We start from the raw sequence: 144,179 nt of genomic DNA, 5'->3' as shown, positions 1-144,179 counted from the left end.
TTATTTTGAGAGACAGGATATCGCTAAATTGCTTAGGGCCTTGCTAAATTGCTAAGTCTGACTTTGAACTTGCAATCCTCCTGCCTCAGCCTCCCAAGTGCTAGGATTACAGGTGTGAGCCATCATGCCCAGATCCCTTCCTCATCTTTTCAACCTCCTCATTCCCTAAATAAACACATTTCCCTGGATGAGAAGCAGAGATGAGATTTTTTAATCAAGGATGGACTCCCAATAAAATGTGTTGTCCTTATCAGGTGTACCTCTGGGTTGAGAGTCATTACAGAGGGTGGTGTCTCAAGCCTGTAGCCTGAATCCTAGGAACTGCTAATGCTGACCTAAATTTTGCAAAGTCTGTCCTTACTTCAAATATTTTTGTCTCTAAATGCTAGTTCCTCAGTCTCTAAATTTCACATTTTTCTAGGTCATCGGGATAAGTGAACTACAAACCAAACACATTTTCGACATCTCCTGGTTATTTTTGTCAAAATATCGCCTCTGAGCAGTGGTCCTTGGTCTGAACTATGACCTGTAACAGGAGCTGATAGATGGCCAATTGGCTCATTGACCACTGAGAAGTAAATGAGTAACTGTAAGTAACAGGGCTGCCTCAGCCACACTCTGCTAACTCTGGTCATCTCCACAAGGTTCCTTGGTCACAACCATTCAGACACTGACCTCAGTTGCTAGTTTATCTGGTATGTCTTCCAATTTATCTCACAATAAACTGTTTAGTAAAAGTACAAGTCCCTTGGGATCAAACCAGTAGAGCTGTACTTGGGAGCCCACACCCCAGACTAGGCAGGTGGAGGTTCAGTCTTCTTACTGATGATTAGAGAGCCCTTGAACAAATTGCTCATCATCTCTGTGTCTCCACTTTTCTGTTGATAAAATGGGGACATAGTGCTTACCTTGGAGAGTACCTGGATACTAATGTGACAATGTCAGCTACACAGACAGAGCCCTGTGATTATTGGGCAGGATCAATCGGTTTCACTTTCTGAGGGACATTTTCCATATGTCCCTTATTTCCAGGCATGAGCTTCTCAACTTCAGTACTCTTGCTATTTTGGATCACATGATTAGTGGTGGTGGGGTCTGGTGTGGGGTCTATCCTGTGTATTGTAGCACATTTAGCACCATCTCTGGCCTCTATCCACTAGATGCCAGTAGCACTTCTCCCTCACAACTGAAAAATGTCTATAGACATTGCTAAAAGTCCCTTGGGGGACAAAATCACCACCTTCATTGAGAATCACTGGTCTGGAGCTTCCTTGTCTTGGGGATCCAGAACTTTCCAGAATTACTTCCCTGGAAACTTTGTCATTGGTTCCTTGGTATTATCTCATGGATGAGAGTTTATTATTTTATGAGAGTTTATTATTTTATAACTTTAACAGTAAAGTTTTGTTACTTACAAAGAATTACTCATATTCTGCTGCTGCAAGCATAAATTTCTATGATTTTTTTAAATGTCTTTTTCTCAGCAAGAGGGAAGGGGGCAGTGAACAAATTATGTATTTGATTTATGAATTCAAAAATTACTACCAGCATTTATGAGGAATGGATTCTGATTATTTTGAGTTTGGGCCATTCCAGGCTCCCCTGGGATGCCCTTCAGCTGGGTGGTCAGTTGACTCTGCAGACTGTAGAATATGCCCCTTGGAAATCCCTGGTGCTTGGGATTCCCAGTATGTTAAGTGGAATAAGGTTGAAAGTAATGGTTTACTGAGTGCTTAATATGTTCTAGGCCCTCTGCTAGGATCTACAGATATTCATTTCACTTACAGCTCATGACAAAAATATTTCCATTTTATAGATAAGGACACATTCAGAAGTGGGCTAATTGGCTCAAGATACAATCACTGTGGTGACTCTGGGACTGATATAGTCCAGACTCTTCTGGTTCTCCTACTGACATCTGCATTCCCACTCAACTCTAGGGCCCTAGGTGTATATGCACTGCCTGGAATCTCCAGTGCCTGTGTGATTCTTGGCCTTAGGCCCATGTCCTTTAAATGTTGCTGCAGGAAAAAAGGAAGGAAGGGAGAAAGAAGGATATCTCCACTCTGGCTCCAAGGTTCTCATCATAACTGAATTAATCTTTGCGATCTCTGAATTGTCAGGGTAAAAGGGTAATGGTAATTATAATAGTAAAATATTCCCACTTCCAATGCTGAATGAGTTTAAACAGTTTTGAGACCCATTCATGTAATTTTTATCTCATGTAATCATCAAAATATTTCTGGTATAGGGCAGATATCAAGGTCACCCGCTAACATGGCTGGAACTAAAACTTCAATCTCGAAATTCTTAAACTTGTTAGGAGAGAGAAGAACTGCAAACCTTATCACTTTATGGGAGGAATAAAAACATTTCATCAAAAATTATCTACTATGCCACAATGATGCAGAAGGAACCAGAAAGGAGAACTAGTTTTCTATTTCCATGCAGAGTGCTTAAATAGGAACTGCCTGTCAGCAGTTATAGGAAAATATTGCATTTGATTGCTGTCCTTGCTTACTTCTGCTTCTTTTAAGTTTATCTTCCTGGGCTTATTTTCCTAGTAAAAAACTTAAAATTCTTTGATTTCACTTCTCTTATTTACAAATTTACAAGTAAGAGAAGTGGTTTAAAAAAATAGACATTAATATTTCAGTGGTGTTTTGAGATACACTTTTTATAAGAAATGTGGAGTTCTTTCTAGATAGATCTTCCCAGACCACTTGATTTTATACTTCCATATAACTCCACAAAGCAATACTAAAACTAGTCAGTCATATTGAGGAGTTTGTTCAATCTTTATTTACTTTGAATTTGTTGCAATTGTGGCCTAACTCGAACCAACAACTGAATTGTTTACCAAAATAAATCAAACAGAGAGTTATTTAGCAACAGCTTTCTGGAATGTTTCTGTCTGGGGATTCTCTTACACAGGTTTTCTTTATATCCACTGAAGAGGAACAGGTATGCTTCTTTTATATTTAAATATCATAAGCCTTAACTTACACAGACTTTCTTTTACCTTTTATTGAAATAAAAACTCCTATTACCTTTTGGAGACTTCTATTGCACATTTTTTTAAGAAAAATGTATATTAGAGCCTAATGACACAAACTATATATATAAAGTCATAATTAAAGAATTATGTTTTTGTGAAAAAGAATATTCAAATAAGGCACCCAGAAGTCTGAAAACAAAACTTGAGTCAAGGCATCCTACATGAAACGTGCTTACATTAAGCAGCAAATGTTGTGTTTTTTTTTTGTGGGGGGGCGGGGGGGGAAGAGTAGCAGGGATTGAACCCAGGGTTTTTTTTGTGTGTGTTTGTTTGTTTTTTTAACCTTTATTTTGTTTATTTTTATGTGCTGCTGAGGATTGAACCCAGTGCCTCATACATGGCAAGTGCTCTACTGCTGAACCCCAACCCCAGCTTGAACCCAGGTTTTCTTTTAACCACTAAACCACATCCCCAACCTTTTCATTCATTTTTTTTTTTGGACAGGGTCTTGCTAAGTGTCTCACTTAGGAAGCCTTGAACTTGAGATCTTCCTGTCTCAATCTCTTCAACCACTGGGATTACAGGCATGCACCACTATGCCCTGCAGCAAATGTGCTTTTGAGGATCTGATTAAAGTAAATAGCAACGTGGATGATGCTGGTGAAATTCCCTCTCTCAATGGGTGAAGTCTCTGCTCTCAAGGCAGTTACGTTCTTCTGAGTCTTGATTGATTCCCCTGAGGTCGTAGGCAGGCCTCCTACTCTGTCTGTGCTTTGTGTAGTGGGACAGTGATGTGGAGAAGCATGCTTGTCTACTTACTTCCTCTGCAGATTCATTCACAGACCTCCTAGGAGTTCAGCTGTTATTCCTCCAGCCTGCTCCCAGGTTGGGAAGACCTGCTGGGGTTCTATTTGCATTTTTAGTTCTAAGGATTGAAGTGTCTCTGATTTTCTTTTCCTTTTCTCAAAATTTCTCAATTTGCCATAATCCCTATAATTATTGATTAATTATTAATTGATTAATTATCCCTAATACTTGCTAGTTTTATTTTGCTAATATGCTTTCTAACAGTACAGGCAGGATAAACATTATTGTTAAAATCATAGGTACTTTATTTATAGACACTGAATTTAATAACTGCAAACTGGAATGGATTATATATTGTGTAGTATTATAACTTGTCAAAGAAACTTTCAAAGTTTAGACTACAGAGAAGATGTATGTAAAGATGCAGGGAGAGTCTTCAACCATTCAGGATATTTCTTTTAGCTACATTTATCTTTGAGTAAAAGAAAAGGGTAGAGTTTTTTCACACTGTCCCTTAAGAAAGTAACATTTGTTATAAGGATTTCAAAACCAATTCCCATTTTCCTCATTTGAAATGTATGAGGCAAGTTTTTTCTTCCCCTTGTATTTAAACATTGAGATTTGTTTTTAAAATTGGACACCTTTTTCAAATCTCAACATATCTGATACAACATTTAACTTTCATCTAATGCAGCATCAAGCCAAGAATATTTTTAGAACATCTAATGGATATGCCAAGGAATACCAAGATAAAAAGCACAGTCTCTGCCCTTGGGCTAATAGTGTAGTGGGACATTTTAGAGTTATTTGTACAACTCTAAATTGAATGTGTTCTACTTAAACTTTGTCTCCACTGCCAAATATCAAATAATTGAAAAAGAGAGCCATACCACTGGTTCATAAAATAGAGAGTATGTATCTGTGCAGGTCTTTTAATGTCATAATGTCATCCCAGGATCCAGGGAGCACCTGTGCACTGTCAGGAATTTCCTTGTTTATTTCCAATTATTTTGCTCATTCAGCAAAGAGAGAGTATGTGTGTTCAAGTAAACTGACATTTGATAATATTGGTAAAGCAAGTGGATCAACAGATGAGACCTGCAGTTGGTAGCAAATCTATTTCTTCAGTAAGAAATTCATCTAAGATTCATATGCTTTTTGGAGTCCCTCTCTCTCCAGTTTCCAATTAATCATAAGATTCACAGTAGGTCTAAAATAGGCACACAGAGAATAACAAGAGGTAAATTTAATTTTGAGTTGAGGGTACTAAAGGACATCTGAAGAGAGGCCTGGAGTTTAAGTTGGGATCCTGTGGCCCACTGAGACCATTTCTGAGCGATGGGCTTGGCTCCTGTCACTGCCTTCTAACATGCTGTATTAGAGAAAAACAGCAACACTTGACCACAGCCTGAGAGACAACTTGATTCATTCAAAGGAAAATTAAAGACTTGATAGATGCAGCAATAAACAACAAAACTCATCACCAGTTACCTTACTGCAGTTGAATCTGTAGGCAGACGTTGTTGGTGACTCGCTCAGGCGACTGCAGTCTTCCTGCTGTGCACAAGGAAGGAAGTGCACCCTGACCAAGCTGATCCTCCTGAGGTGCCTGGGCTTCCGTCGAAATAGAGCACCTACATGTGTGTGAGGAGTCCCAGTTCTCTCTGTGAGTCACACCCATTGTGACGTTGATGGATGACTAAGTCTCTTTCAATGGATGAGGGAAGCCAAGAAGATGTAGGTCACGTGTTTCCAAAAGAACCAGAGTATTCTTGATAAATTAAATATTGCTGCTTATAGAAAGAATCTTACAAAAAAAAAAAAAAAAAAAAAGACTGGTACTATTCTCTTCCCTGGGACCAAATACTGTAGCTGAAATAATGTGACAAGGAAGCATTGTGTAATCTGCCTGGTATATTGTGTTAATAATTTAATTTTTAAATTATGATTATTGTTCTTGATTGAGGTGTTTTCCTTCCTGTTAGCATGCTTTTGACTATATAGTATTCCTGTCCTCCTAACAGAGTAAGTTGGAGCAATCAGTCTCTAGTGATTTTATTTTATTTTTTTAAACATTGGTGAGCAAGGAGATCAAAACAATTTAATGAAACAAAGTTTTGGAATTATTCATGCTTCCTAATTTGTATTATAAGGTATAGTAATGACAGCATACTGACATGGTGTCTGGTACTGAGACTCTTGAGGACAGGAAAGAGGTGGACTGTTTCAGAGCTGGTCACAGGGGACAGGGGACCTAGCATGGCCCTTGGGTTGCAATGGAAAGTGTTGAGGCTGCAGGTATTGAGGGGACTAGGCAGAGCTCACCCTCCTTTGAGCCTGCCAGACCTCCCCTGTTTTAGTCACACAGGCAGGCAAAACTCCACCGATTTTTAAAAAAATTTCCATTTCCTTGTATGCTAGTTTAATGCTATATTCCTCAGATATATTTTATATACCTATATAAAATACAGATACAATGCTGTATTCCCCAGGCTCTGTGTTCCATTTTCAAAAACTACAGTTTTTTATTAGCTGGAGTGAGCATATGAAAGGACTTGTCTAGATGGAGTCTAAACACTACTTTCACCCTTTAAATTAAATGGGGGGCATGTGCTTTTTTTTTTTCCTGCAAAAGAACAACAAAAACAAAAACAAGACTAAAATATACTCAGACAAACATTTAGAGTGCTTCCAATCCCTCAAGAATTCACAAGTCAAAGCAAGACTTAAATATGATCCTCAGAGAAATTCACATGGACTAAATCCACATAAAAAAAGCTATAAATAAGAAATGCCAGGTCCCCTCCTGTGAGCAGGTTGTTGTAACTGAAAGGTGAAGAGAACCTCAGGCAACCTGGGTGGTCCAGAGGCAAAAGGACAAAGTGAAAGTTATAACAATAGGGAGTTTTACTTACTTGACAACCCTGCCCGGTATAGTTCCCTTCATCCACTGGTCCTGTTCAGGTTAATGGAATCTTATGTTAGCAGCACCTTATCCAGGGTGTAACCACATCCACATTTAAACTCACATCTGAAGTACTGTTTTCTTCTCTCCCAACCCTTCAGTATGCAACATTTGAAGATGCTACTTTGTTCAGAATCTTCCTTCTATTGGACCTTTGGTTATCAAAGGTGATGAATACCAGCTATCAGTATATATCTCCCAAGCTAAATTGTGATTTGATTGTTTTTCTCCTAGTTCCTTTTTAAAACAGAATGTTGCATTGTGGTTTCATCCAAATGTGAATTTCAATTTTGATAACTGGATTATAGAGGGGTAAGGCAAGATCCTGCTAGACAAAACACTGAAGACATGGCTCTCCTTTTTCTTCTAAAGCTATATGTCCCCCATATTTCTGCCCAAGGGTGCTTGCCTTCTTGATCCCTTTCCAAACACCAAAACTCAAGAACACCCAGATCCTTGGGTGTCCCAGGCACACATATCAGGTTTCTGTTGCAGTCTGTGGATCTGTGGTCCAAATCCCAGAGAGTCCTGGAATGGAAACTGTGCCTGTGGAGAAACACACTTACCCCACACTGCAGGCTGTGGTGCGTCCCACTCCTGTCTACGTGCTAACCTCCTCCTTCCTGGCAGAATAATAGAATCCTGTCTCCAAGGCCACTGTTTCTCTGAAAAACTGAATTGGTATTGTAAGTTCTTGTTTTCAAAAACATGCTTGGTATTTTCTTCCTCCTTCCTTTGTCTGCAGATGGTTCTCTTAAGGGAAACTGTCCCTTGGTCCCCCTCCCGCCTTTTCCACCAACAAAGTCTTTGTCATGTGAGCCGCTTATGAATCGGTAGACTTGGCCTGAACTTGGAGCTTTGTTACTCATTTGGCTTGCTGTGACTCTTCCCACTGAAGGATGAAGCTGGGTTAATCTTTTGTTTCCCTAAACTATAAGATTCTTAGATTATAGTAATAGTTAAAGATTGAGTCATGGGAACATTCGGGAACTTGTTTAAGGAAAGATTTTTTTTATTATTATTTGCAGAACACACATGCTTTCAGCTTATGCAAACAAGAGATCCTGGCTTGAACAATGGAGCAAGGAGTACTATATGAGGAGCTCATTGTTCTGGGAAGGTAGATAGAACCAGTGAGAAGATGGGTGAGAATGGAGGTGATGGGCGAGCAGAAACACTGGGGATTCCCAGCAACAGGGAAAATTGCAAGAAGCACAGGTAGAGGCTTAGTAAGAAAATGTGGCTCCCACAGAGGGGAAAGGGTAGGCACTCCTTTCAGTGTCACTCTCACGTTTGCAAAAACTTTACCCCTGGAGCAGGCTAGGAAACCCAGCAAACCTTCCCCTAAAGAAGGAGATAAAATTCCAGAGGAACCAACCTTATCTCAGGAGGAAAGGGCTGTCCTTATCTTGAAAATACCCACAGTGAAGTAAAATGGCCTAATGCAGGTTGGCATCCCAGTTATTATGGGTGGTACTCTGGTACCATACAGGTATGTGTTAAGCAAATGTCCCACATAAACACTCTTCCCAGGGTACCAGGGGCACCTTCTGGCTGGCAGCTTCACAATGCAGGGTGCTGTTGCTCCAACTTCTTTCTGAGTGCAGAACCTGCCCTTTGTGGAAATCAGGGTTAGGACGCTGGCTTCACGTCAGTTCCATCTATATGGGGCTCATTGGACCTTTAAACCAAATCCCAGGGGCCAATAGTTTCAAGAAATGTTTTTTCTACTCTTTTTATTTTTGTTATTAATAAAAAGTAATTGTGCCATGAAAAGTGGGGTGGGGGGACAGATAGAAAGAAAAATTACTCTTTACTTAACAGATGGGAGCAATCCTAACAATCATTCGTCAAGCACTGTTCTACTGCACTGTGTTATCTAATTAGCACAGACACCGCATGAAGGTCTTCTTGCTCTCATTTACAGTTGAGAAAACTGAGACTCAGAATGGCGAAGTACTTGCCTAGCTATTCAGGACCAGGCCAGATCTGTCTTACTTCAGGGTCCATGGTGTTATACTCTAGATCACTATTACTGAAGCCAGCAGTATATAGGCAGTCAGTATAGATAGGTAAATCGAATAAGATGGATTAAGAAGGCCAATTTGAGTAAATCTGGGAAGTTGGAGAGGAATTGAAATGCCTAATGCCTTCAGAGCCCTTCCTCCACTCTTATCAAGATAACCTGCCGCTGCTTCAATTTATTGCTAAGGTAAACTGTCTCAGGGATTGTCCCTCCCTGCAGGGATTTGTTAACTATGCCCCCTTCCAGTCCAGAGCACTCCAACTTGGCCCCTCTGGCCCATTTGCTTCTCACCTTTTGGCCATCCCACCAGCGTCTCCTGGGCCTAGTCACGTATGCAGGAAGGAGAGAGAGGAGAAAAGAGCAGGAGAACAAAGGAAGCCCAGAATACCCTCATATAAAAAGGGATACCAGCTATGGCCCCCTTCTTCCTCCAGGGAGAAGTCTATGTTACTCCTTTTAAATAAACCCTGCTTTATATGCTTGCCTCTGTGTGATTCTCTAATGTTCTACTTCAGCTTGTAGGGAGCAGAACTCATCTCTGGTAACCAGCAGTATCATTACTATTAATTTAGTCTTTTTTTCCCCTTACATGTATCTTCAAATGTATAATGATCTTCAGGTATCTTCATATGTATAATGACTAACAAAACTACTACATGTCTTTTAGGCTGCTTTCTTGAAATATTATCATAAACAGCCAAAATAATTTCTGATCTCAGTAAATGTCCTTTTCTTTAATGAATTTTAAAAAATAGTTGTTGTTATAGTGCATCATATGGACTTGATTAACCTCCTCTAATGGGGCACTTAGATAGTTTCTAATTTTTCATTCTTTTGAATAATGCTTTGAAGAGTCTGAACAAGTAAGTTTTGCTAAGTGCCCCCAGTTTATTACCATCACACTTCCCCTCGGATCACGCTTCTGTATGTCTGTTCATAAAAATATAGTTTTCTCTGGTTCTTTGGGTCTTCATTTATAGTCTTATTTAACTTTGGTTAAATAATCATGGTTTAAAAATATGGTTTCCTCTTGTTAATCTGTCTTTTGATACGGGGTCTTAGCTAAGCACCTTGCGAAGGGTGAGGAAAAGGTACTACCTTTTCTCCCCTACATCAGCAAATAAAATGGTTATCACTTTAAGCTACCAAGTTTTGGGGTAGTGTGTTATACAGCAAAAGCTAGCTGATATGTGCTTGTGTAGCAGATGTTTGTTTTCTCCTGCCTGCTTGTTATAGCCATTTGCTATTCTAGATGGAAAACAGGACACTGAGAGAACCTAATAATGTTATGTCTGCCAGAGGGTGGGTTTTTTTAATTATTAATTTTTAGTTGTCGATGGACACAATACCTTTATTTATTTACTTTTATGAGGTGCTGGGAATTGAACTCAGTGAGTGCCTCACGCGCTAGATAAGTGCTGTATCACTGAGCTATAACCCCAGCCTCCGAGGGTGGTTTTTAGTGTTCCCCAATTAACAGGTCATTTAATATGGGTTTTAAAGGTACAAAATATCATTTCTAAATTTCTTTGGCAGTAAACACCCTAATTTATTCTGTGGTAAGCGGCTAGTTATGTGTTTGAATGTTTGAAAAGCCAGTGTGGAGTGATCTCCTGGGCAAAGGCAATGTTCTGCTTTTGCCAGGAATTGAAAAGTTGTTTAAGCATTATGACCAAATTTTCAACAGAGCAGCACCAGTAATTAAAAAAAAAAAAAAAAAGCAGTGTACTTTTTGGAAGAGGAGCTAGGTCATGACTTCTCGTTGCTCCTGTAGCATACCGGCAGGGTATGCATACTGATATTACCATGCCAGATCATGAACGGTTTCAATATGCCTGCAACGTTGCCCCCAAGAAAGACTGTTATCCTGCCATTAAAAATCCTTGAAACCTGGCCTTGACCGGGCCTCTTTATGGATGAAAGTCCTTTTAGGCATCTGTTTCCAGAATATGAAGGTTCATCTATATTGAAGATTTGCTCCAGTGAATAGTTTTACTCCACTATCAGCTCATCTAGTTTCCAAAAATTCTCTAGCTGCCTTCCCGTCAGCACTCACAGAGTCACCACCACTTGCTTTCACTTTATGAAATGGACAACGATTCTTGAATTATTTGAACCACCCAGAGTTAATGGAATCCAGCCCTTTCTTTCAATATTGCAAACAAATATTTTGTTTCAGATGTGATCATTGTGATGCAGAGAGGGACCACGCTTTGTCTTTTTTTTGTCTTTGTCTCGAGTCCAGGTCATTGGAAGTTTCTCCACACCTGATACAGGCCCTTCTCAAATTTTTGTTTGTTTTATTGCCTTCAACGAAGCAGATCCTTTAGCAGCTTCTATCACTTCGTTCTTGTTCAAGATCATAGCTATGGTGGAATGGGACGTACCTGACCGGAAAATGGTAGTCGTCACTGATTTTCCACCTTCGCAGTCTTCAATCACTTTTCATTTCGTTTCCAGGTCAGTCACTCCATGTGGCCTCTTACTGACAAAACATTATATTTTGTAGCTTTGGCGGGAGAATGAACAGAACATGAAACGAAATCAAGTACAAGAGAAAATGATGAGAATATGAGATGCAGCAAGTGGCTGCCAGCATAGTACAGCAGAATGTTCTATAGTAAACTTTTTTTTTTTTTAATATGTAGGAGTGCACTCTAAAATAAAGATAAAACTACGGTATAGTAAATATGTAAATCTGCAGTATGGTCATTTATCATCGTCATCATGCATTCGGTGTGTCATAATTGTATGTGCTATAGTTTTATGCAACTGGCAGCATAGCAAGCTTGTTGACAGCAGCATCACAATCACATGAGTGATGGCTTCTACCCTGACCTCATCACCACTCTGATGTCTCCAGGTAATAGGAATTCTTCAGCACCACATGATCCCATGCAGTCTATTGCGGACCCTTATGTGCTGCATGACTGAATACTGCGTCACCGATTCCACTTCCTTGGCGGTTTGCAACTCCTTGGAAGATTTCAATTCTGATAATGCATTTTTAGCTTCTTATTGTCCTTCCCTATCTCATTCTATTATCTTTTCATGTAGTTCTTTTCTCTCCCCACATCTTTTACTTCTATTTCACGTGAGCTGTGATTTTCTGTTTTTCTGTTCAGTATGCCAAACAGTTTCTAAAAATGTTTTTGGTGCAGATTCTCTAGTAAATCACTTTCAGGCTTGTGTACTGTGTAAGTTTCCTAGGTTGCCATGACAGCATATCAGAGACAGGGGGCTTCAACAACATTCCTCCCTGTTCTAGAAGCTGGACGTCCAAGAACAAGGTGTCATTAGGCTGGTTTTTTTCCTGAGGCTTGGTTCCTTAGCTTACAAATGACAGACCACCTTCTCACAGTGTCCTCACATGTATTTTCCTCTGGGTTTGCACATCCCTGGTGTCTATTTGTATGCCCAAATTTTCTTTCCTTGTAAGATGCCAGTCAGTTTGGATTGGGGCATACCCTAACAGCCTCATTTTAAATCACCTCTTTAAAGGCCCTATCGAATGCCCAAATGCAAGCACATTCTGAAGACTAAGCTTCAACATAGGAATTTGGGGAAAGGAGAACAATTCAAACCTAACTGTACTGTGGCTGTGTAATGACATGCCCTTTCCTCGCTAAGCATTGTGCATCAGTGTCATGTCTTGTTTTCTTTATCCCTACGTAGTAGTCATCCTTGCACTAATAGAAGTGTAAATCTTGAAGTGATATTTGCCAATCAGATGAAACATATTTATCTTGGAAGCATTTTTCTTTGTTCACTTGGATTGTGTGTGTGTTTTAAAAAAATTCTTGTTTTTGTTTATGTGATTGTTCAAAGGAAAATTACAATGAAATTGATATAGAAAAACTTGTCAAAATAAATTTGGGAGGCCACTATGAAAGTATGACCATAGCATAGTGTGATCATAACTGCTGTCTGGAATGTGAAAGTGGTTACCTCTGTCTGTTGACCTCAGGCATCTGGAATAACCAAGGAATCATGGGGCAATTACCCTGTGCCCAGAGGCTCAAGATGCACATCGAGAGATTATTCAAGTCTTGTTTTATGGAAATTTTTATTCAGCTTATACATTCTTTCATTTATCTTCTTATGTAGCCCCTGTTTTTTCTCCAGATATAAGCTCTCACTTTTCTAGTCTTCTGGAATATTGAAACACTGATTCCAGGCTATCTGTAACCCATGTCTCTCAAATAGCAATTCGTAAGACCCCAAATAAAGTCCTTTTACATTTGCAGTTTCTGAATTTGAATTGGATTGAAGGTGGTAAATTATACAGAATGTGAAATTTGTTATTTTCAGTAACCACATTCACAACTTTGAACAACTTGTACTAGTATCTAGTTTAAGAAAATCTTCACTATCCCAAATGGAAATACTATATCCAGAACGGTTACTCCCATTTTCCCCTCTTTTCAGTCCTTGGCAATCAAATAACCTGTTTTCTTTCTCTATGGATATGTCATTCTGGAAATTTCATATTAATAGAATCATGCAATATGTGGCCTTTTATGTCAGCTTCTTTCACTTACATAATGTTTGCAAGGTTCATTCGTTTGTAACATATATCAGTACTTCATTCTTTTTAATAGAATGTTTAATAATGTTCAGTTGTATGTATAGGCCACCTTTTGTTTAGTCATCTCTTGATGGACATTTGGGTCACTTTGGTTTATAAGAATAAAGTTGCATATACGTTGATGTACAAGTTTTTATTGAAAACTGTTTTCCACGGTATATGTGTCATTTTACATTCCCACCATCGATGACAGTTTTTTTTTTTCCATATCCTCTCGGCACTTTTTATTGTTTTTTAAATTTAACTACCATCCTGGATGTGAAGTGAGATTGCAATGTGATTGATTTGTATTTTCTAATAACTAATGATGCCGATCATCTTTTCATGTGCTAGTTGGCCATTTATATCTATTTTCCTTGGAGAAATGTCTATTCAAATCCTTTGCCCATTTTTTAATTGGCTTGTTTATCACTTTATCATGGAGCTGGGAAAATTCGTTAAATATTCTGGACACTAAACCATTATCAAATATTTGATTTGAAAATACTTTCTCCAATTCTGTGGGTTATCTGTTCACTCCTTTAATGGTGTCCTTTAATGTGAAAAACATTTTTAGTTTTGATGAAGCTACACTTCTCTATGCTTTATTTTTGTTTCTTGTGCTTTTGATCAGAAATTTAAGAATCATTTCCAAACTGAGGTCATGAAGATTTGACCGTGTGTTTTTTTTTATGAATTTTGTAGTTTTTAGCTCTTACATTTAAATATCTGATCCATTTTGAGTCAATTTTTATATATAGTGTGAGTTAGAGGTCTAACTTAATTTTTTCACATGTAGATTCCCTTTGTCCCAGCATCTTTTTGTTGGAAAGACTATTCTTTTCCTGTTGAGTCGTCTTGGCACCTTTGTCAAAAATCAGTTGACCACAGATGTACAAATTTGTTTCTGGACTAAATTTTTTCCATTGATGTATATCTCCATTTTGTGCCAATAAGACACTTTTTGATTACTATAGCTTTGTAGTAAGTTTTGAAATCACAATTATGAATCTTCAAACTTTGTTCTTTTCCAGAATTTATTTTTGGGAGACTTGGGATCCCTTAAGATTCTGTACAAATTTTAGGATTGACTTTTCCATTTCTGGGGAAAAAATGCTGTTGAGATTTTGATAGGGATTTTATTAATCTGGGGATAGTTTGGGGGAGTATTTCCATTTTAGCATATTGTTTATAATCCATGAACATGGGATAGCTTCCCGTTTATTTGTGTTTTCTTTAATTTCCTTCCCCCACCCCTTTATGGTGTGGCAGATTCAACCCAGGACCTTGTGCATGCTAGGCAAGACTTCTATCACTGGACTGTATCCCCAGAACTGCTCTTCTTTTCTTTGTTTCCTCTTCCTTCTTCTCTCTCTCTCTCTCTCTCTCTCTGTCTCTATATATATATATATATATATATATATATTTTTTTTTTTTTTTTTTTTTCTTCTTGCAGTACTGGGAATGGAGCCCAGGGCCTCACATGTGCTAGGCAAGCACTCTACCTCTGAGTTACATTTCCAGCCCTTTCTATTTGAGACGGGGTCTTGCTAAATTGCCCAAGCTAGCCTCAAACTTGCAATCCTCCTGCTTCAGTTTCCCAAGTAGCTGGGATTACAGGCATGCAGAACTATGCCTGTCTCCAGGATTCTTTAATTGCGTTCAGCAGTGATTTATAGCTTTTAGAATACAAGTCTTATAACGCCAACATTAAATTTGCTCTGAAGTAAGTGAATTTACTTTTAAAATTTCACTTTGAAATGTATAGAATACAACTAATTTTTGCATGTTGCTTTTGCCTATTGCATTTTTGCTAATTTTTTCTTACCTTTAATAATCTCTCTGGGATTCTTTTGAATTTTCAATAGGTAGGATCACGTAGCCTACAAATAAAGATATTTTGGTTCCTCTTTTCCAATTTGGATGCCTTTTTAAAAATTTTTCTTGCTTAAGTAAGTCTTGATTATAATTCCAGGTATAATGTTAGATGAAAGTAATGTGTTAGTCAGCCTTTTGTCGCTGTGACTGAGACATCTGACAAGAACAGTTTCAGAGGCTTCGTTCAAGGTTGGCTGACTGCATTGCTCTGGGTCTGAGGTCAGGGGGAACATCATGTTGGAAGGCCATAGTGGAGGAAAGCTGCTCAGTTCATGGCAGCTGGTAAGCAGAGAAAGAGGTAGTGGGGAGGAATATCCAGGGACAAAATATAATTTTCAAGGGCATGCCTCCAGTGACTTACTTCCTCAGGTCATGTCCCCCTGTTTACAGTTACCACCCAGGAATCCATTCAAATTTTAAGCTATCAACTTGATTAATCTACCAATTAGGTCACAGTTCTCATAGCCTAATCATTTCACCTCTGAACATTTTCTTATTAAACACATGAATTTTATGGGGACATCTTATTTCTAAACCATAGTAAGCAGCAAAAGAGGACATGAATGTCTTATTTATGGCCTTTTGGGGGAAGCTTTTGCTATTGATTCTGTTAGCTATGGTGTTTTCATAAATGTCCTTTGTCATATTGAAGATATTTATTTATTTATTTATTTTTGGTACTGGGAATTGAACTCAAGGGCACTCAACCACTGAGCCACATTCCCCAGCCCTATTTTGTATTTTATTTAGAGACAGGGTCTCACTGAGTTGCTTAGCACCTTGCTAAGTTGCTGAGGCTGGTTTTGAATTTACTATCCTCCTGTCTCAGCCTCCGGAGCCACTGGGATTACAGGTGTGTGTCACTGTGCCCTGCTTTTGTGTGTGTGTGTGTTTTTTTAATCATAGAAAAGTGTTTGTTTTTTGTCAGATGACTTTTTCTGTTCCAATTGAGGTGATGATGGCATTTCCCCCCTCCTCTATGAATGTAGTGTATTACATTGAATGATTTTTATTTTCAATTACACTTGCCTTCCTGGGAGAACCCAGTTGGTCATGATGAATAATCCTTTTAACATGCTGCTGGATTTAATTTGCTAGTATTTTGTTGAAAATTTTTGCATTAATCTTCCTAAGGGATATTTGTGTACAGTTTTCTTGTAGTGATTTTAACTTTGGTATCAGGATAATCCTGACTTCATAGAATGAGTTGAGAAATATTTCTTCCTTTTTCATAATTTGGAAGAATTTGAGAAGAATTAATATTAGCTCTTTCAACATTGGTAGTATTCACCAGTGAAGCTATCTAGTCCTAGGCATTTCTGTAGGGCAGTTCTGCAAGTAATGAATACCGTAATTTTTGTTTCTCTTGTTTTATCTTAGTTTTGCCTTTGTTTTTGAAGGATGGTTTTGCTAAATAGAGAATTCTTAGTTGAAATGTTTTGGTTTTTTTTTTTTTTTTTTTTTTTTACCCTGCAGCACTTTAAATGTCATCTCAGTACCTTTTGATCTCTCCAACTTCTGATAAGAAATAAGCTGTTGACAAGTTGAGAATCCCTTTATTCAATGAATTATTTATCTCTTGGTGCTTTTAAGATTCTTTGTTTTTCAACATTTATATGATTATAGTTCTGTATGTGTATGGACATGTTTGCATTTCTTTTTCATTGCATTTATTGAATGTATAGTCTTCTTTTCCTTTTAAATCAAATTTGGAAATATTTTAGTCATTATTTTTTCAAGTATTCTATGTACCTCTTTCTCTCATCTCCTATAGCTCCTATTATGTGTATGCTGGTAAGTTTGACAGTATCTCACAAGAATCCTAGGCTTTATTCCTTTTTTTAAAGCATCTGTTCTGAAGGCTGGAGAATTTCATTTGATCTATCTTTAGGTTTGCAGATTCATCTGCCTTCTCAAATATTCTGGAGAATATTGAATACTTGTGATGACTTTTCAGTTATGTTTTTGTATTTATCAGATCCAAAATTTGTATTTGATTCCTTTTTATAATTTCTGTTTTTTTATTAATATTTCCTATTTAATGAGAATATCATTTTTTGTCCATTAGCTCTTAAGCATTTTAGAGACAGCTGGTTAAATAATTTTGTCTAGAATGCCTGGGCTTCTTCAAGAACATTTTGTGTTAGTTTTCTTTGATTAAGTCATATTTTCTTATATATGTACACGTTTGCATTTTTAGCTGAAAATTGTACATTTTTAATATTATGATGGAAATCATAATAACTGGAAATCAAATTCTCCTCTATCTTTAGAATTTGTTGCCTTTCCTTGTGGGTTGTAATTTGATGTTGTTGTTTAGTGATTTTCTTAAGCTACTTTTGTAAAGAATGTATTCTTTGTTAATCTCAGAAATCTATTTCTTCAGTTTAATAGCCAGAAAGTTGTTTGACTTAAAAAATATCTGATTTTCTTTAAAAAGAAGAAAAAAGAAAATACTCTCCAGATTAACCATGCAATTTATAACTGTGAATTAGCTTCATTTTCTGCTTATGCTTAGCTTCAATAAAAGCTAGAAGCAAAATCTTAGGATTTCCTCTGGTCTTTTCTAAGCAAACATCCATGCCCTGGGCATACACCTGGATTTCTAGATTCCCTGCCATATGCAAGAACTGTTCAAAGCCTTTATTCTGCAGAGTCTCTCTCCGTGGTGTTTCTTCCTCAGCTTTGGCATGTCTATTATTTTCCTCATTGTTGATTTTTGTGTCAGGTGGCAGAAGCCTGTTTATTTGGCTTTCAATGTTTTTGAGGAATGTCCTCCACTTATAAAAAGGCAGGACCATTGTGTTAGTTTTCCAGGGCTCCCATAGACCCCTGGGAAAAACAAATGGGACTCCTTGGGAACAGGTTTTCTCTGCTTCTTGCAGGATCATGTATTCATACTGGGGACTCATGTTCCCATTTTTAGATCACTATTGTGCAGCGAGAGGCTGGGGAAAAGAGTTAAAGAGCCATGAAATTCTCTTGTTATGTCCTAATGAACTTTCTCCTGTTTTCCTAGTTGGTATAAACCTTTCACCTATCTTCCAGAATTTGATTAAAGGTGATATTGATAACTTTTCCAAGATTTTTGGTGTTACTGTGGAGACATTGGCCCCTCGAGGTCTCATCTCTATCATCTTTGCTGATGTTACCAATTCACTTGGATGATATTTGAATGACTTCTGTATATATCCAATGAGACAGCAGATTGACCCAGATAGTACTAATTTAACTTCTACTGCATAAAATATTTTCTTTTTTAATGATTGTGGAGGATAATGGTAGGTTTTTTTTTTTTTCCTGGCTCAATGTTCTTTGTTCTTTAATATTTTGATATACTGAAAAAATGGGCTATCTGTAAAACCTTTTCAGAATCCACTACTAAATACTCTTCTCTTTTTTATCCTATTTTTCTAGAAATCAGATTTTAATTTCCTTCACCAATCCTTCCTTCTCTGACCTACAGGATCAATTCTCTATTCTCTATTCTCAATTCTCCTAGGAGATTTTATAACCTCTTCAGCCCATAAGTACTATAGATATGTCAATGACTCCAAAATCAATAAATCCCTGTCCAGAGTTTCTTTTTTTTTTTTTTTTTTTTTTTTTTTATTTATTTTTTTTTATTAAAAATTATGAAGAACTGAAAACCATATTTTAATACAAATATTTATAATATTAATTAGAAAAAAATTTGATCTTATGTAATTTGAAGAGAACATACTTGAATTGAGATTTTTACAGCCCCAATGTAAGGGTCACTATAATAATACATGTGTTATTTTTCATTTCCATTTTTCTTTTTTTTTTTTTTTTTTTTTTTTTAATTTTTTTTTATTGGTTGTTCAAAACATTATAAAGCTCTTCACATATCATATTTCATACATTAGATTCAAGTTGGTTATGAACTCCCAATTTTACCCCAAATACAGATTGCAGAGTTTCTTTGTGAGTTCTAGTCTTAGTCGCTATTCCACTCGCTATCTCATAATATCTTAAAATAAACATATTTAAAAATTAACAATTAGTTTTTACTTTTGCAATTACTTTTATTCTCAATTCTTCCTGTCTTACTAAACAATGCTTCTCTCCAACCAGTTGATTATTCTGGGAATTTTGGTGTCCTCCTGATCCTCAGATCCCATTACTTTTTGTTTTTGTTTTATTTTTTGGTACTGTGGGTTGAGCCCAGTGACATTTACCACCGAGCTATATCCCTAGTACTTTTTTATTTTGAGACTGTCCTAGATAGAACTTGTGATCCTCCTGCCTCAGCCTCCTGAATTGCTGGGATTACAAGTGTGTAGCACTACAGCACCTGACATCCCATTAGTTTGAATAACTAATATATAATAATGAAGTCTATACATACTTATTGAAAGTGGTCATTTCCTGCCAAGTCCATTACTTGCACCACAAGAGAAGCTGCCATATCATATTTTGCTTGAAGTACTCAAACAGCCTTCTACCTGTTCCTTGGCTTCCAAGCTTGCTTGACTCAAACCATCTTGCAACCAGAGTGCATGTTTAAAATGCCAATTAGATTGCATTGCTCTTCTGCTGAATCTGATTCAGTGTAGTTCACAAGGTCCTATAGGATCAGGCCTTTGCCCTCCATCTAGCCACAGTCCACACCACTTTCTTTTCTCCTCTCCAGACAAAGGACGCTTCTTCCGGTTCCTCCATGAGCTGTCTCCTGCCTGAGGGATTCTGTACTCTTCCTCCCACCTTTCTCCTGGCCAACCTTTCAGAACCCCTTCCCAAGAGCAGACTTCTCTAAGTTAGATGCCTTTGCTCCACTCACCCGTGGCCTCTTGAAAATTTTAATAGACATTGTCACTTTGCTCGTAATTTCTCTGTCTTCATTTGATTATTTATTTGTTATTGTTTCTCCTGTGGACAGTAAACTTCATGAGACCATATCTATTTTGCTCATCATCTCCATCCATAGTGCTTACCAAAATGCCAAGTAATAGAATTTGTTGAATGAGTCAGTGAAGGAATGTATCGACTAAGAGGCAGAAATAGTACTACTCTGGTTCTTCCCAAGGGGTAACGAATGTGAAGTGTTTCCTGGTCATGCACCCACATTTCAGTAATGATAGTGGACCCCTACTTTCCCTGGTTCTTTTCTTCATCATGTGTGTCAGGAATTGGGATCCTTTCCAAAGACTGTGCTCTGGGATGGAAGAACTGAATGCCAAATTGGGTCAAAAACAAGAGAGGAGCCTTCTCTGTGCTCGAGGTGAATCAGGAATTATCAATAATGGAGGAGAGAAGCTAAACCCATTGGATTGTTTAAGAACTTCAAAGGCCATGGACTTTTAAGAGGGCTTCATCAGAAATGTCATGATGATGGGAGGGAAATAAAAACAGGAACAAAGAACCCTAAAGGTAAGATAAAACCTGACAGCTATGAAAAAATACACAGCTGTAGGCCCTTGCAAAGGAAATTAAATATATAATATCCCAGTAATGATGGCCTAAGTAATAAAGTAATTATTTTACATTATCAATATGTATATATGTATGTGTGTATATCTATATCTATGTATATGTGTGTGTGTGTGTGTATATATATATATATATATATATATATTAGAAGTATAGAGAAAAAAAGGAAGTGCTCTCTTAGAGTTGGGAGTTTATAAGGAGTTTAGGGGTTTAGAGATTTACAGATGATGATACAGAAGCAACATTGAAACTTGTGAGGATGTGTAAATTTAGCATTGTGTTTAATTTTACAATAAAAAAATTTACAATTTTACAGTAAAACTTTTTAAAATTTTTTAAATTTTATTTAGTTATCCATGAACCTTTATTTTATTTATATTCATATGTGGTGCTGAGAATCAAACCCAGTACCTCACACATGCTAGGCAAGCACTCTACCACCGAGCCACAACCGCAGCCCATTACAATAAAACTTTTAATGTGAACGTTTGGGACTTGAGGGTCCAGTAGGAGACATCAGAAATGATAATGGGGTCTTAAATATGATGAAGACAGATTTTTTTTTCATATAGGATCTTATTTTATTCAGATAGAAGTCCAATCACACATAGTCCAAGAACACTCAAGTTATAAGCAAAATAAAAATCAGATGTTGAAAATTGACCTTAAGATGTATCCAGTGGTACCATACTTTGAATTTTACAGATAAAAAGACACAGCCACACCCCAGGGGCTACCAAAGCACTTGGTGCACTTTCCTTAATTGTGCACTGTTTGAAGCTGTCAGTCTGAGCACCATTGATGATCTGTTCCAGTCCCTCTGTGGCTGGAAGGATCCCAGCATAAGTTGGAGGGTCCAGCTTAACTGTGGGACAGCGCCCAAATGTAGCCAGGAGGCTCCAAGTAGGTCAAAGTTCACCAGGGCCAGAGCCTTCTCAGTGACATTGTCGACATGTTGGATCATGACTCTAGGATATTTGTCACCCAGAATGGTTGGCTGAATCAGGTGTAAGACCGATGATAAGAAAGGGATCCAGGAAGTAGAGGCGTGGAGGGGAGAAAAAGATTACTGCTTTAAAGATGGATTTGAATTGACAGTGACATATCAGGAATCCAGGGCAAGGGAGGGGAGGGAAGCAACAATCTCTGAGGTGACGGTCACTCAGAGAAGCCATGAGATTCATCCAAATAAAAATTTGAGGTGAGTCATTAAAGAGTCACTTAGTTGGACGGCTTCTTCCTTCTTGATCTTTTTTTCTTTCTTATGTCATTTTCTATGAAAAAAAAATCTTCAGAATATATAAAATTGTGTGTGTTTGTGTGGTGTGTTTTTACCCGCACCTCCTTGCAAAGTAGTGGCATAATCTTATTTTAGAAGCTATCTAGAAATGTTAGGAAAGTCAGTTAGCACATACTCAGCTTCCTATGGAAGAATATCCTGATAATGATGGCCTAAGTAATAGAGGCAATTATTTAATATAATATGAAATCTGAAAGTGTTTGGTTTCAGAGTTGGTTTAGTGGTATCATCATTCCATCAAGGCCAGATTCTTGCTAACTTCTTACTCTTCCATCTTTAGCTCTTCATTGTTTGGTGGGTCACCTCATGGTCACCAAAGGGCTGCTGCAGCCCTTGATATCACATACTCAAATGAGTGTTGACAGCAGGAAAAAAATATAAGTGCCAAAGAATTTCTCTTGGTAAAGCTCCATTTTTTTTATAAGAAAGAAAATATTTCCCAGAAGTACCTCAATAGATATTTTTCTTATATTTCACTGGATAGAATCAGGTCACATGTCTAATTCCATCCCATTGAAAGGAGAAGGAGAATACAATGACCATGACTGGTTTAGTCTTTGAAGTTAGGACTGGACCTGGAGTCCACCTTCCCTGAACATCTGCTCTAAATTTACATAAGCTTGGGTTTTGTCAGTGAAGAAGAAAGTACTAGCATCAGTGAGTACCAGACAGGTGAATGAAGGCAATTGGTAAAGGTCTTTAGGGAACAATTTGGCTTTGTGGTTAGAGTATGAGTTTGGTACATGATAGACTTGGGCTTACATCCAAATTATGTGTGTAAGCAATCTTTGGACAAGTAAATTAAATTCTCTGAATCTCAGTTTTCTTATTAATGGAGAGGTGAATCATTACTTTGGAGGGTTTAAAAAAGTAAACACAAATAGAGTACTAACCTACAGCCAGGAAAGCATAAACTGCCTTCATCAAGATTATCATTATGAAATTCATAATTGGGAAGTACTGTGTAGTAAACATCATGTAGCAAAGAAGCTGAAAGATACAATTCCTTGAGATTTAATTTGAAGAGAGCTAACACACTTGGAATATTATACATTGTGGGTTTTGTTTCTGCTTGGCATAAACAGCTACAGCCATGTCCATATCTATGTCTGTGTCTATGTCTCTAGTATTATAGTGGCCACCTCAACATTTCTATCAGAGTCAGATGCAGGTTGGACATGGCTGTGGTTCCTTTATGTGGTCCTACTTCCGTTTGAGGTTTGGTGCTCAAAGTCAAGTTCCCAATAGTTCATTGCTATTTAAAACCATGACCTTCTCAAACGTGTGCCTAGACAAGGGTCAGTGAGAATCAATGTACTAGTGAAGCAGGATTTAAGAAGCTCGCTGATAAAGAGCAGTGTTTTGCAGCCCAAAGTTCTTGTTCTCTAAGGAGTCACTCAGATTTAGGAGGGTGGAACAGGGAAGATCTGAATAGCCATAAAAATAGTGTGTCCACCTTCATTTTTTTTTCTCCTTCAAAGCTGAAAATATTTGTAGAACCAAAGACGCATTTGGCTAACTTGTTCAAACTAGTTCCTTATGATGAAGAATGTTGTGTTAAATATGAATTGCTTTGCTTCAAGCCAGGGAGTAGTAGAGAGCACATACCTTACTTACAATCACTTGGCACAGATCACTATGACCTATGCATGACTGTAAACCAGCATCTACTTCTTACACGTCCTCTTCACCTCAACAAAAGAATCATTTCCAAGATTGTTACAGCACTTTAATAAGGAAGGTGTCCTAGATAAAGCCAAGAGGTGAAAACCCAACTCACCCAAAGCCTCTCGGGGTATCCCTCCTCTGTGATAAAGGAATTCATTGACAGTTCCAATGACTACTTGACACCATAGGTAAAATTTCCTACTAACGACTTTTACTCTGCACTGCTACAGTAAATTCTCTTTGCTTTTCCTCTTATTTGTTTTACCTATTCCTCTCCCTTCTGCAATTACTGATGTTCCCTCATCATTTCTATAATTTATGTGCAATTCTGCGTATTCAAGGAAAGACAAGAACTACTTAAAAGTTTAAAAAAATGCTCCTGAACAAAGTCTATGTTTTTATGCTGATTGTTCCTCATTAGAGGGGCAAACAAAAGCAGAAATTCTGACCGAGGACTGAGTGCTGAGGATGATAAATAGCTGTGGAGATCAATGTGTTTCATTCAGACAGTTGCAAAAAACAACTGATTTTGCAGTTGCCAATACTCTGATTACAAACAGTCTAATTTAGAGTCACCAATTCCACAATGGAAGCATAAAACATGTAAAATGTATTGAGGTGACTCAGCTCAGTATTTCCAACTTTCATCCTCAAGATCATCTTAAAGAAATGATTTGAAGACCCCGATGAAATGCTGTGCATGTTCAAAATGGCCAAGAAAACTGGGCCTGGAGAAATTCTAGGAGCCTGGCTGGATACAATGTAGGGGTGGGACAAATGGCTGACTGGGCCAAATGGGATGCCCAGGGTTGCTCAGATTAGAGCTAGCTTTTGGAAAAAATGGGCCCAGGGCAGAGGTCTGGGGTGGGATGTGCATATCTCCAGGTTTAGGTGCATTGGGTCACCCCATTGGGATAGTCTACATTGGGATGAACCAGGATCATAATGCAGAAAAAAGCTTTGAATCCCCAGAAATTTTCCCTACGATCCAAAAAAAGCAATGATGAAACCACAGTTAATATGTGGAAAACACTCAGAATCTCGAGATACATATTTTAAAAATTACTATTGATATAAATTTCATTAATCGTTCTTATCGGTGTTACCTTTTGTCATACTCTTTATTATTTTTACTTGCACATTACTCCAAAATAATTCATTCTTATTGTACACAATGTAAAAGGTGCAGAAAAGCAGAAGGAAGAAAAAAGATCACTTTTATGTTTTCATGGACTTCTTCCAATCATTTTTTACATGTCTACATAACAAAATTAGGAATACACGAATGTTGGTAAAAAAATAAATACACACAAAACTCACCTAAGTGCCTACCTGGGAAAGGACCCAGGATAAAAGAAAATGGAACAGGAAAGACAAATGCCTGGGCTACTGGTTCATGGTATTACCCTACTACACTCATATAAAATTTGCCTTGCACAACTATGAGCTAAGTTAATTTCTTCCCCCACCTCTCTCAATCATTGACTCTTGGGGAGAAGCTTCTATTTTAGAGTAATTACTTTTTAATCCAACATCATGGAGACCCATTGGCCAGAAAGAATAAGATTGAGAAAATTCATTTAAAACATCCCCCCCCGCCGCCCAACCCCACTCACAGTTTCATTTAAAAAGTCTAAAGCACATTATGTTTTGGGGCCAAGCCAGCCAGACTCATTACTGTAGATCAATTAGGGTCTCATCAGTGGCTTGTGGGATATTGGGTCTGGGCTGTACCTCTGCATGCCATCCAGATAGACTAAAATCAGAGATTTAAAATATAAAATTTCCTAATTTTGGAATACAGGCCCTGGGAGTCAGGTTGACTGGTTGGTGATCCCGATGCTGGAGGAAAACATGCTCAGCTCCTATATCCAGAACACTTCCTACCAGCAGCCTATCTGCCCAGAATCTATCAATCACAGGGAAGTTCAGGCAGATCTCATCACCCCTGAAGCTGAAATCCCACAAGCCCATGGCATGAACCAAGAAACTGAGGCTAGTGGAGATTAAGTCATCTGCCCAGAGTCACAGAGCTGGCAAGTAAACCAACATTGTTGGGATGCCCAAGCTCATTTCTTGAGACTGGCTAGCTTATCATCAAACTCTGAGGCACAGTCAGACCTCATCTCTGAGAAACCTCAACCTTCCACACACATGGCTTGCTTTAAAAGTACAAAGCTACCAAGAAAGCGCTAATTTAGACAGTTTTCCTTCTGCTAACCTCTAAGACACAAAAACATAGCCGATTGTTTTGTTTCAGCTGACTCATGCTGACTTTTCACACTTTATATTGATTTTCAGGGTGGTAATGACCAAGCAGGAGTCTGCAGTTGGTGGAAGACTTCCCGTCTAAGCCATTTTCCAGACCTTATCTTTGTGAACATTGGTCCTACCTGGCCCTGGACTGAAGTTCCAATATTAGACTGTTTACAACTCAAACTAATGACACGAAAAGCCCTTCTTTGCCTGCCTTCACTTACTTAACCAAACATATCAGTCATCATTTGCCAACAACCAGCCACTTGTCTCAGAAGCCATTTTCTTCTCTCCATCGCCTGTGTTCTGTGATTTTGATGGAGCTGTACTTATGACCTGGTCCTTCACATACTTGGAGGCACAACTCATATCCTCCCTCCTCTGAGAATCTTTCCCTGATGACTCTTGTCCACGTGGATGTGTCACCTTTTTTTTTTTTTTTGAGTACTTAAGATCTGTACTGAACCTTAGGACATCGGAGGTTGTTGTGTCTTGTTTTATTCTTGTTTATTTTGTATGTTGAACTTAATCTTCCCTTCGAGGACTAAGCCTTCTCAAGGATTCCAACTAAAAATGTGTACAACTTGGTAACCAGCATCCGTGACGAGGAGTCTTGCAAGCAGAAGAGGCTCAGTAACTTCTTCTGGAATAATTCAAGGAATGAAGTAATTGTGAGGTCGGTTGTCTCTTCTGGAGTGCCTAGAACAATTCTCAATACAGTTTTTAAAATAGTTGTTGGCTGAAATCTATTTTCACGGTTTGGGGCCCTCCCTGAGGCGTTTCTGCATTATTTTGAAATATGGTCGAAACAGGTGTTCAGTGACCTCAAAGGCCCTTAACAATGGTTCTCAAGCTTCAGCCTGTTGGGCCTCATCCCCAGAGAGTGTCACTCAGTCAGATTAGGATAAGGCACGAGAATATTCATTTCTAACAGGTAGTGCTGCTGCTGCTGGTGTAGTAGTCATACTTGGAGAATAACTACCCCGTAAGGTCACACCACCGCCCTCTCCCACCACTGACACCGTCTATAACTGTTCTCACCTTTGCTGTCTCCACTCCAGCTATGCTGACTTGCTTGTTCCTTAAACATACCAGCTGTCTCCGGCCCCAGAGCTTTTGTGCATGCTGTCTGTTCCCCCAGATGCCCGCTTACTTGTTCTTTCACCTGCCTCACGTCATTCCTCACATATCACCATTTCAGTGAGCTTCACCAGATTTTAAATGGCTGTGCCCTCCTTCCCACACACCTCCTCACACGCACGTTCCCTGACGTATTCCGTCTCCATAGCGTGGCTCTCCTTCTGACATGAGATGTTTTCCTTGTCTATTGTCTACTTCTGTCCCCTTCCTGCAACAGAATATAAGATTCCTGAGGACAGAGATTCTCATCTGCTTGACTCATTCCTGTATCTCACGGGTTATAGTGGCACCTGACCAGAATCAGAAAGAGTTGATGTTTTATTGGGATGACTGCACGGACCACACTCTAGCTGTTTTCAGACCGTCTACCATAAAGAAGCCTGATGGACGACTGAAGTGAATTTGGAACCATTAACTCACTATTCATACTACCCAGGCCTGCCTGGAGGCCAGAGCAGAGGAGCAGAGAAGACTCATTAAACCCTCCTCGTGGCTCTGCAAAGCTCTCTGCTCTATCCTCACTGTTCTCTTCTTCAAGATGTGGTGGATGAAATCTTGCAGTGTTGTTTTCAGCTCTAGAACTTTAGGTTTTACTTTCCCTTAGGTCTACATTCCATGTGAAAAGCCAATTTCAGAACACTAGGACCAATGAACAGCTCACCGTGGGCTTGAGTTGATGGTTTCCTCCTGTGCATTTATACCCTTTAGCTGTTGTAAATAACCTCACCACTACAAAGGTAGCAAAATTATCCTTAGAATCATCTCCTAATCAAAGTTACAACTCCAGCTGGCCACAGTGGTGCACACCTGTAATCCCAGTGATTTGGGAGGCTGAGGCAGGAGGATAGCAAGTTTGAGGCCAGTCTCGGCAACTTAGCAAAGCCCTAAGCAACTTAGTGAGATCCCATTTCAAAATAAAAAAAAATTTAAAAAGGAGTGGGGACGTGGCTCAGTGGTAGAGTGACTATGGGCTCAACCCTCAGTACAAAAACAAAAACAAAAACACCTCACAGCTGTGCTGCAGCCCTTTTGGTCTTGTGTGAAATAAAATTCTCATTCCTGGGTCTGAACTGGTGCTAAGCCAAGGCTATTATGTTTGCTTTGTTTCAGAAATCAACCTATCTCGGGGATTCCCAAACTAGTTCTAATAAGGGAATCTCTAGAAATCTCTAGAAATCTTGTTTTTCTTTGCTGACCTTCATAAATTGAGATTTTAATATGAAAATTTAATGACATACAAAATTTGGAGCTAAGTCATTTATGTATCTATTCAAGTGTGTTTAAACATACATACATCTATATTTACATAATATACAGATACATTTTTTTTCCTTGTAGAGACAAACTGTATTGGATGCTGAATTTTAAGGAAAATTTACAGTGAGGCAACCTAATATTGAGAAAACTTGACCTTATTGTTTATTTTTTTGCAAACTGTGACACAGGTCTACCAACTGCATTTCAGAGCACAGGGCAGAAGGTCAGCACAGAGTGTTCGCTTGCTCCCTATCTTCTGGTTTTAAGACGGATTACTTAATCTCTCTGTGCTCCTGTGTTTTTCCTCAGTATTAAATGGAAATAATGATGATATGTCTAATTCCTAGGGTTGTCAACAAACCCAGACAGGCTGATAAAAATAAAACTCTTCAACTGCCAGGCACCCATCAAGGGCTGGATCAGCATTGACTGCATTAGTCCATTAGTCATGATTGGAAGACTTTTTGCTCAGGTTAAAGAGAGTGATTAAAAAAATAACAGCATTCTGAGGAAAGTGGAAAGATTAACAAGAAGAAAGGAAGAGAGATGAGCAGCATAAGCCACTGAAAGGCTGTATGAATTTATTTGACTTGAGTTTTTGTTAAACTTTTTGAAAAAAAAAAAGATTCATTTCTATTCATAGGGCTGCATCTGGTGGGCAGAGCCGGAGGTTATTGACCGTTCAGAACAGGGTGCAAGGGTCACCCGTGGGCTCAGTTTTGAGCAAAAGGCATTTGCAGGTTATCAGTTTCCATGAGACTTTGGGGCTATGTCTGGAACATCAGGGGCCAGCAAACTAAGGATTTTCTAAAGGTCATCTTTCAAATTGAGGAGAAACATTCAAAGGTATTTTTGTCTGTTAAATTTTAAAGTAACTTTTCAAAACTAAGGGCTTCTGAAAGACAAACAGAGAGAGAGGGGGCGGGGCACATGTTGGGCATGACCAGAACCACCCAGAATTACCAGGGCTCTCACATGGTATTTTCCAAAGTCTTTGACACCCTCAGAGGGGTTCCCAGGTTGACTTTGGGTTTGGGGTTATTGCTTTGCCTGTGTTTGACCTTTCTCACATGTCACTGAACTGTGCTTAGTCTGGCCTTTGGGACATTGACCTACAAGCAAATAGATAATACTCTCAAGCTTGAATTCTGTTCAGAGCTTTAGTACAATGAAAACTCAAGCTGGAAAAGACTGTGAAGCTCTTTGACTTTCCACAGTGGAGTCCACTGTTTCTTCTGGCCGCATCAAGTTCATATTCATAAGTAAGTGACTTATTCTTGTCTATAGCATCTGAAGACCCTGTTCTTCAAGTCCATTCCCTTTAAGGGTTACCTTGTGGGTTATAACAACGCTAAAGGCATGGATAGAACAATGCCTTTATGATTTCACATTTCATATAATACAGATGACTCTTGGTTGCTCTCATAACAATGCTATTTTATGTATCGATTCTCTTAAGAAGTATGTGTGTGTGTGTGTGTGTGCGTGTGTGTGTTTGTTACAAATGGGTGCATAGATCAAATAACCTGCCAACAGGAAAAATGCCAATGAGCTTCTTTTTTAACATAACTTTATGAAAACACAATTCTGTTTTTAATGATAATCATGAAGTCTCAAGCTTCATCACGGTAATTTTTTGAAAAATATAAATTTTATCATACTCTTTGCTTGCCTAAAAGCCTCTATTAGCTTTTATAGACCTTGGGTTGAGACGCCAAGTTCCAGTGTTAAGGATCATGAGGTCCAGAGGAATCAACCAACTGCATCCCCCGGAGCTGTCCCATCTGCTTTCCCCAGACCTACCGACACCTGCTGTGCTGTCTCAGACCTGGGTGTTTGCAGGTGCTCTCCCCTGCCTGGGACACTCTTCCTCCTCTTCTCCTCTTGGCTCCCTTGACCTTATCCTCCGGGAATCACGCTACATGTGCTCACTCCAGAGTCCCCCTCAACTCTCTAGACAATTCAATCCCACTGTTCCAGGGGCCAGGAGATATCTGTGTGTCCCCTTTACCCTCAGCCATCATACCTGTGCTTTCCTATATGTCATGTGTCTTCCCTGCCACACTATAAGCTCCATTAAGGTAGGGATGGTTGGAAGATTATTCCAGGTAATATTTAAGTTGAGTCAATCACACCCTCGAGGGGTTTTTCTCTGGGCTTCTGGGCTTCCAGCTGTCCTGAACTGACCTTGCAGTAAAGGAATGGGAAGACTCAAAATACAGGATTCTTTTCTTTTTAATTTTTTTCCAAGTAGGCATTTTTACAATTTGTTCTTTTTAGATATACAGGAGAGTAGCATGTATTTTGACATAATATATATACATGGAACATAACTTATTCTAATTAGGATCCCATTCTTGTGGTTTCACATGATGTGGAGTTACACTGGTCATTTATTCATATATGAACATAGGAAAGATATGCCCAATTCATTCTACTGTCTTTTCAATTCTCCATCCCCACTTCCTTTCATTCACCTTTGTCTAATCCAATGAACTTCGATTCTTCCCTCCCTGACTCCCTTATTTTGTGTTAGAATCTACATATCAGAGAGAACATTTAGCCTTTGATTCTTTGGATTGGCTTATTTTGCTTAGCATGATAGTCTACAACTCAATTCTTTTACCTGTGAATGCCATACTTTTATTCTTCTTTAAGGCTGAGTAATATTCAATTTTTTATACATACCACATTTTCTATATCCATTCATCTGTTGAAGTATACCTAGGTTGGTTCTATAGTTTAGCTATTATGAATTGAGCTGCTATAAACATTGATGTAGCTACATCACTGTAGTATACTGATTTTAAGTCCTTTGGGTATAAACTGAGGAGTGGGATAGCTGGGTCAAATGGTGGGTCCATTCCAAGTTTTCTGAGGAATCTCCATACTGCTTTCCAGAGTGGTTGCACCAATTTGCAGTCCTACCAGCAATGTATGATTGTACTTTTTTTTCCTACATCTTTGCCAACATATATTGTCATTTGTATTCTTAATAATTGCCATTCTGACTGGAGTGAGATGGAATCTCAATGAAGTTTTAATTTGTGTTTCTCTGATTGCTGGAGATGTTGAACATTTTTTTCCTATATTTGTTGACCATTCCTATTTCTTCTTCTGTGAAGTGCCTGCTCAGTTCTTTTGCCCATTTATTGATTGGGTTATTTGATTTTTTGGTTCTAAGTTTTTTGAATTCTTTATATGTCCTGGAGATTAATGCTTTATCTGAGCAAAAGATTTTCTCCCCTTCTGCAGGATCTTTCTTTGCATTCTTGATTATTTCCTTTGATGTGAAGAAGCTTTTTAGTTGGATACCATCCCATTTATTGATTCTCAATTTTACTTCCTGTGCTTTAAGAGTCTTGTTGAGGGGCTGGGGATGTGGCTCAAGCGGTAGCGCGCTCTCCTGGCATGCGTGCGACCCGGGTTCGATCCTCAGCACCACATACAAACAAAAGATGTTGTGCCCGCCAAAAAAAATAAATATTTAAAAATTAAAAAAAAAAAGAGTCTTGTTGAGGAAGTTCATTCCTAAGCTGACATGAGTTGGGCCTACATTTTCTTCTATTAGAAGAATTTCCTACTTGGAACTCCTAGATTCCCTGAAGTTTACTGGAAGACAGATTTTTCTGAAAGACCCTGAAAATTTCTAATCTTCCCAAGATTAGACCTGGTCTAATGCCTAGGTCCTTGATCCACTTTGAGTTTTGCACAGGGCGAGAGACAGGGGTTCAATTTCATTCAGCTATATGTGGATTTCCAGTTTTCCCAGCGCCTTTTGTTGAAGAGGTTATCTTTTCTCGAATGTTTATGGCGCCTTTGTCTAGTATGAGATAATCATACTTATGTGGGTTTGTCTTACAGGAGTATTTTCTATAAAATTTTTAGATAGTAAATATTTTATGCATTGGGGAGAGGGAGGGTCATACAGTTTCTGTCACAGCTATTCAGTAGCTGTAGCATGAAAGCCACCAAAGACAAGATGAAAATGCATGTGCATGATAACTGTATTCTAATAACACTGTAATAAAAAAGAGAGGCAGTGGGCTAAATGCCTTCACTGTAGTATTATCCTTTAAACTGGAAGGTCTTCAATTCCCCAGAGACCTTTTCTCAGTCCTCACTTTCTGGCTCCCTCTCTCCCTTCCACTTCTCCTGCAATACCAAGAGCCAATGGCATGGCTAGTGGTGACACTAGACTTTGGTGACATTCAGCCCATTTATTCTGTTGTTCCAGGCTGGCCCTTTCAGCAAGTCACACTAGCAGCCTTGGTCATAGTAAGCTACACTTAGGAATATGGTGGGCACTGGCATTTCTACTCCGTGGATCTTTGCTTTGCACCTGGAATGTGCCTCCTCCAACTTTGATAGCCCCACCTCTCCTATGGTACTGTTCACTCGGACCCTTTCTGGAGGCTGTCAATGTCCCAAGATGTCTCAGATGACACATTCATATGCTGGTCTCTGTCCCTGCTCTCTTCTTCCGGGCAGTAATCTTGCAGAAGTCTGTTGCTAATGCTCTAAGCTACAAAAATCTTTGATCTGTCCACCAGTAGTGGCCAGGAGACTGTCCTCCAATGTGTATTTCTATGTTGATAAGATTATTTTATCAAGAGAAAACTTCAACCCTAGTAGATAGATAAACAGGAGCACATGTGTTGGACAGCTTCTAGACCACATGTCCTTTAGCAGAGAGGGACCTGGTGTTGGTGTAGGCAATAACAAATTCTTGGGGGATTCCACCTCTAGGTAGTCAAAGTCTGCCAACCAGTGTTTAGAAATCTCAATTTCCTATTTGGGACTCCTAGATTCACTGAAGTTTACTGGAAGACAGATTTTTCTGAAAGACCCTGAAAATTTCTAATCTTCCCAAGAGATTTGGGTAAGATGTTATTTAGGTTGGGGAAGGTTAAAATAATTTAATATGTAAAAATACAGGTGGAAAAGAAATCATATTAAATCTTATTTTCAGTTCTGAATTGTTTCATTATTGGTTACAGTAAAAATTTATTATTATAGATTATTAAACTGGGTGCAGTGGCATACACCTGTAATCTCAGTGGCTTGGGAGGCTGAGGCAGGAAGATTATTGCAAATTTGAGGCCAGCCTCAGCAATTTAGTGAGGTCCTAAGCAATTTAGCAAGACCCTGTCTTGCTAAAAATTAAAAAGGGCTAGGGATGTAGCTCAGTGGGTAACACACCCAACCTCAGTGCCTATATATATATATATATATATATATATATATATATATATATATATATATATTTAAAAAAATATATAAGAGGTTCTCATTATATCTTCCTGTGAAGGATGTGACCCAGAACAAATTGTGAGCCTAGGTGCTAATAAAATTATAAATATTAGTTAAAGAGAGTAAAATTAGGTGACATTGCAATTGCTTGCATTGCTAAAGAAAAATAAAACACCATGTCACTCCTAAATCATAGGAGGAGACTTCTCCCAAGGCCCTGCAAAAAAGTCTGCTGATCCCTGAAAACTAGATTTGTACTATGTTTCCAGGGTTTCAGAGACTAGCAGAGATATTCTCCAGCATCTGCTACTTAAGTTTCTCAGGATCTCTCTAAGGAAAAGTAAATTAGCCAGTAGGTGAAAACATGGTCTAATTATATATCAGGGTGTCATTCTATATTTGTAATGATACAAGGCAACTCATCGAATATCCAATTCCAAAAGCATCACCTTTTCTGGAAGACATCACAAGCAAGGCCTTTGTTCATCCTTTCTAGTAAGTTTGGTTTTGCATTGTATTTTCCAAAATTTAGGATTATAAAATTCCCAGTGTCTTCGCAGGCAAGAAATTAGCATTTTCAGTATAATGGCCTTAAAACTCATCCTTGCCATTGTTGAACCACCAGGGTTAAGGGCACTAACTTCCATTTCTGACTGAGCTAGTGATACATGCCTCCAGTCCTGGAGAACACACATCTTTTGAAGTCCAGCTCCTTGGTGTGTCAAATGGGAACAGAATTACAAAGTTTAGAGGGATGCTGAAAGAGAAAACAAAGAGAAGAATGGCCCCTGGGATTTTGTAGCTGGCCTTGTGCTCACAGCCAAGCCAAGTGAGTCTCCTCTTAGACATAAGCAATCTCTTAGCATACCAGCCTGAAGAAGTTCCTCTGAGCCCAGGATAAAATAAGACAACCCAAGAGGCCAGTTCATAATCATGTCTAAGCACAGACAAAATCAAAGCCACAGAATACCCAGCATGAATCACTGCTATTTCTTTACCCAATCATGAAATCATTCAACTTTTTTACAGCACCTAATCTAGAGCAAACTCTCAGTTCCTTGGACACTTCCTCATATGGCCTCCTACAAGCCCAAGTCCTAAAATAGATTTGTTCTAATTCCCTCTTACAGGAGACTAACAGCGCCCTATGGTCTGCCCCACGTTCTCCCTCTTCACAATGAGCTGAGTCATAAATCAACTTGTTTAACCAAAGCTGTGTCCCTGGTGGCCTTTGGCTGAAGGGCTTTCCATAAGTGTTCATCTTTGACAATGTCATTTTTTAAATACTAAAATAGATGATCACAAAAATCATTTGTAAGGATGGGCAGAAAACAGCACACTGTAAGCAAGTAAAACCTGTTGTGTGGAATTGCTGAGGGGATAGAGAGGGAAAGTGGAGGGGAGGTTGGTGGCTCAGCTTCTCACTGGGCTTCTGTTTGCAGCAGCTGACCCCAAAGGACTGGGTGGCGGAGGGTGCCAGGCTCTGTGTCTCCAAGCATGAGGGGCAAAGAAGCTCCATCTGCCTGTTTTCTTCTTGTGAGCCAATGAATAGGCACAGTTTCGTTTCATTTTCACACAAATCCTGGGAAGGTGGGTTTTACCACTCTCCAACTTGAAAGGTGGAGAATTCAGATCTGGAGAGAAGTTCGAAAACATTCCCAACAACAGAGAAAAACAACATGCAGCATCAGGATCAGTGAGGCTCCAAAGTTCATGGGCAAGTCATGACACCATTAATCTCCAAATACTGCAAAATATTTGCACACCTGTGGGAAGCAACATTTTAAAATGGAAGGCTAAGCTAGGAAAAAGCAATCGGAGACTGAATAATAATAATAAAAAAAGTGTCTTGTTTTAAAATTAGGAAATGCAGTATTACAACTATGGTCAAATGTTGCTTTGGTATCGTCTCATAATTCAAGAGTTTCTTTGCTTTTAAAAAAGTCAGTTAAAATTTCAAAAACAATATAACCAGTAACACTTTTAGTCTGTGAATATAGTATTGCTATACTGAACATATTGTATTGCTGAATAAAAGAATTATGAATTTTGTTCTTTTAGTGTTTGTTGAATGCCTTAATTGATATTTCTTACTCTGCTTTTTAGTTTTTTATGTCACATTGATAGTACATATCCTTGCAATGCTGTAATGAGAAGGGTACTTCTGCGTCTTCCTCTCCAAAATACATAACGCCATTTACTATTGAGAGAAACATCAGACAAATCCGATGGTCCATTCTACAGAATAAATGCTCAGTAGTCATCAAAACTTTCAAGGTCATTGAAAATGGGAAATTGTCACAACCACGAGTTACTTAAGGAGATATGATGACTTAGGTAATGGGGAAAATTTGGTGTTCTAAATTTGGTGTCCTAGATGGGATCCGGAAACAGAAAAAGGAAGTAGGTGAAAATTCAGAGAATTTGAATAAATATGCACTTAGTCAATAACAATGTGTTGGCATTGATTCATTCCAAGTACACCACACTCATAATGTAAGAAGTTAATACCTAGGTGTGGCATATACATGGGAACTCTGGACTATCTTCACAATTTTTCCATAAATCTCAAAGCGCTTTGATTTTTTTAAATTAAAAGAGTATTATCATGCAATCCATCAACAATATATGAAAAAATGTTCAACATCTCTAACAATTAGAGAAATGCAAATCAGAACTACACTAAGATTTCACTTCACTCCAGTCAGAATGGTAATTTTCAAGAATACAAGCAGCAATAAATTTTGGTGAGGATGTGGGGAAAAAGGTACACTCATACATTGCTGGTAGCACTACAAATTGGTGCAACTACTATGGAAAGCAGTATGGAGATTCCTAAAAAAACTTGGAATGGAACCATGATTTGACCCAAATCATCCCACTACTCGGTTTATGCCCAAAGGACTTAAAATCAGCATACTGCAGTGATGCAGCTACATCAATGTTTATAGCAGCTCAATTCACAATAGCTAAACTATGGAACCAACCTAGATGCCTTTCAACAGATGAATGGATAAAGAAAATGTGGTATATATAAATAATGGAATATTACTCAGCCTTAAAGAAGAATAGAATTAGGGCATTTGCAGGTAAATGAATGGAAATGGAGAATATTATGCTAAGCAAAATGTCAATCCACCAAACCAAAAATCAAATATTTTCTCTGATATGAGGATGCTAATTCACAATAAGGATTGAGTGAAGAATAGAGGTATTTTGGAATAGACAGAGAGGAGTGAATGGAAGGGAAGGGGCATGGGGGTAGAAATAATATTAGAATGAATCAGACATTATTACCCTATAGGCATATATGATTACATGACCTATGTAACTCTACATCACGTACAACCAGATGAATGAAAACTTATATTCCATTTATGTATGATGTGTCAAAATACATTCTACTGTCCTGTATAACTAATTAGAACAAATTAAAAAATTTTAAAAAGAGTATTATTAGGGTTTGTAAAATAAATTATTTTTTTGTTGTGAAATATTTTAAAACCATGGAGAAAAATTTAATAATAAACATAGTTACCTCCTTCAATTTTATCATATTTTAACATTATGCTATACTTGCTGGAACTCTTTTCTTTTAAAAGATATTAAAATATTCAGATTCAGCTCAGGGTCCCTCTGAAATCTTCCCTAACATTATTCCTTTTCTTTTCCTCAGATGTGACCACCGTTATTAGTTGAGTGCTTATCATTTTTTAGGCAGGTATTTATATTTCTAGTGCATATTCATAAACATTATAAATACTGATTTGCAGGTAAATTTTTTTCATGTAAATGTGATTGTACTCTATTACTTTGAAACTTTCCATTTGTTTAAATTTGTGCATGTCAAGACTTATTCATGCTAATTTGCTGATTTTTAACAGCTAGGTAGTATTCCATGGCATGTATATTCCGCAAGTTATTGTTTCATTCTCTTGTATATTTATATTTTCTTCAAGTTTTTTTTTGTTCTAAGTAACATTGTAATATATATATATATATATATATATATATATATATATATATATTGCTGCATGTACCTTAGGAGTTTAAATCATGGCTCTAACACTAACTTGTACTCTTGAGCTTGTGACATAATCCTTTCATATTTCAGTGCCTGATACATACTAAATGCTTTTTCAGTATTAACTACTTTTTTTTAATTATTAGGGAAAATGTTAGAGTAGGGTATTTGGGGACTTCATTTTTTTAACCTTTTTAGCTTTGCTGGCTATTTTCAAATTGCTCTCTAAAGTTATTCAATCAATTTACATTTTCATTTACTCTGTATGTGAAGACTCATGTCTATATCTTCACAACACTTTCTACACTGAGTATTTAATCCAGGTTTTAGTACTCAGTGCTGATCATGACCCAACATTTATTCACTGAAGTTGCAAAATAACGATGTTTGTACAGATTTTCAAAAACTAGGAATGGCTGGGTGTGGTGGTGCACACCCGTAATCCCAGCGGCTCAAGAGGCTGAGGCAGGAGGGTTGAGAGTCAAAACCATCCTCAGCAAAAGCGAGGCCCTAAGCAATTCAGTGAGACCCCATCTCTAAATAAAATACAAAATAGGGCTAGGGATGTGTCTCAGTGTGGAGTGCCCCTGAGTTCAATCCCTGATAACCCCCACACAAAAAAAATAAGAATGGATATTTTTACTGAAGACTTTTTTTGCATCTATTAAAAGAATCAACTTTTTACCTAAAATAATCATTTTATTCCCCAAATCAACATTGCCTCATTATATTTTCTCACAAACTGCTATATTATATTAAATGTGTGTTATTTAGCATTTAAAAATCACTTTTCAAAAGTAATTATAAGCCTATTTTTTTCTTATAACATCCTTTATTTTTCTGATGTCAAGATTATACTTGCTTTATAAAATGAAGTGAGTCACTTTTCCTATTTCTCTATAATATCAGAATTATCTACTCTTTGAATTTTTAGTAAAATTTGCCTGTAGTATTATCTAACACTATCATTTTGCAGGGGCGTTACAGGCTTTTAAATATTGAGTCAATATTCTTAATAGCTATTGGTTTTTAATTCATCTACTATTTCTTTGGGGATGATTTTTGATAATTCATATTTTTTCAGAAAGTTAATCATCACAGTTTTCAAATTTATGACTATAATGTTACTCATAACATTTGTTCATGATTTGAAGACTTTCTGTTACTTTACCTTTTAACTTTCTATTAATGTCTATTTGTGATCCATGTCTCCTTTTTCTTGAACAGTCTTGTTGAGTTTTGTGTGTTATTTAGTTATTTCAAGAAACAGCTTTTCCCTTCTTTGATCTCCTGTTCATATCCTTCTGATTTATTTATTTATTTTTTACATACATCATGCTTTTCTTTCCTTTTTTCTTTTCAGTACTAGGGATAGAGCCCAGGGCCACCGGCATGCAAATACTCTACCCCTGAACCTCAGCCCCAGCCTCTTAATTGCTTTCTAAACATCATCACCAAAGAAACCTGTATCTGTCACCAGTCGCTGCTCAGGCCCCTTCCACTTCCACCCCAGGCCTGGGCAAACACTTACTGTCTGTCTCTATAGATTGGTCATCCTCCACATCTCACATGCATTCCTGGAATCATACACTATGTGGCTTTTTGTGACTGATATATTTTGTTGATTCTTGTGTTACTTTTGTTTCTTCACTTTTCTGTTGTTGTTTTATTTTTCTGTGGTACTGGGGATTGAACCCAGGGCCTTATGTATGTGAAGCAAGAACTCTACCAAGTGAGCTATATCCCTAGCCCCTGTTTCTTCTCTTTTCTGACTCCCTGCTGGATACCTTTTTCCTTCTGCTAAGGCACATCCACCAACAGCCATCTTGGGCTGGGTTTGAACATCTGGAAACATGCCAAATGATTTTTTTGCCACTGTATCAAAGGTTTTTAAAGGTTATTTGTCATCCGCATTTTGAAGACGCTACACCACTGCCTTCTAGTGTCTGATGAGACACTGGTGTCACTCTTTTATTTCCAGTTGGATATTACACTTCGTGGTTTTTAAGATAATTTTTTTTTTTTTGGTCTTGATTCTTTACTATTGTAAAAGTAAAAAAAAACTTAATGTAATATATTAAGTTTTTCTTTTCAAGTTTTGATTGATTTTTTTTTATCCTGATCAATTCTCGGAGTCTACTATTAATTTGAGGAATCAGGTCACTGTTTTTAGAAAATTCCCAGCAATTATTTCTTTAAGTATTTATATCTTTGTCGTTCTCTATCTTATTTTTCTGGGATTCCAATTATTTGAGGTTACAAGGTTTCACAACTCACCTTCATCTTTTTTATCTGTACCTTTTATCTCTGTGTGTGTGACGCAAATCACTGTCTCTTCATATAAAGGGGTTTGCTTTTCATCTTAAGAAATAACTCCCCAGGCAATGATGGAAGGCAGTTTCCTCAGGTCTTCTCAGCAGTGCAGGACCCATGGTGGCCCTTGGCTCCAAGTGGAGAGGTGGTGTCTGATCCCCTGTTTGGTGTGGGGCAACATCCCTCCAGGAGCTAGACTCCTCTATTGCTGTCTGCATTTAGACCCTGAGGTGAAAATACCAGCTGTGTCTATGCTCTATTTTCCCTTTGGTACTTCTCTTCCATTTCTGGAGTTGTTTATTTTTATAGATTTGAGTCTGTATTTTAAAAAATATATTATCCACATGTATATCTACATGTTTGAAGCAGAGAAAATAAAGTGGAAACTCAATGTTAAACTTAAAGTCTTGGAATTCTAATCCTGCATCCTTTACCAACTGTTTTGCTTTTTTTTTTCTCACTGTGAATGAGACTAACGTAACTCTCTAGACATTTACTTTATTCAGAGACTGTCCTTCTCCCCCCTCAGTCCCAGCTGGAATTGAATTTACAAAGAGCCCTGAAGGCTCCCCAATGGCATGTGGGTGTCATTCCTCAACTACATTGACTCAAGCATGTCGCTAGTTGGTTTGCCGTTCTTATAGTTTTTATGTTAACTCATTAAAAATAAATAATAGGTAAGAAGAAAGAACAAATAAATTTAAAAAAATCATCTATCCACTAACTAGAGAAGCTATTACCAATGATTTCAGTTTATCTTTCCTTATAATTAGGCTCTTTTATTGAGTTATTAGCCCATTTAAAACCCTGCTTTTGCTTGAGATCAATTAGTGAAGTGTATTACTTGAACCAAATTGTTCTTTTTTTTCCAGTTACTTTGGTTAAATACAGTGAAGAGATGATAATTGTGATTATGCTTTTATTTTGTAGGGTTGTTGACGGCAGATTGCAACTATCATGTCTGACTCCGTAATTCTCCGCAGTGTGAAGAAGTTTGGAGAGGAGAATCATGCTTTCGAGTCAGACGAATCATGTAAGTGGCCCTTTTCTCTCACTGTCTCTTGTACAAAGAGAGGTGAACTCAAAAGTGGAAGGAAGTGACCATCAATGGTGGGACAAGCTAGTGAAGCTGAAAGAAGCAGAGAAAATGAACAACACAGACAACAGTTATTGGGTATGAATCTTACAAACAATCGTGTGGTTCCTTCTGGAACTGTGTGACAGGAAGTCTGAAAGCTTAGGTAAGAGCACCAAAGTGTGGATGAATGAGGGGAGACGTCTCTGCTGGGTAGAGTCCAATGGTTTCAGGCAGGCTGTTACTGTTAACTGGAACCCTGTGCAGTTATCACTGCTTGAGGCAGTGACAGAGCCATCTTTTCCTGAGTGCTGATGTTGAGGGGAGCTGTGCGGGAGACTGCTGGCCAGAAGCAGATTACGTGGCAGGGGCCTGTAGTGCCAGTACCTGGCATGTTGTCAGCACAGATGATTCTAAGCTCTTCTCTTATTTTTAAATCCTGTGACTTTGCATTTTACAAATGAATAAACTTGGATGACTTTTTAAAAACTCGATAAAGTTCACATGAGTAATAATTGATGGAACCATAAGTCTCTAATCCAGTTCTGCCTGATTCTCAAGCCAGAGTATTACCCTGTGTCTATACTATAAAGTATGTTGACTCTTAAATTAAATTAAAATGTCAGGGGAACCAGGATATGCTATCCCACAGTGAAGAGCCACAAAGCACCCAGGGTTCGTTTCTGGTGACTTCTTGCACCCATGACTCTGGACCCCCACTTTCACTTTCTACCCTGTGGTCAGGAAGATTCTATGTGGTTCAATCTCACACCTTCCACTGACGTGGAAGTATCAATGAGATCTTATTATCTAATTAAATTGTGGTCTATTAAGTAGGTGAATTCGGTTTCTAAAGAATCAAGAAATAGATACATAGTCATTTTATTTTATAATTTTAAAAAAACCTTGATTTTCTTCAGCTAATCTAGGAATGTTGGTTCCATTGGCTGTTCAGAAAACATAAATATTTATGTCTTGGATAAAAATACAGAAATGTAGTCAAGGCAGCAGTCCTGAACCTGAAAACGTGTCTGCCTGCCTGTCTATCTGTCATCTGCCTTTGAGACTGAAAGAAAGAAAAGACAGATAATCATTTTGAAATTTTTATGAAATAAAAGAACTTTATAGGAAAGTTTTCCCAGATCAAAATTATTAATAATGTTGTTGCATTGTGTCATCATTATTAACCTCTTTATGCATTGTTTTTATCCTAACAGATAACAATGATAAGAAATCAGGGTAAGTGACTTTTTCAATGATGTAGCTTCTTTTCGGAGTAATTCTATAATATTCCTATAAAAGGCATAAAGCAGAGACTATTTCATGTACATCATACTTACTATAAAATTACATATATATTATATATATGTATGAATGATCCATCCTTTTCTTTTAAACACTGCTCTAATTTGATTTTAAAAATGTTTTTGAATATACCTTCTGCATTAGATCCAAATCTCCTCTGGTGTTCAGGAATACCATAGAACTCCTAGCCTAAGTGAGCAGAGGAAAAGTTAGACGAGGATGATTTCATGGACACTAAGAAATCTCCAAACCCCATATTCTTCCCATAGGCAAATAATAGAAAACTAAAATTTAATCATTAGATATTTTTCCTTAGCTTATGAATTTAAATTCTCATAAACAGCTATCAACTAAATGCCACTGTTTGGTGTGGAAGCAGGATTAGATGGGGTCTAATTGAGAAAGCAGAAGAGAGGCACCAGGGGAGTTCCTGACATGGAGGTGGCAAAACGGGGAGGGCTTTGGGGGTTTCTGAAATCCTAAGTCTTCTTCATGGCAGTGGGAGGCAGTGAAGTGGAAGAGTTAGCTCTGGGCTAGAAGAGGTCGGGTCAGCCTGGTCCTCCAAGAAACACACTTCACTCCCTGGTTGGAAAAGAGAAAATGGTGGGAATGTTGTTGAATGACAAAGAAAAGATGAGCAGGAAGCTGAGGGAGTTCTTTTGTTTTTAGAGGAGGTGAGTGTAGAATGTGAAGATCACAGTAACAGCTTGACAAAGCTGCGGCTGAGAGGAACGAGAGTGATCTCGTCCACGGATGGAGTTCAGCACTGGGGGTCAAGATGGAGAGCACGTGTTCATTCACTCACTCATTTCACAAAAATTAATTGAATGCCTGTAAGGTGTTAGGCACTGTTGTAGGTGCTGAGGATACAGAAAAGATCCAAATAGGCAAAAAGCTTTGCATTTGAGGATGGCAGTTTAGTAAGAGAGAATGAACACCACAAATAAATAAAACACATAACATGGTAGTTAGTGATAACCTCTCACTCGCTTTCTGAGAGGAAAAGAAAAGCAAACGTGGAAATTAAAATATGAAATGTATGTATGTGTGAGGGAGAAGGGTTGACAATTAAGAGACATTGGCCAGGGAAGGTCCTGTTGTGGTGACTTTGGAAGGAATGACTGATTGATATAAGGTATCTGTATCATGTAGATATCTGAAGAAAGAACATTTTAGGAGAAAGAATAGCAAACATAAACATCCAGAGGCGGGAAGACATTTGGCATAGATAAAATTGAGCAAGAGGCCAGGTGACTAGAGTACTAAGAATTGAAATGGAGTAGGAGACGGGATCAGAGAGCCAATGGGGCCAGATCATGGCCTTGGATGAGATCTCCATAAGGATTTAAGATTCCACCCTGGGTTGATAGGGAAGATGAGGGCAGCCAAGAGATAGGATCACATGTGTTGACTTTAGTTCACAAGTGGTGAGGGGTCTCTAGCAGGCCCGGCAGCCTGTCTTAAGGAGGGGACGAGTAAATAGCAGGATGGAGGCAGAGATAGACTTGAGGGAAAGGATTGAGGGTGATGGTGAGGATGTGGTTCAGAGGCCAGGCAGTGGGACTTGCGATGCCTGGGGAAGGAAGCGAAATCTTGGTGGGGTTTAGTGATGGTAAGTAACTGGAGTGTTTAAGGGACTGCAGAACTAATTGAGGTTGACAAATAGCCGAGGAAGGAGGTAAAAAGTGAGAAAACAAGATGTATGAACTGTCACAGAGTGATAGTGGAGTGAAGTATGTCAGAAGCATGGTAGTTTCACGGTCCAGGGTATGTACGTGGAATGGGTGACTTCAGTGAAGTGCAGACCCTTGGAGCCCAGGAAACTAAAGGCAAGTTAAGCATGACCTTATGAGAAAGGAAATGAATAACGATACTAAGGAAATTCAATCTTATGGAAATTGTGGAAGTGTTCTCAAAATTTCCATTATGCCAGTAAGCACTATTTAATGTAGTTGTTAAGATTTTAAGTGCTAAAAGGAAGCTTTAACATCAGCTAATCCAACCTCTTCAATTTATCCTTAAGGAAACGTAGGCATCAATAGGTGGAGGGTCATGACGGAAGGAAAATGGTTTATATCTTAGTATAATTGGGAGCGCTGAGGCCTTTTTACTTTCTCTCAATACCTCTCAGAAAAACCTCTGTGAATCTCTACTGAAATCTCTAGAAGAATGAAAGGTTATTTTTAACATAACCAGATTTGACTGGAATTTCCTAATCCCTGGGAATGTTTTTTTCTTGCTAAAGAATGGCTCACACCTGGGGAGAATTTCTCATTGTTTTGAAAAAGATGATCATTAAATTTCTATTTTCTTCTCAGGTTACAAGAAAAGAAAGGTGAAGGCACCAAAGTTGGCTTCTTTCAACTGGTAATAAAACTGTACTGATTTATGGCACTGGGTTTGCCACTGTGAATTGTTCAGACCCTAGAGGAAATGCTACGTCTTTAGTTATACTGGCAGATTTTTAACTACAGAGATAACTTATGCAGTCATAAGCTTTACCTATATGATAGCATGCTGAATAGTGATCAGAAATATGTTACCGATTGAACAAATCCACAAAGTCTCCTGGGAAATAATCACAGAACTCATAATTATCATTTTAGTAAGGAAAATCATCACAGTAGCATCATATATATTTATTCTTATGACAAGTCTTTTGAAATTTTATAACTTAGGTATTTACCCAAATTTGCACCAGATAGACAAGCATTTCTAGGCATGGGGTAGGCACTCTCCATTCTTGTTATCAGTTCTGTGAGCCAATTTGTGCCATTGCTACATGCACCACATGGTATATCTACCTGGCAATGGCATCTGTGGTAGTGGTTAGTTCCCCCTTATGCTGCAGATGAATAGCAGAACACTAAAGTCAGCTCCTGAGATAAAGAGAATAAATTCAGTGATTAGGAAAAAAGAAGATGATCTAACAATATACGAGACTCAAGTGTTAAATAATCGATGTACAATTTATTTTGATATGATTAGTATGAACTCGGCCACTTAATTAAGATGATTCACATAAAATCTGGTATTGAGTATACTTACCAGAATCTAGTAACAAAAATTAAGTAGTCCTCCTTCCTCTCCTACCTTTTATCCATAGATGATCCCTAACCCTAATCCTTTGTTTTTCAAGTTTCGATTTTCTTCATCAACTGACATTTGGCTGATATTGGTGGGAAGTTTATGTGCATTTCTCCATGGACTAGCCCAGCCGGGCATGGTTTTTATGTTTGGTGAGATGACAGATGTTTTTATTGACTATGACATTGAAATACAAGAACTCAAGATTCCAGGAAAAGCATGTGTGAATAACACCATAGTATGGATCAACAGTTCCCTCAACCAGAGTGTGACAAATGGAACACGTTGTGGGTAGGCTATTTTTAATTTTTCTTATGTCTTGAATTATAATTCAAAATGTATGAATGGGCCCATATTGGCTGATGTGGAGAGGCATCTAACACAGAACAGACATATTAATTTGCCCGTATTTCTAGAAATTACTCTCCCTTGAAGCTCTTTCCAACTTATGAGAAAGGAAATGAATAACAATACTAAGGGAATTCGATCTTATGGAAATTGTGCAAGTGTCCTCAAATTTTCCATTATGCCAATAAGCACTATTTTATGTAGTTGTTAAGATTTTAACAACTTCTAAATATAAAACTTAACAGAAACAGAATTGGAAATAATTTTTCAAATACAGTGGTAAAGGTTAACTGTTTTGTTGACTGTGTGCTTAAATATGACACTATCAATACTTAATCCACAAGGGAGAAGAATTTCACTTTGGAATCTCAAATCAAGAGCACCCACCCCAATTCCCTTTTGCCCCTTAGTTTTAGGGCTGTGGCTAAGGACTAATACGAATAATGAGCATGCTGTGTTGGAGTAGAGAGTCCTTGGTCACAGTAGTTGAGTGTCCACGGAAGAGTGGTGTGGTGCTGTGATTGGAAGGTAGCTATGCAGAAATAGCCAGAACTCAGCCAGGTGCAGTAACTGTGCTACTGTTCTCTGTGATAAGCCTGACAGGCCACCTGGTAATCAGTGAGTCAGTAGTGCACGTGGGCTGACTCATTGTCACAGTATGGACTTTGCGTCCTGCCTCATGCTGCCTCAGGTTCAGGACATACTCATTTGCACGTATAAATCCATATACTCAGGTTCAAGAATCAAGGGCAGGGCACACCCTGCCTAGACACACACTTGGAATGACTCCCTCAAAAGAATTTCTATTTCACATCTTCATTTTTGAAATTTTCTACAAGCTTGATTCCGACTATGAGTAAGTTTTGCAAAATCACTGATACTCTTCAGTGATTTTTCTACTTTGAGGGTTTTTCATTCACTTACTCATTCAACCAAAATCTTTGGAACACCAACTATTGTACCAGGAAATGGTGGAAGCATCAAGGACACAGTTACCTTAGAAGTCATTGTCCTCATCTTGGCGACCTTAGGTCTAGCCAGCCAGACTATCATTCAATCATTCATAAATATGTAGTTTCAGACTGGTAGGTGCTGAATGGTGAAAAAGCACAAGATAACACACAATTGGCAGAATTACCCTTGAAAAATGAACACACCAACTCATAAGAAATAAATTTGCTAGTGTCTAAATATATTTGTTTTCTTTTCTAAACTTAGAAGTTTCTTTCCATCTGAAAGACTCGGAGCAGTTTGTTTAACAGAATTTGAGTGCAATGACAGTCTTTTTAAATGCTTAATTTTTGTTGGAGGACAGAAATGAACTACTTTTTACAGAGTGGTATGACCACAAAATGTAAAGTTAATCTTTCTCCCCATGTATGATGTAAATTGACTCAAACCATTAATAACATTAATAAATTAACTATCATGAAGATATTTTTTTCAAGGAAAAATTCCAGTGAGTATATCCTGTTATGCCTTAAAAATTGAAAGTAAATTCTTGACTATTATTATTATTTATGGTACTGGGGATTGAGTACAGGGCTTCTTACATGTTAGGCAAGCATTCCTCCACTGAGCTCCATTCCCAGCCCCAGAGAATAAATGTTTAAGAGCTCAAAATTTGAGGCCTTTCCATGATAATAGGTGTTCATAAATATTTGTTAGATGAATTAAAGAATGAATCTACATTTCATGTTTGTATCAGGCATCTGTTAGAAAGGAATTTTCTGTGGCTCATGCTCCTTTTACTCATTCTTACTGTGACCCCTGGGAATTTTCAGCAGAACATTGGCTTTGGCTGAATTCATATGATGCCAAGCATGTAAATGAACATTTACCCTTTAGTTTTTTTTAGAAAATTTCATACAGATATCTGAAACTGTGTAGAGCATTCCTTTCTTAGGCCATTGGGTTACCAGGAGTTCTGATAAGTTAAATACTTTCATTGTGAGTTATTTATGGTCACTAACATGAGTACTGTTTCTTGTATTTCTGAATAACATGTTTATTTAGCTTTTATGTACTAAGATCACTGTGAAAATGGAGTTAGATGGGACAGAGGACAAGGGAGAGAACATTTCCCATCTGTGAGTAGTTAATATGACTCCAATGTCCCCCAATTTCCTTTTCAAGTTTCTTTCTTGGAAAAAAAGATATCATTAAGGATACAATTTCTCTACCCCTTATAGTAGAGGTATTAGACTTGGAATCTACAAGACAACTCATTAATTTTAGCAACGTAAGGATGCATGATAATTGTAGGAGCTAGTTTTACTCTTCTTTATGTTGTTTTCCACATATCTCTAGTAATCTGTTGGATGGAATTTTTAATTTAAATTCTTATAATGGCTTTCAGTGAGTGACACTGATAAGGATTACAGAACAGCAGGCTCCTGATTAGCTTATCAGAATTTCTGCTCAGAATAGTAAATAAGTAAAAGAATGAAAGCAGATGAAAGAATAGGAAATTAAAACATCATAATACAATTTTATTTTACCCAAATAAGTATAAATAAATGGAAGCAACAAAGTCTTTTTAACTCAATCATGGAAGAAGCATACTATAATTTCTGTGATAATCTATTGGTCACATAGATCAATTCCAGTACAGTTTTGGAAGGACTTTATAAGAATGTGACTACCTAAAGAGAAGAATCTCTGGGGTCCCACTGGAGGCTGACCCTTGCCACCACTGGGAAGCTTGCCCCAACTATGGATGCATGAAGTTGGAAATCTGAGGATGTATTTTCACTTGAGTGTATTTTCTTAGTAACATACGTTCAACTTAGTCATGTAAGCACTACTTTGAAGTTAGATGCTTTAAAACTACAAACTTTTAAAAAATTAGCTTTTTTGAGATATGATTCATATACCAAAAACTTCAACCAATTAAAGTGTGCAGTACAATGGCTTTAAGTATAGTCACAGAGTTGTATACCCATGCCACAATCAATTTTAGAACATTTTCCTTACCACAAAGAAATCTTATACCCTTACCTATATAGATTCCCTTAATTCCCATTCATATCATTCCTGGGCAATGCTAATCTTCTTTCTATCTCTGTAGATTTTCTTATTCTGGACATTTCCTATAAATGAAATTGTATAATATGTGGTCTTTTATGTGTAGCTGACTCCATTAATGTAGCATGGGAACAAAAATGTTTTCAAATTTTATCTATGTTGTAGCATGGACCAGTGTGTCATTTATTTTTATTGTTGAATAATATTTCATTATGTGAACATAATATGTTTTATTTATCCATTTGTCAGTCCATGGGTATTTGAGTTGTTCCCACTCTTTGGCTATTACAAATAACGCAGCTATGAACATTTGTGTGAAAATTCTTGTGTGGACATATGTTTTCATTTCTGTTAGATAAATACCTAAGAATAGAATTGCTGGATCATGTGGTAACTACATGTTTAATCATAGGAAGAACTATAAGGCTGGGTTACAGAGTGGCTATACCATTTGCATTCTCCCTAGTGGTATATAAGGAGCCCAATTTTTTCACATCCTCACTCACATTTGTTACATGTTATCTACATTTTGATAATAGCTCTAGGAGGCTGAATAATGGTTCCTAAGGAGATCTAGACCTTAGTCCCTGGAACTTGTGAATATTACCCTATACAGAAAAAGAATCAATAAAGATGTGTTTAAATTAAGGATCTTGGGATAGATGAGTTCATCCTGGATTATCCGGGTGAGCTCTAAATGCACCCATAGTTGCTTTTAACAGGGACAATTACCAAGAGAGAGGCAGAGGGCAATTTGACTGTAGAGAGAAGAGGAGAGGCAGGGTGACTATAGAGGAAGACAGTGTAATGATGTTACACCCAAGGAATGTCAGCTAATACCAAAAGCTAGAAGTGGTAAGGAAGAGATTCTCTCCAGGAGCCTTTGGAGATGGCACAACTCTGGCATAACTTGCTTTTGGCTCAGTGAAGCTGACTTCTGATTTCTGTTTTCCATAAATATAAGGGAACAAATTTTCTCTTGTGTTAAGCCATCAAGTTTGTGGTGATCTGTTACAGCTGTCATAGGAAACTGATACAGTAACTCACCTAGTGAGTGTGCAGTAGTATTTCCTTCTGGTTTTCATTTGCACTTCCCTAAAGGCTAGTGATGTCAGACATCTCTTGAGGTGCTTATTTGTCATATTTATATCTTCTTTGGAACATGACTATTCAGATCTTTTGCCCTGTTTAAAATTGGCTTATGTCTTTTTATTACTGAGTCATGAGGTTCTTTAGATATTCTAGATACAAGTCTCTTATCAAATACTGGATTTTTAGAAGACTCTCCTCATTCTTTGAGTTATCTTCAATCTCTTGATGTCCATCTTCTACATTTTAAATTTTGGTGACATCTACTTCATTTTTCCCTTTTATTATTTTGTTGCTTCTGCTTTTGTCATCATATCTAAGAAATCATTGTCAAATCCAAAGTCAGAAAGACTTAAATCTACATTTTCTTTTAAGGGTTTTATAATTTTGCTCTCATATTTAGATCTGTGATTCATTTTGAGTCAATTTTGCTGTGTGATGTGAGGTATGGGTCCCACGATTCCTTTCCACATAGTCAGTTATCACTGCGTGGGTTTTTTTTTTTTTTAAGACTCTCTTTTCTTGTTTTCTTTCCTCCCCTTTCCTTCTTGCGTCTGCCCTTCTCCTCCCCCCTTTCTCTTCTTCCCTCCCTCCTTCACCCCCTCCATCCTTCTTTCTTTCTTTACCATTGAATAGTCTCAGAACCCTTATCAAAATAAATGTACTATAAACATATGTTTATTTTGGAGATCTGAATTTTATGCCATCCATCTATATATCTATATTTTAAAAATTTATTCTAATTAGTTATACATGACAGCAGAATGCATTTCAACTCATTGTGCACAAATGGAGCATAACTTCTCATTTCTCTAGCTTTACATGATGCAGAGTCACACAGTTCATGCATTCATACATGTACATCCTTCCCAACCCACACCCCCACCCCTCTTCTCACTCCCCTCAGCCCATCCAAAGTTCCTCCATTCTTCCCTAGGCACCCCCAACCCCCATATTAATCAGCATCCACATATCAGAGAAAACATTTGGCCTTTGATATTTTGGGATTGACTTATTTTGCTTAGCATGATATTCTCCAACTCTATCCATCTACCTGCAAATGCCATAATTTCATTCTTCTTTAAGGCTGATATATATATATCACATTTTCTTTATCCATTCATCTGTTGAAGGGCACCTAGGTTGGTTCCATAGTTTACTGTGAATTGAGCTGCTATAAACTTTGATGTGGCTTCATCATCGTAGTATGCTGATTTTAATTCCTTTAGGTATAAACCGAGAAGTGGGATAGCTGGGTCAAATGGTGGTTCCATTCCAAGTTTTCTAAGGAATCTCCATACTGCTTTCTAGAGTGGTTGCACCAATTTGCAGTCCCACCAGCAACGCATGAATGTACCTTTTTCCCCACATCCTCGCCAACATTTATTGTTACTTGTATTATTGAGAATTTCCATTCTGACTGGAGTTAAATGAAATCTTAGAGTAGTTTTTATTTGCATTTCACTAATTGCTAGAGATGTTAAGCATTTTTTCATATACTTGTTGACCATTCATATTTCTTCTTCTGTGAAGTGCCTGTTCAGTTACTTAGCCCATTTACAGATTGGGATTTCCTTCCTTCCTTCCTTCCTTCCTTCCTTCCTTCCTTCCTTCCTTTCTTTTCTGGTGTTGTTTTGGAGTTCTTTATATATCCTGGAGATTAGTGATCTATCTGATGTGCATGTGGTAAAGATTTTCTCCCATTCTGTAGGCTTTCTTTTAATGTTATTGATGATTGTTTCCTTTCCTGAGAAGAACCTTTTTAGTTTGACTTCATCCCTCTTATTGATTCTTGATGTCACATTTTCTTCATTGAGCCATTGTTAGACATTTAGGTTGATTAATTTTTTATAGATACAAGATTATTTTAAAATCATGTGAAAAGAGAAAAGAGCTAAAGTAACTAAGACAGTTTTTTTTTTTAAAGGAACAATAAAATGGAAGGAATCTGTCTACCTGATCTCAAGGTATATTATGTAACTACTATAATCAAGACTATGTGGTATTGACAGAAGGCAGACATACAGATCAGTTGAATAGAACAGAGAGCCCAGAAATAGATTCACACACTTACATCTGATTTTTGACAAAGGTAGAAAAAGCAGTTCATTGGAATAAACTTCTTATCACATGATAGTCAAGCAATTGGATATCCATAGTTTAAAAAAATGCACCCATATGAAAGCTCAAGAAGATCTTGGACCCAGATATTTTTTAAAGTGTCAATTTTTAGAAAAATATATAGGAGACCACTTCATGTTCTGGGATAACCAAAGAGTTCTTAGACTTAAAACCGAAAGCAAAACTCATAAAAGAAAAAATCAATACTTTCCATTAGGGATTTCACATTAAAATTAAAAACTTTGATCTGCAAAAGACCTGTAGAATGGTGAAAAGACACAAAACAGAATGAGAGACATATTTACCTATTATATGTAGAACAAAAAGACTAGAGTCTAGAAGACATCAAGAATTTTCAAAACTCAATGTTAAGAACAACCAAACTCCAATTAGAAGATGGGAAAAAGACATTTTACTAAGGCTGTGAAGATGGCAAATGAGCACATGAAAAAAAATGTTCGATATTATTAGTTAGGGGAAAACAAAATAAAAATGAGATATCACTATACAACTACCAGAATGGCTAAAATAAAAAAAAGTGAAAACTCCTGAATGAGGATGAAAAATAGTTTCTTGTGGGGAAAGCTGTCATTCTCTGAAATAAACATCTAGCTAGTGGTAAGTGTGCAACCAGTTCACATGAATGTTCTATAAAGTAACTTTGCCCAAAGGTAAGTTATTTGTCTATCGGTAAGTGTCCTATTTATTTAGGAATGCAGAGCCACCAAGGTTCTGAAACCAGGACTTGGACACACTTCTGCCATCTCATAGCACTTGGCCTGCAGTTGGTGCTGATAATGGGTAGCACCAACTCCTGGGGATTAGTCTACAGTGCAGGCAGGAGACCATTGGCTTTCTAGGTTCCCCTAGTTTCCATAATAATCTGGAGATGTGATTTGAGTTTTACCTGCTTTAGAGATTGTCAGAGGAGTTGACCGTGGCAGTTATTTTCTTCTTTATTAGTATTTTAAAAGTCAAAGTAAAATCAAGATGCATTTACTGATTACCTACTTTATATAGATATTGTACCACACTTTGAGAAGAGTGCCCAAACAGTATAAAACCAGCCTTTACCTCAAGTAGACTGCAATTTACTAGCAAGAAAAATACGAATATACTCCATATAAATATATGGAATACAGTAAAGAAAAACAAAATGTAAATTTTTTTTCTCTTTCATTGTTAAAGTCTTGCCAAACTACATTTCAACCCCAATTCTGCAAATGTGAATCAAAAGCATATTCTATATTTGAGAGATAGAAGAGCTAGGTTTACTTAACCCTTCCCTGTTAAGGAAGAAAAATATTTTATTTTATTTTTTACCTTCTATAGAATATTGCTGCCAGATGGCAATAAAACTTGTGAAACAAGTTTGTTCTATATTAAGTAAATTATTTGGTCTGAGTTCTCTAAGGGGAGAGAATAATTCAAGTTTGAGTCACAAGAAGGTCTGATAGAGAACAGGAATGGTGCAGGATGTTCATCCATGATGAAGATGCGCTTCTGCTTTTTGAAAGAAATCATCTATCATTTAACTTGTCTTAAAGGGTCAGCATGGTTATCAGCCAATATGTTGATTTTCTAATTGTAACATTCCTTATTTCCTGAAAGCAATTTTAGAATATTTTTTCCCCTCCCTTTCCTGGTCCTGCCAATCCCAAACCTTGTGCCATCACACGTAGTTCTGCTGGGGAAAATGCAAAGCGCTTTCTTGCTATTTCCTGCAAGTGCCTTTGGCTTCAACTTTAGAAACTGTCTTGAAAGGGAGCTTCTTGGGCTGTAGTCAGCAAGAAGACAGGGCAAAGAAAGGGCTTTTCTCCCCTTTGGAAAGATGACATGCACATTTTTCACAGTGTCACTCTGAGATGGAGAAATTGAAAAGCTGGCTTAGATTCCCACAGGAGGTAATGGTAAGCCTCTTGGTTTACAGCCCCCTTCATTCTATGTGTCTTTTTAGACAGTCTGTCAGACTTTCAACCTTTCTCTGGCTATGATTGCTCTATCACTGCATGTATATGAGTGGAAAGGTCCAAGGAGAAGGGAGCACAGGGCAACCATTCAGGGACCCCTCTCTTCTAGTAACTGCTGAAAGATCATTTACACTCTTAGCATCTCTGCTTATAGAAGTAAAGGGGATGAGCATATTTTCTGTGATTGGTACTATGAAATCTATTTAGAGTTTTGGTTGAATTGATAATAATTTTGCATAGATAAAATGCCTCACTCATTTAATAGAACTACATAGCACATATATTTCATATATTTTGTTTTAATTTTAATTTTATTTATTTTTTCAGTACTGGAGATTGAACTCAGGGCCACTCGGCCACTGAGCCACATCCCCAGCCCTGTTTTATATTTTATTTAGAGACAGGTTCTCACGGAGTTGCTTAGCGTCTCACCATTGCTGAGACTGGCTTTGAACTCGTGATCTTCCTGCCTTGGCCTCCCAAGCCGCTGGGATTATGGGCATGTGTCACCATGGCCAGCTATATATTTTAAATCCCTCTGTACATACAAATGTAACCCTTGGTAATTTCTTCCTACCTGTAAGTCTTAACATCTCTCCCACTCCCTCTTTTGAAGGTTGCTGGACATTGAAAATGAAATGATTTTTTTTGCCAGTTTCTATGCCATTACTGGTGCCGCAGTACTTCTCTTAGGCTATATTCAGGTTAGTAGCACCTCCATTTTATTTACTGATCAACATCTGGGCTCTTGACATTACATGAAATGCAGTGTTGACTTTAACCTTTAAGCTACTGGAAAACCATAAAAATAGCACTTCTGTGTTGGGAGGATGTGACAGAAAGCGGGTGGGATGCTTTTCTCAGGGAACAGAATCAGTTGTCCAGAAGGGGAGAGTAGACTTTTAGTTGCAATGTCTATTTCTCTTGCCCTTCACTACTTTATTCTCTCTCCTGAGCTCAGAAAGCACAGCTGTGGGTGTGTTTGTAGGAGAGAACTGAGTAGCCCGGAGAAAGCCAAGCAAGTGGAGGTAAAGGAAAGCACAGTGTAATTTCTTTTCCTCTGTCATTGTTGAAGTCTCATTAAATTGCATTCCAACCAGCATTCTGTAAATGTGAATTAAGTCATGGAAGGCCTAGGATTATTTAATTCTTCTTAAGGAAGAAAACTTTTCCATTTTTTGCCACCTTCTGCAGTTCCTGACCCCCTCCCCACCCCGTGTCCCAAACCCTCTCCAGGCGATGGACAACTATGTTATGATAGCTTATGTAGCCGAATGTGATAATATGCCGAATGCTACACGTAAACACTTGGCTACAAAAACTGCTCCCCTCCTCTCCAAATAAGTGCATTTACTTCCTGTATGTACTGACAGATGACCGCAATAATGAATGAGCAGTTAGAAACACATTATGCTTGAGATGTCTTAACCTATTCCCGAATGCCTTCTGTTTTCCAAAGGAGTGGTCAAGCCCTTGCCCAGCACTCTCTTATTCTGCAAGAGCGGGAGCCCATGAGGCTGGGCACTGGCCACTGAATCACAACAGGGCGCACTTTCCACTGGAGTCCACTTTCAATTGCTTCTGTGCAATAAAACCAAGTGCTTCTAAAATGAAAAAAAATATTAAATTCCTCTTCCAAGTTATTCAAGAATTCCAGATATTATTAGTTGTAAAGAGAATTGAACCCCATTTTTCTTCACTAGGAGATGTCTAACCGCAGATTAGCTTCCCTGCACGTTCCATCCTTTTCGTGTTACATGTCCTTAAAAATCATTGCATGAAACCTACATATGAATGCTTATCAGCATACCTGTTAGGGGGAAAATTCACCCAGAAGTAGTGTGCAAAGCCTGTGATTTTTAGAGCAACGATGTCTTGGTTTTGGTGCTATGAGCCTTATTTCACTCATGGAGAAAGTGAACATTTTTGATAGGGTGAAGTCTAGAAGTTAAGGGGTTGTTAATGTGTCAGAGTTGGATCCAAACCCAGATTTCTGGCCACACCCTCCAAAGTTGTTCTGCTCACCTCCACTTTTAGTCGCCGGTGCCAGAAATCACTCCTTAGGTTCCAAGAAGAGGCATTTTGTGAATTATTTCCCTTCTGTTTTCAACCATTACACGAAAAGTGTTATCTTCTGAAAAGAGAAGGAGTTAAATATTTGTAACATCGCCATGCTAAGCGTTCTTTTGTCCATTTTCAGGTGTGCTTTTGGGTCATTGCTGGAGCCCATCAGATACAGAAAATGAGAAAATTTTACTTTAGGAGAATAATGAGAATGGAAATCGGGTGGTTTGACTGCCATGCCGTGGGCGAGTTGAATACAAGATTCTCTGAGTAAGCTGCTGGTAGTGTCATGTTAAGTGTCATGTTTTTGATAATAAAACTTGTTTCTAAATTAAACAACAATTTGAAAATATCTTCAGTTAGATTGAATATATTTGCTCGTTAGGTTTGGCTTTCTTAGAAAGCCTGGCGTTTTTCATAGGCAATGCCTTTTAAATATGGTTATTAAACACTGAAGCTAGGTAACTTCAATTTGGGTTGTAGGCCCTTGATTAAAACATTAGAAATGAAGTATAATAGAAGAGTTTAAAGAAGTAGGTTTATTTGACCTCAGAAGGAGAAATGGAAGCAGGCTATTCTAATCTACACACCTATGGAAAATACAATTCGAAATTAATTATCTAAATAATTTCTGCACACAAAAAAACAAAGATAATTCCAAAAATAGTTTGAGAAGGGTTCAAACTGAAAACCAGATTTAAATTCAGTTTATGGGCTGGGAATGAAGCTCAGGGTAGAGCACTTGCTTAGTATGCAAGAGGCCCTGGGTGCAATCCCTAATACTGCAAATTGTAATCATCATCACCTCAACATAGCCAGTTTACATCCAAGTATAGCATAGTTTGGATCATTAATGGGCCCCCAGAATTTCTCAATGAGCCCTGAGTTAGAACCAGTTGAACCCTATTGAATTGGGTTGACCTTTGAGTTTCCATGAAAAACAATATTCAGAGAAAACAAAGCTAAAGTTTAGGCCCCTAGATTCTAGCACTTACTTAGTTACTTACTTACCGCTTACTTACTGTGATCTTGAACAGCTGGATGTTAAACTTGTTAGAATATGATGATCTAATCTCTGGGTATTCCTTAGGTTCTTTCTTGCTCTTAAGTCCCACTTAAGTCCCAAGCCCTCTTTTCTCCATGTGGATAAGAGGAACTTTATGTGACTGTCTTCCACCAATATTCTGAATGACTAGCCAAAGGAATAAGAGGAGAAAACAAATAAATACTCAGACTAACACATATTGGTGGCTTAGTATTTGAAAGGTACTGTTGTACATGCTTTTCGTATATTAGCTAATTTAATTCTCATTATTTGCCACTGTTACTATCCCCATTTTATAGATGAGAAAGCTTAAACACAAAAAGGGTAAAGTGATTTGTCCACAAACAGCTTGTGTTTAAATTCAGCCACATTTAGCCACTATTCACTGCTGCTTATTAACAGAATGCAGTAACTACATTCAAATAAACACAAAGCACGCAGATTAATCATATTTCCATGGAAACACAGGGAGGAAGATACTACTTCTTCCTGGGAATACCTAAAATTTATGACTGAGGTGGTATGTGAATAGACCTTTGAGGCTGAGAGGATTTATCAGACCTGAAGGGAAGGACTCTCCAGACAGGCCAGAGATATTAACTGCAAGAAAGAGAGACAAATAAGGTTGTTTCCAAAATTTATCATCAATGTCGAATGGATATCAGCTGGGAAATTGTGACCAAAGTTGGCTATGAGCAGAGAAGCTAGATCACATCCCAAGGTGCAGCAAATATTTTAAGATTTGAGCATCTGTTATACTACCTGAGGACAATGGTGGGCCAGAGATGGGTGTGTTTAGAAGAAAGTGAACTTCAGTGAGCCATGTGAGTTGGCCAAATTGTTTTAGTGATTCAAGTCTCTCTTGTTTCTAGTGATATTAATAAAATCAATGAAGCCATTGGTGACCAAATGGCCACATTCATTCAGCGCATGACCTCAGCCATCTGTGGGTTCCTATTGGGATTTTTAAGGGGTTGGAAACTGACCTTCGTTATTATTTCTGTCAGCCCTCTCATTGGGATTGGAGCAGGCATCATTGCTTTGGTAAGAATGTCTTTTTGATTTTCCTCCATGGGAAGACATTTGCACTCATAAACAAACCAAAATATGAAGCTTTTCTTCTTTGTTTAGTCGATATAATTATTGCTATTTTGATTTATTCCACAGCATCAAATAAATTTCATACATCAGGAATTAATGATATTTTAATAAGATAAATATTATTTTATTAATATCAAACAACTATATTTATTGAACATCAACTATTTTGCCAGGTATTATTAGGAGCTTCATATTTGTTATCTCTAATTCTTACTATAATTGTATAATGAAAGTACTAACACTGTTTTAAATATAAGAAACTGAAGCTCTAACAAGTAAAAGGACTTAACTGGGACTGTACAGCTTACAGAGCAGGATTTGAGTTCAAGGGAACCCCCTGATGCCAAATCCCCACCTACTCTCCAGTGTTCTTATTGCTCTCTATGTGCTCCAGAGATCAGATGATTCCCTTAAATATTACAAATATACCCAGATCAGTAAGGAACTCAACAAGATTTCTGTAATCAGAGCTGTGTTCTCCATTTCATCTCATCAGTCTCCGAGAGAGCTTGTCTGATCCATTCTGAGTGTTCTCTTACCATCTCTGTTTCTCAGCTTTTAAGGCTAAGACCAAATGTAGGAGTTTGGGGACACTCCAGTTAAAAATACTCCCAAGGATTTAGGCATTATTATTTTTTACTTTTAGAGCATCCACAATGGAAAGCAGGTCGTGGGTTCAGGCACACTAAACTTTGCTATCCATGAGAGTAGAATTTAAGTGAAAAGCTGCGTGACTTCTATACATCATTGAACAAAAGGAATCAATCTACCTGATATTTTCTAGCAAAATAGTCTTATAAGACACTGGATATATTATTTAATAAATTATATTATTTCACAGGTAATGTAGAAAATAGGCTGAAAGTGACAGTAGCAAAGAGCTCACTGCACTCCACTCTGTCACCCTCTGGTTTTCTTACTAACAAGTTTGTGTGACTCAAGAAAAACATTTAATTCATCAAAACCTGCTTATTCATCTTTAAAGTAGGATAATATGATGATTATGAATATAATCACATATAAAGTAGGATCATATAATTGTGAATATGAATATCATGAATATCATCATGATGATTTAGGGTATTATCCAAGTAACACACTGAAATACACTGTCTGGCACAGAATCCATTAGAGAAAATGTATTTTATCATTTTTTTTTAAACCCACTGCATCACACAAGCTTGACCACAGTCTTTCCTATGGAATACTTTCCAGCTGTGCTGCATTTGATTCAGCTTGTTTTTTTTTGCTTACATACGTTTAATCTCTTCCTTCAAACCTGTGATCAACTAATATACACATTCAAATAGATGATATGCCATGTTTTAGTGTGTTGGAAACTCAAAATGTTGTCTGGTTGACTTGGTCATGAACAGATTTAGGACTATAATCTGACTTGTTGTCTCAGTGCCCACATTCCAACTGCTCGTAAATGGGTTTGGAATGCTGTTGCGCCATTTCACTAGATCCAAAGTGAAGGCAAAAGAGGTAGAGATGGGCAATATATAATATGTTAGAAACTATTGTAAGTTTTGTATGCTTTTGTCAAGTTTTAACATTCAGGATGAGAAACATGAACAATTGTCATGTATTTCCAAATATAGATTTCTTAAGCTGCTGGGTGAATATATTTATGTATTGGCTATTTATTTATTTATTTTGTGGTGCTGAGGATCTATCCAGGGCCTTGTGCATACCAGGCAAGTGTTCTACCACTAAGCTGTATCCCCAGTCCCTCCTAGACCAGTTTAATTGAAGTTGTGCTGAGATTAATTTAATATTCTATTATTACATTCACAACTACTTAATTTTATCATTATTGTGCTGCAAATGCATATTTCAGGAATAAATTAGGTAAGGAGTATGATAAAACTACAATGTCATTCATAATGACCAAGTGCAAAATTTTAATGTTGATGAAAACAATTTTTCTATCCTTACTAATGCCTTTCCAAGTCATGAAGTTTTATAAACTGTGGACTGATAAAATAATAAATATATTGAAAAATATTTTTACTCATTTTGTATTTTAGAATCCTAATATTTTGTTTGATCATACTTTTGCTGCTGAAAGTTTGGGAAACTGCTGGAAAATAAACTCCCTTGCTCTGAGAATTACATATGTTTTTAGATTTCTGATATAGTGAATCTTCCACAATATGTGCTTTTCCTCCATGTTTCTTAATCTGTACAGGGATTTCTTTGAGAGTTAACTTTTACTAGGACTCAATCCAAGTCTAATTTTAGAAAAGGTAAGTTGTCTGTTACTAAGAACATATGTCTTTTCATTTCATTTTGTAAAAATAAAAAGTATAATTAAGCCCCTACAGTTAAGTCAAAATGATGTAACATTTATCTAAAGCTTTCTCCTCTGGAGCTACCTCTTCAGTGTTGTGCCTTTGAACTCTCTCACTCTATATTCCACATGGGCCTCTAGTCTTTGCTTCTCTGGTTTGTCTATAAATTGTGCAATGGTTTCTAACTAACAGAAATGAAATATGACCTGATTTGACTTGGGAACCTCATCAATATAATGAGTGGGACACTTTAGTGCTATAGAATGTCGCATTGGGGATTTACTCTGTGAGGGAGTTTTTGGAGTCATTTTGATATATCAAAAACCAAACACTCAAGGATGGGCTTAACATAAACCAAACTTGGACCAAATTCCTTCCTCCTGTGTTATGGTGGGAATCTAGTGGCATATTAAACCTGTCATGTGTTTACCTCTGTTAAATGAATCAATAAATGACAACCTGACTTCCTGTCTTACCTAATAGCCCATTCTTTTTTTGTACCAGGGATTGAACCCAGAGGTGTTTAACCATTGAGCCACATCCCAAGCCCCTTTTTATATTTTTTAAATTTAGAGACAGGATGTTGCTGAGTTGCTTAGGACCTCTCTATGTTGCTGAGGCTGGCTTTGAACTTGTGATCCTCCTGCCTCGACCTCCTGAGCCCCTGAGATCAGCACATTGCCCAGCTACCTAATAACCTACTCTTTATATTTTCTCTTCTTCTTTTGAACTTTAGAGTGTGGCCAAGTTTACAGACCTTGAGTTGAAGGCTTATGCCAAAGCAGGGTCAGTGGCTGATGAAGTAATTTCCTCTGTGCGAACTGTGGCTGCTTTTGGTGGTGAGGAAAAAGAGATCGAAAGGTTGGTTAATTGGAATGTCTATTATTTTCCTGAACTTCATCAATCTGCATAGTACCCTGACTTTTTCTCACTCTGTACAAAATGGCAGATCCATGGTCTGTACTGATCAAAAGAAACATTTGGTCAACAGGTAGCTTCACAGAATCATTCAGATTAGTCAAAGCACTACCAGAAGTCCAAAACCTTAATAATATATTTTTGAAAGTGTTGAAGTTGCTTATTCTCAGAAAGCCAGTTAAGGTCAGAAATTTATTTCAAACTCTGATGATATGTGTGCATATAGAGCATTTCATGCCATTCTGTATAATGCTGTTTGCTGCCATCAAAAAGAGTCTATATAAGACAGTACAATAAATCACAAAAATATAAGGGATCATAAGAATCTATATGAATAATTTTATGCCAACAAAATGGATAACCTAGAAAAAAATGGATAAATTCCCAGAAACATACTACCTACCAAGATGAAATCATAAAGAAATAGGAAACGGCAACAGACCATAATGAGTAAGGAAAGAATCAGTAATAAAGTCTCCCATCAAAGAGAAGTCCAGGACCTAGTGCATTTATTGTTGAATTTTAGAAAACATTTAAAGAAGAACTAATACCAATCCTTCAAAATCTCTTTGAAAAAACTAAAGAGGAGAGAATCATCAAACTTATTTCATAATGTCAGTGTCACCTTGATATCAAAGACAGACAAGGATACAAGTGAAAAAATGATAGGCCAATATCATTGATGAGCTTGGATGCAGAAATTCCCAACAAAATATTAGCAAACCAAATTTAGCGTCCTTCCCCTGATCAAGTGGAATTTATCCCTGGGATGCAAGGATGGCCCAACATATGCAAATTGTGATGCATCACACTAACAGAAAGAAAGGCAAAACTATACAATCATCTCAATAGATGCTGAAAAGTCATTTGACAACATCTAACATCTGTGCATGACACAAACTCTCAACAAATGAACCTCAACACAGTTCAGCTGTTTATTTCAATCCCATAGCTAACCATACTCCATAGTGTGAAAGCTTTTCCTTGAAGGTCAAGAACAAGATAAGGGTGACCACTCTTGCCACTTTTATTAGCCAGAGCGATTAGTATAGAGAAAGAATGGAAAGACATTTAAATAGAAAGGAAAAAGGGAAGAGGTCTTTGCTTTCAGATGACACAGTACATAGATAAAACCCTGAAGATTTTACCTAAATACTGTTAAATGAAATGAACAAATCCAGTAAAGTTGCTGGATACAAAATCAGTATACAAAACACAGTAGTGTTTCTGTACCCTAACAATGAACTATCAGAAAAAAGAAATTAAGAAAATAATCCTATCTGTAATAGGTACAAAATTTAAAATACTTAGGAATAAATTTAACCAAGGCGAAGAAAGATCTGTACACTGAAAACTATATAACATTAATAAAAGGAATTAAAGAAAGTACAAACAAATGAAAAGATATCCTATGTTCGTGGATTAGAAGAATTGAATATTGTTAAAATCTCCATATTTCCTAAAGCAATCTACAGAATTGATCTGATCCCTGTCAAAATTCCAATGACATTTTCCATGGAAATAGAAAAAAAATTCTAAAATTCATACATAACCACAAAATATCTCAGACAGCAAAAACAGACTTGAGCAAAGGAACAAATTTGAAGGTATCACCTTTATCTGATCTCAAACTCTTGCTACATTTAATCATCAACACAGAATGGTACTGGCTTAAAAATAGACACATAGAGCAATGGAACAGATAAAGAGCCCCAAAATAAATCCACACATTGACCTTCAATTAACTTAGTTTTGATAGAGTCCCAAAACACACAATGATGAAAGGGCAGTCTCTTTAATAAATGGTGTGGGAAAATTTAATATTCATTTGCAGAAGAAAATTTAATATTCCTTTGCATACTATATATGATAATCAACCTAAAATGGATTAAAATTTAAATTTAAGGCCCAAGACTATGAAACTTCTAGAAGAAAACCTGGATTACATTAAATTAAAAAGCTTCTGCTCAGCAGCGGGGCTAAACCCCTAACAAAGTGACAGCTTACATAATGGAAGAAAATATATGCAAACTATACATCTGACAAAGAGTTGATTTCCAGAATATGTAAGGAACTTAAAAACTCAATAGCAAAGTAAACAAATTGGAAAAAAACCCACAACTAGAACAAATAACCCAGATTAAAACTTTTTCACCAAAGAAAAAAATCCTCTTCTGTTTATTAGTGATGTTCAGCATTATTAATATTCCTCGAAAAATTAAAAATAGAACAACCATATGCTCTGATAATCCTACCACCGACTATGAATCCAAAGGAAATGAAATCTATGTCAAAGAAACATCTGCATTCCCATGTCTGTTGAGCACCAGTCACAAGAGCTAAGAAATGGAAATAGTCAATCCATCAACTGATGAATTGATAAAGAAAATGTGGTACATATACACAAAGGAACACTATTTAGCAGAAAAAGAACAAAACCCAGTCATTCACAATGACATGAATAGAATCGAAGATTACTATGTTGAGGAAAATAATCCAGACACAGAAAGACAAGTACCACATCATCTCACTCAAGTGGAATATAAAATAAAGTTGATCTCATAGAAGTTGGGAGTTGAAAAGTGGTTACCAGAGGATGGGGAGTGGAGAGAGGATGGAGAAAAGTTGATCAACTTTACATTGAAAGTTTTAAACAGACTTTAAATAATTGCAAAGGTCATTGTGGATTTTTTTTTCCCTAAAGCTTCTCTATGTTTGGGGTGGTTTTATGATGATTGAGTAAAACCACTGCATTGTGGCCTGTTTTAAATATTATAACTTGAGCTATATCTGCTGATATGACCTCAAACATTTTCTCTTCACAGATATGAGAAAAATCTTGTGTTTGCCCAGCGCTGGGGAATTAGAAAAGGGATAGTGATGGGATTCTTCACTGGATACATGTGGTGTCTCATCTTTTTTTGTTATGCGCTGGCCTTCTGGTACGGCTCCAAACTCATCCTGGATGAAGGAGAATACACACCAGGAACTCTTGTCCAGGTACTTTGAACTCGTTGATCTAGATGTAACGTTTCCTGCTGGAATCTCAGAAAGGTCCATGGATTACACGTGTGGTTTATTCCTTTAGTGTCTGAGGGAGGAAAGAAATCAATGATCTGACCGAGTCTATCTGCAGAAAAACAATACTTAGGCATTCCAGAGTGAAGAGCTGCTGAGCATTTGGATTGATTAGATTTAATGATTTCTAATTAACTAAAACTATTATAGCTATAAATTGATGGTTTTCTGCCTGAGTCCAAATGATAGTATGCCAAGAAAATGGAAAGTCAGTGATCCTCAGTTAAAAATTAACAGATCACATGATTTAATTTAATTACAGTGCAAGCTCTGTACCTAATGGCCATATTTGTGAAACATAATGAGTTATGTATAGAGTCAATAATATCCTCAACTGAGCAGACAATACAAACAGACTTTATTGTTCACTTGTGCTGTGTCATGCCATTACTAATGCCATAGCCACTTTAACTTTCAGTGTCCTTTCCGTTAGTTATTCATTCACTAAGTACTTATTGAGCATCTACTGTATGCCAGAGCCATCCAAAGTTCAGAGGATTCAATAGTGAGCAAAAGAAATGTTTTGTGGGTTTTTTTTTTTGTGTATGTGTTTTGTTTTGTTGTAGCTTGGTAGGATTCACAGTTTAATGGGAAAGACAAGGAATAATTAAATAATCGTGTAAGTGCATAATGGCAAATGGCAACATGAGCTTCAGAGGACAAGGAATCGTGAGAGTGAATAGCAGGGTGACCAGTGTGGCTGGGGTCAGGGAGGGCTTCCCATCCTGTTTCCTCTCCCATGGTCTTTCCTCCTTAGTGGTGGTCTGCACTGGCCCCCTGGATTCTCAGCTGAATGGCACTTTCCCACTTGGCCTTCCATCCCCATCCAGTCTGTCATTCTTTCTCATGGCATTTGCAGCTTTTCTTCAGAGCACTTGTCTCACATGGAGCATTTGCGCTTATTTACATGTGTCCTCACCCCTTTCTGCCCTCAGACAGTAAAGTCTATGAGGTAATTGAAGTAAAAATAGAATACTTGTTTTATTTGAGCTCGCAGGGAGATGGGAAATCACTTCATATAAGATTCTTAAATAATGCCAGGTACAGTGGTGCACACCTGTAATCCTAGCTAGTCAGAGGCTGAGGCAGGAGGGTTGTGAGTTCAAAGCCAGTCTGGGCAAAATAGCTAGACCCATCCCAAACAAAAGAAGGCAAAACAACAACAACAAAAACAAACAAACAAACAAAAGATTCCTAAATAAAATGTTTGGGCTGCAGATTCTGGATGGAACAGGTACAATTAAACTACAAAATATATCAAAATCATGTATTTTTCAGCTATAAATATAGCTAAAAGGGCTGGGGATATACCTCAGTTGGTAGAGTGCTTGCCTTGCATGCACAAGGCCTTGGGTTCAATCCTCAGCACCACATGTGTGTGTGTGTGTGTGCGCGTGCGCACACACACACACACACACACATTTATCTGAAAGCTTATAGTTTGAGATCTACTTTTTTAATATAAATATATTTTTAAGGAAAATTGAATAAGATTTTTATTTACAAATAGCAATGATTAGGGCTGGGATGTAGCTCAGTGGTAGAGGACCTGCTTAGCATACTTGAGGCCTCCAGTTTAATCTCCAACACCACCAACAAACAAATGATTGACTTTATTTCATTAAGAGCATCATAATACACTAAAAATATGAACATCTGGCATGTCATTGAGCTTAGTTTAAAAAATTAAATACGATAATACATATTAAAATGTTTTATGAACTTTAAAAGGGAAAGTATTACTATTCCTTACAACTTAGACATAGTTTTGTACATTAGAAAAGTGAAAATATTGAAGGTATGAAATCTCACTCTAAAGTCCTTTGTCTTTATCGATCCAAATGCTTCTAAAAGCTCTTGACATTTACCAAACCAGGGATACCAGTAGGTGGCTTTAGCCTCAGCTGCTTCTATCTGCTCACTCTGTAGAAAGGCCCGCACAGAGAAAGCCCTCCTTCATTTCATTCCATGCGTACAATGAGAGGGCAGAGGAATGCACCAATGACAGTTCAGAGGGGAAATGAATTGATAAATTGAAAATTGAATAATACACAATTCCAGTTGGAAGCACTGAATAAAAAGCCCCCTGGTAACTCTCTCTAGCGAGAATCCAGTTTTATGGTTCTGATCTTTAACTCTCCTGCCAGTTGGACTATGGGCTACTTTAGATTTTCTGTGAATAATTCATTCTTTTACTGAGTATTTCTTAAGTACTTACTGTGTGAGGACATGACATACTATGTTTCTCTAACATTTTAATCATCAATTATGAACTACTTACTTCTAACCTATTCCTCTGAGCCTCTGCCTAAGGAAGTGCCTCTTTTGGAAGAGGAGAGTCATCCTTTAGCAGTAGAATCCTCTCTCTCTTACACACACACAGTTTTTTGTCATACTTTTAAGAAGCAAACTATGAAGATTAAGTACTCTAGAGCTGAGTTGAATGTTTTAATCAATCAACTAATTTACAATTAGGTTAATCTAGCATATTTTGTGATACACAAAATCATTACTGTTTACATGGTAATTGGGCATAAATGGTAAGTGGTTCACATAAGTGACTGTAATTAGTATCACTTATATTTAGACAAAAATCTACTCTGTAATCTCTTAGGAAAGAATGTTGGGCAACTGAATGGGGCAAAAGGTCTCTCAAGTTTCAGGTTTCAATGATAAAAACAATTACAGTAATAGAAAGTCCCATCCACTCAGCGTGCGCACGGTGTCAAGCACTGAGTGAGGTATTTCATATATTACCACAGGTCATACAGCTGTATTCTGTAATTGGCGTCATTATACTATCACTTCAAAAATAAAGGGGAGGCCACGAAGTAAAAAAATATGTGCCAAATGGTATAGAGCATGACTTGAACTCAGGTCTCTGTGACTCCATGGAACCACTGTTTTCCTGCCTCCAGATCTATCTTCTAGGGAACCACAGGCCCCCTTCCTCCAGCACAGCCTACACACATTGTTCTGCAGCTGTCTCTTTTCCCACTGTTCTGTCCACAGGGTTAAAGGGTATGATATTTGGGGTGAAAAAATGCTGCTCTATTGGGATGCGTTGTCTACTGTGACAGTTTGGGGCACATGCATCCGTCCTGTGTCATGCACTCTCCTCCTAAGAACCTCCAGGAAGACACTTGCATGAAGCCACAGCTTGCAAAGCCAGGATGAGCAAGAGTTTGACTCCAAACCTCAATTTAAGCCTCCAATGAGTTAGAAAAACACATCCCTCAGGTCAAATCCAGTCCACCACCTGTTTTTACAAAGTGTTTTATTGGGACATAGCCACAGGCATTTATTCCATATTATTTATGGCTGCTTTTGTACTGCATGGTGGAGTTGAGTAATTGAGAGCCCATGTGGCCTGGCAAACCTGAACTGTATAGTACTTGGCCTTTCCAGAAGATGTTTGCCCACCCCAGATTTAGGGCACAGGAAGGTTTCCCTTACTGAGATAGTAAGACTTCTGATAATGGTGGTCTTAAGCCAATTTAGATCATAAGAACTGTCCTGTCTGTTGACCTTTCCACCTTGTAAGAGTGAGTTCTCAATATTTTCTTCATCACTATCGTTCATCTATGTGACCAGTGCTGGATGAACTGTTTTTATACACATTTTCTCACTTAATCCTCCTAACAATCCTGCAAAGTATATATTATCATTACCCCTCTGTTCCAGATAAAAACATTGGGGCTTGATATATTTAAGTAACTTGACTCTGGGAGGAAGCTTCTGTTGTGATAGAAGAAAGGGAACAAGGACAGATGAAAAGATCATTTATCCCCATGGATAGGGTGTGTAATTGAGGGAGAAAGCATAAATTTAGCCCACCACCCATGTGGAGCAGCCCTGGCCCTGTTGATCATCCTGATGTATGGAATGGAGAGGCTTCTGGAGAGGGAAGAAGATGGCTGGAAGACTAAGAAAGTCCACAGAGCAACTGCTCCAACCACAAGTAAGAAACAGAATGTGGAGATCCTCTGGGGAAATTTGCTTTGATGGGACACAACCAGTAGGTAGGGTCTGGTCTATGGAAACCTCCATACTGGGATCATTTGATTACCTGAAAAGGCTATATTCACACAGGTGTCAACTTCACCTTGGTAAGAAGGCTTGGCCAATGAAAGATCCTCCATGTGAGTCATATGACTAGTACCCATTCTTTGGTTGACAGGAGGGTTAAGAGGAGACTTGTGTTCCTTCTAGAGATCAACTTGAAAAATGGCTTTATTGCCTCCTCCTTGTCTTTATGAACACCACTAGTACAAGCCAGTATTATCCTGTTTCCAAAACCTGACAAGCACACAACAATAACAACAAAAAGAAAGTGGTAGACTAATATTCTTGATTAATATGGATGCAAAAATCCTCAATAAATACTTGCAAAACAAATTAAACATCACATTTAAAAGATCATACCCCATGATCGAGTTGGCTTCATTGTAGGGATGCAAGGTTGGTTCAACTTATGCAATCCAATAAATGGACTACAACACATAAATAGAATCAAGGGAAAAAATCACATAGTCATCTCAGTAGATGTAGAAAAAGTCTTTGATAAAATTCAACATTACTTTATGATAAAAACCCATAATAAATATAGAAGGATCATTCCTCAACATAATAAAGGCTATATACAACAAATCCATAGCTAATATCATACTGAATAAGGAAAAACTAAAAACATTTCCTCTAAAATCAGGAACAAGGCAAGGGTGTCCACTCCCACAATTATTTTTTTTAATATTTATTTTTTAGGTGTAGATGGACACAATGCCTTTATTTGTATGTGGTACTGGTGAGCGCTCTACTGCTGAGCCACAATCCTAGCCCCTCCCACAATAATTATTTGATATAGCACTGGAAATTACCCAGAGTAATTAGGAAGAGAAAGAAATAAAATAAAAGGGATACCAGTAGGAAAAGAGAAATGTCAAATAATCCCGGTATGCAGATTATATGATGCTGCACCTAGAAAACCCTGGAGAGTCCACCAAAAGCCTCTTAGAATTGATAAGAAATTTAGCAAAGTAGCAGGATACAAAATCAACATACAAATGTTGCCAGCTTTCTTTACACTAATAATAAACTCACTGAGAAAGAAATTGGGAAATCCCTGTTACTTGGGAGGATGAGGCAGGAGACTCACAAGTTTGAGGTGAGTTTCAGCAACTAAGTGAAACCTTGTCTCAAAAACAAAAACAAAAAGAAAGAAAAGGGGATATAACAGTGATAGAGTGCCTCTGAGGTCAATTCCCAGTACTGAAGAAAAAAAAAAATTAAGAAGAAATAAAAGGGAAAACAATCCATTTACAATAGACAAAAAAAAAAAAAAAAAAACAACCAAAAATCAACAAAAATAAAACCTGGGAATAAGCCTTGCCTAACAGAGGAGATGAAAAATCTCTACAATGAAAATTATAAATTGCTGAAGAAATAAAGAAGACAATAGAAGAGAGAAGGACACTTCATGTTAATGGAGTGTGACAATTAAAATGGTTATTCTACTAAAAGTGATCTACGAATCTAATGCAATGCCCATTAAGGTACCAATGACATCCTTCACACTACAAAAAAAAAAAAAATTCTAAAATTCATACGGAAACACAAATGACCCAAATAGTCAAAGCAATTCTGAGAAAAAAGAACAATGCTAGAGGTAGCACAATATCTGATTTTGTAATATATTATAGAGCCTTGAAACAAAACAGCAAGTTTTGGCATGTAGATCAATGGAATAGAATAGAAGACTCAGGAATAAACCCACACATCCATAACCATCTGGTCTCAGACAAAGGAACCAAAAACATGTGTTGGAGAAATGATAGCCTTTTCAACAAATGGTGCTGGGAAAACTGGACATCTACTTGTAGAAGACTGAAACTGTATCTCTACCTCTTACCCTGTATAAAAATCAATTCAAAATGAATCAAAGACCTTAATGTAAGCTGACAACTTTGAAATCGCTGGAGGAAAACATAAGGGGGAAATAATTCAATATATTGGTCTAGGCAAGGATTTCCGGAATGGAATTCCAATAGCTCAAGAAATCATAGCAAGAATTGACAAATAGGATTACATCAAATTAAAAAGCTTCTGAACAACAAAGGAGACGATGGGATGAAGAGACAGCCTACAGAGTAGGAGAAAAAAAATGCCAGCTATTCAGGTATCTCAACTACAGAAAGAACTCAAAAAATTCAATGCCAAGGGGACTAGGGTTGTGGCTCAGCGGTAGAGTGTTTGCCTAGCATGTGTGAGGTATCCTCAGCACCACATAAAAATAAATAAATAAATAAAGGTATTGTGTCCAACTGCAACTAAAAATAAATATTAAAAAATTCAATACCAAAGGTAGCAGAATACAACAGTTACTAATAGGGCATTATGTAAAAATGTGGATGTGTAACCGATGTGATTCTGCAATCTGTATTTGGGGTAAAATTGGGAGTTCATAACCAACTTGAATCTAATGTATGAAATATGATATGTCAATAGCTTTATAATGTTTTGAACAACCAATAAAAAAAAATAAAGAAGTTTGTGGGGACAAATGTTAAAAAAAAATTCAATACCAAGAAAAAAACATGTAATCTAATCAGTAAATGGGCAAATAAGCTGAACTGACATTTCTCAAAAGAAGCACAAATAGCCAATAAATATATGAAAAAATGCTCAAGATCTTTAGCCATCAGGGAAATGCAAATCCAAGTGACATTAACATTCCATCTCACCCTAGTCATAGTGGTTACTATCAAGAAAACAAAAAATAACAAGTGCTGGTGAGGATGAAGGGAATCCTTTTATACTGTTTATGAGAATGTAAATTAGTACAGCCACTATGGAAAACAGTATGGAGATGCCTCAAAAAAAACTAAAAATAGAATACCATATGATCTATGACATGAAAGTAGAAAGGGGATAATCAGAAAAGGGAAAGAGGACCAGAGGGTGGGAGATGAGGCTAAGTGATGGTCGTAGGGAGTGTGGATGTGATTTAAGCAAGTTATATGAAGGATGTAAGTATGATGGAACCCATTATTTTGTACAATTAATATGTGTTAACAATTATAAGAAAAATTTTAAATTAAAAAGATTTAACACAGAATGCTATTTGGAAGGAACATCCATGATCAGGTAGTCTTTCCCAAACTTAAAGAGATGGCTGAGTCAGCAAGTCAATGGACAGCTTCCCCAGCTGTGTGCAGGAACCTGGCCATTCCACCTGAAATGCAGCCAGCCGAGATGAGGTTGGGAGCTACATAGTATGGTAGTCAAATGCCTGGATTCAAACACTACTAAGTACATGTTGTAACCTAGGACAAGTGAGGGATCTTCCAAATATGTCTGTTTCCTCTTCTGTTGTGACAATTAAATGAAGTATAAAGCACTTACAACATATTTTGTTATCATTGTTAGCAGTAGAACAACAGCAGTAGCAGTAGCAACAATAGTTATCCTAGTGACAAGCATACTAGTAGCAGTAATGACAGATTGATTTTGCATGAACCAACTTCTAGGACAATCATGCCAACCTTCGTATGTCTATTATTTAGGTTACCCTTCAACTAGAAAACCATTATAAGGCTGAGTATATAACAAATCCAATGGATTATCCAACTATTCTAACCTACTTTGTGTATATGTGTTGCCTTGCTTCCACATCTTATTTTTCCTACTTTCTAGAAGAATGATGTTCAGAAAAAAAAAATGTAGTTTTAGAAATCATAACAGTAGAGAGATTGGAGATACTTTATAGAACAAAAACTAGGTCAGACCTTTCCAAGCACCAAAGAGTCATTTAGCTTTCAAACTCCTGTGGAAGAATATTTCTGAGATATCTCTCAGTTTCCAGAGATGACACAAATGGTAGGAGCATACTATTTTCAAATTGGAAAAAACACATTAAAAACTATTTCCCTCTTTTCATTTCAGATTTTCTTCAGTGTCTTAACAGGAGCTTTGAATCTTGGCAATGCATCTTCTTGTTTGGAAGCCTTTGCTGCTGGGCGTGCAGCAGCCGTCAGTATTTTTGAGACAATAGACAGGGTATGTAAAAGCCAAAAGGAAAGGCCAGTAGGGGGTGGGTGGGGTGAAGCAGGGAATGAACCCTAAAGGAATTTCTTCTAACATTAAAAAGTATGAGGAGCTTGCAACTGGGGTTGTGGCTCAAGTGGTAGAGCGCTCGCCTAGCACATGTGAGGCACTGGGTTTGATCCTCAGCACCACATAAAAATAAAATAAAGACATTGTATCCACCTAAAACTAAAAAATATTTTAAAAATATATGAGGAGCATATCAAAATGCTCTACTTTAGCAATACTTACTAATTGCCGTCACCAGCTACACCTGATTCTAAGAGCTGGAAATGCAACAGTGATCCAGAACAAATGAGGCCCCTGCTCTCATACTCATACTGGGAGATAGGGATAAAGAAGTAAGCACATTCAAACACGAGGCAATATCAGAGTCCAGTGAAGGAAATAGAGCAGGGCAATGTGATGTTGACTGGGACAGGGAAAGGGATCTTTAAATTGGTGCATGGGAAGTGACAGCAGGGAGGGATTCCTGAAAGCTAGACCTCCAAGTTGGGCAAGGGCTTGGTGAACTCAAGGAGCGTGAATGAAGAGAGTGAGCAGGGGGCAGAGACTGGAGGGACAGGCAAGGGTCCCAGGCATATAGGACTAAAAGATCAGGTTCATAAGATTGGATATTTTCTTAATGTGGCAGAAAGGAGGTTTATAAAGCAGCTTGGTAGGCTGGCCAGGATTTTACTGGTGGATCTAGAGAAGCACATTGGAGGTCAATCTAGGAAGTCACAATTCAAAAACAGAAGGGAGAGGATGGCAATATGTTCTTCCTCTCTGAAAAAAAAAATGCAGCAAGCTTAGTCAGAAGGCCTGGGAATAAATGGTACTACATGGGTCCTCTGAACCCTGAGAATATTTTGCCAAACAAAGAGGCTGGCATCTACCGGAGAAAACTGCTATTACTTTATTTGCTTGTCATTTTATTTGTGAGATTGTTAGAAAGCATATAAAAGTAATGCTTTATTCAGTCTCATTTTAGGGTTGTTATATGTTCAAATTAAATACATGGCCCTGTGAAATTATGACTAAAAATTAAGACATTTAAAGATTATTGTATTACTCTTATTAAAGATCCAAGAAGAAAGTAGATTACATCATACCCCCAAGCAGAACTATGGTGATGAATTTCTATTACCAGTCACGAAAGAGGGAAGAAGTTGAACCTGGAGTATTTTGGTAGCATGAGGTTAACCACCCTTGACTGGTTAACCAGAATGGTTAAATTCTAGATTAGACTTTCTACTAACAAAAACAGCGGTGAAATTCAGTATAGTCAATTGAAAGGTGGTAACATCTGAAGACTCTGTTGGCCAAGAGTTAGTTCTTTGTATTTATTTTTATGGATTATTTTTAGTCATATGTGACAGTAGAATCCATTTTGATAAAATCATATAAGCATAGTTTATTTCTTATTCTAATTAGGACCCTATTCTTGTGGATGTACACAATGGTGGGATTCAATTGGGTATTTTTATATATAGTTCTAATCATCATCTATATTATGTACTCAATGAGTACCAGTGGCTCCCATCTTAGTTGATTACTTGTGTGGCCCAGGCAAGAAACAATTTATCTGAGACTCCTCCACTTCTTTACCTGAAAAATAGGCACATCACTTGTCTAGATAGGTTATAATGACAATTATGTAAATGAAAAAGTAAATTAAAATTTCTGCACATTGCTCCCCATAATATTTAAATAATGTGTTTAATGTATAATTTAATGCATTATAACAAACATTAATAATATTTTAAATTAACAACATGGTAATATAATATATACGTATCTCATAGCAATAATTCAATAAATATTAACTAAATGACTAAAATATGTATTATTATATTAAGGTATCACATTTAATAATAATATGCAGTGATATAATAGTTCAAAAGTAGTAGTGATTATTATCATTATTATTCACTATTATTAATAAATATTTAATGCAGAAGCAATTTATCTTTAGCACATCTCTGCAGTGTTTTACCTACTGGTTGTTCTGTTTTATGAGTTAATGCAAATTAAAATGGACAGTAAATGCATATAGCATGTGTTGTTGCTACATCTCTCCTGAATTGCCCTCCAGAAACCCATCATCGACAGCATGTCAGAAGACGGTTACAAGCTGGATAGAGTCAAGGGTGAAATTGAATTCCATAATGTGACCTTTCACTATCCCTCCAGACCAAAGGTGAAGGTGAGTGCTAGTTTTTTCCCTGAAAAGGGTAAACATTTGTTTTTGATTATTCATTTCCAGAGCCATTACTTGTTTCCTGAGGCCTGACTCAGTTTACAGTAACTGGGGACAGAGATAGGTTTCTCTGGAAGTATCACTGGGTGTGGTGCCATCTTAAGCGACACACCTCATTGTTCTGTGATAATTAATTGTGTAAGTCCCTGTGGTTGGAACACAGACAGTCTCACAGAACATTCAGGTTAGGTCAAGGATATGATGCTCTGTTGAAATGAATGTCAGAGCCTGTCATTCTAAGCACATGGTAAACAGACTGTAAGCAATCCCAGCAATCAAGGCGCAGGGCTTTATCACCACTTCCTTACAGACTGCAGAAGGTGGAGCATTCTGAGGGGGTAGGTCAGAGTGGCAAAGGGAAGCCACTGTCTGTGGCTTTTTACATACTATCTGTAAGCTCACCAGGGTCACTGCATTAGTCTTTAGAGAAGGTACCCTGGTGATATTATGCTTGTGTACCTTGTGCTAGGTGACTATCCAGGCCACAAGGTGAAGGAAATTTACAGTTTTCTGAAACTACAAAGCAAGATCTTTAAAAAGACATTCTACTCTACAGGAAAATTAGGATCCATTTCCCCCTGAATAAATTGACTTTGAAATGAGATTTATTCCTCATTTTTAACAGAGTTATCTCTGGTCTCTTTTTCTTAATAATATTTCTGTTATCCCCACAGAACTAAATCCCACCTTGTTAGCCTAACTTTATTCTCATTCTATACACCTATAATGTAGGCATATATGTAAAAGCATAAAGTATAAGTAAATATATATTCTGTTTACATATTTGAAGTATATTTTTATCATTATATATTGCATATGTACCTAAACATCAAATGCCATAATATATGTTAAAAGTGCTTTGTAATGTACAAATCACAAAGTAGTATTCACTCAGTAAATATTTAGGAATGAATGTCTAAATCTTTCTTCATAGTACCTATTTGGAATCAGCTCATTGTAGCAGCTCAATAAATACTGATTGAATTGAGACATTGATTTCATTTCTGTTTTATCTTTTATTCTCAATGGCAATAGTTTGCTTTGGTAAAATTCTCTGTTTTGGGGAGCTTACAGTCCAATACAGGCCAGAAAGTGGAAATATATTTGCAAGATTGATTATCCAGTGTGTAATAAAAGATATAAGATTTGGTCACACAAGAACCCCCAAAGCACCTTCACACAATCAATATAAAAATCACCTCTCATTGATAAAATATTCAGCAGATAGTTGCAAATGAACGGCTCATTCTTGACCCCAGCCGGCATTCAGTGCTTAGGGCCTAGAAACACACTACAAACACTTTTTAGTTCAAGGTATTCAAGTAAGATGCCCACACACTATACAGTATATTACAGCTTAAAAATCTACAAGTCAGTTTGTTGTTAATTGTTGGTCAGGAAAGTAGCATTGTGTGTCTAACTTACTGGAGTTTTTTTCTTTAACAGATTGGGACAGTCTCCTGTAGGTATCCTAGTATGTCAGAAGTGTTTTTTAGTTAGATTTTGGAACATATTTTAGAAGTCAGCCTGGCTTAGTTATTTTACCAGTGTTAGCACACATCATTATTTGTTGGCTGCAGTTATTAAGTAATTGGCAAATGCTAAAACCTGATCCTAGGCCTGTTTCCTTTTGCTGGTGATGGATGGGTATTGAGGGCTGTGCCGTGGAACATATGTAAACTCGCATGCACACTCACACACACACAGTGATCTCACAGAGCATCCTAACTTATAACCTAGTTGCCTGATTGACAGCACAGTGATAATCTGAACTTTTTAATTTTCTTTTCTTTTCAGAGTTTAAGTAACCTCAGCATGGTCATTAAACCAGGGGAAATGACAGCTCTAGTAGGATCTAGTGGAAGTGGGAAAAGTACGGCACTGCAGCTTATTCAGAGATTCTACGACCCCTGTGAAGGCATGGTATGTGTCTTCCAGAAACTTCTCAACTCATGGGGACAGGGAAATGCAAAAGTGGTGCTCCACTGTCAAACTGAGATTGTCCTGGCTCACACAGATTTAATGACTTCTTACTGAATAGAGAAGACGAACTCCCTGCATAGTGACAGTATTCAGTGACTAACCTGTCATTCTATTCGCTCAGTAACCACTGAACAATTGAACTGGTGCTGCTGCTTTCACAGTGAACTACCTATTACCCTTCTTTCCTTATGTTGCAACAAAATCATTATTGATTCCTTATGATTTACAAATGCCAAGTATGGGAAAGCTGGCATAGCTAGAAATAAACAAAGAATTGCCCTTGATTACCACTTCAAAAAGCTGGGTTTAAGAAAACCTTTTCTATATATAATTCCTCAAATGATGTGATCTCTTTTTCCTTGTATTTATTTGAGTAAACATAGACTAAAATTAAGAAAATAAATACTGTTAATAATCACCACTTACTTGCCACATATTATATGTCAAATACTTCATAAAAATGATTCCTTATTTTCACAATGACCCCAAAAGGTACATATCCCCATTTAACAAATGAGGGAGCAGAGTGTCAAAAAGATTAGGAATGGCCTCAAGTCACTGTGAGGAATGATCAGGCCAGTATTTGAACTCAGGTATGTAGATGCCACATCTTTATACTCTGCCTCAAAATTATTCTTGTCAGCATCTCCTTGATGCTTTGAGAGATACTTGTTGTGACTGTAGGTTAAATGGCTTCAATGCCACGGGTTCTCAGTCATGCATATAATGTTGCTCTGACAAGGCAGAAATAATAGAATTTTCCTTTTCCACAGACATTTCCTTCTCAATTGGGTATTCTTTGCTACATGCCATCATAATGACTCTAATATCTAGAAATATGATTTTTTGATGTAAAATTTTCACATTTTTCCTATAGTGATTTTGATTCATTCCCATTTATGCCTTTAGTTGCTTTTGAACAGCTAAGTGTTATTTGATGCATCTTACCAGAAAGTAAGATTTACTATAAAGCATTTAAATAAGATAGGGATTATTAATTTATCTTTTTAAATAATTTTGAGGTCACTTTTTTGATCAGAAGTCAAAAGATAATAAAATATTCAAAGTGTGATGAACAACTCATTACTCTTTAGTGAGAAATTAGAACTTGTCCATTCCTGGGCTAACAGTGTGAAATTAAGTAATCATGTTTCTACACATGCATCATTTGAGTTTCTACAATGAATTGCCCTACAGCTATACATGATTTCAATTATACGTTGTGTCCTAACAGCCTCACTTCAAGGGGAATTGTGACAGTCACAGTCTTGTCAGCCTCTCTTTTTTTCTCCTCCGTGGTTAAGTATCACCTCCTGATTCTGAACCCTGAAGGGATCCAAACCATGTGATGTTGTTCTGTTCCCTAGGTGACTCTGGATGGCCATGACATTCGCTCTCTTAACATCCAATGGCTGAGAGATCAGATTGGGGTAGTGGAACAAGAGCCAGTTCTGTTCTCCACCACTATTGCAGAAAATATTCGCTATGGCAGGAAAGAGGCGACAATGGAAGACGTAATCCGAGCTGCCAAGGAGGCCAACGCCTACAATTTCATCATGACCCTGCCACAGGTACCCTAGCCTCATATTCCAGAAGGAAACCCAGAAGCCAGAAAGAAAAAATTACACAATAGTACACAGTTTAAAAATTTTGAATTCCAGATCATTAAATTCTTTATGCACTTTTTCTTTCCCCTCCTCCTCCTCCTCCTCCTCCTCCTCCTCCTCCTCCTCCTCCTCCTCCTCCTCCTCCTCCTCCTCCTCCTTTCCTTCTCTTCCTCCTTCTCCTTCTTAGATAGTGTCTCATTAAGTTGCCCAGGCTGGCCTCAAGCTTGTGATCCTCCTGCCTTGGCCACCTGAGGAGCTGAGATTACAGGCATGCCTAGAGTGAATTATTAAATTCCCAATGTCATATTTTTGTCTTATGTGTGGAAATGTACCACAAGTTTTCCCTTCTATCTGAAAACATATTGTTTACATATTTAAAATCTGCCAAGCTGGGAAACTTTCTTCTGAAAATAACTCTTTGCTATAGATACAATTTCCATGTATTAAGCACCCATCTAAAAAAAAGGCTGAATTTGTCATATGGTATTACTTGTGCAGTGCTTTCTTGATGTCTACAACTATTATTATTTAGTTTTCTTGTACTTAGCTTAAATATTGTGTCCTTGGAACTACTTCTCACATATTCAAAACAATCCCTCATACATCTTCATTCTACACTTCATTCTACTACTACAAAGACCACCTCCATATTATTATATTTATATGGATTTTGCCACGGATGGTCTGCTAAGTCAAAGGAGGATTAATAATGGTTGACACCTGTATAGAGCTTGCTACATTCCAGGCACTCTTCTAAGGACTTCACATCTATTCACTCATTTAAACCCCCACATTCATCTGGCAGCTATTATTCCCATCTGTAGAAGAGAGAACTGAGATTCTAATAGGTAGATAACTTGTTCAGAATTATACAAGTAATCAGGAGAAACAAGATGGATAGCAGATGGTCTGGTTCCAGAGTCAGTGATCTTGAACACTTCCTGATTGATCTTCTGAATTACCTTTATGAATAAAATTGCAGATATGCACGTTTTAGCTTCATGACCAAAGAGGAAAAAGCTACACCAGTATCAAACCCAACTTCTCCACTTAACAGCTTTAGAATTTTGATAAGTCTATATTTTATGCCCAGCATTTCCTTATTCACCAGTTGAGGAGAACCACAGTATCTGCCTCAGAACCACTCAAGTGGTAGGTACACAACTATGTTAGCTACTACTAGGCAAGATAAGAATGACTACTTATGTTCCCATGTAACAACAGGCATGGGGCACTCTCAGTAACTACTTGATGTCCATGATAACAATCATAAAGCCAGTTTGCTCTTTCATTCACAATATAAAGACAGCTTTAGTATTTTGTTTTGCTGGGTTGCCTAATTAGAGAAAGGAGACAAGGACTTGTTTTCACTTTGACTGAAAACATTTATTTGAAGTTGAGCTGCAGAAGAATATTTACACAGCTCAATGCACCTGGGGATAAGAGCATAAATCAATTTCTTTATCTCTTGCACAGATATTGATTAGTTAATTACCTGTTTGGGGAAGGGATGTTTCTTTTAGTAAAAGTTAGACCTGTGAAAATTCATACTTGAGGAGGCAGTCAGAAGAGACCTCGTGCAGGGTTACCAACAGAAACCACTGAGCTCTTCTCCCTCATGACTGATGTCACTTTTTTCCTAGCAATTTGACACCCTTGTGGGAGAAGGAGGAGGCCAGATGAGTGGTGGCCAGAAACAAAGGATAGCCATTGCCAGAGCCCTTATCCGAAACCCCAAGATCCTCCTTTTGGACATGGCTACCTCAGCCTTGGACAACGAGAGTGAGGCTGTGGTACAAAAATCACTGAATAAGGTTTGTGGAAAGTCTGAGTTTACTTTACAGGGTTAAGGGGTCCACGTATCCTGTGTGATCCTTCAGAAAACGTTAGCTGACTACAATCTTTCTCATCTTGATAAACAGTTAGGATTTGGTTCCAAAGGATGCACATGTAAAATTTAAACTCTTGTTGAGATCTTACATGATTTTAAAAATTCCCTCCCCCTTTTAAAGCTGTTGATTAATAGCAGCAATCAGACCAAAGCATGATGGGATTTATGGCTACAAGAAGCTGTGTTGGCCTTTTCTGGTGTCTGCACAGCCGGTTTAAGGACATTCTAGGGAACCAAGGCTCTGACTTACTTGTGGATTCTGGGACGATCCAAAGATCAAAGCCTACCTTGTCCTACAGTCATGTTTCACCATGCACTGTATATTCTTGCAGATCCAACACAAGCAAACAACTGTGTCAGTGGCCCATCGTCTATCCACCATCAGATTTGCAGACGTCATCATTGGTTTTGAATGTGGTACAGTTGTGGAAAGAGGCACCCATGAAGAACTGTTAGAAAGGAAAGGCGTTTACTTCACTCTAGCGACTCTGCAATATCAAGGAAATCAAGACCTTCAGGAAAAGGATGCGAAGGGCAAGTGGTGTCTTCCTTTCACTTGCATGTTGTTAGTTTGTATTTCCAGGGCTTGACTTTCTGTGCATGTTAATACACACATCTGATTTCTTCTCCCAAAAGTCCTGGCAGGCATTATATAAATGATAAAGGAAACCACTGAAGTTCAAGAGGTTAGTTGTTTGATCAAATCATAGAGCCAAAGCCAAGTCTTCTAGTTTTTAATTCCATCCCTTTTCTTTACACTTTGCAGACAGGAGAGCCCCTCCTCGAGTGTGTCCTGTATATCCTAGGTGTCTCATTCTTACTAGTAGAGTGAATTAGTCAATGAATAAAAAGGTTGTATATATTTTTATCAAGCATAGATAGATGCTTTAGACCCTACTACACCTTCTCTCTATCAATCTGAATTTTCAGACATAGTGGTTGCCCCAAGCTAGATTAACCAGCATTCTAAACTTTTTTCACCATTTCACGTTTAGACTTGTGAATGTGTCCAGGCATGACTACTGCATACATGGACACCATGAGCTATTCTGAATAGACTTGAAATATTTGGTGGTTCTGTCATATTTTTGCTACTACTAGTGGGTTTCTCCCTAAAGTTGTTTTTATGATTTATGCTGAAAATATACCTATTTCTACAGAAGTAATAGGCTAGCATGTGGTTCAAATTTTTGTTACAATATTCTGGACAAGTTGCAAGCTTTATTTTTTAAGAATAAAATTTTATAGACTATTTTGTCCTTACACATAGTAACTACATTCTAGGCAAATAGAATGATTCTATTTAAATATGGTCTGTTTACTGTATATATTAAGGAGTGACTCATATTGTGTTGTGTAGGAAAAGATGGAACTGAAGGTGAAATGCTTGAGAAGAGCTTTAGCAGAGGGAGCTACCGGGATAGTTTAAGGTAAGCTCAAGGTGCATGGCACATTTTAAAGTTTTCAAATATTCTTAGGAGCCTCAGGCAATATCTTAAGAATATCAAAGAAAGCAGACTCCCATATCTTACGTAGCAAGAACTACAGATGAACGTTTTGTTGCTGTATTGACATTTATGTCCATAATTCATAGCTTCTTTTGTCTAACTTCAGTTTCTCATCTTATTGAGGGTAGGATCCCCATGGAGGGCTGTCTGGATAAGATGTTGTTTACTAACTGGAGCAGTGGTACATGCCTGTAATCCCAGCTGTGGGGGTGGAGGAGGCAGGAGGATGGCACGTTCCAGGCCAGCCTAGATGACTTAGACCTTATGGCAAAATATAAAATAAATAGGGCTGGGGATGTCGTTCAGTGGTAGAGCACTACTAAGTACAATCCTCACTACAGCACACACACACACATGAACACGCACACGCACATCATTTATAGAACTTAGGGGATTTAACAAAAATCACTGTTTATTTTTTTCACTAAAGCTAACTGTGGTGTGAACCACTGTCTTATATAAAGGTCACGTTCATACTGTTAACTCCATTCTTTAACCTACTGAGGTACAATTGAATTAAAACATTGCTGCTCCCAGAGTAACCCAATTGAAAACAAATCATTCGTTAACTAGATGAAGTAAAAATGTATGTTTTTAGCTTTTAAATCGTTTTTCTAAATGAGCTATTTTATATTTCTCTGGATCAACATATGAGCATGAACATATTTTTTTGGAGTATGCTATTAGCAAGACTATAAATTTTAATCTTTCATCCTGGCCTATGAGTTTCACTAAAAAAAAAAAAAATTCTCCCCTAATGTTAAAGGTCTGTTTATTAAGAATTCTGCCCAGGAATATATGTCTATAGTTAATGAAAAAAATTAGGAGACTATGAGGTGATGGTTGAAAGCATCTCTCCCCACCACTGCCCTCACCACTTCCTGGACCTATAATGTAAGGCCATATTCTGAGCAGACTCAGTTACAGAACTTGCTCAATCAAGATGGCTCACTGTTACTGAAAAGGAATTAAGATGAAGTAGCCAGCTAACAACTCAATGTGGTCAGATTTATGCATTTTAATATTAAAAATTTGAATAATAAATATTAAATTAAAAGAATAACTCACTAAAAGGTATCATGCTTTATTTTCAACTAAAAATAGATATTTCAGGTATTAGTGTACTTTTGCTTTTTAAATCTAAATTCTCAGAAGTAGAATGGTTTATGTATTTTTTTTCTTTTCAGAACAAGCCTCCTATTTTTTTAAAAGAAATGCTAATTTTATTTAGTTTTTTGAACTTGGAAAATAACAAAGCAATAGCTTCAAGTTAATGTATAAAGTAAAACGTATGAAAGTTACCAAAAATTTTAGGCAAGTTTTATAAACATCTGGCAGTAAGTTTAGTCATGATAAATGTTAAAATCATTAAAGTTATTAAAACCATAATCTAATGACATGAAGTAACTTCTTAAACACTGAGAATGACCATGCACTTCTGATTGCTAGAACAATTAAAATGGAGGTGTATGTTATGGTTGTGTCAATAAGAAAATAATTATTTTAAGATGAACAAAACTCTATTCATTATAAGTTATTTATTTACAGTTTATTGTTAGGAACAGATAACCATTTTAATATAAATATTTATTTGGCTATAATTTCTCACAAATTATTCATTTTAGTGACTAGGATGAGAAATTCAGAAATACTATCTATACACAGAGAGTAACTATTAACCTCCTGCAGAGAGAAAGATTTATAAGTTTGAGTAAAAAGATCTGTTAAAAATATCTCATTGTATGTGCTGATTATTTTTTTTCTGCTCCAAGATAACTAAATGAAATGTTAATTGGTATTTTGCTTTTTGGCTTTAGTTTTTCAATGCCTGTGTTCCTCTTCAGTGATATATTTTAGGTTCAGGAACCATTTAATGGATAACAGCAAATAATTTTCTAAATAATAACTGAGAGAGCATTTAGTCCCCAAATTAACATTTTTCTTCATTGTAAAAAGTGGTTCACAGCTTCTGAGATGGGGAAGAGCAGATGCTTTAGATTTCTGAAGGGGGGATGTCATAGACTCTGGTCTTGCTGGTAGATAAGTAGGGAACCATGGCAGGTAGCATAGGTGCCTAGCACCATTATAGCTCATGGTCTCATGACAGCTTATGTGAGACAGGTGGAACAGTTTAGGAAATGGGGCGGGGGAGAGTCTTAAGAAATATAAGATGAAAATAGTAGAAACCCAAGGGTACAGGATATAGGTATTCCTATGTTCAGCACTGGGAGGTAGCCAATTATATCTTAACACCTCATCTGTCACCCATTTCTACCTTGGTGTTCATTGTATTGGGTTTGCATTATAGATCTATGACCTTAAGTCTTGTCCCTATCATGTACCTGATCTCCAGGTGACACAATCCTAGTCTTCACCTTCTGAAGAAGATAGTTTAACATTATCTATCTAATCCAAGGAAATAACTCTGGGGAGTTTCAGGACAGATGGGAAGGAATGGGAGTGTTCTAAGGCCAGTTGGAGGACAGGGAGTGGGGCGGGAGTGGTTTCATGTCTGGTCATAGAAGACTTGGCAAGAGTTTGAGTGTGCAAGAACAAGGAAGAGACAGGACTTCAGGTAAATGTACAGCATTGAGCCTAGGTGACTAACAGGATGACAGTGTCATTAACTGAACATGGGAACCAGTTAAAGTAATCAAGTTGGCATGATACTGCTTTCTTAAGAAGCCTTGGTAAAGTTATAGGCACAGGCACACATTGGTATTTGCTTCAGTCTACTCTCTCTTGGATACAAAATGATAGGGGGCAACATATGAATGGTTCCTTCTAGACTGTACTAAAGCAGTTGTCTCCCCATCTCCAACATTCTCCTAACACTACTACTTCAGATTAAGCCTTCCAAAGTACATCTTTGATAATGTAACTTCCTTCCTTCCAACTCTTGGCATTAACTATATCAATTAAGATTCTATTTGCAAATGACTGAATACCTAACCCAACTTGGTTCAACCTTCAAAGGGAAAGAATCAGAGGATATAACCAAATAGCCCAAGGATGCTTTCGTCTAAGGCTAGAACTTCAAGGATGTGTTCAAGATAGATGGGTTTCCTTCTTTTCACTGTTGGCCTCACTTTTAGTTCTTCAAGCATCTCAACTTAATTGCTGGCAGCTCCCAGTGCTTATAAGTTAATCTCGAAGAGAATGGGGACCCCCCTTCCCAAGAATCTCAGGGGGAAAAAAAGAGCCAATCACATCTTATGCTTGTCATGCGTTAAATATACTTAACTAGTAACTCTCTGCATGCTTGTTTACACTGTCTTCTCTGTCAGAAATGCTCTTCCCTGTAATTTACCAATAGCCAAACACTACGTAGCCACCTCTTGATTGAGACCTTTCTTGGTATCACCTGCCATATGTTTCTTTTCCTTTTGAATTTCCAAAAATCTCTATGCAAAACTACTTTACCTCACTTAGCCATATGCTTCCTTATATCAAGCTTAGGTGAATGCATTGCTTTTCTATAGGATGAAAATTCCTTGAGGAAGAAGCCTGTGATTGACTAGTCTTTGTGTCTCCCCAGGATTAAGCATTGGTTTGCACGTTGTAGGTCCCAATAAGCTACTGTTGAATGAATAAATGCATGAATGAATACATTAAGCTAAATTATATTTCAGTAAGATTTGTGTTCATGCATTTCTGTGGGCATTGTATAGCTAGCTCAGAGACAATCTCACTGGGGGCCCTATTTCCTTCTATCAGCTCACTCCTATCCTGGTAACTTTATACTAAACACCAGGAATACCAGAAAGGAAGGGAGGGAGAGGAAAGGCCGGGGGGGCAGGGGGAGAAAACAAACTCAAAACTCAGACCTGAACCAGAAAGAGGTAAAACTGAGAGGCCATTGGGTTTGCTATGGCAGTGGTTAGCAGAACCGTATGGGCTTGGAATGTGTTTGAGCCTTGGGCCTATTTTAGTGAACTGCTGGGACAAATGTGCTCCTCTTCACTTTCTCCCTCCCTAGCTGCCTTCAAATCCAGGTCCAACAATTGCAAAGCTTGAGTCCCAGAGCAATGAACCCAATTAGCTCTGACCTAAGAATAGCTCTGTCAAACCTAATCTTGAGCCTCCCTTCCCTGGTTTCCATGGGACCTACCAAACATTTTTGTTTATTTGACGCATGATGTAAATTTGAACACCAACTGAGTCTTGTTCCAGCCTGCCCATCATTTACACACTCTTCCATCTTTCTGTTTACAGAGCTTCTCTCCGGCAACGTTCCAAGTCTCAGGTTTCTCATCTGGTACACGAACCTACATTAGCTGTTGTACATCATAAATCGACTTACGAAGATGAACAGGTCAGGCACCAATCACTCATGCAGGAATGGAAGCAGTCTCTCCTGGGGGACCACTGCGTGCCCTTTAAACCTGAACATATGTGGTTCATGAGGTCACACAAAGTAGGAGAACATTAGCGCCTGGTAAAAACTCTATTTTACACCATTTTAAAAAAGAAACACGGATTAGCTAATGAATTACTTTACAGAACACGTTAACTAAAACTGGGTTAGTTTTTAGATGAACCCTTCTGATAAACACAGGAAATATGTATTGCAGATGTGCTTAGTAAATTATTTGCTTTATCTTTTAAAGTTTTAAAGAATTTCCAAAAAAGCCCCTTTTTTTCCTAAATTTTAAGAATTTTTTTTATGTTATAACAAAATTGGCAAAAGTATTCAATCAACTCTCCAAGTGGTACTTTTAGCTCCATAAATAGGGTCGTATCCTAGATATAATATTATTAAGTTTAAGATTAGTGGAAACCTGTGAGATAGAGATGTCAATCTCTGATATTTAGATATCTTTTTCAGTGAAATTGCAAAACAAGGCAGAATGTATAGGAGAGCAAGTCAGAGACAGGTATTAGACATCTATATCTTCATCGCAGCAGCTATCTTTTAAGATAGGATTTAAACACTGATGGCCAGACACAGACATTTAATAAGACTAGGCCTTATACAAGTCATCACAATCTTTGAATTACAGAGGTCCATTAGGTTTTATGGACATTTATTTACTTTAGACAATTTTATAATAATGTTTTAGGATACATTTTAAAATAACAACATTGATTTTAACATAAATTCAGAACAGCCTGAAATTAAATAAATAGAAAAGGAATCTGCACATATAGCAATAAAAAACTTTCCTCACAAGGATGAAGGTGTCCTGCTGTTGTGGACACTGTGTAACTTTCACATATGAGCATCTGTCCTCCTCCAAGCTTTTCCTGGTCCCGGTACTCTAGCTTTCAATACTCCCCACACCCCCATCAGAAGTCCTTCATTGGAAACTTTTGATGGAAATGTCCTTATGGATCTTTCTTTGAAGTCAGGCTGATCTATTCCTTTACTAAATTATAAGCTTCTTAAACTTAACGACTACATCTTATTTGTGTTTGAATGACCTTAAGCACCTAGTCTGATGCCTTGCACCAAGTCAGACATCCAGAGACTTTTCAACTGGAATGAAAAATTGAATTTATACAGTAAAATGAAGCCCAAACTCTCATATTTATCAAAGCAAACAAGTCAGGGAATATTTTAATTACAAGCACATCCATTATGCATGATGTAATTTCAAATTCTCTTCAATAAAATGCCAACATGTGAATCCATTAAGAAATAATTATAAACATGGGCTCTCAATGAAGAAATTTTGGCACTATTTATATCATGTCTATGAAAGATGGATTATTAAGGCTCTCTTTTGTTTTCATGTAATAATATTGAATGAATAGAGGTCTTAATATCTAGCAGAGTTGGTTTAAATAAATTCCAAAGAACACTCTTTGTTTGGAACAACTGATGAATTGCAGTGAGAGAAAATACATTTTGCAAGCCTGGTTTCTTGCTGCATCCTGCTGTTAAAGATTCATGTCCTCATCTGGTTCTAGAAACAGCTATTTCATATATGTCCATGGCGCCATCACAAGTAACTCCAAGATGCATTAGACAAGAATAGGAGTTTAATAGAACTTCAAGGAAGGACCAGATACTATGCCAGAATTTAAATGTAACAGTACTGAGCATATTCAATATTTATATTTCTTTCTAGTTTCTGGGTAAATGGTGAGAAAAGTGAGAGGAAGGAGGGAGAAGAGGAAGGGAAAGCTGACCTCCTGCTGTTACTGTTAAAGCTGGTGGATGGCGCAGCACAGTCGCAGAGGACCATCAGAGCCTAGGGAGAGATCTGGAGATCAGATGCCCAGAGTTCTTTTGATGCAGGAAAAGCTCCGAAGGGAGCCACTAAATGAAAGGGAATCTAAATCAAATATACAGATTAGTTTTAGAGAGATTAAAAATTCCTTATTACATTCTACTCATCTACATTATAAGTTGGAATAAAACAAAATCAATGAAATGTTGACCAGTGTAATTTTGCAAAGATGCTGCTTTATCTTCTCTCTGGTTAAAGGAGATGGAAAGGAAGAAGAAGAAGGAAAAAAAAAAGATCAGGGACGTCAGTGTGATTGTGCTAATACTCCAAGAGGAAAATATCTCATATTAATAATACTTGTTTATAGGATAATTATATTAGAGTCCTGTATAGAGGAAACATTAGCTTTGAGATTAATAATATGTGTCTAATGGAATCTCTAATCTCAAGTAACATTGTATGAGTAAATGTTGCCCAGTTTCAGTATTTTAAAGTACTTTAATACTTAATTAAATTCTGCAAGCCCAAGAATTAATGAACTCTTTTCTTTTTCCCGTTTTGATAGAGCAACCCTAATCTTACCGTCTGTAGGTGGGGAGATGTTCTATGAGGCTGAAGGCCTACTTATAGAAAGCAGTCAACTCCACCTTGTGGTCTCTTAGAGCATTGACTGAACCTTTGGAAGAGATGGTTTTATGTCTGTGTTTCAGACCCTAAGTGGGGTTACTCACCCGGAGTTTCATAGTTAGTTGGTAACAGAGCAAAGCCATTCTTCCTCACTCTCCAAGTGGTACCTTTAGCTCCATAAATGAGGTCAGATCCTAGATATAATGTTATTAAGATTAAGTTTAAGATTAGTGGAAACCTGTGAGATAGAGATGTCAATCTCTGATATTTAGATATCTTTTTCAGTGAAATTGCAAAACAAGGCAGAATGTATAGGAGAGCAAGTCAGAGACAGGTATTAGATATCTATATCTTCATTGCAGCTATCTTTTAAGATAGGATTTAAACACTGGTGGACAGACACGGACCCATAAAAATCACTATCAGTATCTATTCATTTGGACACCTTGCCCCTTTGTGATAACTTTACTATATTTTCCCATCAAATCTTCAAGGTGTTATCCAGACAGGAAACCTCTATTGATGGGAATGAAAAAAACCAGTGTAACAAAGTGTAAAAAGCAGGACCCAAAATTCAAGTAGGAAGTTACCTTTCCCCTTGGAGCACAACGGAGATGTTTAGAAGGAAGCTGGGAGGAGCCCAGTGTTTAGCATTGTACCACCTACGAAGTACATGAGCAATCAGTAATTTTAAATAAATGTTTAGTCGCATGTATACATGATGGGCATAAGAGATGCATTCATCTTTTCATCCAATAAACACTGACTGCACATTTATTGTGTGCTTGGTATTGTGTTGGGGATGGAAAGATGAACAAGAACTGCTGTTCCTCTGCCTACCATGAGTTACTGACAGGGACTTTACATGTGATAGAAAATAATAAGTGGTGTACAGCTTTCTAGTGCTACAGTAGAGGAACAAGCTGTGCAGGGAGGAAACATATATAAATTTCATAATTTTACTACTCTATGTGAGTTACTTATTTGCCATTAATTTGTTCATTTCTCTTTATGTTTAGTTTTTATCAAGCACAAGTAAAATATTTCTTTTCTTTTCTTTTGAAACCAGGAATTGAATTCAGGGGCACTCAACCACTGAGCTATGTCTCCAGCCCTATTTTGTATTTTATTTAGAGACAGGGTCTCACTGAGTTGCTTAGTACCTTGGCATTGCTGAGGCTGGCTTTGAACTTGCAATCCTCCTGTTTCAGCCTCCCGAGCCACTGGGATTACAGGCATGTGCCATTGTTCCCAGCTAAAATACTTCTTTATAGAATAATATTTATTATATATTTATAGTTCTATTTCTCCACTGTTCAGCTAGTGGTATCAAATAAAATTCAATCAAAAATCTATTATTGTGCTGGGCATGGTGACACATGCTTGTAATCCCATCTACTTGAGAGGCTGAGGCAAGAGGATCACAAGATGAAGCCCAGCCTGGGTAACTTAGTGAGGGCATCTCAAAATAAAAAATAGAAAGGGCTGGGGGTACAGTGGTTCAGTGCTCCTGGGTTCAATCCCCAGTATTAAAAAAAATCCATTATCTGTGGATTGATTTTCAAGTTTTGCATCATTCAGTCTTGACAGCTGCATTTGGTATGTGTTGGTGAGGGGATTTGGAAATAGTTTCCTTTAAAGTCAAAAATTTTTTTTAGCATGGGGGACAACAAAATCATTCAAATAAACTACTTTGTGTTTCTTGTTAGTTTATCTTGGAATGAAAACTACTAGGCAAAAAGTTATCATATTGCTTTAAAATATTCTAGGTATTATTGATTTCGGTCGGGGATAACTTTGGGTATCAGAAAGTCAGGGCAGTTTCCATCTTGTCAGGTTGTGGGTGGACCACCCTGTGGGGCAGTGGTTTCAGGAAGTACTCGGTTTAATGTCACTAGGGAGCAGGCCAAATTTAGTAAGTATTGGGCATCTTCACAAGTTTGGAAGCATACCCTGAAGCCCAGCTGACATATCCAAAAGGTGCACTTATGGATACCTTGATTTCTAGACATTTAGTGATGAGAGGAGTTCTGGAGATTATATATAGTCACAAGCCTCACAATTTGCGCTGTGGTCATCAGAACAACCAGAGGAATATTTTTAAAGCACAGATTTACACCTAAGACCTACTAAATTGGAATTCTGGTGATAAGACCCATAAATTTGTGATTTTAATCATCAATCCTCATGAGTCTATAAACATCCAGATCTGGACACCAGCCACTGTCCAGAACTATAAAATGGCTGATCTTTTGCTCTACTGCAAACTATCTGGTTGGCCTGATAAAATTTCCTTAATGTTGGCAGAATACATTAGAACCCTGAGACAAAGTTAAAGGACTTAATTACAGTGGCCATAGTTCAGCGTTTTTGCAAGGGCTCCCTAGCTCCACCCCTAGTTTCCACAAGGTGGCGCAAAGAGAGCCAGATGATACCAGCAAGTGGACTCTTATAATGAAGAGATGGGCTTACTGCTTGGGGTGAAGACACTCTCTCTGACTCCCAAGGTTGTTTGCTATACAAACACCCTTGAAAATTAATCTAAAACAAAACGTAGTCAGTGCCTCTGCTCACCAGACATGCAGAAATACGAGAGACCCAGAAATGTTGTTTCCCCAGAACAACCTAGTCCGGCTCTCTCATTTTAAGGAGGAGGTAACTGAGGCTCAGAGAACTAAGGTGCTTGGTGATATGCTCCATTGGTGTCATGTGGGGCTGTTCAAGAACCCCATTCTTTCTGCCTGTTCTACTCATGATTTCCCAGGCAACTTATTTTCCTCTCTGACCTTGGTGGCCTACAGTTAGTAAGCTGTCAGAAATGAAATAATTGAGTGTGAGGATTTGCCACATGAGTGAGTAGCAATGACAAAGTGCGAATGATGAAGGCAGCTGAGAGAGAACTTGACATGGAGGTAATGACAAATTCGTCACCGGCCTGAGCTGCCTTCCTTCATCCTATTTGGCTTACAAATGTAATGAATGGACATGACACCAGCCTTTCACATAAATTGTATTGGTAACATGGTCTTTGACTTTGTAAGCAAAGGGAAAGTTTTTGAAGATAGTTGCTGTTATCTATTCCTCATATTCAGCTATCTAACGGGGTAAATTGCTATGTATTAGTGTTTAAGTATGTTTTATAGAAAAAGTTTTAAGAAATCAATACAAATCTATTTAAGCCACCTAGAATCCTTTCTCAATGTAATACATTTATTACCTTTCACATGGTAATACATTTAACAAATTGCTGAATAAAATGGGCCTAAAGAATTGAGTAATATTGCTAGCAAGGAAAAATGATAGACAAGACAATAGGGTTTTATATGTAATATTTGACTTTGAGAGGATAACAATTTACTAGCTCTGTCACTTTAATAGCAACTAAAATGATCAGAATAGGGAAGTGCTAATTTTCACTGCTTGCGGAAAAAAAAATATGCAATTTAGAAATCCCAATGGAGTATCACTTACTTCGGGGCAATAATTAAGGAAAACCTCATTGAAAGCAAGTAAATGATAGCTACTGACACCACTTAAAAATTGTTTAAATTGGGGCTGGAGCTGGGACTCAGTGGTAGAGCTCTTGCCTAGCATGTGTGAGGCACTGGATTTGATTTTCAGCACCACATAAAAATAAATAAAATAAAGGTCCATTGACAATTAAACAAACAAAAAACTATTTAAATTATCTTGTTTCGGATATCCTGGCCCATCTCAGAGCTTTAGCCAGTTATTAGGTTACAGAACCTTGACATTTATGACAAGCATATCTTGAAATTTTCTCAAGTCCTCCATGTGGAAATACACCACAGCAAAGGTTTTTTTCTAATTAGGAGTCATTATTCTCAAAGAGCCAACCTATTTAAAAGAGTTAATACATGGTCGATTATGAATTGAGAACTATAAACGCAGCATCAAGATGTTCAATCCCATCTAATTAAGTCACAAGCATTCCCCCCAAAATAACAAACCACTGCATCTCATAGATCTTTGAAGTCTCTCATAACCAATCAAACCATGACTCTCAAATACATGAATGCCAAAGTGTCACGTGTATAGTAAAAGAGAATATGCAAAGCATCCATGCATACATCTGGATCACTAATGTAACCCTTTCTCCCCTCAAGAACAAGAGCATTCTTATGGAAGAAGAAGTTACGCCCGCCCCGGTTAGAAGGATCATGAAATTCAATGCTCCAGAATGGCCCTATATGCTGGCAGGGTCCCTGGGTGCAGCTGTAAATGGGGCAATCACGCCCCTCTATGCCCTTTTATTCAGCCAGGTTGTTGGGGTAAGTAAGCACCTGAGATACTTTATTCTCTTCATATCTTCTGCTGTTTTTCAAAATCAATAGCTATTCTCATCTTCGGTAGTTGGGCTCTTTGTTCTAACATAAAAAATGAAAAGCTCATTGAGTCTGTCACACAGAAGGTTAGAGGCTGAAGCTGAATGCTCTTGTCTAGGCCAGCTAGACACTCACACACTCATCATGCCTGTAAAAAAGAAAAAAAAAAGGCACTGTCACTGTGGACTTAGAACTGGAAGAGGGAAACTTACCTGTGTGCAAACCAAATCAGAGTGCAAAGCAGGTTTTCGAATAATACAAAATGATTTCAGGCAATTTTAAATCTTGCTGAACAGCTGAGGTACAAAGTTTGACTTACAATAGCAGGTGTTAGTGTGAAATTCTCTGTTCTCCTACGGATTGCACTGAAATGGGGAAGTGGGGGAAGAGGTAAGAAAAGCAAAAAAGAAGTGAAATAAGGCAGGAATGAAGAATAAGCTTATTTCAGTCTTTCACTTCCTAAGAGTTTTGATATTCTCCATCTGATTTTATTGCTATAATAATAACTACAGATATGTATGCAGTAGGCACTATCTAAGCACTTGTTGTATAATAGTTCACTTAGGCTTCCTAAGAACCATCTGAGGTAAGGATTGTTATTATTCCCGTTTTATAAAGGAGCAAACCAAGACTTAGTGAATTTGGGATAGCAAGTGGTAGAGCTGGGAGTCAAATCCAGCCAGTGTGACTGTAGAAACAGATTCTGATAAGACATTATTGCAAAATTAGTTATTTGCAAATCAAAATGATGTTATATTTCTTAGTTGATACACCTTTCTCTCTCTCTGTCTCTGTCTGTCTGTCTGTCTGTCTCTCTCCCTCTCTCTCTCATCCTGTGAGGTCAACAGAGGAGGAAACCTAGAACCTAAAGAATATAATTAACTTAGTCAACGTGGCACAGCCAAAGGATTTGCCAGTATGCTATATTATCTGAGCTTAGCATGTGATAAAAGCTTACATTTTAGTTCCCTCCTCTATATCTCTCTCTTGTCACCTCTCTGATAAATGTCCTGACTGTAAAGTGTCCCTGTAGGCCTGTTGTACAGGAAGACTTGGATGTTCCACAAAAAAAATCAAGGCCAGTGTGGCCCCAACAGCCACCATTTTAATTTTCAAATTGTCCCCTTATGATAAATGAGGAATTGTGCTACTTTCAGGGAGGTAGGAAACTGGAAGCATGGGGACCTTCAAATCTGGTTAATTTAATTTCTGGTTTGTGGTGCTGAAAATATTTCAAGCAATGAATTTAAATTCCTTAATTTTCTAGTAAATACAGTATGCATTATAAAGAAATGCTCTTTTACTTACTCAACAGTTATTGATTGATGGTCTCCCTGAGACACCGTGCTAGGGATTCAAGAATGCCCGGTCAGTTAGAATTCTTCAGTGGGGGTTTCGGTCCTTGCTGCTGCTGCTACTCCTCCTCCTCCTCCTCCTTCTTTTTTTTTTTCTTCTTCTTGATTGAACCTAGAGGCATTCAACAACTGAGCCACATCCCTAGCTCTTTTTTTTATTTTTAATTTTGAGACAGGGTCTTGCTAAGTTGCTTAAGGCTTCACTAAGTTGCTGAGGTTGGCTTTGAACCTCTGATCCTCCTGCCTCAGCTTCCCAGGCTGCTGGGATTACAGACATGTGCCATGGCACCTGGCTGAGTTTTCAGTACTTGAGGAAGGTGAACATTAAACAGAAAAATCCATTCACCATTTGACAAGTACTTATTGGTCATTTGCTCTTTGTTGGATGCTATTGCTGGTATTGGGGATAAAGTGGACTAGAAATATCAGGACCTCTCTCTGCCTGTCACCAGCAAAACTGCCATTTCTAGCCATGAGAGGCTCTGGAAATGAATCCCACTGAGCACTGTGCAGCAGGTATAGATGGGTAGGGCATAAGGCCTTGCAGTCCTAGGCTCAAGTGATCCTCCTGCTTCAGCCTCCCCAGTAGCTGGGACTATAGGTCCCACTATCTGTATGTGCCACTGTGCCTGGCTTCTAATGTTTGCTTTCTAAAAGAAACCCATAATATCAGCTTCCCCCCCTGATTATCTCTCTTTGTTTTATAAAAGCAGAGAAAAGGATATATTCATTTATCTTCATCCAAACCATGTATATGACCTGCCATGGAAGGAGTCCTGAAATCCCTGTCGGGAGACCTTTCCTCTGAAACTGGCTCTGCTAGTTACTCACCACAACCTGGGTGCTACGATGTTACTTCCTGCTACTTCTATAGACCTTAGTTTCCTTAACTCTAAAATGAAGGATTGATGAAGTTGATCTTTAAGCTATCTTTCAGCTCTACTGGTTATGAAATGGTAAAGTCAGGAAAAAGAAAAAAAAAGACAGTTCAGCTATAACTTCTACCCTTCTTGAACTCTCATGTGGTCATTGGTGGAGAGAATATTCTCTGTGACTCTTCTGGTCACAATTAGAAATCCTAGGATAGACTTAGACCTAAAAACTGAGCTTTTCACTTAAGGGCTGCAGGATCAGAAAAGCAGAATCTAGTTGGTGAAATCCAAAGTTGGCTTATCATTAATGCTCTCAGAGGATTATATTTGCTAAGATGCTAAACAAACTATGTCTTTCCTCTCCTATAAAGAAGAAGGCTCCTATTTGTCTCTGAGCATAATTATCACATATTCACCAGTAATCTCATGATGCTTTCTTCTCACAGGGTATAATCATGAATCTTATTTTAATTGTTCTATTTTCATTCTGACATACCTAAAGGGCACAATATTCACATGTGGTATGTTGAAACCACACGCTGGGACATGGGCCCAGCATATGATTGGGCCTTATTAGGAAACTGGTTGCTAATCTAGCCAACCTTCAATATATACATAAGGCACAGTTTATCTGTTCCACTTCTCCTGTGTCTATTTGAGTTGGAAATTGTGCCGAGTGCTCTAACCACAGCAATTTGGATATAGCATGCTGGGAAGAAGCACGAACTTGGGAGTCAGCCAGCTCTGGATTTGTTTTAGGCCTCTGCTCTGTACTATGTGTACACATTTTGGCAAGAGACTTATCCTTGATGAGACTTAGTTTCTTTATCTGTAACATGAGGCAAGAAACCTAAGGCCTCAGTGGGTTGTTTGGAAATTTTAAAGAAATTCCAATTAAAGTTAAAGTAGGTTAAGTCACACACTTGACATCTGGCACATAGCAAGAGTTTAATGAATGTTCATTTTCTCCTTAAGCAGATTTACCCTTTCAAAAATGGCAGATACGTGTGCTGAACTCCTGCTAGTCTAAGAGCAGGGTAATCTACAAATGAGTAGCCCTTGGGCTGCATCTCAACATTAAAAATGTGCAAAGAACTCATGGAACACAATTTTATAGAAAAAAGATTATGGCTAAATCAGATGCCCAATCTCAAACCAAACAATTGTGTGTGTGTGTGTGTGTGTGTGTGTGTTGTAACACTGAGAAAGTGGAGAATACCATGAGCCTAAAGAACAGGCATTTCCTTATTCAAGAGTAACCCCTAGCTATATGAACTCAGGTAAGTCACTTGATGTTTTGGGCTTTAGATTTCTGTTGTTAATAAGACTCATACAAGCTGCTCTGAATTCTAGAGTCCATGGCTATGGTAGGTGATCTTTGGGGTAATGAAGATTGTGGCATTGCAATTTGAGGTTTCAGGGCATTTGTGTAATGATTTTAAAAACCAAAGTAAAATATAGCCTTACATTTCTGCATTTTTAGACTCTGTAAACTTGTGAGTCATGTTATACTGGGAAGAATTACTGTGGTATCTTCCAAACCCATTTTCTGCCTGTGTTAACTAGAAACTTTGTTTTAGAACTAGTAAAAATCTCATTAACCTATTGCACCCCCCACACTCACACACATCACTTTGGAATTTGAGATATTTTGAACAGATTGCTTTTGCCTTACAAAAAAAGGGTTAATAGAATAATAATGGGAAAAAATGATTAATAGAATAATAGACATTGTTTTTACCAACGTCTATTTAGCATGTAGTATGCACTTACTAAATAATTATTCAATCTATGGTTTCCTTTGAGCAACTGTTTATTAGCACTGTTTGAGTGACACAAACTACTTCAGAACAATAGGTAGGGATTTATGGAACAGCCCTCTAATGCATATTTTTCCTGAACTCACAGTTCCCTCATGCAGTCTGGGTTAGGAAGATTTTGTTGCACCTAAAATCCTTTTCACTTTAAGGCAATGTCATTGGGATATATTCTTTCAATATTTTTATTGTGATTGTTTGCTTCTCAATAAGTTACTTGAGTAATGTCTGTAAATTCATCCCATATTTATGAATGTCATTTACTAAGCCATTATAGACTTAATCCCCACTCACAATTCCCATAGCTTTTTGGATAGAGGTGTTTTTAGCTTCCTGTGATTTAGAGGCAAAACCTCAGTCTTAGATATAGATTTTTTTTTTCTTTTCTAAGTCAATTCTATTCAATCCTTTGATAGCCAGTTGCTTTTTTGTGTGCTGGGGATTGAACTCAGGGCCTTGTGCATGCAAGGCAAGCACTCCACCAACTAAGGTCTATCCCCAACCCAACCATTGGCTTTTTTAATGGTATGAAATATTTAAAGTTCATTTAATATGAAACACATACATGTACCTATAACCAATAGTTTATATTTGTGAACTAGTTTATATGTATAAAACTAATAGCAGGCAAGATGCCTCAGTGTGAAAATCAACTTTTTTACATTTTAGTATTTGAACAAGATGGAGGTTCAAATAATTTTGAGTTTTTCCCCAGATTAATATTCCTAAATTCTCAGGGGTTTCCCTCCCTCCTTCCCTGACTTTTTTTCTTCCTTTCTTCTCCCCTCTCTCTTTTACTTCTCTCTCCCTTTCTTCTCTTTCTACCTTATTACTTGAAGGACTTCTGTGTCAGACAAAAGCCAACATAACTGCTTAAGTCAGGCAAAGAAACAACGCAAAAATTCTGTAATTTTCACCATTGATTTTCATTGATCAGGCATTCTGCCCCACAAGGGATTAATATTTAATGTTCATAGCTAACTTCTGTTTAATTACTAGTATTTTAAAGTAAAACCATTTTTAAAGTTTTTTTTAAGTGCCTTTAGGTTCATAGCAAAATTAGGAAGGTATGACGATTTCCCATATATACCCCCTGCCCTTTCCCATGATCAGCACCCTCTACCAGCATGGTATATTCCTTACATTCATGAAGCTTCACTGACACTTCATGATCACCCAAAGAACCTAGAATACATTAAGGTTCACTCTTAATGTACGTTGTATGGGTTTGGACAAATGAATAGAGACCTGTAGAGAGAAATTTTGTTTAAGCATATTTGAATGTATGTGTTGTTGTTTATAATAAAAAAAGTTTTCTTTCTTGCTTATTATCTTCCAAAGAATTTTTCAATTCCTGATAAAGAGCAACAAAGGTCAAACATTGATGGGATATGCCTACTTTTTGTAGGACTAGGCTGTATATCTGTTTTCACCCAATTTCTGCAGGTAAGGAGTTTTATTTTTCATTAAATGATTTAGCTGTTTCATCTCTTTTCATGTTAAAGTATCACTAAAGACTCCTTTATATTTTTAGGGATACACCTTTGCTAAATCTGGAGAGCTCCTCACAAAAAGGCTACGTAAATTTGGTTTCAAGGCAATGTTAGGGCAAGACATTGGCTGGTTTGATGATCTCAGAAATAGTCCTGGAACACTGGCAACAAGACTTGCTACAGATGCTTCCCAAGTTCAAGGGGTAAGCTATTTGGGTCTCTTAGTCTGTTTGGGCTGCTGTGAACAAATATCTTAAACTGGGTAATTTATAAATAATAGAATTATTTCTTGCAGTTTGGTAGGTTGGGTAGTTTATGATCCAATCACTAGCAGACTCAGTGTCTGATGAGGGCTTATTCTCTCTGATTCAAATATGACAGCTTCATATGCCATTTTCATGTGATACAGGATCAAAGGGACTAGGATGCTCCCTGCAGCTTCTTCTGTAGTGGCATGAATCCTATCCATGGAGGATATTTTATGACTGTACATCATTTATTTCTGCTCTGATCTTTATTATTTCTTTCCTTATACTAATTTGGGGTATGGTTTGTTCTTGCTGTTCTAAGACCTTAGGATGCGTCATTAGGTTGTTTATTTGAAATCTATCTTTTTTTCTTTTTGTTTGTTTTTGATGTAGATACTCTTAAAGTTGCTTTTGCTGAATCCTACAGATTTTGGTAGTTTATTTATTTATTTTTTTGTTATAAGGGACTTTTAGGTTTCCCTTTGACATCCTCAATGACCTACTTGTTTGTTCAAAGTATGTTGTTCAGTCTCCATGTATTTGTATAATTTCTAAAGTTTCCTTTGATTTCTAGTATCATTCCATGGTGATCAGGAAAGATACAGGATATGATTTCTTATTAAAAGTTTTTTCTTGATCTATTCTAGAGAAAGTTCCATGTGCTGATGAAAAGAATGTGAATTCTTCAGGTGTTGGATGGAATGTTCTGTAAATGTCTAAGTCCATTTGATTTAGAGTATAGTTTAATTCTGAGGTTTCTTTGTTGACTTTTTTGTCTAGATCATCTCTGCATTGGCAAAATTGAGATATTGATATGCCCCAGTATTATTATATAGGAGTCTATCTCTCCTTGTAGGTTTAATAGTGTTTGTTTTATAAAGATATTAGGTGCATATAGATTTATAATTATTGTATCTTCTTCCTTTATCATTATAGAGTAACCTTTTTGTTTCTTCTTACTCTTTTTTGTCATAAAGTCCATTTTGTCAGATATAAGTACCACCTTTTTAAAATTCCATTTTCTTGGAATAACATCTTTAATCCTTTTACTTTCAGTCTGTGTGTCTTTATGGTTGAGATGAGTTTCTTGAAGATAGTATATTATTGGTCTTGTTTTTTAATCCACTCATCCAATCTGTATTTCTTTTATAATTAATTTATATTGGTGCACTATAAATATACATAATAGTGGGATTCATTATGATAAATTCATACATGCATATAACATAATTTGGTCATTTTCTTTCCCCAGTACCTTCCCATTTCCTCTTTTCCTCCCTCCCATTTTTATCCTATCTCTACTTTTCTCCTTCTATTTTCATAAAATTTTTCTCCCCACTTTTCTCTCTCCCCCTTTTATCTGTAGTTTTCAAGTATGAGAGGGAAAGATATGATCTTTGAATTTCTGAATCTAGTCTAATTTAATTTTTCTACTTAACATATATACAATTTTTCCAGCACCATTAAAAAGGCTGCCTTCTTCAACATATGTTCTTGGCACCTTTATTAAGTATCAGATGACTATATCTGTGTGGGTTTGTCTCTGTGTTTTCTGTTCTATTTCATTGTTCTATGCATCTGATTTTATACCAGTACCACGATGTTTCCGTTGCTACAGCTCAGCAGTATAATTTAAAATTGGGTATTGTGATACTTCCAGCTTTGCTCTTCCGTCTTAGAATTACTTTGGCTATTCTGGGTCTTATTCTTCCACATGAAATTTTAGGACTTTTTATCTAGTTCTGTGAAAAATGTCATTGGAATTTTGATGGTGATTGCATTGGATCTGTAATCTGTAGATTGTTTTTGGTAACAGGGCCATTTTAACAATATTAATTCCATCTACCCATTAATGTGGGAGGTCTTTCTGTCTTCTAGTGTCTTCTTCAACTTCTTTCTTCAGTGTTCTTTAATTCTCATTGTAGAGGTCTTCCAGCTTAGATTTTTTTTCTAGGCATTTTATATTTTTTGATGCCATTTTAAATGGAATTGTTTTCCTAATACCCTTTTCAGTGGATTGATTATTGGTGTATAGAAAAGCTATTGATTTTTCTATTTTTTTTTTACTTTACTAAAGCTTTTTATTATCTCCAGTAGTCTTTTTAAAATTAATTTTTAAATTTATATATGAGAGTGGAATGCATTAAAATTCTTATTACACATATAGAGCACAATTTTTCATATCTCTAGTTGTATACAAAATGTATTCACATAAATTTGTGTCTTCATACATGTACTTTGGATAATAATGTGATGGACATTATTTGATGAAGTCTTTTGATGAAGCTTTTTGAATCTTCTAAGTATATGATCATATCATCTGTAGATAGTGATAAGTTGAATTCTTCTTTTTCTATTTTTGTATCCCTTAAATTTCTTTCTCTTAATTCTTAATTGCTCTAGCTAAACTTTCAAGTACTGTATTGAATAGGAGTAATAAGGGTAGATATTCTTATCTTATTCCTGATTTTTAAGAAATGTGTCCAGGTTTTCTCTGTTCAGTCTGAGGTTGGCTTTGGGTTTGTCATATATATCCTTTATGAAGTTTCTTCTATTCTGAGTTTCTTCAGTGGGTGCTGAATTTTGTTGAAGGCTTTTCCTGCATATATCGAGATAATTATGTGATTTTTGTCCTTAATTCTATTTATGTGGTAAATTATACTTATTAATTTGCATATGTTGAACCATTCTTGCATCCCTGATGAAAAAACTTGATCAGATGTATAAGCTTCTTAATATGTTGTTGAATATGATTTTCTAATGTTTTATCAAGGGCTTTTGCATCTATGTTCCTCAAAGATATTGGTATGTAGTTTGCTCACCTTGAGGTTTTCTTATCTAGTTTTGGTATGAGGATGATACTGAGTTCATAGAATGAATTTTGAAGAGTTCCACTCTTTTCTTTTTTATGAAATAACTTAAGGAGCATTGGCATTAATTCCTCTTGAAACCTCTGGTAAAATTCAGCTGAGATTCCACTGGGTTCTGGACTTTTCTTTGTTGAAAGCTTTTAATTCCTGTTTCAATCTCATCACTTGTACCTAGCCTGTTTAGGTTTTTCTATATTCTCTTGGTTTAATTTTGGTAGGTTATACATGTCCAGAAATTGGTCCACTTCTAGATTTTCCAATTTATTGGTGTATCAGTTTTCAAAGTAGTACCTAATGATTCTCTGGATTTCTATAATGTCTGCAGTGATATCTCCTGTCTTATCTCTAATTTTATTAATATTGATCTTTTCTCTCTTGGTTAGTTTGACTAAGAGTTTATAAATCTTGTTCATCTTTTCAAAAAACCAATCTTGGTTTTACTGATCCTTTGTATTATCTTTCTAAATTCTCTATTTTCATTAATTTTGGCTCTAATCTTAATTATTTTCTTTCTTCCACTGGTTTTGGAATTGGTTTGTTCTTACTTTTTAGAACCTTGAAATGCATCATTAGGTTGTATGCTTGGGAATCTTTCTGATATTTTTATGTAGGCAATCATAGCTATAAACACGACTATGTTTCTCTCTTTGCCTTTGTGTAACCTCTCCCCTCTGTAGTGCCGCTGCCACCACTGGCTTGATTCTTGATGTGCTTTTTCTTGTCCCACAAAGTACCAGAATTTCTGGGTCTGAGTCTCTGTGCAGTATTGAATTTCAATGAGTTTTCTCAGTCAACCACATTACTGAGAAGCAGTTTTCCTGCTATTTCAATTCTGAGCCACTGTGAAACTGGAAAGTGCAGCCTTCCTCTACTCCACCATTTTTTCTCCATCTTTTAAATAAAGAATTAAGACCATTTACATTCAGAGTTACTAAAGAAAAGTGTGGCCTTGTGCCTGCCATTTTGTTGATTTTCTTCTAGTTTATTATTATTATTATTATTATTATTATTATTCTTTGTTCATTTCTTCCTTCTTATTCATCTTTGTGGTTTAGTGATTTACTGTATTGATGATGTTTGACTCTTATGTTTCTCATTGGTGTACCTATTTTATCGAGATTTATACTTTTACATGCTATTATGATAGTAGTTATTTTTCTTCCTTTTCTGGGTATAGGACTCCCTTCAACATCTTTTATAAGGCTGGTCTGGTAGTCATGAATTCCCTTAGTTTTTGCTTATCTTTATTTCTTATTCAATTCTGAAGAATAACCTTGCTGCATTGGCAGTTTTTTCTTTCAGGACTTAAAATACATCATTCCATGCCCTCCTAGCCTATAGAATTTCTTCCAAGAATTCTGCTATTAGTCTATTGGGGTATTGGTGCTTTTCTTCATAGATTTTAAGTTCTTTTTTTGTCCTGAACTGTTGAAAGTTTGACCATAAAATGTCATTGTGAGGATTTTTTCTGGTCATGTCTGTTTGAGATTGCTCAGACCTCCTATATGTGGATGTTTATGTCTTTCCCAAGATTAGGGAAATATTCTGCTATTATTTTTTGAACAGTTTGCCTATGCCCTTCATCTTTGTTTCTTCCCCTTTGGGTATGCCAATGTTGCAGACATTTAGCCTTTTAATAGCATCCCAAAGATCTTTTATGCTATCTTCATTCTTTCTTTTTTTTTTTCTTTATTTCTCTCTGAACATGATTTTTCAAAAGACCTATCTTTAATTTCCACTAATCTTTCTGTTTTATCTAGTCTGTTGTTGAAGCTTTCAACTGGTCTTTTTGTCTGACTTATCGAGTTCTTCATTTCCAAGATTTATTTCATTTTCAAAATCTCTCTTTGTTGAATTTCTCATTTGTCTCCTAAATCATCTTCCTGATTTCATTTAACTGTTTATCTGTATTCTCATTGAGCTTACTTTTTAAAAATCATCATTTTGAATTCTTTATCAAGCATTTAATTTACTTTGATACTTTTGGAATTTGTTACTAGAGAGTTAAGAGCTTTAGAAGGTGTCATATTACCTTGATTTTTCATATTTCTTTTGTTAATTGTGATAAAATTTGCACATATAATGAATCTAATATTTCTACTGCATTTATGGGATGGCCTTCTTATTAAGCACATTTCCTGAAACTGTGTCCATTTATGGTGGGTTTATTGCCACCTCGATATCATAATGTAATCTTCCTGTAGCTGCTTTGTCTGTGATTAGTGAATTTGGGCACAGTGTGTACAATATCAGAGTTAGAGAGATAGACTGTCTCTGCTGGTCATACAAGCGTGGGAACACTAGCAGTTCAGGCTGGTGTGGTGTATACAGTATGTCAGGCACCCTGTGTGACTACTCCTATAGTGAGAGGGTTGAACCCATCAAGTGATGGGGATTTCTTTAGGTTGTTGAGACTAGCTATCTTGACTTGAATGGGTCTCTGGTCTGGCTGCTGCAATAGTGATGAGGTGTCCGAAGCACTTGTCCTCTGATCAGATATTGGTGTGGGTTTAGGTGCTCTATCAGGAGATGCTAAGGCAGGAATTAGAGCCTCCACTCAATTGCATTCCCACCCAGTCTTGTCAACAATGCATGAGAGACAATATGTGAAGGGACCAATGCAAGGAACCCACATAGGTGCTGGGGCAGCACAAGTTATGTTCTTCCTCTCTGCTTCTACTGACTCTGCTCACCAGGAGTGGGACCTCAGACACCCCTTGCTGTGCATACCTGGGGATGGGGCAATAGCTGGGGCTTTCATCTCTTTGATTCTCTCACTTATAGAGCACACCAGGAATTGAGTGGAATTGGGTCATAGCTAGAAGGGGGGAAAATTCCTTTCAACTGAGGTGCTCACAGGAATGAGCAAGAGCAGTATATGAGTAAAATACAGATGTTTACATGTTTGATTTCCTCGTCTCTCCTCTCCTCTCCTCTCCTCTCCTCTCCTTTCCTCTGGGTCAAGTTTCCTTCCAGCTTTTCTAAGGCTATGTCCTCTAGGGGTGGGGATACAGCCATGTTTTCAGTTTCAGCCATGCTTGAAACTGCCCTAGCATGTCTTGCTGAATAGGGCCTAGAACCACAGAGTTCTTTACTCACCTTTTTAGCAACAGGCACCCATTCATGTTCCTGGGAAAGGAGTGGGAAACATGTGGGCAACTGCCCTCAGTCCTGGCACCAGTGTTAAACCACATGTGACTGGCTATGCCTTGGGTCTCAGAGAGCATGATCTCTATCCCCCAGCTCTTCAGGACAGCACCTTCTGCTCCCCTCCTTTTCACAACAACTTCTCCCCATCATATAGCCATCTCATTAGATTTCTGTCATTCACTCCACCAAGCCAAGTTTGGCTTAGGAGGAAGCTACCCTTGAGCCAGTACAATGGAATTTCTCTGGAGTCCCAGAGATAGGAATATGCAGGGTTTTTTGAGCCCTAAAGCAATTCAAATTCAGATAGTAGGTCCTTTCTTAAGGTGACTTCTGGTTACAGCACCTTGGGGGCTTCCTGATGGATGAATTGAAATCCTCTTTAAAAGTCAGATATGATGCATATTTCAGGCCTCTTATCTTTAGGTTCTAAGCCTGCAAGGGCCATGAAACTTTCCAATAGCTAGGATAGTCAGTATCCATGCTGGTAGAGTTTTCTGGGACTCTCTCATGTTTACCTCTATTGAGAAGGAACTCCACCTCCCCCTGTTATGAAGCAGGGGTGGCAGTGCTGGGATATTTTGTTCCTCTTGCTATGCTGCTGTCCCAGATCTCTGGATTTTTAGTTTCCATTCCTCTGCTGTTGAATTCTGGTGTTCTCCAGCGTTAAACAATACAAGAATGTTTAGAGGTGAGATGATTAGATTATGAGAGCCATAGCCTCACCAGTGGATCAACCCATTTAATGGTTAATAATTTGAATGGAATGCTGAGTGGTATTGTTGGGACAGTGGGATGGGATTGGAGAAAGTAGGTCGAATTATATCTTGTCACTGGTCCCCACATATTTTCCTTTTCCTCTCCTCGTCTCTCCTCTCCTCTATCTCCCTGCCTTCTGGCTGCCATGAGCTGACAGCTTTCCTCTGCTGTGCCTTTTCATCATAATATTTCTTCCTTGGAACCAGCCAGTCATGGACTAGGCCTCTGAAACCATGATCCCCAAATAAACTCTTCCTCCTCTAAGTTGTTCTTGTCAGGTGTTTTGGTAACAGTGATGAAAAACTAATTAACACAGTCTGTAATCAAAAGAATGGAAAGTAAAGACTTGGACACATATTTGTACATCAATGTTCACAGCAGCATTATTCACTATAGCCAAAAGGTGGTAGAACCAGTGTCCATCAGTGGACAAATAAATAAACAAAATGTGATAAATACATACAATGGAATATATTCAGCCTTCAAAAGGAATATCATTGGATATGTACTACAATGTAGATGAACCTTGAAAACATTATGCTTAGCAAAATAAACTAGACACAGAGGACAAATACTTTATTATTCTCCTTATATGAAATACCTAGAATATGCAAATTCATAGAGGCAGAGAAAAAAATAGAAGTTACCAGTGACGTGGAAGAAGGAGGAAATGGAAGTTATTGTTTAATGGGTACAGATTTACAGATGATGTAAACATTTTGGGTGTCAATGTGGTGATGGTCATATATTATGAATGGTTTGAATGTCCCTGGACTGTACACTTATGAATGACTAATATGATAAATAATGTTATATATATTTTATCACAATAAGACAAAAGCCTATCTTTTTTGTATAAAATAGGTTTTTCACATAATGGCATTTGGTAAAGACTGTGTGTCTGAGTTGAGTCGGTTGCTTTTTGTTTGCAGGCTGCTGGCTCTCAAATTGGGATGATGGTCAATTCCATCACCAATCTCACTGTGGCCATAATTGTTGCCTTCCTCAGTAGCTGGAAGCTCAGCCTGGTCATATTGAGCTTCTTCCCCTTCTTGGCTTTATCAGGAGCCCTACAGACCAGAATGTTGACAGGATTTGCCTCTCAAGACAAGAAGGCTCTGGAGAGGGCAGGACAGGTAATCTTACAGACCTAATTTTCTGCTTATAGCTGAGTGTCCCTGAGACAAACTGTTAAATGTAGGGACTACAAAGAGATTTAAGGAAGCAGACAGGAATATTTAGAGACCTTACACTAGTTTTTTGTATCTAGGCAAAGACTGTGCCAATGAAGCTCTGCTGCTGTGTGTTTGAACTGGCAAGGAAAAATAGTGGGATGAACACAGATATTTACGTGTTTGATTTCCTCTTGAATTATTACTTGTTCCATGTCCCAGTTTGGTGTATTCTCACTTGTAGAGGTAGATAGTTCAGTTTTCTGTCCATTAGGCATTTTGAGTTGATCTTGGATCCTGTTGTCCACACAGAGAGGAGATCTTTTTAATGGCACACGTTGAATTTTTACATTTTAGTGTCTTCTAGGCTTGTGGTAAATAAATGCCTTTCCCAAATAGAATCATGATCTGCAATTTAGGTTTCAAATACACTTATGTTTTAGCTATGCATGTTAAAAAAATCTATTTCAACTAATATCTGATCATTAGGGGAAAATGAGGGTATAGACATTTATCAGGTAAAAAAATCACACACCTCCCCTACATACACTCACTCTTAACAAATTCACTGTAATCTGGGTCTTTTGAGAGTGAATGATACTGCCCAAGTAGGCAAAAGTCAAAAAGTTTCATATCCCAGTGGTAGAAATAGCCCACCTTTGTACCTTTGTTAGGGATAAGACCCTAATTCAGAAACAGTGATTGTTTACCTTAGAATATGGGTTGAAACAAATATTTTAGTATAGAATAAAAGATTAACTTTATATTTAAGTTAATATTTGGTCAAATTAATTTTTAATAAATAGAATCTAATAGTTTACATTTATATTAACTTATCTTTTGTCTCAGAAGACATCTAAAGATACAGACTTTTCAAATGAATTAGCAATTGCTTCTCAGCCTTTTGGCTAAGATCAAACGAATTAGCAAAGTTTAAGAGCTTTTCAGGATAACCACGTGTACCTCTCCTGCCCCTTCTGTCTTTCCCTACTTTTTCATTTGTCAGATTACCAGCGAAGCCCTCAATAACATCCGCACTATTGCTGGAATTGGCATGCAAAAGCATTTCATAGAAGCATTTGAAGCTGAGCTGATGAAACCCTTCAAGACAGCCGTTAAAAAAGCGAATATCTATGGATTTTGTTATGCCTTTTCCCAAAGCATAGCATTTATTGCAAATTCTGCTTCCTACAGATTTGGAGGTTACTTAATCTCCAACGAAGAACTGCATTTCCGCTTTGTGTTCAGGTGAGGAATGTCCCACCAACGTCACAAAAGATCAGCATTCTAAGGAGGAGAAGCCTAAGTGCTGTATCTAAAACAGCTGGGATTTGTTATTTCATAAGGTTCTGTGGGTGATCTGGTGGTTCTTCTGGCCTGGGCTCTGTCCTTTAGGCTTTGGGTATAACTTGTTTCCATGTGGCCTCTCTAGTAGATGAGCTTACTTTCTTCATAAATGGTCTCAGAGTTTCAAGTGCAGCAGAAAAAGGCACGCCCCAGTGTGCTGGCACTTTCTATGTGCCACATTTTCTGATGTCTCTTTAACCAAAGAAAGTCATACAACCAAGCCCAGATTTAAAGACTAAAGAAATAGAATACATCTTTTGATGAGAGGAGTAACAAAGTCACATTGCAAAGGGATGTACGAAGGATGAATTAAGGTGATCATATTTACAATCTACTATGTTTATTAATGCTGAAAATCTCCAGAGGTCTTTAGAAAATGGTTCATAGGGCTATCATATTTGAACTCTACCCCTCTCTTGCAAAGAGAACAGTTTTCCAGCCGACTATGTAGAGACAGAATAGACTATTCAGGGGCATTAGGTTCCTTATTTTTAGCCAGAGTCTGCTTTGATCATAAGATTAGTTTTGAGTCTAGTTTCTTACATTTCTAGAGGTGAGAGACTGGGGGTGTCAGGGTAACAGGAGATGGAGTGCGCATGTATATGGATATGGTAGGGGCAGTGAGGGGAGAGACAGTCTGAGAAAGACTTGGAAAGTATTACGAAAAGTGGTCCCAATAAAAATTTGTTCTTTCAGGTTTCATTTGCTAGCCAAGAGTTCTGTCTTTTCATCTGATATCTTTCTAGCACTTCTATTCTGCCCACTTCTACTAAGAAATTCCTTTCCAAGTCTTTGCATATTTAAAATACTAACCCAAATCTGGTAATACCAATTGTTGACTTGTTTTTGTTAGTTTGTAGAAAAGTTTTTGTTTTTTTCATTTGCTTGCAGTACTGGGGATTGAACTCAGGACCTCTTGCATGCTAGGCAAGTGCTCTACTACTGAGCACATTGCCAGCCTATATAAGGGTTTTTAGAGAATTACTTCCCAGCATGTAAAAATTGAGAGACTACACAGCCAATTTCTGGGTTTGCTTTTAAAACTGGAAAGTCATTTTTTCGTAATTTCTCATTTTATTCCAAGTGCTTTCAATCCCTTAAGCTTTAGACTGGGCTCCTGGAGATGTTTGCTTTTGCAACCTTGACCTATAACAAGTTCTGCTCCTAAGCTGAGCAGTAAGATGCACAAAGACACATCCCTGACCCCATTCTTACCCCAGACAGGCACCCTATGAATGGAGGTGCAGATGGACAGCTTTGAGGGTTGCCCCTTATGTCATGGTCTAGGTAGCAGCAAAGCTGTCTCTTTCCAGATTTATCATTCTTTTCTTTGTTCACCCATTTATTTGTTTTTAAGACCCATTTTGAATACAGTTAGAGACTGAGACAAGTAGAAAGATTCAGGCAATTGAATCTTGTCTGAAGCATGAATTATCTGCAAGCTTGGCACAGAATTGATACTTAAATCCCCCATCATTATCTTTTATGTACTTACCATTGATCCAAAGAATGTTAGAATTGTAAGAAAATCAAAAAAATCTGGTGATATTTCAAGCCCCCTTCTTTTAAAAAATGTTTTTCGAAGATTTTCCCCCTTTAAACCAAAAAAATTTTAAATAAAAACCATTATGGTGGAATCAGGGTTTGGAGGTCTGAGCTCTACCTTGCTCAGTCTACCCCTTACCCCTTTTCATTAAATACAGTTTGCAAATCTCTCCAATTCCCACATTCCCAGACAAGTGATTTGCTAAAGGCTACTTGATTCTTTCCCAACAGAACCAAGGTTAGACCCCCAAATTACTGCCTCTTGACCTTCACACCAAACATACCCACCCTTCTCTGCCTGGGTGTCTGATTGCAGGGTGATTTCTGCAGTTGTACTGAGTGCGACAGCTATTGGAAGAACATTCTCCTATACCCCAAGTTATGCCAAAGCTAAAATATCAGCTGCACGCTTTTTTCAGCTGCTGGACCGCCGGCCCCCAATTAGTACATACAGTACTGCAGGTGAAAAATGGGTAAGCATTGGACCAAGGGAGTTGTGCTTGTGTGTGTGTGGGGGGGTGTATATGAGTGTATGTGTGTGTGTGTGTGCACGCACAGAATGACCACTGGGAATGGTCAGATAATATCACTTAATTTCTAAATTTCTAGTCTGAATTTGTTCATACTGCACTGAGAATGGACAGAGATTATATTTATAAATGTAAAGGAATGAAGCGGCATGCACACCTGTAATTCCAGTGGCTTGGGAGGGTGAGCTGGGAGGATTGAGAGTTCAAAGCCAGCCTCAGCAAAATCGAGGCACTAAGCAACTCAGTGAGACCCTGTCTCTAAATAAAAATAAAAAATAGGGCTAGGGATGTGACTCAGTGGTGAGTCCCCCTGAGTTCAATCCCGGATACAAAGAAAGAAAGAAAGAAAGAAAGAGAGAAAGAGAGGGAAGAGAGAGAGAAGAAAGAGAGAGAGAGAGAGAGAGAGAGAGAGAGAGAAACTAGTATCAAAATTTATTCACAAAGCTGGCAACTGAATAAGGCAACAAGATCCAATTGTTATTAGTCCATTTTTCATTACTGTAACAAAGTGTCTGAGACTGTGTAGAAAAGAAAAGAGATGTATTTGGTTCACAATTTTGGAGGCTGTAAATCCAAGATCAGTTGGCTCCGCTCATTTGGCCTCTTGGGAAGGCCCCCTGGGCTGCGACACACGGTGGTGGGATGGCAAGAAAGAATACATGAAGAAAAGATCCATAGTGAGACAGGAAGTAAGAGCATGGGCAGGGGCCAGTCCTCCTTCTCTATAGCAGCCTTTTCTCAAGAACTAACAGGGTATGACAAGAATGACATTAATTTCTTCCAAAGGCAGTGCCTCAGTGACCCAATCACCTGGCATTAAGGCTTACCTCTTAAATGTTCTACACCTTTCTCAGCATTGCCACACTGGGTACCAAGCTTCCAACAACATGAACCCTTTTGGGACAACTGGAGTCAAAGTCAATGAATGCTAAATTCTATGTAATATAAAACACACTGAGTTTGAGTATGAACAAAGCCAGATGTCTTTTGAGATCTACCCGATAGCATGTTTCCTGTGGATGCCCTGGTGTGGAATGGAGATAAACCAGTTCTTCCTATCCAACAATATTTATTTGATTCATAGTCACCTGAGTTCAAATGTTAGCCCATGTGGATGCCCATAAAATTAATTCAGTCGCCACAAAAAGTCTTTTTTTTTTCTCCTAATGGATCCTCCAAGGAGGTGTTTTTAATCTTTCCTATTTATTTAAAATTCTATGTTCAAAAAAACAAAACAAACCTAAACAGTAGTAGATATAAATCTTTCCCTTAAAAATTGTCAAATGACGTGTTTTTCCTTCAGCTCAATAAAAGTAAAGTCTCTGTGTGGTTTATTAAATGTCTACTTCTAGGGTTCATAACTCATATAGTTTTAAACACACTATAGTATTCACCTCTGCAGTACAGACCTCAAATAACTTTCAGACTAAGTCATTTTGAGTGTAATACTATTAGTTTAAGCCTTTGGGGGAAGAGTCGTGCAAGCTCAGACTGGCTTCTGTGAAGTATTATCCTTTAGCTTCTCTTCCATTCAGATCGTCAAGGAGTGGAGGACAAGGAAATCCCCTTAGGTTAGAATGAGAATAAGAGGTCAAATGTCTAATTTTGCTGCTCAAGTCTTCTTTTATGATACACCTGCCAGAGTGGGAAGTAGAAAGTCATTTTATTAAGTTGCTACCCCTAAATTTTTCACTTAGACAGTACGATGTAGATCTAGGTGCATTTTCAATATTCTAGGCTTCCGAAGGAACGTGAGTAATTCCAATTCTCTCATCCACAGGACAATTTCCAAGGAAAAATTGACTTTGTTGACTGTAAGTTTACCTATCCTTCTCGACCTGACAAGCAAGTTCTGAATGGTCTCTCAGTGTCGGTTAATCCAGGGCAGACACTGGCATTTGTTGGAAGCAGTGGATGTGGCAAAAGCACCAGCATTCAGCTGTTGGAACGTTTCTATGATCCTGATCAAGGGAAGGTGGTAAGCCATGCAAATGCTTTTTTGAGAGTTTTGCTTTCTGCAAGGTATCTCTCTGAACGTGGTCTCCAAGACTGTGCCTTGCCAGACTCACTCTAAAGTGCTTGCCTTAGACACTTAGCCCTATGGATATTTTCCATTTCCAATCATTTTATGGTTGACCAGAGTCTACCTCATAATTTCTAACATACTCTCCCTAGTTCCAGATGGCCTGCTGACCAGTTAGGTAAGGAAAACTGGTCACACTGCAAAGCTGGAGATGAGTGTATTTGACAGAAGCATTCACTTACCTGTAAATGGAGCAGAAAGTGCAAACTAATCAGGAAACTAATGGCTGGGAATGGAAAATGTGGGGGTGACAACGGACACAATGATAAATGAGCAAGAAAGGGGACCAAGCATGAAAAATCTGAAACAATCCTGGGTCAAAAAACCCAAGTCTAAATAATATAAGGAACTCAAATTGATATGATGCCTGGCTAGGCATCATAAAGCTTTGGCAAGGATATTTGAGAAATTGATGTATTGCTTGGTTATTCTTCACAGCATTTTTTTTCTCTTTCTTTGTTTTCAAATAATATATTCAGGTGTTGACAAAATCAAAGAATAAATAAAGGTTTTTAACAAAAATTAGTACTCCTCTACTTTTTCTTGCTCAAAGGCAACTATTTTAACCTCTTAATGTTTTCAGATTTCCCACTGATGATTTTCATGTCTCTAAATAATATGTTCATGCTGATGTTGTCATGATTTAATGCATTCAGACCCCTGTTGACTTATTTTTTAAGAAATGAAAGATTAAATTATAATGTAACAAAAAAAGAAATGAAAAATTAGGTAACCTTTACCACTCCCTCTTTTTACCCAATTCCTTCCAATATAGTTCCATTATTTTTAGTTCCTCTAGTTGGAAATTTAACTAGTACACATTCATTGCTTTTCCACCACCTGTAGAGACTACCTCTTGAATTCTTTCTAAGATGAGGATGTTAGCAATCATAACTTTATTTTCACTTCTGGATTTCTCCCTTTACCTGTCAAGTTTTAACTGTATTTTTATATTATTAAAACACACAAAAAAAGTACATGCTGTTTATAACATTGATTATCTTTCCTGCTTTTACATTAGGTTGATTCTAACAGTTGAAAATTGATTAATAATTTTTACCACAGTTATGTGAATATTGCTCTTCCTATAGTCAATTATTGATACACATTAGCATTACCTTTTCTTTCTTGATTGCTTTTCTGAAAGGCCTTTTTTTCCCCCATTCTCTGCCTTTTAAACAATCTTTATGTTCTTCCAATATTTCTGTTCTGCCATCTATTCTGAAAGACCTGCTTCTTGCTCTCATATCTGTCAAATCCTGAATTGATTTCAGCCTCGGCCTTGTGAACAGTTGTCATCGATGAGTTCTCTGCAACACATTCATAGTTCCCATATTTTCCTCTTTCTTTTTTTTATCCTCCTTTTATTATAATACATCCACAGATAGTTTTCTAAGAAATGGTTCAGAGGCCTGGATCCAAAAATGTTTTATTTTGCTCCATACTTGATCAATTGTTTAACCTTAGTATTTTGAAAGTGGCTTGATTTTCCTGAATAGTATAGTCTTCATTACAATGAAGACCAATAACATTATGAAGAGAAAAACTTGAAAGAGGCAATTGCCCTTGCATAAAGCAAATCAAAGAAATAAGCAAAAAGATATTGGCAGAATTAGCAGAATTCGGGAAGTTATGAAAATGAGGAGCAGAAGTTGATTGCCTGTAATTTAAATCACTTCTATAACTGATTTTAGGTGTAAAACTTTTAATTTATTTGGAAGTATTTGGTGATTGATGCACCTAGAAAGCATAATACACTGGAGGTCTGACCTCTTTCAGGGAAAGGATTCAGTTTCCCAAAATGTCAACTCCATCATGCCCATTATTCAGGTAGATTGTGAAGAATGTGAGATGCAGGGAGCTGAGTCTATTGTGTTTGACTTCTCCAACATTAACATGTTTGCTGAGCATATGTCTCTGTCATAGGTAGAAATCAAGGCCCAGGAAAAAATCATTATGATTTTTTGCATTTCATAGGCACAGTATATTTTATTATATCATACATCATGGTAAAACATTTCTACAAATATGTTAAAGCAGGAAAACATCATGTCTTATCATTTTAAAAGCTCCTGTTTGCTTTTAGAGAAGATACCAAATGCAGGTATTCAATAGTTTCAACATTTAATTGGATATCTGTGAGGCATCCAGTACTTTCTGTGGGAGATTCTTAGGGAACATGAAGCACGTCTTCTGTCTTCTAGGAGCTTCCAACACACCACATATACAACAATTAGAGAATAGCTCAGTTTCTAATTAAGTAGTTATGCTTTGCAGAGAAACGGACTATGAAAAATGAGTAAAGCAAGATGAGCAAGAACCAACTGTTAAGAAGTGCCTTATATTTTTTTCTAATGATATTTGCATTTTCCATTGCTTAGAGACTATCTAAAACATAATCTAAATTAAAACATAATAAAAACTAAAACATAATTGAGGCCCATAAAGTGCAAGGCCCATTATGTGCATGCCAATTAATATAATCTTTTTTCCCGTGAAATCATAGAGCCAAATACATTATAGTTGTATATTGGACACACTGTACCTTTATGATTCTAGACTCTTAAGTGAACCAGCTTAAATGGCAGATAGTTAAGTACCTACACTTATCTGCCTTCTAGACTGTGATTTCCTAGGAAACAGACGTTGTGTTTTTTTTAATGTCACAGGAACAGACTATATTTGAAGCAAGCACTTCAGTATGTGGTTGTTGATTGGCTGAGTGAACAAATGTATTCTTTTCTTCCTTGGGCTTATTATCTCAGTTATTCAGAGAGTAGTATCAGTAAAATTCAGATACAGATTTGACTCTTATGTTGTCCTATAGCTTCTCATAGAAAAATCCTCTCCATAACTCAACAGAGCCTCAAAATAGAGCAATTCTGCATACCTACAGAGATTGTGCTACACTAACGTATAATGAGAATGTTTTTCTGAATTTACATGGTGTCCTGAGTGTCTTTTTCTTTTGAACCACCTGTTGAGCTAGAGTTTGGGGAAATATCAAACAAAACTATAGTCTGATCAATGTTCATTTCTATACCACTCACTCCTGACGGACACCAGCTCCAGAGATTGAAGGCAACATAATTCATTGATCAGAGCCTGGGAATGTTGTTTCTTAAGCAAAACAAAAGTTCCACATAATTCCTAACTCCAAAATACGAGCTTTCTTCCTTCCTGGGATTCAAAACTCAATGCCTGTTGTCATCACCTCTATTGGCAGATGATAGATGGGCGTGACAGCAGAAAAGTGAACATCCAGTTCCTCCGCTCACACATTGGCATCGTTTCCCAGGAACCAGTGTTGTTTGCCTGTAGCATAAAGGACAACATCAAGTATGGGGACAACACCAGAGATATTTCCATGGAAAAAGTCATAGCAGCTGCCAAGCAGGCTCAGCTACACGACTTTGTCATGTCACTCCCTGAGGTAAGCACTGAGTGTGTTGTTCCCTGTAGTAGACAGGGATGGCGGGTGAGGAGAGGTAAAATGGGAAAAGAAAAAAAAAAGTTGTAATTGTGGCTCGAGGAAAGTTCCAAGTTTATTTCCCAGTGTCTTAGTCTTTTAAGCAAAATAATTGAAAATCAACATACAAGTATAATGGTTAACAAAATGGTTGCTATAGACTTTGTCATACACACAGCAATTTCGTCCTGAGCATTAGTTCAATATCATGGAAAATAGCCTCGTATTTGGAGCAAACATGGGTTTGAATCCACGCTGACACTTCCTAGCTGTGTGAATAACTTTGGGACAATTTCTTATCCATTCTGAGATTGTCTACTTCATCTTTAAAATGTAAAAAATAACCTTAAAAATGAAGGAATGAGCTTAATAGCCATACAAAGAAAGCTGCTGTTGCTGCTGCTGTCATTAACCCCGCAATATCTTGGTACTTGGCAGCTCATGCTGTGCGTGGTGGGTACATCACGCCGCCTTAGTGTCTCTTACTTTACCAGAGCCAAGTCTGAACTTAGTGCAGTATTGGCTCAGCATTTTTCTGTTCACCAGGCATCTCTCTTGGTGGTTTGCCGCAGTCTGGCTGGGCACAATCAGGAGCCACTTGTCAAAAGAAACTAACTTTATTTTTAGAACCACACACGCCAAACAAAACAGCTCCTCAAGAAAAACCCTCAGAGCCCCAACTGCCACCACCGGCTTCCCACAAGCCTCTCTCTCAACCACAAGCCTCACCACCTCCCCCCATCCTCCTGCTCTTGAGGCCGATTGGCTGGGTCGCGTGGGCGGAGCCAAAAAAGTCCCCCAACAGCAGCTCTGTGGTCTGAAAGGGCAGGGAAACAGCCCAGTGAGCATCACCGCAGAGGAGCCAATCAGCTAGATGTTGCTGGGGCCGCTGTGAGCCAATCATCAGCTGGCAGTCTGAAAGGGCGGGGAAACAGCTCAATGAGCATCTCCAATGAGCATCACCGCAGAGGAGCCAATCAGCTAGATGTTGCTGGGGCCGCTGTGAGCCAATCATCAGCCAGCAGCTGGAAGTTTGCTGGGGCCCCTTCGGCTGTGGCTCTCAACAGTGGTTGACCACAAGAAAAATTAAGATATGAAAACCAAGTTGTACGAGCCAAATATTACCTTGTACCTTCTCCACTTCATGTTTTTTTTTAAATCACTTAAAAATTCATTTCCTTTGTATTTGATTATGTTTATAAATTTTATAATGTTTGGGGTAGGGTTTTGGTTTGTTCTTTTCACAAGTCTCCCCAGGTCTTAGGTTAGCCTCTTGGCCTGGTTCTAGCCTGGGCAGCCTAATCAGCACACCTGGGAAATATTATTTGCTGCATCTGGAGTTAAAAAGCAAAGTTGTGTGACCCCAGAGGAGCTACTGATTCCGTGAAAGTTTATTGAGCACCTACATGTTTTGCTCAAGAACTGCCTTGGAGTTGATTTACTGCCTCTTTTTCTTACAGACTTGCCCACAATACTCTTCACGGCCCAATTCATCTTTATAAGGATAAAGGAGGCTGCCATGACTTCATCTGGTTTAGTGGAGCATTTTTCAGGGGGCAAGGGAGGCAAGGGAAGGAATGATCTTGAATTGGAAGGCAAGTTAGAGTAGTGGTTAAGAGCCAGGATTCAGAACCTACCTAGACACACCTGAATTAATTAATTAATTAATTGGTACTGGGGATTGAACTCAGGGGCACTCAACCACTGAGCCATATCCCCAGCCCTATTTTGTATTTTATTTAGAGACAAGGTCTCACTGAGTTGCTCAGCAACTCGCTTTTTGCCGAGGCTGGCTTTGAACTCTCAATCCTCCTGCCTTAGCCTCCTGAGCTGCTGGGATTACTGGTGTGCACCACTGTACCCGGCTTACCTGAATTTAGATTTCACTTTTGCTGCTTATTATTGTCTTCAAGTTTTATCATCTACAAATTGAGAGAATGTGATTTCTGTGAATACTGAGTCCCAACTAGTATGTGTGCACAATCTCTGAGGCATAGTAAACACACTGTGAATGTAGCCATGTCAGGCATCTAGCTAGACCCCTTTCCTTCCTAATTTCATCAAAACTCACAACAAATATGTGATCTGGGTACCACTACTGCATTTTTTCAGATAAGCTTGCAGCTCAAATAAATTTAATAAGCTGTACATGATAGCAGAGCTAGATGTATAAATGCAAACCAAGGCTTGTGTTCTAGATTGGTGTCTCCCTAGGAAAGGAGTGGAGCAGGAAGCCCCTCGAAAAGCACTTGTGTTCCTGGGCTTTTTCCATTTGATGATCTTGTCCAGTTAAGAGTTTAGAAATCAGGGAATCTCCAATCAAGGAGGATCTCTTATCTGGGATCTTACCTGGAGACAAGGAGAAAGAGATTGAAAATATAAACCTAAAAGAAAGGCAGAGATGAGGAGTAAAAATCCCCTCATTTCCCAGCACAAACTTCATATTTTCTTATATTCCTAGCTGGATTTTATAGGATTATTTTCATTCTCCACAAGTTCAAAAACAATCATTTAAATTCATAAAGGAGTCATTGATGTGAGCTCCATACAGCACAGAAGCAATGGACATTTCTAGTTCTCAATCTTACCATACCTTTTCCAGAAATATGAAACTAATGTTGGGACCCAGGGATCTCAACTCTCTCGAGGGGAGAAACAACGCATTGCTATTGCTCGGGCCATCCTACGAGATCCTAAAATTTTGCTCCTAGATGAAGCCACTTCGGCCCTAGACACAGAAAGTGAAAAGGTACATACTGATTTTCTAAAGTTGTAGATCATTTTAGATTAATCTTTTGCTGTAAGAATGGTACTGTTTTCAATTTTCTGATTCATTAACAGTAGAAATTGGCAATATTTCGTGGAAGCAAAAAATAATCTCTAGAGAAAATGGTTTAGCAGAGATTTGTTTCAGATAAAAAAAAAACTTTACCAAAATAATAATTGTTTTAAAGATTCTTCAGGTTAAGTGACATTTTTCAAAAGGGAAATAACTTTTTAAACATAATAAAATAATTTATTGTAATAGGTTAGGCATAACATTTTATATTTTCTCAAGCAATGTGACTTTGGGTGTGCCACATACAACAAAGAGGAGAAGGTGGCACCTGATGTTCAGTTTGCATGAAAGGAGATGCAAGTGAGAAAAATCACAATTCTGAAATTCAAAATATATGATTAACAACTTAAAAATCAGGATTCCATTCTGGGAAGAGCTAAAATGTCCTGAATGAAGACAAGCATCGAGAATGCCACTTAACTTCTACTTACATTGTTTTCTTTAAATAAATTAGACCACCAAATTTTTATAAATTTACTATGATTTTGTAGTTTCACTGAAATTTCTTGTCTTGCTGAGATTTCTCAGCCTGTGAGCTACAATTTAAATCATGGATGCATAGATCTTCTATTTGCTTGATCCTCTGTTATGCTGAATCTTTGGATTTCCCCTAAGTATGGGATTGTTCCCAGGTGGTATTGAACTGAACTCTGAATGATGGTAGGCTGGGGACAATCATATCTCTTTGCATCAACTTTCTGTCTTTTCTTTGCAGACAGTTCAGGTTGCTCTGGACAAAGCCAGAGAGGGTCGGACATGCATTGTCATTGCCCATCGCTTGTCCACCATCCAGAATTCGGATATCATCGCTGTCATGTCACAAGGGGTGGTGATTGAAAAGGGGACCCATGAAGAACTGATGGCCCAGAAGGGAGCCTACTACAAGCTAGTCACTACTGGAGCCCCCATCAGTTGACCTGACTCAAGAATGTAATACTTAGAGCTGGGGACATCGTCCCATGGTAGAGCACTTGCCCAACGTGCTTGTGCTCAAGGCCCTGGGTTCAATCCCCAGCACATGGGGGAAAGAAAAGAGAAATGTTAATATTTTATTCTTACAGACATAACCATACGCTGAGATCAAGACTAATTTCTAATGACCTTCAATAGTAATTCAGTTTAGATGTCCGTATAGAAACTGGAGTCAATGTGAGTGAAACTCCAAGGTCAAGCAGCTGTTTAGCCACCACACAGTGCTTCTCTGCAGAAGCCAGTTACAATCACTACATGGGAGTTGTGAGAGGCTGTGGAGTGACTGAGACTTTGAACTCCTCGAGGCAGGAGGACTGCCATTTGTGATTTTGAACCCTTGGTGTATATAAAGCTTCCTCTATAATAGGCACTTAATAAGCTGAACTAAGAAAAAATGTGAAAAGAGCAAAAGGATCAAAGATCAATTGTGTTTCTCAGCTAATAGTTTCTTGCACACGAAGCAGATACATTCATCCCTAAGACTGAGGATAGGGAAAGGAAGACTTTTGCATCCTGGAGGCTCTCAAGCTGAGGGATGTGGCAGGGGCAAGGATTAGCAGGGGTTTACCAGTTTGCCAGTGTTGATTGAGGTTGTGGACCCCAGGGTGAAGTACGTAGGAGCTGTTGGACTACTTGCTGGGCTTGAATGCTGAGAGACATAACTTCCTGTTTACTAGACTAAATCTGCTGGTGTGGTTGGGTAGAGGTGTGTAAGTGTGTGTGGGGGGTGTATTCCAAGCCTTATACTTCTCATCATCCCCCTCCATATTGGTTGCTTTCTTTATTCCATAAGTCAGATTCATGAAATAAAAATAGTGCCTTTTACCTTGCTTTAGCTTCTTAAGATGTAACATTTAAATAGCCAGTTAAATATGGCAGAAAAACTCTCGATTCTTCCCTGCTTTTTCAGAATACCACTAAATGATATTAAAAGAATTAAGAAAGCATAAAACCACAAGAACACAGAAAGCAACATGAAGCTGAAAACAAAATTTTGAGATCCAGGAAGCAAATAAACAACAGATAATGGGTTTAGAAGATGAGAGAAAAAAAAAACGGTCCTCTACTGGTTGGGGGAAGGGAAGATTGTGAACATTCCATTTGGTACTACCGGCCCCTAGCAAGGCTCAGGATAAGCCATAGGGTCCTTCAAGGAGTGGAAGGAGAGGAACCCATGGGGCTGAAGACAAGAATGGGCTGAGACTGTGTAGCAACAGAGGTGCTGAGCCTCTCCTGCCCTTCCCTGATCCCAGCAGGACACCTGGGCACTCACAGACAGGCTTGGCATAGGGAGACAGGTTGCAGTTGAGGGGCGATGAACACATAGGAGGCAGAGGATTGAGTGTAAGGGTGTGTATGGGCAGAGGGACCCCTAGCTACGGTCCTCTGGCAGATGACTGAAGAATGAATCTCTGCAGAAACTGGTCAATGCAAGAAAAGAGATCTATGGGTCCGCTAATCTTTCAAAGGATATTTGAGAGTCTTCAGAGTCTTTCAAAGAATATTTCCTAGCCAGATTACCTGACTGTGAAGTACCTGACTGTGAAGTCCCTTTGCCCACAATATGTACACACTCAGAGATACCCTGGCTTTTCAGTGCCTACCTTTTGCATAAGCAGAGACTGCCAAGGATCATTAGGAAACATTTTAACATACAAAGCAAAAGTGACAAGCAAGAGTACACCCAAAAGAAAGGAAATAACATGTGACAGAGACATTGCAAAAATCAGAAAATGCTCAGAGAGGCAATAAATTTACTCAATGAGATATTTCTGTCTATTCAAATAAAAACAGGAGTCCATTAAAATGAATACATACTCACACAGATACACAAAAGAGCTCTTGATAGCAGAAATGCAAAATTCAATAGCAGAACTACACAGTTCTCACCAGCTGTCCTGTTATCTCAATGTCTTCCTCCCTACATCTTCTTCCCAAGCCTACTCACTCTGTGCTTATATTTCTTCTTCCCATGGCCAACAAATGAACTTATGCCGACAGAGTAAACTTGAGTTGTGGTATTTTGAGGTGTATTATTTTCCCCCCTGTGTTTTCTTATAAATAACTTCAAAGATGTTTTAGCAGGTTGACTGGTCAGGCCAGAATTATTGATGGTTGCCAAGTCTGGGAGACAGAGAGCAGAGGAATGCATTCTAGTTATGAAAAATCACAGGATGAAATAAGTTGCAGAACAAAGATGACTGCAGAATAAAGATGCAGTAAAACACATGCTCATCCTCTAATCTTGATGAAAGAAGAGCAGAATTCACGTTTAGTGGCTTTTCAAAGAAGGAAAACCCAGGATCTGTCTGGGAGTTTGTTTCCCTAGAGCAAAATTCCTGGGGTCTGAGGACTGAGTTATCTTTTCAAATAAGGTACTTGAAAGTTTTTGTTGACATAAAAAAGGTTGACTCGAGAGGATGTGAAATGATTTGGGAAAACAGTTGCTTTTTGAGGCTTAGTGACAAACTTCAAAAATCAAACAAATAAAGTTGCATTTTACTTTGCAACGCCAGGGGGTGTCAGTGTCTCCATTTCTATTCTGTATCACTGACAAAGATTTGACTCTGCAATTTTAATTATTGTTTCTCAGCTGACCCAGGGGTTGGCTTAATCTGTTCTGTCTGATACTTATCGCAAGTCTTTCTTCAATTTAATGTTTTCATGATATGTTTGTGCTGAGATCAAACTCTCCTTTAACCCCAGTTAATAAAAGTTTATAGAAGAAAAAACAATAGAAGGATTAGAAGATAAAGTTGGGAAAAACTTTTTTTTGAAAGTAGAATGAAAAGATATTAAAAAATAAGGGGAAACATTAGACAATTCAGGAGATGCAGTAATTTGCCAATAGCAATTCCAGAGACCTCAGAGAAAGCTATGGGAAAGAATTTTGTAAAGAAATAGTCCAAGAATATTTCCTATAATTGAAGAATATGAATTCCACAATGAAAGGGTTCACCAAGTATCAGATATAATGAATAAAAGTCCTACCTTGGCACATTGTTATGAAATTTTAGAAAACTGGGATAAAGGAGAAGCTATTAAACTTTTCCAGGAGAGAGAGGAGATGTATTACATATTATAGGCAAAGAATCATGGTGACATACCTCCTCTTGACAACGAAACTCAAAGTTAGAGGAGATAAAGATTTGTCTTCGGAATTCTGAGGAGAAATTATTCTATACAGACAAAATGTTCTCAAGAACAAGAAGAGTCTTAAGAATTTCTCGGTCACTTAGGTCTCAAAACTTTTATTTCCTGTACATCTCTTCTCAGGAAGCTACAGAGGGAGATCTCCTTAAAATAGAAGAGCAAAGAAAGAAAGAGGAAAGAGGTGGGATGTAGGAACAAGTGATCTAACTCAAGACCAAGGTGATAGAAATGTCCAGGGGTCATCTAGGAAAACAGGCTTGCTATACCCATGGGGCACAGCCAGCCCAGACAAAGCAGGACAATGAGTTCTGAAAGGCATGTCTCCTGGAAAAAAACACCTGCTAGACTACCTGGTGGGCTTGAATGCTGAGAGACATAACTTCCTGTTGGAGTCTTGCATGTCAGTAGAGAGTACTGGAATACTGGGCAATGGGGGATGGGGGAAGAAGAGACAGTTAACTCCAAGGGAAAAGAAAAATTACACATAAAGGAAATGCATTTATGTTACAGTGCATGACTCACCGGAGAATGCTATTTACAAAGTCATATTAATTGTGGGTGGCATAGGATGTCTATATAAAAGAACTAGATCCTCATTTTATGATGGAAACAAAATAGTTCAAAAAGGTAAACAAATAGAATGAGAGCACATAATTTAAAATGTATTTTATATATGTATTTTATACTACACTTGATCTTAGCCAAAAGGCCGAGAAGCGATATATATATGTATTTTATTTAACCTAATCTATCCAAAATACTATCATCACAACACATAATTAATATAAAAATTACTACCAAGATATCTCACATTAGTTTTTCTCACTAAATATTCAAAACCTTCATGCATTTAAACTTTCAGCACATCTTAGTCCAGACAAGACACATGTCAAGCTCTGTTATAAATATTCACCTGTTTGAGTTGACAAGAGGGGAAAAGGAAGATTGTTTGGGATAACAAAATAAAACTTTTAATGCTTCCATATTATCTAAGCTCCTGAGGATCTTTTTCCAGAACTAGTTTTGTTATAATTAATTTTAAAGATTATTTATGATTGCTTTCTATAAATAATTTTTATGAAAAATTGGACCAACACATTTTCTAATTTCTTTTGGACAGATCTTCAGTCATTTGATTCATTTCAGAATTGTATGGAAGCAAGTGCCCATAAACTAGAAATCCCACTATTTGGTAGAAAAAAATGGGAAAAATATGGCCTCTAGATTCTTCTGTTTAAAGCTCTTTTGCCTACAGTTATGCTAGGTCTACTTTGTTCTGAGGAAATTATTTCAATGAAAAGACATCTCAAGGTGTCTTAATGCTGCACTCATGCATGTAATTTGGGGCAATTATATATTCATTTTAAAATGTAGAGCCTGAAATATTTTGATATTGTGTTCTAATAGAGGAAGATACATAGGACCTTAATTAGGTATGTTTTGCCACATATTTATGCAAGAATTAAAAGTAAGTTTCCTCTCCTAAGTAATCACCAGAATATTCTCATCAGGTTGGTTTAGGATCCCACTTCATGTTTACAACTAAGGGTTTGATTTATTAAATATCTCTCATGCATGCAAAAGCTCTCTGTAATCAGGTCATGCAAGTAGAGAAAAAAGATTGAAAATTAGCTTGCTGTTTTCAAGCACATTTTAGGATAGATTTACACATGCATGTGTGTCATTGTAAAATACGTATTATGTCCATTTGCATTTTCTCCAAATTTCTAGATCAAGTGAATATTTCACCTGCATATGAGATGGCAGGTGAAAGCAACAGCAACAAACCCAATTCCAGCTTCTTTCACACTGTGTTCAATTAAATGCCCAGTTAATTTAAATGGATAGACTGTAAACAAAGCAATGCCCATGATTATCATCTAATTAGCACTGGCCAACATTATAATGTGCTCATTAGTGAGTTGTATGGTGTTCTAAGGCTCATAATGAGTAATCAGGGTACACATGATTGGCATGTAGCTGCCTAGATGCAACTACTCAACCCAATAAATCAGAGCTAGGACAAAATGTGCTATAAAAAAAGAAAGAAGACTATATAGCCAGCTGGTGAATTGACAGTTTCCTCCTTTCTATAATTCAGGTAAAACTCTGACTCTGAGACACAAAGAAATTCAAGAACAACAGAATACTGGTGATGGGCAAGGAAATGTTCATGCAGGTGACACAGAACAAGTGCTTCCAATTATCATAAATGAGTACAGAAAAGAAAAAAATCTTTGAGCTGTCATATTGGTTCAGAATACAGACTGCTGATATATCAAGTTTAGACTCATTTAGAGGTGAGCAATGTCTAAATAAAATTTCTTGAAAGTTGAAAATTCAAATAATCATTTCAGTGTAACTATAAAACATTTTATAGTTTAGAAAGTGTTTTGCCTTCATAATTTTAATGTATTATTATGAATCAGCAGGCTGCAGGAAAGGGATGGAGCTTTAAATTGCATTATATATATATATATATATATATATATATATATATATATATATATATATATGTATATATAATGAAGTCACTGTAGCAAGTGTTGTTTGGTTCACTTGACACCCAATCCTAGACCCTTTTTCTTTGCTTTCCTCTGTTGCAGAGGCTGGGAGGTAATTTACCCTCCCAAACTCCCTTGCAGTTAGAGGAGGTCAGGTGACTGTGTCTGGGTCATTAAACATAGGCAGAGGCTCTATCCAGGCTGTTGATTCCAAAATACACCCAGAAGATTTTTTAAAAAAAAATCCCTGTTCCTTTTGCCCTTTTTTCTTTCCTGGATACATAGCAAAGCCACCACCATAATGGCAAGGCAGGAAGACAGACTGAGCCTGATTCCTGGACATCCCTCAACTGTACTGCCTAGCAAAGCTACCTATCTTCAACCATCTTGTTACAGGAGAAAAAGACACCTCTCACTGTGTTAGCCACTGAAGTAGTTATTAATTAGGTATTAGCACCATCTTAAGAGACACCAACATTACTTTCATCCACCATATATGAACATAGTGTAACTCCACATCATGTATAACCACAAGAATGGGAAGTTATACTCCATGTATGGAAAGCAACTGAATTTTTTTTTAAAGTCACCAACCATCAAAAGAAAAACAACAACAACAGATTTCTATTCATAAAAATACTGAAGTATATAGAAAATAATGTAATGTTGAAGTATTGATGTGTGCTTAAATGACCTTCAGATATGACTTTTATTCCTAGAGATATTCCGGAAATATTTATGTAAAAAGGAATTAATCCATTTCCCCCCCCCAAACATCACTGCTATAGAAAGGATGGTAGAAGTCCTTGTAGTTCATTCTAGTGGCTTCCCAGGAATATTTCATGTACCTGCTTTCTATAAAGGAAGGAGCTACTTGGGTACTTAGTGTGTTATCATTATGATAATTATGCTTTCTTCTCACATGATAAGTTAGGATTAGACTGCAAATAATGTGGATTCCATTGGCAGAATATAGACAGAATTGAAAATAAAGTGGTTCAAGAAGAAGACAAATTTTAAAAAGATGGGTTAGGAAAGATGAAGAACTATGTTCTTAGTTAATTGATAGCCAGGTATAGTCTCAATTCTTTCAAGTTCACTGACCAGAGATAGCACTGGAGTTTCCCAAGAGTTACAGGTTCTGAGCCCAGAATCAAAGGAGAACCTTCCTGGGGAAGTCTGTGAACTCATCCTTGCCTCTCAGACACCTCAATATGCTTATTATATGCCAGGAGGGAATTAGAAAAGAAAAGCCCTTTGTGCACCTGAGAAGATAGTAGAAGGGGATTTCTAATTTTTATATATCATGGTCATCCTAAAAAAAACTTGGGATCCTATAATTTATTGGAAAGATGGTGCTGCATTCAAGAAGCACATTTTGACAGCTGTAAAGAATTCAAGCCTCAACTTTACTTTTTCATCGTCAAGACATCCATAATGAGGCCACAACAAACTTACTGAAGAACTACTTCAAACATGTAGGTACTTTCCAACAGCATAGTCACTTCAACATCTCTAACCCTCCTGCCCTTGAAGCAAAGTTTCCTTCTCACTCAGCCTATTATTATCTAAATCTTCTCAGGATCTTGTCTGGCAAGAATTTACACTTTAGGATGTTGAGGAAGGGGAAATGGAATTGGCAATTTAATCATAGAGTGACTTTTACACAATGGGTGAGCAGGAAATCTATGAATGTTCTCATAGTAATAATTATGTCCCATTACATCAGCTGAATTACTACACATCTCCACGTACCTCTTTTCATAGCCATAAAATTTGAATTCTAATTGGAATATAATATTTTAAAGACTGAAATTATCATAAAGATCCAAAATTGTTTTAATAGAGTAGCAAATTTCAAAATGGAGCACAGTCCTTTTTAGAATTTATAGCCTTGTTTATTTCACATCAGTAAATTAAAACAGTATCTATGGAATACAGTTGTATCACCTGTTTTACTCAGTTTCAAAGAAAAACTAACAATAACCTAAAAGCCTTCCACAAAGACAGTGCTTCATAAAAAAAAAAAAACAAACAAACGAAAGAGTAGACTTGGAGGAAGAGCCAGAGCATACTGAATTTCATTGATTAAGATCCTAAGAGTAGCAGAATGTCACAGCTGGGATGAATTTTCCAGTCGTAGCCTTTACAAGGCCCCTTAGTTGAGAATTTAGGAAACTGAGGCCACCGATGTTAAACGGTCCCCTGGAAGTCACAGTACAGAGCCACACTGGAATGGAGGACTGCTGACTCTAGTCCAGGTGCTGCTAAACTCCATAAAGCCCTTTGTACATCCGTCTTTGAATTTACTGACACCTGCCCCATCCCCACCCCCACTTTCTGATGCTCTTTGGGATCCACAAGTGACAGAGCTTCTTGATGGGGCAGGGTAAGCCGGACATCGACATTCCAAAGCTAAGAAATGCACAGTAAACACCTCAAAACTCAGACGGAAACATTTGCTCAGCCTTTGTTAAATCCATGCAGCCTTCATACAGAAAGACAGCAAGGGCTCCACCATTTCTTTCGTTCAAAAAATTGTAGGAAGGCAGAATTTGGAATGATGATGATAAAAAGAAGACCTTGAGGATCAGATGCTTTAGACTCAGATTTTTAAAAAAATATTTATTTATTTGTTTCTTTATTTATTTATGGGACTAGGGATAAACCCAGGACACTCTACCACCGAGCTACATCCCAGCACTTTGTATTTTTTTATTTTGGCCTGGAACCTGTGATCCAGTCTCTGAGATCACAAGTGTGCACCACCACACGAGCTTTGACACAGAAATGATGGCTGGAGGGCAAGGGCAGTGATGGGTGAAAGGCTGTGATGGGTGCAAGTGATTTCCACCTTTACGAGATGCCTTCCACTAAAGACGGGATGTGTGTGCTTGGAGGACAGCCTGACCAACACTACTCATAAGACAAAGTCTGAATCCTGAAAAAAGTCAATTTTTTGAGCAAGAGTTATACTGTGATTGGCTCAATGATGCAGAAGGATAGATGAAGCCAGAGCAGGAAAGAAAGCTCTTCTTTTGTAGGGTCTGGGCTTCTTTCTCAGGCACACACAGTACCTGCTCTTTCTTCTGGGTATTCACACAGACATTCTCCCAGGGAAAGGATCAGCCCCCATTTGGGCCAGCAGGGGAAATGGGCTGATGTGCTGCCTCCTGGCAGTCCTCATATGTGCCACAAACCCAACTCAGCAGGACCCCAGCTGCTGCTATTATTCATTCCCTCTTCTCTGGGGGCTCCTCCAAAGCACACTGTCCTTTGGGGAAACATCATCACAGCCAGATTCTCTTCAGAAAGCACAGGGCAAATAGAAGAAAAGAAAAAATTCTAAGAAATTTAAAATTCAAAACAGAAGGCTATTAATTGGTTTTATGCTAACCTTTATAGCCTTAATCTTCGAATTTTCTCCCTCCTTTAAGAACAATCACTTCTGGGCTGATTTCTTCAAATGAGATATGATTTCCTCCGAGCCAAACCAACCACACCAAACCAACCTCAAATTTGACAGAAACTGCATTTGTCCTTTGCAAAGCGGAAAATGAAGCACCTTCTAATTCTTAGAATTTTCTCATGAGTTGTTGTCACTGGGCAGAAATTTCTGGAGTTGTTGCTTCTTATAGACTTTCTCTTCTACTAACTTTCTTTTTTTTTTAAAAAAATAAAGACTTAAAAGAATTAACAAGTGGTTCCACTTTACCTTTGGAGCAAAAACTACATATGAAGCATTAACAATAGGGGAGGGGAAAAAGTTAGGAAGATACCTTAGTAACATTGGGATCCAGAATTGTTTAATAGAGTAGCAAATTTCAAATTGGGATGCTTCATCCAGGGAGCTCTTTGCAGTTTCCAAGGTGTCCAAGAGATTGTCAAAGAGAAAGAATCCTTGGAGCAACTGTACACCAGTGTCCTTCTGTGAACAGTTTCTGAACATGCACAGAAGTATTAGTGTCAGGCATACATGTATGTTAAAGCCAGAGAAACCTGAAGGGTTTTCAGGTTTTCCTGAAAAGGTCAGAAAAGTCATCCAGCCATCCAGAATGTCATCATGAATATTAGTAAAACCACCTAGTTTTGTGGCCCTTATGCTTGCAGGACAGGACATGGTTCAGGGAGGGTGAACTTAGACTCTCTGATTTGAGGCAATAAAACTAGATCCAGGCAAACCAAGGTGGCTAGAACTCCCAGGACAGAGGTAGAGAGAACGGAGCTGCACAGAGAGAAAATCCCAGATCTGCCGAGGTCCCTTTGGGAAATGCAGTAGAATCTACCATTGACTTCTTATAGCAGGGAGTATGGATTCATGTTATCTTGCAGGAATGGGTGACCATATGAAAATTATTTTTGTTTTGTTTTGTCATCAAGGAAAAACACAGTGGGACTTGACTTGTAACATACAATTCAGTAGCCACTAGATACATTTGACTATTTAAATTTAAATTAATTAAAAGTAATTTGAGTTTAATAACTCAGTTCCTCAGTTGCATTAGCTGCATTTCAGGAGCCCAGTAGCAGCAGGTGCTAGTGGTCCCACACAGGGCAGCACAGATGCGGATCATCTCCATCATTGTGAAAAGTCCCACCTGTAAACTGCTAGAAACTACAACTTTAATATACTTAAGAAAGTAATCATAGTTTTAAATCCACCTATTAAAAAAAAAAAAAAAACTTTCTCTTTTGCCAAGAGTTTTTTGTTGTTGTTTGGGGTTTTTTGGAGGGAGGTGAGGGTATGTGTATGTTCCAATTTGATTTCAATTTTATTTACAAATTCATGATATATAATATTGATATTACTTTGGATTTTAACAACACAATAGAATTTTATTTTAAATTACCATTCTGTTACAGCAAAATAGGTATAGAGAAGGCACCAACTTAACCTTCTGAAGCAGATGTCCAGTCAATAGGCTGTTAAAAGAAAGGGATTCAAAACTCATCTTGATGACTAGTTGCAGCAATAATAAATTCCTTTGCATCTCTTGTCAAATGTATGTTTGATTGGACAAATTTCCTAAGTCAGTTGTCTAGATCGTCTCATCCCCAAAGCTCATAATATTGACATTTTTCTCTTGAATATGTAGATACTCAGACCTTTTGAATATATGGATATGGTAATAGTAGTCAGATGAACTCGGTTCTGCTTCCTTCTGACAAATAGATTGCAAGCAGAAGAATGTTTTCCATCCTTATTAAAGGCTGTCATTTTCTCCACGCTGTGAGAAACTGCTTCTCTTGCTGCCTAAGCAGTTTCAATTGCAAAAGCAATTTGCCACCATACGGATTCCTCCAGGAGACAACTGGAGTAGAAAAGAAAAATCTCCTCACATGGGGACTCTGAGAGTTTTGGCAGATAAAGGTAGAATTTGGGGGGATTGATTATAGAAAATGAGCCCCTACTCCTCTTGCTGCTCCCTAAAGATCGCAGGTCACCCAAAGAGCAGCATGGGGTAATTTAAGAAAGCTTCTCTGTGGCACCAAGAGGGGATTCAGGGTGGAGTCCAACATTGCTGCAGAATCCTTGGCTCTTAATGCCCCAGTGTTCTCAGGCCTTGGTTAGAGCAGGCTGAGACTATACCAGAATGGAGAACACTTCAAGATGAACATTGCCAACCTCATAGGGAACTTTGATAAAAGGTTCTGAGAGGGGAGTTAGAACTCTGACCCAGCAGTATGAGCTGGGGGTGAGGCAAATGAATCATAACATATGAAGTGACCTTGGAAAGTTAAAATGAGGAGGGGCATTGACGAAGTGAACCAGAATCTTTGTCTTCTGCTGCTTTTGCCCTAATTATCCCATTAGCATAAGACAAATTTAACCTTAAAGTAAACTTTCTTCATCCCTCAGTCTTTTGCTTAATAACCAATTACCTTTTAAAAAGAAAGCTACTAAATGCATTTCATAAAAGCAACAGCACATGCTCTATAAATACACTTGGGAAAGAGCCAATAATTGCTTTGGTTTTTAGAAGTTTCATTCTCCAAAACTAATCTCTTGTCAACTAGCACTTCCTTAAACTATTATGTTTTTGTAAACATTTATGGGTTCTTTCACATATTATCATCTAAAATTATTCACATACTGATATTTTTGAGAAAGGTTAAATAAAACATTATGGTGGATCACAGGTCACTAATGTGTGTAGCAAAACCACACTCAGAATCCTTGTGTCTGCTTGGAGTGATGATACATGCCTGTAATCACAGTAGCTTGGGAGGCCAAGGCAGAAAGAATACAAGTTGGAGGCCAGCCTGGACAACTAAGCAAGATTCAGTGTCAAAATAAAATTGATAAAAGGGCTGGGGATATAGCTCCATAGCAGAGTACTCCTGGGTTCAATCCCTAGTGTAGCAAAACAACAGCAAAAAACAAAACAAAACAAAAAAAAAACCTCTTAGGCTTGATTGAAATGATAGTCATCAACTAAAAGTCCAGAATTATTAGACTCAATGAGGGAAAAACAACCCTTACTGAGAAGTTATTAGTACAATATTAATAGTCTATAATGAGTAATTTTCTAAAGTAAAGCTGTAACTTTTCGTCACAGTTCAGTATAGATCGAGATCAATCCAGCTAATAGATACAGGGTTGGAGCATGACTTTGAAGAAGGCACTTGATTTTCCTGGTTTTGAAAGATTGTCTCCTAAAAAATAGAATAAGGGAATGTCATAGTGAAGAGATGAGACTTTTTTGGCTAAATCACATTCTAACAGAATATCTTCACCAGAATTTATTGAAATATTGATAAGCACTACTCTGAAACAGAGACCAGGAGTTAAGAAGAGGTTCAAGTTTATCTTGAGGAGCCTGACCTGATCATTTCTGCTGAATGTGTCTATGTATCCATATTTGCAGCCATTCTGGTCCCATCAAGATCCTGTATGTAGGTCATAAGTCAAAGTGGATGTGGCATTTCAATAAAATTTCTGAAAAAAATAGCTATCTTGGGCTGGGGTTGTAGCTCAGTGGTAGAGTGCTCACCTCACATAGATGAAGCACTGGGTTCGATCCTCAGCACCACATAAAAATAAAATAAAGGTATTATGTCCATCTACAACTAAAATTTTTTTTAAAAAAATAGCTATCTCACATGGCAATCATCATAGAGTGTAAATAGAAGCATTTATTATTACTGATTTTCATCTCTTAAAAATGAAGAAACAAAAGAGTATAATGGAAATACGTATCAGAAGATTTGGATTCTAACTCCTGTTCTAGCATGGCATAACTACAGGCAAGTTTATTTGACTTGCATATTCCTTATCTGAAAACTGAGGAGACAAAATTTGACTGAGATTACCATTAAAATGCCCACAGGAACCAGAAGCATCCAGGCCTTAAGATGAGAAAGAAATGTGATACTGGGGCTTCTGATGAAGTGCTCAAGACTGGGATAAAATGAAGAGTCATTCCTATCTATGGGGACAGTGTTCAGTCCCAGTCAATTATCTGTAGGTGGGAGAATTCAGGCCCTGTGCTGCCATATTGTTAGATTTTCAAGAAAATACAGATTTTTTTTTTTCAAATATTCAGTTTTTTAAATGCTGACAACTAAAAAAAAAAACAAAAAAACAAAAACCACTGTGAAGGCCAAACTAAACCTATGTGAGGCTGACAGATATTATGTCTGATGAGACATTATCATAGTCTCTCCCTTCTCTATGGTTGTACTAGTGGATGGGGGAGAAGGGATCCTGGGACTACAGAGCTTTAACTCTCTGCATACCTTCTATTTCATCTTCTTTTCACTTGGTTTCATTAACATATGTATACAATAGGGAATCAGAGCCACCACAGTCAGTGGGATGGATGCACTTTTACAGAAAGACAACATGTAAAATAAATGCTCTGTGTGAGTTGGGATCTTGATGAAGCGGTAGAGCTGCAGTGTGGTCAAAGAGGTTATGGCACAGAGCAACCGGAAGCTCGGCTTGTAGCCATTTTCTCCTCGGCAACTCATAAGGAACATCTCTGAGTTGATTGCAAAACCCAAGCCAAAGAGAACCCCAAGGTTTCTCACAAGTCCAGCAAAAGGCGTGGTGTCAATGTGGATCCAGTCTGGGTTGGCACACCACTTTTTGGCTATGGGCACAGACCATAGCAGGTCAATGTCCAAGAGTCTGAGAAGCAGGTAAAAGCCAAGTGCAAACAGGAAAAGGAAGAGGTTGGTCTTCAGGTACATGCTCAGGCTGGCTGTCTGGATGCCTGGAGTGTGTTCAAAGGCCTCTGCCACCAGCATGCCTGGGGATTGGAAAGAGACACTGATGATGACTGTGCCCTTGAGCTCCTCAACGCTCATTCCTATCTGCAGTAAGAAATTTTGCCTTAGCTTTCAATGACAAAAAGGTCTTAGACACTTAGGTTCTATGGATTTTCTAAACCCTTTTAAAGGCATTAAATGAAAACAAACATTTGCCCCATAGTCTTTTAACTATCCACATTAACCCCAGAAGGATTAATCTATAGTCAATGGCCCTGAGTGACAACACATTTTATAGGCAGAGCACCAGAAACTAGATGCTTATAATTAATATTTCAATTGCCATGGCCAGCCAGCTTAAAGAGCCTTTGAAAGATATGTGGCACTGAACATCAGAAACTCAATCATGGTGAATGTGGCCTCAGGGATTTAAAGTAGCAAGTCCAGTCCTGCAACAATCACTCCAGATGATTTGGAGAGTGTGTCTTGATTGCAGGTTACAGGGTCATTATTAAATCTTCCAAACCAAGACAAAAGCGCAGTCTTTGAGTGAAGCTTTGGGAAATGGACTTAATTCTAGTTACACTTCATAAAAGCCTATCTTGCCATGCAGTTATGCATTTATACCATTGAGTGAGAACGTGTTATTGCCTTCACAGAGGCTGAGGTGCATGCATTGAACTACTTAAGCTCCCTGGAGTGGCATTTAATATCAGTGGCTTGAAAGAACCACCTCTAAAATTGGAAAACTGACTACCAGGGAAAATTGAACACCATAAGACAAATGAAGTAAAAGCTTTCAAATGACACGACTAAAGATAAGTGATCATATTTACCACCAATTACTCCAAGAATAACTTGATGAGGAAAATGTGTTGCTATGAATACTCTGGAGATGCAGACACTGATTTGAATCAACCAGAAAAGACTCCAAAGAAATGACCAGGTTAGTCTACAATGGAAGAATAGATACAGGTGTAAAGAGCAAAGAAATTGCATCACTCATAAAATTAGGGGTGACACAAGATGATCCTTCTCAGAGGAATCTTCCAACTCCCACATGAAATGATTCCAGAGTCTTTTCTTCCAAATGTTTTCATGTACTCCACAGAATTTGAAAAACTTTAACAGAGGTTTCTGTATTTCTCAATGCACTAAATTTAATCAATGCTATCTCCCAAGATTTTAATAAGTGCTAAAAAGAAAGCCAATCTGATATCCTAGAAATAAGGAAAATTGTTTTAATGGAGAAATGTTAAAGGAAATTCAAGTTTGGGGAAATTACCAATATCCAGAATGACTTAGAATAAATCATATATTTATATTTATGATTGATCCTGTTATTTGTGCCTCCTCTCTACCCTCCTCTACCAGCCCCTCTATGAAGAAAACACACTGGCTAGAGGCAATTTCACAAACTCTCAAGAGTCCTGGTTCCTTGTTTTTTGAGACATAGACAATAACGAAAAGGGCCTAGTTTACATACTTTCAGCATGAAGCTGTAATGTCCAGAAAACTTACAAAATATTAAGATCTAATAAATGCATGCCATTAAAAAAAACTAGCAGTATTGAGTTTCAGGAATCCTTAAATGGTTTGTTCCTGATGACCAGACCAAAATTTGGTTATAGAAAGATTGAGGAATAAAGAGAAGGAGACTTTGGAGAAGGATGTAAGCCGGGGCTAACCATGGTTAAAAAAAAAAAAAATCATCAAGTATTTAGTGATGTTAAGGTAGAGAGTGAGCACTTGATAAATTTTTATAGATGAAGAAAGTATTGCAGTTATAAAAGTTAAAAGGGGTTATAAGAATTTTTTTTGGGGGGGAACACGTTTTTTTTTTTTTTTAGGTTTGTTAATTGGAGGAAAGAATGAACTATAGAGACTTGTTTCTTAACTTGTTCAATACTACTCCCCAAAATGGAATGTGATAAATCTTGATTTTTTTTTTAATTTTAGAAGAAATTTCACATAATGGTATATGTTATAATATAATAAAATGTTAAATATTTTTAACATTTTTTTTTAGTTTTTGGTATACCTTTATTTTATTTATTTTTAGGTGGTGCTGAGAATCGAACCCTGTTGCCTCACACATGCCAGGCAAGTGCACTACTGCTGAGCCACAACCCCCAGCTCTTATATTGTATTTTTTACAAAGTTTAATTGACACATTTTATCTCAGCTAGCCTGATAATTTATGAATAAAGTGGTACAAAGGATTGTTTTAATTATAAAGGATTTCAGGGAAAAAGAGAAGAAACAGCTCAGTCCCCAAAATGTGAGTAATTTGAAAGTGCCATGGCTTTCTAAACATTAAGAAATCTACTAACATGAAATCTACTAGCATTTAAATTTGATCTTGCAACTAGAATGTTTTTAATTAAAAAATTGCACAGTCTTTAAAGCTAGAATATATGTTGATGTCAAAGTCATTGGCTCTTCAAAGTAGGAAGCACAATTTTACTAAATTCATGCATTCAAGAAGAATGATGATCCTTCAGACTTTCAGAATCTTAAAGCTAGGGCTTGTGCACACAAAAAAATTCCTTATATAATTTCAGATGACTTATTTATAAGCTACCAAAATAATTGAATTTTGGAAACCCAAAGGCACATTTAACAAGCCATCAATCAGTTAAACATTTCCAACTCTATTATAATAAAGTGGCAATAGCTATAAGCTAATTAAAACATTATCTTAAGGCAAAATATTATATTTCTAGTTGTTCTGCTACTGTGGTTATGATAGAACAAGCACATTAAATTCAACAACTTTTTAGTATTTTTATATACTAAAATGAAGTTTTAGTAAAGACTTTGCGTATCCAATGTCATTTTCTGGAATCAAGCTGACCTGTGCAGAGTGGTAGAAAACTCATCCATCCGGCTGACAGCATGACTCAGGGCAGCCGTTACCATGACATACCAGACACATGATGAGCCCATTGCATGACCAGACGGACTTCCTGCAACAAGTATCACCCATTTGAAAGGTGGTTAATTATCAATATCAGAAATGGACCTTAGAATATCTATTGGTTATGAAAATTACAAATTACTCAAGAAACCCACAGGGTATAAGCTATATGAAACGTTTAGAAATAGGTACAGATAAGCAAAATTGAGTCAAATCAAGCATTAAGTAGTACTCTTTTTTTTTTTTTTTCAGAGCTGGGGTTGTAGCTCAGTGGTAGAGTGCTTGCCTAGCATGGATGAAGCACATATGAATTAACAAATAAAATAAAGTCCATCAACAGCTAAAAAATATACTTAAATTTTTTTCCCTTGTTTTCAAGCTCATTGAATTCTAGACATCAATATATTCAAAGATAATTAAGAATTCAGACTGTTTCACCAAAGTCTTAATACCACTCATTCATTCTTCATATCTACTTGTTTTTAATTGACAAGAAAATTACAATACTCATTTTGAATCTTGAATCAGTTTATTTTCCCTGAATTGAAAAGTCAAACTCTAAAACACATCATTGCTACACTGTGGTTTACTGATTAACCTTCAAGTGACTGTTTTGTGCAACCAGCTACCCCTGTGTCCATTTTGCAGCCCCTGCAGTGAGAGGTTTCGTTATACAATGGGAGTGAGCAGCAGCTATAAATGGGCCATTCATCCTGTCAGAAAAATCCTGAAGTCAGGTAGCCTCCCCACTCCCAGAATGTCTTTCCTACATGCTTAGTTTTATTTTTACTCACTTTACTTTGATTTTGCCCCTGTTTTTTTCAAGTAGTAGACATTCGTTCTAGTTAGACATCAGTCTGTCTTTGAAAAATGAAACAACAGGGCTGGGGTTGTGACTCAGTGGTAGAGTACTTGCCTAGCATTTGTGTGGCACTGGGTTAGATCCTCAGCACCACGTATAAATAAATGAATAAAATAAAGGTCCATCAAAGTCTTAAAAAATTTAAAAAACAAACAAACGAAACAATAGCCTCTTTTTTTGTTAAACAAAGACAAAACCTATTTCATGTCTGTAGGAATTTCCAAAGCCTTTTATATTCTTAACTGAATTGTACATCTCCAAGTGGTGAATATAGAATGCAGTATTTTTTGCTTTTTCTTCCTTTCTTTATCTCTCTTTCCAGAAAATGTTTCATAAGATGGAACAAATGCTGGAAAGTGCTAGGATAGACCAAAATACAATTTAAATAGTCTCCAAGGTTATCCATCCATCCATTCATTACACATTGCTTTTATAAAGATAAAAATGCACATCATTCTTGCCCTGATATATAGGTTACCTAAATACATAAAGAATTAATTACAGTACAGTATGACAAGTGATAGACATATGTATATTTTATGGGAACAAAAGAGACATTCAGAAAACTCATTAGGAACTCATATATTCACTCTATTCAGGGTTATTTTCAAAGGATGTCAAGTCAGAAGAATTTCACACTGTGTAACTGGGGAGGTACACTATAACACCTTCTAATAAAACAATGTGTAAATTTTCTTTACATATACATATTTTTTTTAAAAAAAAGTATTCTTAATGGTGTTTGATTTTTTTTTTTTTTTGATTTTGGTGGTGGTGGTACTGATTGAACCCAAGGCCTCGCACATGCTCAGTATGTACTCTACCACTACCTTAGCTGCATCCCCAGCCTCCAGTCTTTTATAGACTTCATTTCTGACTCTCTGTTGGAATATCTTTAGTCACTGGAGGCTACTGCATTGCTTACCTGGACCTGTTTCACATGTAGTAGGGAACTGTTCAAGACATGCACTTGAGTGATTTGGGTGAATCTGAGTTTCTTGGATCCACCAGTAAGGCCGATGACCAAATAATATCCTGTATTTAAGGAAATATAAATATTAACATATTTAAAAATGCACAACTATTACTTAACTGAAGGCTACCTATTTTTGCCTATAAAAGTGACTTGAGCAGAAGGTAGATGGGGAAAGGTCACAGTTAATAAACTCTGAAAGAACTTGGGTTCTGGTCTCTCATTCTAAAGGATGGTAGTCATTTGGGTTTAAGCACCCTAGTCTCCTATAAACACAGGAAGTTTTTTCCTTGTAGGGAAGTCCTTTGGGTGCTTTGTTTACTTAGAATGGAAATATCAAAGTGGTCCCTAGAATCATAAACCTGTTCATAATGATGCTGCTCATTTAATTAACTTCTTGATTAATCACAAAATATGTGTCACAGAGTTTTGGAATTTACTTGTAAGTTGGTTAAATCATATATTTCTATGCTTTTTGCAAGTTCTGCTTATGAATTTGGTGTTTTAAGTTAACTGTATATTTGAAAGATTTTTCAAGTAAAACTATACACATCTGCAATTTGATCATTAAGCCAAAGCCACAAATTTAAGAATACGTTTTAGGAAAAATGAAATAGAAAAGAAGTCTTACCATTTAAATATAAGATTGAACCAATCCCCAATGACAGCTACCCATATCATTTTGGTTCCAACTGTCTGATTAAGTTGAAACCAAAGTGGAAAATAAATAGAAAAGATATTCCGGGGGTCTCCAACATTGGACATGAAATTTAGAAACTCGTAGTAAGCTCGGTAGTCCTTCTGCAAATGCTGAATAATGAGCACTCCATTTCTATGAAGAAAATCCATCTTGAAGAAAAGGCAGTTCCAAACATAGAGCAATTGAAGCTGAAGTGCTCTGAATCCCGCGGTTTTTATGTAGGCATCTTTGTGGTGTGTTGAGCCATTACCGTGACATGTGATGCTGACCATCTGTGGAGAAGGCCTGTTGGTCCTCCTCTGTTGAAAAGCTCACTTATCCATGTTTTTAAATTGGTGGAAAAGAGGTAAAGTACATGCTGATCTGTGGCAATTTGAAGGGAAATTTGGATAGAAGCACAATGACTTTCTTATGCAACCTCCCTTTTGTGTGAACAGTTGGATCATGTTTGTTTGATATTTTTAATACAGTTCATTTCCTTCAAGAGCAGACATTAGCAATTTTTATGTGTGGCTAGAAGACTATGCAAATAATTATTGCATGTCAAATAGCCCTTAAAGCTATGCATTTTGATTTAAGTTAGACTGTGACTCTCTGACTATTTAATGAGTCTTTGAAGAAAACAGTAGAGTAAATATCTGGGCATGAAAAATTTATATGATATGACATTATTTTCTGATCAGACATTTAAATAAAAAAGAGTTTGGTATTTATCATCCAAAGAGAAGAATGAAATATATATGGAACAGGGAAGGAAATGTATGGAATATATGAAATCTGAAAGGAAATGTGTCGCTTTATGACTGTGAGGTAAAAAGACAGAAATTAATGTCACTTACATAAAATAAATGTGTTTGGACATTTATTACATACAGTTAACTTAAAACACCATATTCATAATGAGTTGTGGTTTTCATTGACTAGAAAATACAGTTGAGAGAATTGGAGAGTTTCCCTTGTCAGAAACATAGAAAGAGACTTCAAAGGGCTTTTGACCAATCTAGAATATGGTTTGTTGCAAATATTGTTCAGTAGAAATGGGACATACACAAATATGTAAATTGGGAATGAAAGAAGGGCAGCCCAGAGATCCCTGGACTCTGTCAGAGTGAGATGAAAGTTCTAGAGAGCTAGTAAATTCTATCTAGGAGGGTTAGCGTGAAAGTAATTAAGACCCATCAGGTGGCAGAGGTGGATCTAGGTAAGGTACTTGTTACCTTCAAGATTGTGGTCTTTGCTGATCACAGCCTCCTTCACTAGAACCTTCTTCACAGATTGTGGATATCACCTTGAACTTCTCTTGGAGTTGAGTCTTACAATTTTCCAGCATCATTACTGGCATCTGGTGTCTTACCTGGAAGATATGTGTTGACTGACCATTAAAATCTTTTGGGTGCCTTTTAAAAAGTGCATACCTTTGTCTCATCCCAGATCAATTAAATCTCTGGTGATATAACCTGGGCATTGAAATTATAAAAGTACTTCCCCAGTGAGTCCAATGTAGAATCAGGGCACAGAATCACTATACTAAAACAATTCATAAGAAGCATGAGCCTTGACCAATCAGATCAGTGTTTCTGACTTTTTATTTTACATATTCAGGTTCTATAATTTCAGTAATCTCTTTAATGAGCCATGAGGAAGAACATAGCTTCCCTTTATACTTTTTCTAAGAAGTGTTTAAGCTACATAATTCATAATATTCTTCAGAAGTGTCTTGTCCTTAAATCAGGGTGTGAATAATATCAAATACATTTTGTCTTACAATTAAAAATTAAACTTCATGCTCATTGAATAATTCAGAGTCTGTGGACTGTGATGAAGTTGGCTGCACATTAGCTTTTCATCTTATGTAGCTAATTTAGAAAGACTGTCTCCTGAGGAATATCTGGCTCTGAAGACTGTAGGATAATTAACTGAAGCAAAAGCACCTTGATTTCTTTTGTCCTTTAGCAGAATATGCTAAATCTTTTTGTTCTTCAAAGTTCATCATTTTTTGCCTTTTCGTATCTCAGCTTCTATAGATACCCTCAGAGTTGCCTTCTCAGACCAGATCTTCACTACTCCTCTGACAAATCTTTTTGGTGGGGGTTGTATTCATTTGCCAGGGTTGCCATAACACAGTATCAGACTGGATGGCTAAAACAACAACATTTTATTTTTTCATAAAAGTTGGAGTCTAGAAGTCTACAATCAAGACCTCAATAGGGTTGGTTTCTTCTGAGATCTTTCTCCTTGGCTTGTGAATGACTGCCTTTTTGTGTCTCCTCATGCTCTTCCCTCTGTGTATTAGGATGTCCTAATCCCTTCTTTTCATAAGGACACAGTCATATTGGATTAGGATCCACCCAAATGGCCTCATTTTAACCATTTCTTTAGGTACCCTGTCTCCAAATATAGTGACATTCTCAGGTTTAGGACATCAACACTGTTGGGAAAAGTACAAACGGCAGCCATACCCCAGAGAAAAAACACCCCAACATGGCGCCTAAGCACCTCTTCTTCCTACCCTCTTCTTTTCTGCAGTGGCGCGAAAAGTTCCCGCCCGTGTGAACTCTCCTGCCGGCGCCAATTTCAAACCTCGCTGGCGGGGAACCTTAGCCCCAATGAGAACTAATTCCTGGGCTCCGGAGCTGATATCTGAAAGAACTTGCCAATAAACGGGTTGCCTGCCATTTATCTAAACCCTACCATCTCCCCCTTAGTTCTATATAAGCACACTGCTTTTTGCAATAAAATTGGAATTCTCCCGGCGAAGTGTCTTTGCGTGGGGAATTCTTTCAAACACAACAATTTTAGAAAGAGAAAATTCAGTCCATTATAGATTCAAGCACAATTTGTAATTGCATGTTTAATTTGAACTTATTTAGTCAATCTCTTTCTCTTGCATCACAGTATAAGTATGGCTCATGTCTGCTTCGTGTACCAGGCATGAGCACAGTACAGAGCTCTGGCCCATGCTGGGACTGATGTTCTGTGAAGCTAGCAAAGCTGCATGGGCCCCTGAGATGGCAGGTTGCTGCAGGGAGTTGAGAGTGTATTAATAATTGTGTATCATTCTTATTAAAGAAAGGCCACTAGTATTAGATCCTGCAAAATATGGAACTTTCCCTGAGCCCAGTAGTTATTCAATAAATGTTAATTAAATGAGTCAATTATTGGGAAAGAAAAAAAAAACCTCAATCTGAGTATTAACTTATGAAGAAAAGTGCTGGCTGCAAATGCTAATGCTTACTCAAATTCGAAATGCATCTTTCTAGAGGTAATATTGTAAAGTGGCCAGACCAAGAAAGCTTATTTCAGGTGGAGAAAAGTGCATATAATATTTATTTGAGAAATTGCTTACTTATGTTTAAAGAGAATAGAAGGATAAAATAATTTTTAATATCCTTTAAAGTTAATTATAGGGCTGAGGGCGTAGCTCAGTGGTAGAATTCTTATCTAATACAGATGAGGCACTGGGTTCAGTCCTCAGCACCACATAAAAATAAATAAATAAAATAAAGGTATTTAAAAAAAAACGTTAATTATAAGGAAAGGAAGAGAATCGAGTGGAGGGAATAGGGATACAAACTTGACTTTTGAATATACTTATTTCATAGATTTGGCTTTAAGACAATGTAAATATTTTATATAATTATAAAACAAAAATAAAATTCAAAGAAATTCATGGAAAAGTTAAAAAATGAAAACACTTGACCCCTCCTATTGCTGAACCATTTTTCAGCACTTATATGTATTTTATGACTTGTTCCTACAGTAAATCTCTTGAGCATTTCTTTAGTCTTCCTCAGTTTGTCATCTGCCACCAGAGTTGATATGGCTGGGGTTGATGGTGTTCCCCAGTACCTATTCTATGTGGGCCATGCAGGAGGGAGCCATAGGAATTTAGTTCTTTCTGGTACTAATAATCTTCCTGTAGAGCTTTGCTTTCCAATAATAGAGTCTGCTGGCCAAGCTGAGTCCTTCCAAGGGCAAGGTTGTTAGAGTGGTAGGTGTGTCCCAAATCAGTTCACCGGATGATGGAACAAAGGGACAGTCAAGCTACCTAGATTGAAATTCAAAAGAAGGTAGATCTCCCTCTATGCTCATCTAACTTTTGAAGTTTTCTTTCTCAAAGTGATATCATCTGCTTCCTGTCACTTGCATGCACATTTCTAGGCCCATTCTGGATCACAGAACCAGAGTCTTTGGGAATGAGTCACACATCTCAATAAGCTGATATGTATGGTGCCAATACATATCAGACTTGAGAAGTTCTGTCTTAATTCTTCCCTCCTTTGATACAAGATGTGTATGTTCCTCCTGTGCCTCCTGGATGGAGTTGACCTTTCCTTATGCCACTTTCTCAATTTTTGCGTTAGAGCATTTTTTCTTGCTTGCCTTATTTGGATTTTGTATTATTTTATTCTTTTCCATAGATGCAGGCTGTTTCATATCCCTCCTTTTAGAACCTCCTTTCTGTTCCCTTGTTGTAAACCCAAGACACATTGTAATACTCAAAGAATATTAGCTGTAATTAATATGAGTTATTACTATCTTGTCAAATATTTTGTAAAAATGGAACTGAATCCCAACTCTGAGATTCTCATTAGAGTAGAAGTAGGAAAAAATTATAAAATATACAACTGAATACATAACCATCATATAACCATCATCATCTCAATGGCTCGCTGGCGTCACCTCTCAACCACTCCCTTCTGGAAGAATGTCATGCGTCATCCCGACTTGGCTGTGGCCCTCAACAGTACTTGGGATTGAAGCCTGGGCCTCTCACATGCTAGGCAAGCCCTTTATCACTGAGCTGCATTGAAGTCCTCTTTTATGTTTTATTTTGAGACAAGGTCTTGCTTAGTTATCCAGGCTAGCCTCAAACTTGTCATCTTTATGCCTCAATCTCCTGAGTACCTGAGATGACATGCGGGTAGTACCCCTAGGTTTTAATTTAAGTAAATCTTGCCTGTTTTACTTAGATTGCAACATGCAGGACAGAGGCTAGAATTTCTTCAATATATTTTGAAACACCAAATATTATATTACCACAAGGTATATTCTCATTTTGAAATGAGCCATTCATCATTGAGTTATAGTGCTCACTATGATCCCACATCATTCATAGAGATTTGACTTTAGCTTGTTTCACCTAAGCAGTGGAAGCAAACAAAAATAGACCTTAGAGGCATTGACCTTTAATGTCTCTGCATGGTCATTATCCTTTTACCACAAACTTATCTACCTTCTCTAAAATAAATTGGTTTTGAGATCTCTCCAGTGTCACCTTGCAATGTAAAATGGATTTATTTCAGACTGAGTTTAGACCCTAGTGACTTTCAGAAAATAATTACCTCCATTCTGGCTAGCATCCCAGGAATATTGGCATTCCATAATGACACTATAATAAATGATCCTGCTACATAGTTC

General features: G+C 37.5%; 3 protein-coding genes and 1 pseudogene across 5 annotated transcripts in view; 1 reads left to right on the top strand and 3 right to left on the bottom strand.

Annotated features, from left to right (window-relative positions):
* Dhrs9 (dehydrogenase/reductase 9) overlaps positions 1 to 5,640 on the bottom strand; it is a 22,737-nt gene extending 17,097 nt beyond the window's left edge. Inside the window, exon 1 of the mRNA XM_046447437.2 lies at positions 5,297 to 5,640. The gene's annotated coding sequence lies outside the window, so the exon portion shown is untranslated. The remainder of the gene's footprint in view (positions 1 to 5,296) is intronic.
* A 23,409-nt stretch (positions 5,641 to 29,049) lies between these two features.
* Positions 29,050 to 121,947, top strand: Abcb11 (ATP binding cassette subfamily B member 11). 2 transcript variants are annotated; one of them, XM_046447222.2, is made up of 29 exons: positions 29,051 to 29,162; positions 29,408 to 29,578; positions 40,837 to 40,939; positions 42,199 to 42,220; positions 44,605 to 44,653; positions 45,426 to 45,664; positions 54,545 to 54,632; positions 56,129 to 56,262; positions 57,910 to 58,081; positions 61,172 to 61,296; positions 64,179 to 64,353; positions 72,373 to 72,486; positions 74,612 to 74,722; positions 76,574 to 76,699; positions 78,127 to 78,330; positions 80,010 to 80,180; positions 80,590 to 80,791; positions 81,618 to 81,687; positions 85,981 to 86,080; positions 92,696 to 92,860; positions 98,300 to 98,404; positions 98,493 to 98,654; positions 106,408 to 106,611; positions 107,654 to 107,895; positions 109,856 to 110,012; positions 111,850 to 112,047; positions 115,379 to 115,585; positions 118,224 to 118,370; positions 119,176 to 121,947. In XM_046447222.2, exons 3-29 carry the CDS (start codon positions 40,864 to 40,866, stop codon positions 119,374 to 119,376), a joined length of 3,966 nt encoding a protein of 1,321 aa, XP_046303178.1. In that variant the 5' UTR covers positions 29,051 to 29,162; positions 29,408 to 29,578; positions 40,837 to 40,863; the 3' UTR covers positions 119,377 to 121,947. The 2 variants fall into 2 exon arrangements, with proteins under 2 accessions (XP_058436142.1, XP_046303178.1); XM_058580159.1 differs by lacking the exon at positions 72,373 to 72,486 and having other exon boundaries at positions 29,050 to 29,162.
* A 1,273-nt stretch (positions 121,948 to 123,220) lies between these two features.
* Positions 123,221 to 123,306, bottom strand: LOC124094714 (U2 spliceosomal RNA; annotated as a pseudogene).
* An 8,512-nt stretch (positions 123,307 to 131,818) lies between these two features.
* On the bottom strand, positions 131,819 to 139,075 carry G6pc2 (glucose-6-phosphatase catalytic subunit 2). Of its 2 annotated transcripts, XM_046447220.2 has the most exons (5): positions 138,690 to 139,073; positions 138,011 to 138,120; positions 136,161 to 136,272; positions 134,140 to 134,255; positions 131,819 to 133,344 (listed from the first exon to the last, which is right to left on the bottom strand). In XM_046447220.2, exons 1-5 carry the CDS (start codon positions 139,028 to 139,030, stop codon positions 132,833 to 132,835), a joined length of 1,191 nt encoding a protein of 396 aa, XP_046303176.1. In that variant the 5' UTR covers positions 139,031 to 139,073; the 3' UTR covers positions 131,819 to 132,832. The 2 variants fall into 2 exon arrangements, with proteins under 2 accessions (XP_046303176.1, XP_046303177.1); XM_046447221.2 differs by lacking the exon at positions 134,140 to 134,255 and having other exon boundaries at positions 133,197 to 133,344; positions 138,690 to 139,075.
* Between the last annotated feature and the right edge of the window lie 5,104 nt (positions 139,076 to 144,179).

This window comes from Marmota monax, unplaced genomic scaffold, assembly GCF_021218885.2.
Source record: "Marmota monax isolate L192 unplaced genomic scaffold, Marmota_monax_Labrador192_F-V1.1 WCK01_AAM20220418_F8-fsc00007, whole genome shotgun sequence".
Lineage (NCBI taxonomy): Eukaryota > Metazoa > Chordata > Mammalia > Rodentia > Sciuridae > Marmota > Marmota monax.
The sequence above is the reverse complement of the archived record's forward strand: the minus strand, read 5'-3'. Positions and strand labels throughout refer to the sequence as shown.

Coding starts and splice junctions, on each gene's coding strand:
- G6pc2 (XM_046447220.2), bottom strand. CDS start 139,030: ATGGTCAGCATCACATGTCACGGTAATGGCTCAACACACCACAAAGAT. Junction 138,121..138,689: donor TTCAATCTTATATTTAAATG/GTAAGACTTCTT, acceptor CCTTAAATACAG/GATATTATTTGGTCATCGGC. Junction 136,273..138,010: donor TACATGTGAAACAGGTCCAG/GTAAGCAATGCA, acceptor TACTTGTTGCAG/GAAGTCCGTCTGGTCATGCA.
- Abcb11 (XM_046447222.2), top strand. CDS start 40,864: ATGTCTGACTCCGTAATTCTCCGCAGTGTGAAGAAGTTTGGAGAGGAG. Junction 44,654..45,425: donor AAGTTGGCTTCTTTCAACTG/GTAATAAAACTG, acceptor TTGTTTTTCAAG/TTTCGATTTTCTTCATCAAC. Junction 74,723..76,573: donor CCTCCAGACCAAAGGTGAAG/GTGAGTGCTAGT, acceptor TTTTCTTTTCAG/AGTTTAAGTAACCTCAGCAT.